Source organism: Micromys minutus (assembly GCF_963924665.1).
Source record: "Micromys minutus genome assembly, chromosome: 12".
Taxonomy (NCBI): Eukaryota; Metazoa; Chordata; class Mammalia; order Rodentia; family Muridae; genus Micromys; species Micromys minutus.
In genome coordinates, this window is record NC_137981.1 from 6,889,619 (window position 1) to 7,033,797 (window position 144,179).

Sequence of the window (144,179 nt, forward strand, 5' to 3'; positions counted from 1 at the left end):
AATTACACTTTTCCTGTGTATCCTTGATTGTATTACACCAGGAAAACCTTTCCAGATTATATTCTGTTCAAATATACTGTCAACAAACCACCTAACATCAGACTCCCCAAAGGTTGATACAGGTTGACAAAGTGAATCTGAATCAAGTTTTAATTTTCACCTCTGCCTTGACATCTGCAGAGCTCCCCAAGAGGATTCCACTTTAGCTATTTATTAATTACAAATTATTCCATAATTTAATTTTGAAAAGGTTAAAAGTTCAATATCCTGTAACTAAAAATAGACCTAAATGTTCTGCCAGTCATTCAGTTGCTGAAAAGAAAGGTCATCATTATGTACAAATATGATATATAATGATAAAATTCATTATTTTTGTATCTTAATTGCATATATATTTCCAGCTCATAATGTGATATATTTTAGTTTAGTGTCTCAGATAACCATTTTTCCTTAGCTATAATTATCACCTTTTTGTTTTGTTTTAGCTTTGGTTATTCTGGAACTCTCAGGTACAACAGGGTAACGTCAAACTCACAGAGATGAGGCTTGGATTAAAAGTGTGTGCTGCTATACCTTGCTAAAATACCCACTTCTGAAGTGGTTGGCAGATACTCACTGGCAGTGTGCCAAAATAGGGTGAAAGTCAGAAATGCCTATAGTTATCTAAATGCCTATAGTTATCTATTATTTTGATGGAAATTTATATTAAATTATGGCAGCTTGGTTAATATACATGACTAAATCTGTTGCAGAATGACATCTCTTAGTGCTTTAACTACCCAATGGCTGCTTTTCCCTGTGACAGAGGTGGCTGTAGTTAGGACAGTTTTGTGACACTAGTCCAAAACAGAGCAGGTTTCCCCATGCAACAGGTGACTGCAGTTATGATTCTTGCTCTATCTTATGAACATGGAGAACCTGAAGAGACACTAGACCCATAAGTATAGAGATCAATAAAGGTACATGTTACTATTTCAGGCTCCAGTGAATTGATCAAAATGCTAATAGTTACAGTGTGCCACATGTAACCATGATCTACAGGCAACAAGGGCATGGAGATGGTTGACTCAGCCTCTATCCAGATGAACCTAGGCCTGTGTTCTGCGGCTTGAAAACAGTGAGATCTTAGGTGAGTTTAATCTCTTCCCTGTGTGTTGCTTTACTCAACTGTCAGGAGATGGATTAAAACAGTATGAATGTCAGAAGGTTGATGTGTTGAGGGACAGCTTAGTGCCTGACACATAGGGATGACTGTTTTTATTGTTTTGTATTATGTGTTGATTTATGTATCACAGTGGAATCCTGAAGAGCATTTTATCATAGTGAGTCCTAAAAACAATGTACTCTATCTTATTTTGAAAACCAGACATTAATCCTTTACACTGTAACATTTTTGTAATACCCAAGTGGCTTTAGAAAGAATATCCAGTTGTTTCTATCCATCCATAGAAGAAATCTCTGATTTGATCATGAGCATTCTAATCCCTCTTCCTGAAAAAAGAGCATGGATTATCTTGGGGTTACTGGGTGATGTGCCCTTGAGTAAGTGGTCATGTGGGAAATGCTAAAAAGACAGATTCTAGACTGTGGCATCTATTGGTTAATGATTGATCAAGAAACAGTCAACTACAAAACATGAGCTCAGTTTTCTGCAAATTGACAAACAGTTACAATTAAACCTATCATTAAATAAAGTCTTCAGCTAAAACTAGCCCAGTTTTAACCTCAGTTTTATACCTCAGACAGTCACTAGAGGTTTCATACTGTTTAATCTATGGTTCAGTTTGAGTCAAATCTAATCTTGATTAAGTCAGGTTAAGTTCAGCAGCATAACCATATTTATGAAGTTATGTTTATGTGTTATGGGTTTATGAAGGCTTATTTCTTCTACATATTTTCACCATCAGCTTCATAACATTAAATTTAAGGGGGAGAACACAACAAAATAATATCATCAAAAATGAAAATAACAGGGAGGAGGAGTTGACTGCTGACTCAGTGCCTTAGGGTAGCACTCAGACTCTCTGTAATTTACCTCCAGTGAAGGCCACTGGCTTTTCTCACTTAAGATTAGAAAAGCAAGTGCCTGCTTCTCTAGGCCTGGGTCTCACTGTTAGCAGTGTTGTAAGGGAGCTTTTAGGAAGCAGAAGTTGGGCATACATCTATCCCAGGTTGGAACTCTTCAAAAAAAGTATCAAATATCAGGGAAGGATATTGTTTCTAAGAATTCAAGATAGGGAAGCTAAGCCATGTTAGTTGATAGTAAAAGAAGTTAGACCAAGGAAGCTTTCTCTCACGTGTGATACATAGAAAACATGTATGCATGTGCACACAGAACGCAAGAAAATAGAAAGAAAGTTATTTGGCAATGAAAAAGAACTAGAAGAAGGAGAAGGGGAAGAGGTTGTAATAGATTATGGACATGGTCATTTGCATGAGATACTTAAGTAAAAGTGTCATTATTAACCCATTTGTCACAGTGAATATACAGGAATATTTTTTTTTTTTCAGAAAAACAGTTATATGGTCAATATGTCTGATAAGGACATGGTAGCCATACTACACACAATGAGCAAGAATTAGAGACAATTTAATGTTTATCAACTGAAGAATAGATAAGGAAAATTTGGCACATATAAACACTGGAATGCTATTCAGCCATAAAACCAGCCCCCACCTTGTTATTTGTAATGACATGGATGTTGTGATTCTGTAAACCCCACACCTCAGTTTCCTGGCAGTTGCCAGGTAGGCTCCGCCCCAATGATCTGACACTAAAAGGGACTGCTTGCCCCCCCCTCCTCCTCCTTCACCTCCTCCTCCTCCTCCTTCTTCTTCTTCTTCTTCTTCCTCTCTCTCTCTCTCTCTCTCTCTCTCTCTCTCTCTTCCTCTAATACCCTCTTAACTCTCCCATGACTTGAATAAACTTTATTCTGTACTATATCATCATGTAACTGGTCCCTCAGGGAGAAGGGATTCCCGACATGGGCCACCCAGAAGCATATTCCTTGCCTCCAGGTCTTGCCACACCTCCATGGGCCATATCCCACCCCCCCCCACCACTTTCTTCATCCTATTCCTAACATTGATACTGAAACCCCGGACGTCATCTTTTAACAACATTGGTGTCCCGTGTGAGCAGATTTGATTTCCTCATGACCGGATATCTCTTTTCCCTTTCATTGGTGCAACAGGTTCACATTCAGATGCTCACTAGCCCAAGCTTAGGAGACCTGGTAAGCTCCCTCCCCACATTAGCTCTTCTTCCAGACACCTAAGATGCTGCATACTGTCAATCTATAGGACCCATCTCTAGGGAAGAGGTCACATGTACTTTAAAGAGAGTTTCAATGTATTCATGCATAACACTTTACTGTGTACACAGGACTGAGTTAATTATCAAGGAATAACTTTTCTCAAATTTAGTCTTAAATATGCCTAAATTTCTCTGTTCAGAATCAGACTCTTGAAGGTTGAACCAACACTAGCTGTTGAATGTGCTGAAGTGGATTTTCTTCTTGTCTCAAGGAGATTATTATTCTGTGGGCCCTGATGTTTGCAGATACTGCCCCCCCCCCAACATACATACAATATACTTGGCAGTCAATATAAGAACTAAGGATAAAAGAAACAAGACTTTGCACTAGTCAAACCAAATTTTGTATAGAGGATATGTGAGTCAGTTGTCTTTGTGACTTATCCATGGATTCCTCTGTCCATACTTAAGCCTGAAGATATTAGTCGCAAGGATGGCAAAGTTGTGGAAATGTCAGTCTGGTTTGTCTTCCTAGAACAATCCTGCAGACAGTACTTTCCTTAGATCATCTTTATTTCCATTCTACATTTTTTTTAGTGATAGTAGCTGACTCTTCAGACAGTTTGTTACCAGGCTAGGCTGTCTGTGGGATGAATGGCTATGACAAAAGACCAGAATCTTTGATATGTTTGACCACAGAGAGAATGCAGATGATCCCAAGGAATCTGAGGAGCCCCATCCAACTCCCAGGGACCACTGTATTTTCCACAATCCATGGCATTAACTCAAAGGACAGTGTAGTAATAAGCGAGTCAGCAGCCAGGTTTCTGATTGTCCTCTTTTATAGGTACTTAAGAAACATGCTCAGGAGAGTCTGTGGGTTTGATATGAGCACCAGGGAAAGCTGCAGGGCGTCGTTCAAGGCAGCTTCCTAGGTAAGATCTGGAGACTGGCTGCCATTCAGTGTCTTCATATGTGCAAGGAGAAAACAGATGTACCAACTTTGTTTCCTTTTTACTAGTAAGTTGCAGAATATTTACCAGACTTGAAAGGAACATATATCATGAAGTTGATTAACTCACCGCTGCTAACACTGAACTTGGGGACAGTATAAAAAAACAATTATAATTTTTCCTAGACATTCCAATCTCAAACTTAGAGCGCCCCACAGCAGAATTGCTATTTGGTATGTGTATTCTCTAGTGCCCCAGCAAGTTTTTCCTGGCTTTTGAAACTCAGTTGTGTAATATAAATATAGAAATAGAGAGGAAAAGAGGAAGGGGGAGGAAAGAACTAAGGAGGAAGAGAAATAACAGAGAGAGAAAGAGAGAGAGAGAGAGAGAAAGAGAGAGAGAACTTAAGTGATTCACAACTGTTGCTTTCTTTGATGCTGAAAAAGTTCCATCAATATATTATTAAAACTTATTAAAGCTTTCCCTTCGCTGTCACTACTAAGAAAAATATGGAACTCTCTGTCCATTTTGTAGACTAAAAAGACAAAAAGTAATGTTCTTGAGCTAAATGTAAAATACTATAGACCCTGGTTTTGTCTTTGAGTGTGTTCTAGATTATCATGTGGCTGTGGGCCGATGTGAACTACACAACACAGATCTTCCTTTCCTGGGTTCTGTTTCATAACAGATTAACAGACATGTGGGAGTTGAGCTTGCGCCTGGATTAGTTTGCCTTTTATTGTTGTTCGTCAGAAAAACATGAGCAGCAGAAACTCGGAAGAGTTTAACAATTGTCTGATCCCAAGTCATATTCTGTCACAGAAATAAGTCAGGGCAGGAATACAAATAGCAACCTTGAAGGAGAAGCTGTAGCAGAAGCCATGAAAAAGTGCTACTTACTGGCTTGGTCCTCAGAGCTTGGCCAGGTTGACTTCTTATACAACCCAGAACCACCATCCCAGGGATGGCACTGCCCACAGTAGCAGTCATCAACCATTCATCAAAAGGTTTGTCCAAAAGGTTTGTTCACCAGCCAATCTAATGGCATTCTCTCAGTTTGTCCCCAGAACCTCCCTGCAGGCACGACTTTTAAAAGACTTCCTCTCAGTTGACCCCAGTTTATGTCAAGTTGACAAACAAAACAAAGCAAATCAAACAAACAAAATTAAAACCCAAAAAAAGCCAACAGAATTCTTGTTCTTATTTTCTGGGTCAGAACTAGCCAAGTGAATGAATCAGAGTCTCCACTTCATGAAGCTAGGCAGACAAGTGCCCTGGAAATGGAGAGTCTTGGCAGCTTGGCTGTGCTTGATCTCTTGTGCTTGTGCTCAAAAAAATAAATTAGACTCCTTTCTTTCTGGGACACAATACCAGCATCACATCCCCACTTTGGGAGATCAGGCCATGCATACTTTTACACATGGTGTCCAAGGCCTACTCACCACAGCAAGCAGGTGCGGGTATCTGATTTTGAAGGAACAATTATATTTGGAGAACGGTGGATAGTCTTTGGATAGCAGCAAAATAGGTACCGTCAAAGAAATTAGCTACTACCCAGTGACATTTCCCTATGTGCATTGTGATGTTATGTTCATGACTGGTTTTGATGGCCAGGATAGAACTCACCAGCTTCAACGCTTTCAATTTCTGTACCTGTGAAGTGGGGAGATGTAACTCTTCCGAGGACTCTCAACCCCAGCACAGTAGGAATGATCTGCCTTCAGAAACTGAATAGTGATAAGGAGAATCTTCCATTCCATCCCTCTGCCAGCAAGCTGAGAGACTGTCTAAAAGACACGTTAATAAGAAAAATGCATGACATCCCAGACCGCCTTATTCCTTGGTGATATCAGAGCAAGAATTACTTTGGGGAATCAGAAACAAACATGAAACAGAGCAGCGCTCACCCCGAGGACTGTACAGCAGTGACTACAATTTGTCCAAGAAGTGTTAGAAGGTTTAGTTTTCATTGTGTAAGTTTTTATCACTTTTAAATGTATTCTAGTTGAGTTGGTATGTTTTATGATTTGCTTTGCTTCAGAGATAAGCACAAAGTCAAAGATTAGATTAAAATTCCAGGGACATTATTCTTATTTTTTATTTAAAAGGTGGAAGTTGAGAGAAACCACAGTGTGGAAAAAGGCACTTTAAACACTACTGTTTAGTGTATTAGAACTTCAGATGCACTGTGCTTAGGACAGTAATATGGAAGTGAATTTCGAAAATCTTCCTGTTGTTCACTGTAAAACTCCTGCAGAGCATTGAGAAATGAGACATAGATCTAGGGTCAAGATTGCAGGCTCTTGGGTAGCAACTCTTCCACCCATCACCTCTGCAGTGTTGGCCTCGGGGGTGGGCATTTGTATGCACTGGCAATTACGTCATTCCCTTCTGGTTTGTCAATAAATGACATGCTATTTGTTACTTTAGTTATTTTTAATTTATTTTTATTTTATTACCTAATAATCTTTATTAAACCTATGAACACCTAAATCATGTTTGCCTTTTTGGAGTACTGTAACTTGACAATCTACATAGAGAACTCACGGAGGGGAGTTCCTGCTAACCTGTGGCATATCTCTCAATTCTACATGAGGAATTGCAAACCAAGTATGTGGGTATTTAACTGTTTTGCATTGGATCAAGGGTAATATGTGACTCTTTTCCCCAAGTCTTCAGAGACTTTTATGAGACCATTTATTAGACTAATGGATTGGCCACAAGGAAAACAAGCTTTTATTACTAAACACATGACTTTTATTTTGGAAGGAATAACCTAGCATGGATTATCTTATCCACCTCTGGAAGGCTTTTACAGAATGAATGTGACTCATACATGCCAATAAAGACACCATAATTTGTTTAATTTTCAAAAGACTTTTAGAGCTAACCCTTCATTGCCTCTTTCCAGTTAGTACTTACAGTGTATTATAGTATTGTCCTCTAGAAGGCACTGTTTCCTCAGTACAGGTCTAAATCCTCTAACTGGTTCCTCCCTCCAAACCAAAGGCAATGCAGGTCATGTGACTTTAGTCTCCCTGGATACAGTAGTTCTATGCCCATACCCAAGTCTGTCATCTGAGAGTTATCTTTGCATTAATAATACTTCTTGGGATGGTTAAAGAGTGTGTGACCACTGCTCTGAAAGTCTTGTTGATTTCTTCAGCAGGCCCTTTAATAGACTATGGTTACAGTCAGCACTACAGAACTTACAGGGGATAGAACTGTGGGTTTTGACATCCTGAAAACAGTTTTATATAGGGTACACAGGGCCTCGTGCCTCACTGGGCACTCTAACTTTTCCTAAAGAGACCTTACAAAGAGAAATTTCCCTCTGGTTTTAAATGAAATTGTCATGTAGGTTTTTGTAAACTAATGTGCTTGAAGGACCAGCCACCTTTATCATAGAGCCTGTGGCAGAATGGCAGGCCGTGAGTGTCATCATGTATGTCATATGCAGAAGTATACAATTTTCAAAACTCTCAAAACTTAACATTGGTGCATATGCAGTACTTCCTAAAATTGCTGGGGTTCTGGGTCTGTTACATAAAAGTATCTCATAGAGTCTCTGAAGCATTAAGATAACTTAGAAAACTATTAGTGAATAGGGTCTGTGTTTGTATGTGTGTGTGTGTGTGTGTGTGTTTGTGTATGTATGTTTCTGTGTGTATCTGTTTCTATGTGTATACCTATGTGAATATGTATCTGTGTTTGTGTGTGTCTATGTGTGTCTGTGTTATTACGTGTTCCATAGGAGGAATGCAGATTATGGCATTCTTCAGTCTAAAGTTACCATAGGGCTGAGACCTCACTCTCCACCTATATTCCTTCATGGAAAATGGTTGCCTACCTTTGCTCCTGTGTGCTCCTGGCTTTGATCCTTCATGTTTACTTGACACATTTATCCTAAAACAAGCAAGCAAACAAACAGATAAACAAGGCCATCACACCCCACAGAAGTCAAATGTGCTTTCAGTATCTCTACCTATAGTTGGGACATAATATCTCCCTTGTATGGCAGATGCTCAGGAGTATACAGTGACAAAACTCATTCAGCCTCATATTGAATTTTTATCATGTAAATTATGCATTTGTGAACCAAGTTGGAAGGACTCTCAGTGAAAGACTTCTATTCAGAAAAGACCTGGTTCAAATCTAAGCTCTAATGCTTTTCCCATGGCTGGTGGCTGGACCTCTGTTTTATATGCACAGGTCAGTGGTCACTTTCTCCTCTGGTAATAACAGGTTCAGGACATTAGTGGTATCACCATCATTCCAGATTCCACAAAGTCAGTTCTTGCTCTTTCCCTAGCATAGCTATTTCTGTATTCACCACACATTCCTGCCCGCCAAAGAGCAACCAGAAGATAAGATTCATGCTATTATTATAGTTTTCCAAGTGTCCAGCACAGAGTAGAAATACATTTTGTTTTTTATTGCTTGTTCTACCTATTTTGAAAAGCAGATGCTAGTCAGCAGACATTCTAACACAACAAATCTTCAAAAAAAAAAAAAAAAAAAAAAAAAACCACACCTCTTTAAAGCATCTTGGCTAATTAAAGTCTCGCAGATGCTTAACTGGTCAATAATTCAGCTCTGTTTCCCCAGGCTGTCCCAGAGCCTAAGGACACACCTTTCAATGCAATGGTCTTAGAGTCACAGGACCGTCTCTTTTATTTAAAGCAAGTGGACCAACTATATTGTGTCTTAACCAATAAGGCACACTGTTTTCCATGGTTCAAAGTTAAGCTTTTATTCAGTTTTAAATTAAAAAAATAAATTTCATTATTAAATAGTGAGATGGGTCTAACTAATGTTCAGAGAGTTTATTACTCAGGAACCAAGGGATCACAATTAATGGGGGGAGAACCTCTAAACTAAAATGTAATTAGAGTTGTATTGTGTGTGAAAAGTTCAACAGTGTCATGATTGCAAAGAAACTAAAATACAAAGTTTTCAATGTATACAATGGAGGGAGAACTGGACCACTTATTTGACTACAACCAGAAGCTTCCTTCCCAACGCCAGCCAGCGCTGTTGCTATACCACAGTGCTAATGTCATCAGGCTCATCCGCCTTCTTTTGCCTGCTTGGCAGGGATTTCAAGTATTCAAGGTGTCTCCGGGCATCCTCCTGATTCTGCCTCACATAGTACACCACATAAGAGATCACCATGGTGAACCAGCCAAACATGGTGACGAGCATGGCATAGTCAGTAGTCTTTTTAGGGAGGTTACAAAGGTCAGCGTCATTGGCAGCATTGAGGAATGGTCTCCCAGCATGCTCATCCAACACTGAAGTCTTGCAGATGACATTGTGCGCTGTTTCGTGATTGGATGCCATGCTCCTCAGAACTTGCTGAAGAGTACAGTCACAATGCCATGGGTTGTTGGCAATTCTAGCCCTGGCCTTCAGATTATTGAAGGCATTTTTGTGCACGCTTTGAATCCTGTTGTCAGACAAGTCCAGGGTCTGCAAGGTTTCTGCTACTCCCTTGAATGCATGCTCATCAATAAACTCGATGCCGTTTTTGGACAGGTTGAGAACTCTCAGTTGATGGAGGTCCTTAAAAATCTCATTGGGGATGGATGTGATCTGATTGGAGTCCAGATACAGCAGAACTGTTTCAGGAGGGAGATCTCGGGGTATTTCCTTGAGGTTTGCATTGCTACAGGTGACATTTAACCCCCCAGAGGAAGAGCAAAGGCAGCCCTTGGGACACATACTGGCAGAATGAAAACACAGTATCATCAAGACAAAGCTTTGGAGGAGGAGACACATGGAGAGGGAGCGGGACAGCCACAGGTCGACCAGATTCATCCTGGAACCTCTGCATAATCACGAGTCCATTCCTCATTCACTCCAAGCGTTGCAAGGGTTCTGCCTCTGACCACACTCTGGATTTCTCTCCTGGGTTTCAAAAGGATGTAGCTAGCACACAGCCTTCTTCATTATTTCTGTCCTTCCTTGGGAACCTAAAGGAAAGGGAAGCAGACAAAATTAGCTCTTTCATGGGGGGGGGGTGCCTCTTCCGTGGGGGTAGGTGAACAGCAATTAAAAAGTACCCTCAGGTGTCTGCTTAATGTAGGGACAGGAAGGTGAGGCAGGCAGATTTTCATCAAGGCTACTGGGAATTCCCTATGTTATGGGAATTTCCTGCTGGAAGCACCAAGGATGGGGGAGGACTCAACAGAGGTCAACATTTCTACACCCCTTCACTTTGTTTTTAGCCATGGCAAAATTAGAACAAACTTTTACCATCTTTGCCACTCCCCTCCTGGACCCTGCTGAGGCAATAAAATTTAATTGTGTCTTTTATGCTTCCTACAGCACCAGAAGCATTATGCAATTCAGTCCTGCATAGGGCAGGAACAGAACTGATACCTGTATTTCAGGGCTAATGACTACAGAGAGAAATCTCTGTCTTGGGTTTTCAAAAGATACTAAATGTAGAATATTGTCTCTAAAGAAACATCTGACTTAAGAAGTGGGCAGTACCTCTGACCTTCACTGCACAATACTGCAAGAGACAAATGAACAAAAGCTTCCACAGGACTTGCTTACTTCCCAAGCTCCCCAGACTGCACTGTGCCTGGGAGGAGGCTCACAGTGCACCCCAAAGAATTCTCTGTTTCCTAAATAACATACCTTCTGCCCAATTTAAACAGGGCACATGACTGTAAGGCTCTTTGTATAAAAGAAGATAATTAAGAAATACTGGCTTCTAGAACATCCACAGTAGGCTTTTTATTCTTACATACACACACACACACACATTATTGTTAGTAACAGCCATGAAAATCGCCCAATAGATATTTTTTTCTTATACGTATTGTATATTTTATATGCATACAAACATACACTGTTGGTTTTGAAAAGAGGTGTGGGAATTGCAAAGTAAGTGGTATTAACAATATTATACAGTTTCCTCAACAGCAGATGACAGAGAAGAGAATAAAAGCCAGCACATAGAATTAGCCTATGATAGTAGTTTACAGAGGGGTGAATGGATCTTACTGAGATTATATGACTTGTCTAAGGTCAAATAGCTTGTAGGAGTAAAGCCAGAAATCCTGCCAGGACCTTTGCTCCGACTCATCCATCTCAAGTCTCTTTCCATGGCCCCCACAGCTTCCTCCACTCCCATCTGCTCTAAGAGGCTCCATGGAGCACAGCCTTTGAACTTCTCACCACTATTATCTTACAAGCAGAACCTCTGTGCTCTGGGTCTTGCTCTGTGTTGGAAACCTCATAGAGCTCAACCGAGAGGTTCCTGCATGGTTAGACTTGACTTCAGAAGTTTCCATTCAGGATTCAGGAAACAAAAAGTACCTCCACTCTCAGCAGGGAACAGCAAATGGCTCCCTGTGTGAGCAACAAATGACTTCATGTGAATATATCTTTTATAAAGATCCCAGATGGATAAATTCATAGGGAAACGATTCCAAATGTTACCAAACTCCCAGAAAAGATGATTAATGTGATCTGGAAACATAACGAACTGAGTTGTTAATCATGGGAAAATTCGATTAACAACAGCAGAAGGGCATGGGTGTGCTTTTGGAGTCCTAGATGCCTGCAGTGCTAGAAAGCAAGAAGGAAAGAGCCCAGACACAGTGAACAATGAGCAAGTTCTTGCTCTCCTTGAATTCATCAAACACCAGAACACATAAAGGAAGGCTCCTCAGATGCACCAAACCCTCTGTCTCATATGGTTTCATTTGTCGTCAGGATTCCTTCCCTTGCTCCCATGTATACCTTTGAAACTACACTGAGATATTTGTTAGTCTCTAGTATGGAAGAGAGACTAAAGAACAGAGAAGGGAGGGGCATGCAGACAAAACAGAAGGGGGCAGAAATACAGACTGAGGTTGTCAGAAGAGGAACAGATAAGGGAGTTTGGTGAAATTAGAAGTTTACAACAACCAAGTGACTTCCATCAACCCAGTATCTCAGACACAGATAAACTGAGAGGAGGCCAATTCTGTAGGACCTTAATATTTTGAGATATTTTTAGGTTTATTGCGTTCTGAGTAGATGTGTTCTCTAGTTCAGAGTATAAGTATCTTAAGAATATGCACTTGTGTCTTTCTCCTTTGGGAATAAGAGTAAATATTGTACAAGCACAGCATAGTCCAGCTTTAATCTTTGTGATCAGTATCCAATCTCTTTAAATATCATTCCTTTGTCACTGATTCAATATTACAAAGACACTTAATTATGAAGTTGATTTGAAAATTACATGATGTAATTGATCGGCAGTCAGAGCACAGTCCTTGTCATCTATAGTTACTATCACCCTTCTTGGATATGTGCCCACCATCTTCATAGTACTGGTCCATGTGCAGATATAAATACTGTCAGTGAGAGAATCAAGGTGAGCTTTAACTTAAAAGCCAGCTCATTAAATGTCTGCTGGTTCCACATGCTAATGTGGCAAACTTTGGAAACGCTGTGAGTATAGGCACCTAAGGAGGTGGATAAATGACTGTTTTCTCAATAGATTCCTCTAGCCTTGGTTATGGTTTCTCTGGAATTACCACTCCAATATTGATGGTCACATATAAGGAATGGTTCTGAAATGCACTGAGGTTTCAGCAGAAGATCGATCGGGGTCCATCATGAGATAAAAACTTTTGTCTCCTAATGAGTTATCCATGGACGGAACATTTGCCAGGAAAACTAACACAGAGTAACTCTTTCTTTAAGAGATGTTAGCTCCAGATAAGTGTCTCGTTTTCTAAAAACTGGAGAATAAAGCCTTCGAGATTGACTAAATGGCCCAGCTACTGTGACTTAGTGTATTACCCCCGTCTGGGATATAGTGACAAAATTCAGGATGTGAAGCTCTGCTCCAGCCTGAAAACTTATGGACTCTGATGACTCATGTGTTGAAATCTACTGCGAGCACAAGGGTAACATAAACATGTCTGTAGAAAATTGATCCCTCATGTGCAGCATTAGCACCTGCGTAAACATGACTAGAGAAATTCCTGTCTGTGCATTACATGAGGACACACACAGAATCCCATCTTCAAACCAGGAAATTCTTCTGAGACCTTGATCTTAGATTTTCCAGAATCCTGATAAGTCAATCTCTGCTACTATGCATAGTTACCAGAACAAATAGACTAGCATACTGTCCAGGAGACAAACAATACAGCCTAAATATGCAATCAAGGTCAGATCATTTTCACAAGGGGGGGTGGAAAGGCTGTGGTGCTGATTAACTAGTTCAAAGTGATTGGCAGCAGGGCAAGGCCCTAATTTATTGGTGAGCAGACAATGCTCCAAGAAAGAGAAAGATATTCTCTTATTGATTATCGCCCACAAAGTACAATGTTACCAGGAGCATAGAAACATGAGTCTGACCGGAGTCTGTTTTGAATCAGCTTTGCATACAAAGCCAAAGAAAAAATAAGCTGCAGTGCTGGAGACAAGGGTACCAGACTTCCATCAAAATGAAAGTTCATAAGAGAAGGACTGGGGTCACAGAGAGAGAGAGAGAGAGCAGAGCCAGCAACACCAGTCACCAGCTGTCACTATGATGTAGACGTAAATTCACTAATAGTACAGGCCAAGTCCAAAAGCACCTTTCCTAGCTCAAAGCTCCTCCTCTGCAGGCCCCAATTCACTGGGCTCCATTGTCTTTATTCACTTCTCCCCTTGCCCATATCAAAGGGAAGCCATGATATTTTCAAACATGATGTGTCTGGAAAAGGATCACTTTATCCCAAGACTCATGCCTTGCTCACCTTGTCTAGACACATTGTGAATTACAAAGTGAATACTGTGGATAAATGACGGACGTCAGACACTCTTTCGAAAGTGATAGAAACCAAGTCTGCTTAGCAGACAGAGACAGTTCACTTAGTAGCTGAATGGCAGTCCCTGTCTGGTTCTCTGTTTCTTTCTTTCTGTGATGAAGGGATAGTCAGGACTATTGAGAGGTGACCCTGTGGATCACAGAATGGACCGATGCAGAAGAGACAGGTGTACTAACTGCATCCTGAAAAACTCAGCTACTAACCAAGAAGGATTTGGTTAAAAGGCAAAAATTTCAAAACAAGAAAACTTTAAACTCAGAATCTAGATCGAAACACTGAGGGAAATAATCTCATAATTATATACACTGATAATTTCTATAAGAGCATACATATATAATATAATATATATGCATAAATAGTACATAATATAAGTATATACATATGTGTGTTTGTGTGTGTATGTGTGTGTATGAATGTATATGTCATTTAAACCATAGAATACCAATACCAGTAAAATAAATTCAAGTGGAAGCATTCATGACCTTTTTTTAAAAGTAGGAAGAACATTTAATGTCAACATACATGATAAGAACAACATACTCTCAGCTCCTTGAGTGCAGAGAGCAGTATACTCTTTTTCCACAAGTAGCATCATCCCAAATTTAGAGACAATCCTTATTGATGTAATGATAGCAAAAGATCACCTCCAAAAGTAATGTGGTAACAAATCTTCTTACAGTGGAATCGCACATGTATACAATGTTTGTGAAGGGGGCAAATATTCAAATGAAGCATGCATTTATAATGCTTACATAGACACAGGCAATTTCCAAAGGGGATAATAAATTGAAGCAAATAGTGGGGCCAAGAGGCTCCCAGAAGGAAAGACTGAACATTGTCTACTTCTCTATAGGCTCAAGTTCTTATGGCACAAAACGACTATTATAAACAACCAACAAGATAATAATCAAAGAATGCTATGGAATAGCTAGAAAACTAGCCCGACTCGGCCATTCAGCAAATAACTGTTCTCCCCTGGCAAAGACTGAACTATGGCAGCCCAGGGAGCAAAGGCAGATCACATTTCAGGATGAGAGATTGAAATATAAATGAATAATATGCAAAATAGAAGTATGAGCCACACCCTGCAGCAGCCAGCCTGGGGCACACCTCAGCTCTGTGAGAGCCAGACAGTTCAGCAAGGACTTTATCCAGAAGGGCAGTTTCTCTAGTTTTTGTACCTGCCTGCAGTTTAAGGCCGGGGGCAAAAAGCTACATGTGCACCTGACCCACCACCTCCAGAGGATGGCCAGGTTCACTCAGCCTACCATCGGGTCCAGTGGCTTCTGTAAAGGCTTAGAAAAAATCCTTCATTGTCTGCACACATGCACACTTGCCTATGAGTGTCTGCCAAATGCCAGACCTAGTGGCTGGCTTGCTGGCTATGAAAAATAATTCCAAATAAAGAATCTTCACTTCTTCTGGTTTGCTTGGCTTTCATTTACCAAGTTAATAAGCTGGATATTTTCAAGGCTAGGTTTCCAAAATGTGTTGTTGTTTTTTTTTTTTTTTTTTTTTTTTTTTCTTTTTTCCTGTATAGCCATGATCTATATGATGGATTTTCAATTTAGAAAGAATATAGCATAACACACCTAGTATAGATAACATACCTAGTAATCTATTTGTTTTCTGGATAAGGAAACTATACTTGATGAAAGATTGCATTACTGGGATCATATTTGCAGATCATTTTCAACAATGAGTCCTCCTATGAATTTAACTTTCATTTCATTCACAACCATACACACCACAGAAAGGTTCTATGAGAGCCTCATCTGGAGAGTCGGAAAGTAAAATCATAATTTTCAGCTTTTAGCTTCACCCAGCGACTGCCCAGGTCGAGCACAAATCACTAGTTCTTTCCATTGGCAACAGCTGCACCCTGATCTCCAGCACTTCAGTGAAATTGCACTTCCACAATGGATTTTTCTAGGTCATGTGACCACCTTTGGGGGGGGGGGCAGAGCAAAGTTCATCATCCTCGGTGGCCTATACCCAGATTTCCCTTGCTCCTACTTTCACTGAGCCAGGTTAAAGTGACCCGATCCAGGACATCCCATTACTTAAAAAGCTATAATGATTCCTTTCTGTTCCTAAAAGCCTCCTTTCCCCATCAGTAGCCACTGCACTCACTGCAGAGACAACGCCCGAGTTTCACAGTCATATATTTAACAGACAGTGCATGGCTACAGAGAAAGAAGCTTCCAGAAACTATCGAAGCTGAAGATCTCTACCTTGAGATCTGCCTTCCTGATTTCAAAACCAAAAATGAAGAAGTGGGCTGAGGACCAGCCAAGAGGCCATCAATAATAACAGTGTCCATAAAAGGTACGAATCCTCCCTGAGACCAAAGACTCCTCTGCAGAATCCTGTCAGCCAGTCTATCACATTCTGTTGTCCGTAGTGGCTGCTTACCTACTGCAATTACTAGATAACAGGATCCCAGCATGTACTCAGTGTCTCGACCGTTTTCTCATTAGTCACATTAGTATAAAGATGACTGAAAGGAATTTGGATCTGCTCTCATTTCATCACACACCTGGCAAGTATTTAGAGCTGCACCCATTTAACAGGGAGGTAGAAGTTAAGTTCTGACCAAGGTTCTGATAAAATGGATGTAGAATTCCCACATAAGGAGTTAAGTTAATATATGGTGCTTGACTGGGATATTCCATTGTAGTCTAATATCTTCTAAAATACAGGTCCAAAGGTATTCTAGTCACCATCTTCTTCAAACTTCTCTTACATTATCCGGGGAGTGGGGTGCAAGAGAGTCATCCAGAATAAGAGCCTGTCAATGTGTTGTTTGAAGGCTGAGTAAGCTCTTCAGTGTGTAAACATGGATGAGAAACCGGTTCCTATGGGTCAGATATGATCACTGAAGGCAAAGATATCGCCTGAAGCAGAAGAGGTAATATATTGTATAGACTTCAATGACAAATGTTCACCAACAATAAAATAAGAAAGAATGGGAAATGAAGGAATGTCTGTGCTTAGGTCTCGATATGGGAATAGACCCTAGAATGATGGAACAATATACATGGAATGTGTCATGGAAGAGCCTTAGGAGGGAATCATCAGACCACGTGACCATGAATCTTCTTGTTCATTTGAACTTTCTAGGAAAGCTGAGATCTCACCTGACATGAGAGTGAAGTAGACACAGCATAGAGAGGAGAAAACAATTACCGCTTTCTCTTTTAGCCTGAAACAAAAGAATGTAGGGAAAATTTGAATATAAGGTTTAATGTTCTTATTAATCTTCTGGAATAAGTTTGTTCTTTGGGTTAAATTAAGTTTGTTACTTAAAATGATAATCTTACCCTAGGCAAATAATGAAACTATGGGCCTGAATGGTGTTCTCCTTCAGGTACTTGGAATAGTCAAAGAAATAGAGATTCAGGGGATGCTGGGGAAGAAAGAGACACTGTATTCTCTCAGGGAGGCACGAGCATCCTCACTACACTCAAGGAACAACTGAGACACTTTTGAGGGTAAAGGCTTACTGGCTATAGCCTGTTCATAGGATGCCTGCTCGGGGTCAGGAGCAAAATCTTACATCCATCTTTTCAGCCTTAGTGAGGCCAAACACTGAAGCACACTTTCCTAATGATAACCATGTTTCTGTGTCCTTCACATCTACCTCCTCTACAATGGGAACCTCAGCCTAGATGCAGTTTGTCACAACCCAAACTTTTGTGTGATGTAAAAATGTAAAAGGAGAGAAGAGGGCTCTGAGGACAGAAGTCAAACAGCAAATATGATCCAGGACCTTGGACCACAGACACTCTCAGCACAGAACTCAGACCCCTGAATCCCACAGGTCAAAACCTGGACCACAGAAGTCAGGAAGGAAAGCACTGGGAACCAATTTTCCTCTGACAGATTCTGGATCTTAGATGTCCCCAAGGATCCTTGATGGCCTCCAGATAAAACCTGAAATTCAAGGTGTTCCCAGGTAAGAATTTAAACTCCAGATGTTTTCAGTACAGAACATAGGCCCAAGATGTTATTCCAGGACAGATGTCTAGCCTCAGACATCTCCAGGACAGATCTGAACTCTCAGTGCTCCTAGGAGAGTTATTATATGCATGTGATTTGTGTTTCTCTTTCCTTCTGTTAGAAAGAAAAAAAGTGTCTCCATAATTTGTGATAGAATCTTGTTAAACTAAGACTACATGGCCTCGACTTCTCTTGCAAGTTCTTATGGTCCACCCTGACATCACAGTGGTATGAGACCCATTTGTTCCCATTCCAGTTAGCTGTAATATAGCTTTTTCCCTGCTTAAAACCTAGATCACAGAATGAATCTTGTGTTGGCTTGTCTTATGTCTACTTGATAGAAAGTATAGTCATCAGAAGGAGTGAACCTCAATTGGAAAAAAAATGCCTTCGTAAGATCCAGCTGTTGGGAATTTTTTTAATTAGTAATTGATGGGGGAAGGCCCAGCCCATTTTGAGTAATGCCATCACTGGGCTCATAGTCCTAGGTTTTATATGAAATTATACTGATCAAGCCATGATTAGCAAGCCAAAATACAGTGCCCCCTCCATGGCCTGTACTTCAGCTCCTGTCTCCAGATTCCTGCCTTGTTTGAGTTCCTGTCCTGACTTCCTTTAAATGATAAAGTATGATAGAGACTTGTCAGTCAAATAAACCCTTTCCTTCCTAACTTGCTATTAGTTACAATTTCAGCACAGCAACAGAGTTCCCAATGAGGACACATTTCTAGGTGAACTCTTGAGATACTAAGCAAAAACAAAACAAAACAAAACAAAAAACCTCTTTTCTGTACATTTTACATTTTGTCACCAACCTACATAATCTAATGATCACAATGCCCCCAAAGAATTTCAGAGTTCTTCTGTTCCATGAATTCAATGGAAAAACAAACAAATAGAGTCCAAGACTCTTCTAGTTTTCAGCCAAAACACTTATCCTGCTGTGGGTTCAAAGCACAGGATAAAGATATTTTCACACTTTGACTAATATCTATAATTATTATAGAGTATGCCATAACTTTCTGAGATTAAATGGGAACCATCCACCTTGGCTTCTCTCTGCTTCTATGTTATTATCTCTCAGCATGTGCGTACACATTTACAGCACTGAGAGCACTGGAAACTTCTAAAACATAACCTCCATAAATCCAGCTCTCCAAGTCTCACCAGCTTGCAGATTGCTTGAAGGTCGTCTTTACACAGCGCTAACTCACACTGGATTCAGATTTTGCTCTGTGTTCATGGATGCTGCTTTCTAAAAACATTTTATCCTTCTTAACTCTGTCCCATAATTATTTTATATTAAATTGATAAAAGCCATTAGCTTGAGCGGGAATTGAGACAAACCAAGGTCTCTAAATTGGATTCAAATCTCAACTTCACAAGGAGTTTATCAGGTCACATACTTTTACACTTCAGATGTTTTAATATCAACCCAATATACCAAGGATACACCAAAATATAAATAACACCCCCCCAAGTGCTATCATAGTTCCTAGGACATTGAACTAAGTTCTAGGAAAATATATTTCCGAAGCTTTTGGTCAGTAAAGATAATTTTCTGTCTTAAATTGCAGTATTGTGACCAAAAACTATCAAATACTTTTATTGGAGAATTTAACTATTTTCTTATACATAAAGGAAATAGTTTGTAACTCATTTTCCCATTGGATACATGTTGAACAAGCTCATGACCTGGCTCCCATAGAGAGGGAAGAATCACCGTGGTACAGACTGGAGTTACTGGACAGTGGAAGGCTACAGAGGGAAAACAAACAAGCAACAGAAAAGAAAGCCACAGCGGTAGCAACAGAAAGACAGGATATGTAATGTATGGCATCATTTGAGTTTTAAACTTTGCTACTTTCTCATCTTTGCACACCATTTTCATTGTGTACTTAAAACCCTAATGTTTGGGCAGAAGAGGAGTTCAAGGCCCTCCTTGCCTCCATTCTAATTTTGATGTGACCTTGGGCTACAAACCTTCTTCAAACAGAACAAAACAATGATCTGGTGGGTGTGTAAGTGGCCTGGTGGATGAATAAATGTAGCCTGTAATCTTAATGACTTCTGGATGCTGAGGCAGGAAGGTCACAAGTTTAAGATCACCTCAGGGGATAGAATGAGTACGAGGCCAGCCTAGGAGAGTCAGAAAGACTCTCAAATTAGGAGGTAAAACAGAGCTGTGCGCATAGCTCACAGAGTGCTTGCCTAGCACTGATCACGGCTCATTATCCAACCAATGAATAAAGCAACAACATGTGTTAAAGTCAAAAAGAGCATTGGAGTTAGAACGGCTTCATGTCTGTATAGTTTTGTGATATAGTTATAAACACAAATAGCGCCCTATTTAACAGTTCACTTCAGTATTTCCATCTGTGGAATGAGTTAAGAAACACTCATTTCTAATACACATTTGCGTAGTGTAATAATTGTGTTTCTTTGCAATATGGCTTTCGGTCTTTTCCTATACAGACATGGAGTCTTGAATCTACCTGGGTACAATTGCTTTGTCTACACCGGTAGGCAGCAGCAAGAGGGTAACAGATCTTGTTTGAGTCCTTCTGAGAGGACTTCTGTGCTCTTGCTTTTCTTCTGAGAACCCAGCCAACACACGCTGGCCTACCCCATGGGGCCTGCTAGATCATGGGAGGCTACATATCATGGAAGTCAACCGTTCCAACTGAGGTATTTCAAACTTGAGCCATCCCTGCTTCATACTTATGAGTGAGCCATTGACACTGGAAGAACCAAGATACCCATACCTGCGAACAATGACAAGTGCCCTGCTGAAACTTTATTATGTAGGTAATGCAGACACGGAATTTTACCTATTAAACAGCTTAATATATTTGGTCCTTACCCCATGCCTGACTGGTACTTGTTTAACATCAACAACTAAGCTCCTTAACAAAGTGTGACAGAGGGCTCATTCACAAGTGCTGTCATTGCTCCATGCTGAAGGACATCAGCGGTCCCAATGTCATTAGAAAACAAATTACTTAATGGTATTTGCTGACCATCACAGTCAATGATATTCTAGGTTGTTATGGTAACCTCCGAGCAGACCAGAAAACCTGACACGTAGATGAAAGATATTCATGCCATCTGAAGGTCAGACTTGAATAACAAATTGAAATACTGTTTGCTCATGTTTCCCTGATGTCTAGAACAATGGGGGATGTGGAAACATGCACCTTGTGTGGGACTGGAGCTGAGAGCAGGGATTTGGAAATCAGACTGAGTCTAAACCCCAGGCCCTTCACTGTACTTACCTTGGTTCCCCTGGGTGGGAACAGAGAGCCCCAGAAGCCCTTACTGCTTTGACCTTTTATAAGGATAAAGCAAGATTATTTAGGGAAGACACCTGAACAGAATCTGGCTCTAGTCTGCAGACAATGACTCTGAATTATGTGCTTTTGTTGAGCTGTTTTTGTTTCCAGTGAGATCTTGAAAAACAGAGCCTATGTTTCTCTCCAGCTCCCAGAATCATCCCAAAACAGACAGATGTCAAAGGAAACAAAGGTTATGGAAACTCAGTGGGAATATAAACATGTCTTAGTGATTCTATGGTCCACAAGTGCAATAAATAACAATGTATCAATTTAGGACACTCAGTTACCATGTATCTTATATGAAATCCCATTTGACATTAACCAGAGCTTTGTCTCCACTACTCTGAAGATGCATGCAGTGCCCTCCCAATTGGACTTCTGTCCTTTCCTCTTCATGAGCCTTATCTAGAACTGTGGCCTTACTTGGATCCTTCCTGAATCACCCAAAATGACATACTGAGACAGAAACCTGTTCCTGCCCTCAATTGGGGATGTGTCTGGATCTCCCACTTCTCAGCTTCTCCATGGGCCACCTGCTCTTCCTAATCAGGACTCACAAATCGGGAGGCAGGGAAGTGGGTGTGAGCCTGGCACGGAGGTGAGTCACATGAGTGGGGACTAGAGGATTCCAGTCCAGTACCATTACACCCAAAGCAGCCTTGTTAGCAGGACAGTGGTCCTTCCCAGAGCCACCTGATCACCACATTGAACTGGCAACCCAAGATCTCCCAGCAGAAGCACCCAGCATCCCACGATCGACCCTTTGATTTCACATTCATTTTCATTTTGTTAAGCACCTGAAATGTGCATTTTAAAACCCCACCTTCTCCAGGATTTCATGCAGGATCATGGGAGGTAAAAGCTGACCTCATAGGTTCCATCTTATAATCTATATTTTCAAAGAAGATGACTCTCCTTAAAGAGAATCCAGTGTGTAAATGATCTGAGACATAGTCTCAGGCACGGCATTTACACTGCACAGTGCTCGCAGTGGGCTTTTGGCTCTGAAGGCCAGGTCCCGGGCAGCTGCATCTGCTTACCTATGATCACAGTGGGCCCACGAAGCAGTCAGTGTTCAGGTCAGCAGCTTGGATCTAGTTTAGAACACTCTTCTCACTATGCTGGCCCTTTATTGTCTGAGTCAGACTATTATACTATTTTCCCACTTAAAGCAGTCATTTACTAAAAAAAAAAAAAAAAAAAAAAAAAAAAAAAACCCAAATCAAGCAAAACCATGTTTCCTGCGATCACTGCCTTTTGTGCCCTGTGCAGTGCCTGAAGCCTGTACTGGGGAACACATGGCCCTGAGTTGGCATGATTCTCCTTTGGGAAGTACCCGGAAAAATTAACAGCCACCATGGGACTGAGCTTTGTCAACAACACACCAAATAATACTTTCCGAGTTCCTTTAATTGCCTTCAAGAAGCAGAAAGATGTTTCCTGTCTTCTTTTCAGACCTCACAGAACAGTTCTTTTGACACCCTGTTTGAAATTGCATAGCTTTTGGTAGCTTCACAGAAATAATGGAAGAAGGGAAGGACAGACCTCTACTAAGTGAGAGCCATCCCTCATGTAATTATGTTCAAAACAAAAACAGAGAGCCTAGTGCACAAGGAAATGAAGGAGGTGGGATCTAATTCATGAAAGCTAATATCTGGCCAGATGGGGATTTACAGTTTCTTGTTCTGCAATGGCCGTCTCCCTTCCACTAGCCTCTCTGCTCCTCCAGAACAGACTTCTTTGCTTTTCCATTGTGCCATCTGTTGATTGCTTTCAAAGGTTCAGTCAACATAAGGATGCAGAATTTCAACAGTTTCTTACAAAGCCAATTTTTATATATAATCAGCCCACACTCGGGCGTGGACAGGTATCTTAATTTTACCCTGAGTCACAGCTTGTGAGAGCCAGAAAGATGCTCCTGGCATGGTCTGCCAGATTCCCTCACTGGAAACTCGGGGCTGAGGAGCACAGCCACTGAGCACCTCTTTTCCTTTCACTGTTTTGAGCACAACAAGACAGTGTTCAAAGTCACAGATGGGAGGTTTGGAGAGAGTAGAGCAAGACATCCACACTTAGTCCAGATAGCAGACAATCTGAATATCACAGCTGTGGGTATCCCCAGGACTGCCTTGGGGGAGGGGGTGGGGTGGCGGCAAGCACATGCTCAAGTCAAGCTGCTCAGTGAAGGAAAGAGCTGTTGAAAACGGGGCAGAACATCTCCTGAATCTCAAATGCTCATGGGAAAAGCTAGTTTTCAGTGTTACTCAAAGCTGACTTTTGCCTCCTCTGAGCTGTGTGCAGTCCACAGGGAAAGGAGTTAAGGGAAGATCAGAGAGCCACTAATTGAGAGCGGTTCCTCATAAACTTAGATTCAAAATAGAAACAGAAGACCCAAGTGACTGGAAATGGAGTTAGTTAAAGTGGACATCTGGCCAGATCAGAAGGCACTAAGATTGCTCTGTTCATCAGGAAGCCAGGTGATATCAGTGTGAGCGCTGTTCAACATGTCAGGTCTGATTCTGCTGTCCCCAACACTTGCCCAGGGCCTTGCCTACTGTTTCAGGAACACACATTTGAAATGTGAAGGCAAAATACTCACAGGGAGTGAAAGGCCAGGAGAGATGGGACTCTAAAGGGACTGTTTCCTCTTTCATTGTTTTTGGAGAGAAAGGCCTCATCATGGACCCTGGGCATGTGGAGAAACTTCATCTACAAGGTTCCCATGTCCCAGGGCCCCCTAGCATCAGCACCTCCCTACAATCAAAAGTACCTGGCACTTGTCTGTGACAGGAAAACTGGGGATCTGGCCAAGCAGAAGAATCGGTTTACACCATACAAGCTTGAGTGGCAGCTTGAAGACACGCATGCAGCTCCATTGCCAGGAGCACACAGGAGCTGGAAAGCATACTTCAGTCAGTGCTTATGGGGGTGAACTGGGGACAGACATTGCCTTCTGCTGGCGCTGGCAAGTTGTTCATTCTAATGATGAGCTTTTCCCCAGCACAAAAGAGCAGCATTATTTTTCTGTGGTCTTCTATTTAAAATGTGTGCCTGCTCCTCTCTCCAGTGGATCCTTCTTGGCTGACCAGTAAGGGAGAGATATTATGATGATTGGAAGATGTGGGCATATTTTTAAACAGCCATTGTCTTAGATTCATTCTATTGTTGGGCAAACATCACAACCAAAAGCACTTTAGAGGAGAGAAAGGCTTATTTGACTTACACTGCCAAGTCACAACCCATCATTAAGAGAAGTCAGGGCAGGAACTCACTGCAGGAACCAGGAAGCAAGAACCATGGACGAATGGTATATTCTGACTCACTCTGACTTGTTCTCAAGATCATGTTCAGCTAGCTTCCTTATGTAAGGTCCAGGAACAGCTGCTAGGAATGGCACTGCCCACTTTGGGCTGAGCCCTCTATACTGATCATCAATACAAATTCTGACCTAGACTTTCCAAATGAGACTCCCTCACATGACTCTATGCTATGTCAAATATGCAGCTGAAGCTAACTAGGACATTCATCCCACTGTTCTTAATCTTCAGTAATTTAAATGCTCATTAACATATATTAATTAAAATGCATAAGCATAAGCTTCATCCAAACACACAACATATGTTGAACATGTTCACCCTCACTACCCTATCTTGTCTCCCGGCCTCAGAATATTTATGCCAACCTTACAGGGCTGACAGCAACACCCAAGTGAGTCTTTTTTGAAATGGCTACAGAGAAAGCTTCAATGAGCTATCATTGCAGAAACAAAGCAAGAAAGAAGTTGCCAAGGATCTTTGTGGAGGCTGCAGAGAAGCTGTCTGCTTGTGTAGCTGCTCTGCTCAGTAACCAGGGATGGGTGAGTTAAGGCTGCATGGGGTGGTAGTGTCAGGACCAGTTTCTTGACTACTTCAATAGTGGATTACATCACCCTTTCCCATCTGTCTCTTTGGTGGTCCCTGGGCATTTTCCCCAGTCATTATCACGAGTACCAGAGGGAAGGCTGGGGAAATGAAGAGTGATGAGATTCAAATGAGTCAATTCAGCCACTTGTAAGCTGCTCTGCTCCCAGTACACACAGGGAGGAGGCTGCAGTCAGTGATGCTGTGGTTTCTAGTCTCTGTGTTCTTCCCATCCGTCTCCTGCGCTGCCAGGCACTCTGAGTGGGATGTATGGAAATGATCTGTAGGATGAGAGGAGAAAGCAGGACCCCCCCCCAAAAGCTTCTTCAAAGAGGGAAAGGGGTTTCGTGCTCTGAGCACCTTGTCACAAAACACAGCCGCTGGGATTTTATTAAACAAACTCCTGGTTGGATGCGCTAGAGAAAGGGGGAAATAAACAGAAAGTCTTGATTATCACAGCAGCAAGAAGATAGTGAAGTATCCACAATAAACAGACCAAAGTCCTTGAAGGCAGGAGGAAACCAGGCCATGTTAAATCATTACAAGATTAGAAAATGAGAGAAGAAGTAAGGCTTTAATCCACTGTACCCTCACTGATACATGTGGCTGAGTTGCTGGGGAACACAACCATGGGAAGACAAAATCACTTTCTTTTCCTCGGGCTTAGTGAATGGAGCAACGGTAAGATTGGTCAGTATTCTCCTACTCGCTGTCATGGTGGCCAATGTGGGGTACCGCTTGAAAACTTGGAACTACACTAGAAAGGCTGGGAACAGATAGTTCTGTCCTGTTGGCTTCATTGAAGTTTTTCTCTATGACACACACACAGAGAGCTTCTAAGGAACAGCTCAGCCAATGGATGGCAATCAAAGGGAGCAAGGCCTGGCCATCTTAGCCCTGGTGGACTACTTTAAATCTTGAGCTGTTGTGAATTGGGCTAGGTCTGTCATGTGACTGAATCAACCCCCCCCCCCAGTCTTATCTGCCCCATGTCAGTCTTCAGAGTACTCCCCAGTAAGGTTCCTGCATGAAAATAATTCAGATGATCTATAATCTAAACAGGCAACAGCTCTTTTGTACAGTATACTGCAATAAGCCCAGCTCATGAGTTTCTTCTTAGTTTAAGATTTATATTATTTTATATATTATATTATAATATAATATATTATATAAAATTGATATTTGCCACAAAAAGAGAAACTCTGCTACAATCAACAAGAGACATGCAATGTAGGAAGGGGATGGAGTCAGGACAGAAGAAGGCTAGGAGTGACAGGAAAGGGGCCTGAATAAACATTTTGAGCTTCTAGTAATAAAAGAAGCAAAGACAAAGTTATCCTAAGAAGTTGGATCACTAAGAAGCAACTGCTACATCATTCACATAAAATGGAGCCTATAGTGGGCCAGAGTATTGGGGAGAAGAGAGGTAAGGGGAGGGGTAAGATCTCAAGAGACCCCATTCTGTCAATAAGCTGGGAACTGTTCATTTTGACTAAGCCAGAGAATATGATATTTTCTTGGTAGTTATTGGTAATACACATTTAGTAAACGCTTGCCACCAAAGAAAGGCATTGTAACCAAGAAGCTGACTTGCCCCATTGAATGTACTATGTCTGAGCATACTACACAACTGTATCATTTGAATAGCACCATGGTTAGACTTCAACATTCAAAAGAAATAAAGGCTTGTGAACACAATTCCTTTCTGAATTACTTTGTGGAAAATTTGCATCAATTGATATGCCTAAGTAGAGCAAGGGATGACTTAAAATAGTGTATGCAGTACTGGTGCCTTTAAGTATAACAAATAGGGGCACATCTGACTTGACCTGTCTGTCTTCCAGCTCTTGAAAAGAAGGATCTTGAGAACATCACTCATGAGGACCGTGTCCTGGCATCAGCATACTCCTTTAAGCAGATCAAAGCACCATTCAGTACAATTCTCCTAGGACACTGGAGAACCACCCCTCTCTCCTCTTCTTGGTATAATCATGTAAGCCTCTGGGCTAATGAGCTCTGACCCTAACTGTGTGAACTTTCAGCCCTCCCTCAAGTTAACATTCCCCCAGTCTCCCTAAGTCAGGGTGTTACTGAGAAGTGCAGGTCTCCATGGTAGGAAATTACAAGGATGACAAATGAGGTCCTCTCTTTGGAGAAACTGCAATGTGGAGCTCATTACTGTCCCTGCACTGTGAAATCTTCCACTGGTACAATCCTGTAACCATCTACACAGGTAAAGAGACAGAGACTCAGAGCCATGCCAGGCTTTGTCTATGGCACGGGCTACTGAGATGGGCATCACTTTGGAAAGTAATGTGGGAGGAGTACTCACTGCAGCAAACAAGAGTCAATGCCACGAGAGGTGAATTCAAGCTTTTCAATGATCCTCTTGTAAGTGAGGACAGAGTAGCAATGTCACACCCCTCAATACCCCCGGAGCTTTTCGGACCTGGATGTTCCCAGAGTGAAGCTGTGGCTTCAATGTCTGTCATCTGAAAACTCATCATTAATGTGCAGTTGCTGTTGTCACAGCATGAGGATGAGGGATTTTGGACCAGCGAAGTCTCCTGCCATCTAATGGTGAAGCACTAAAGGTCCTCAGCGGGACACTAGAGTCTTGGACTTCTCAGCCTTCGGGGTTTCGTGAAGCAAAATCTCTGTTCACAATAAGCCATTTGCTAATTCCGTTACAGCTACATAAAACGAACTGCCAAGAGAGGGACTTTTTACCAAGGCTGCCAGATATGGAAGCAGGAGACCAGACAGTGCCAACAAGAGACAGAAGAGAGGTGGTGGCATGCATGCATTAACAGTCAGGGGTGTGACACTGTTCTCCCACTTCCAGATTCCCAGCGGGGTGTGGTCAGTGCCCCATAGATTAAAACTGACGTGATTTCCTGAGAACCAACTGGGCACAGCAGCCCTGTAGAATCTGCTTGGCCACTCTTAGTAACTAAAAAGTCTTTGCAGACAGACCTAAAATGTTCTCGACTTTGTTTTCAAGACAGGGGATGCTTCCAAGAAGTTGTTCAGCCAACCATGGTCGTGAGTGAATAACTTGAGCAAATCATCTAAATTGGCTGATTCACCAACAGAAAATGAGATAGATGCATGGCAGAGCAGTCAGCTGGAAGGACCCAAGACAATATCGAGAGGAGTGATCTGTGGACTAAGGGTCAGACTTTGCCTCCCACCAGGATTCACCAGACAAAATGCACTGAAGTGAGAACAGAGGTTTATTCTGGAAAGAACTGAAGGCATGGCTCAGCCTAGCTCTGCCCCAGCAGGCAAAAGAACAGTATGAAGTAGAAGTCAGACGAGGCTGTTATCTTGGACCTGAAAAGACAGATGGCCAGTGGGCTGGACAGGGTGCTGGGGTGGCCGTTCTGTTTTTAGTAGGAAGGATTCAGGCTTAGAGTCTTGGATTAGATTCACTTCTTTATAGGGATGCCAGCTATCTTGAAACACTGTAAGTCTGCTCATCCAATACCTGCCTACTCCACGCTGGACTCAAACACTGAAATTATCATTATGTGTTCAGGAATCTTGGTGGCTAGACTGCATGTACACTGCCTAAGACCCGACACACAGTTTCAAAGACCATGAAGGGGCTTAGGCCTGACGGATGGGTCTGGACCATCAGAAAGCCATTGCAGGATACAAGGTTTGTCCATATCTGGAAAGCCTGCATCACTGTGTTCAAACAGATCGGAAGCTATGTTGTTGGGGTGCCATCTTGAAGTGAGCCATGTCCACCACACAGGTGCTTCCTTTCACTTGACTCTTTGAAGTTAGGGTGCAAGCCACTTTCCAAAGGGAGGCACACGGCTCAACACAAAAGAAAACCAAGCAAACCGTACATAGTTTCCTAGCTTTGCCTCTCTGCTGTGACTTCTCCCGTCTTCCTTTCCGAAATAGTATCCTGGAAGTCATAGCATGTCCTAATTATGTCTAGAAAACAAAAGTTCGCAAAGTCTGATGAAGTGGTACCTGGAGATATATGAGTTCTAGGACAACATGAGCTGCATAATGAGAACTGTCATAGACAAGAAGAAAAAAGACAAAAAATAATAATCTTGAAATTTTCCTGCCAGGGCTAGAGACCTAAATAACAGAAGGTGAGACTGCGTCTGCCTGTCATTCTCCTGGGCCACACTTTCTTGTGTAGACAGATATGGGTACTGATATCTCAGTCTTTGCATTGCTTGGTGTAAATACACTGGAAAAGTGAAACAGGAAACACAAACCTAACAAAGGCAGAGGGAAGCCAGTGCTCTGACACCACACCCCTGTGCTGCAGTGTGTGATGTTCAATGATTGGCAAGGAAGGGACCCACCTCTGGGGTATGGTGTCACCAAAAGAGGCTCTCAAGACAGTGGCAGTGCTCTTTCATGGGGAAGGATAGTCATCTTCAAATATTTGTTGCTGTTTGTCTAAGTGGCGACTGTCTTTCCAATAGCATTTGGCTAGAAAACAGTGCCTTATCCCACAGCAGGACTTCCTGCATGAAAATAAATAGCTCTTCCCATGAGAAAAAAAGCAAATAGAAATCTAATTTTTCAAGTAACCAGGAGAAGTGGTAGGAAGTACCGAGACCTTTTCACAGGAGATACTATTGTATGCATGGGATGGGATGAACACTTCAGTGACCTTGAGCATTTGCTAGAACAGAGTAGTGATAATGAAGTACTGGCTATACTGAAAGGGGTGTCCTAAGAAAAGGTGTCTAAAAGCAAAAGGAACACAAAATAATTAAGTTGGGTAGGACAAAGTACTGGGATGAAGCAGTGTGAGAGTTTTCTTGGCCATAGTGTAGAATGGATCTAGTTAACCACTAATCTGGAAAATGCATTACATATACTGATTTTTTACACAAATCACTTTATTTAAACATTCAAGAGCCTTCACTCATTTCATAAACACATTTATTTATATACCAAGTCCATCAACCATCTGGTGTTTCTTCTCCTATCAGACAGTCATTAGCACTAAAACTAACACACTATTAAGAAGAACTAGGTAACTATTATGGCTGATGTTGATGGAGTGTTATTCAGGACTTGGTGTTCTATGCTGACATATCTAACTACTGTACCTTCAGAGTCAACACAAAAGGCCTCAGTCCTTTTAGTAGCTGAAGAAATCTAGGCTCAGAAAAGTCTTCTGGCATCAGTTGCAAATCCTGGTCTTGGTCTTCCAACTCAAGAGCTATGACTCCTAATCAGTAAGCACTGTTTCCTCTTGCAAAGGAGACACAACAGGTATGTCCAGGAAAGTGGGAGGAAGACTGGTATCATATGTCACTGCTATGATGCCATTAAAAGAAATGTAATTTAGTCTTAGTTTTCTAATCAATTGCCCTGTTACAACTACATAGCCAATACAACATTTCCTTACAAAATCTATACCTATATTAGTTTGTTAATGAAATACAGTGTGTTCTCACAAAATTGGCATCATGATTAGTTAAAAAGACTTTCATAAAACCAAAAAAATAAATTAAAACCAATCAAGCACACATCAATGGGAAAAGAATGGGCTCACCTTCCTTCTTGCCTTTCTCATCCTCACAGGAACACAGTCATTAAACTGGTGTCCTGGTTAGGGTTTCTGTTGCTATGATAAAAACACCATGGAGTACTACTCAGCTATTAAAAACAATGACTTCATAAAATTCCTAGGCAAATGAATGGAACTTGAAGCTATCATCCTGAGCAAGGTAGCCCAATCACAAAAGAACACTCATGGTATGTACTTACTGATAAGTGGATACTAGTCCCAAAAGCTCAGCATACCCAAGAATCAATTCACAGAACTTATGAAGCTCAAAGAGGAGGAAGGCCAGAAAGTAGATGCCTTTGTCCTTCTTAGAAGGGAGAACAAAACACTCCTGGGAGGAAATAATGGGACAAATAGAGGAGCAGGGATTAGAGAAAAGATTATCCAGAGGCTGCCTCACCTGGGAATCCATCCCATGTGCAGCCACCAAACTCAAGTAGTGCTTACTGTCAGGAATCTGATATGGATGCCAGAGCCATACTGATACAGAGGAGGATGCTTGCAGTTAACCATAGAACTGAACACAGGGAGCTAGAGAAAAAAATTGAAGGAACTGAAAGGGTCTACAACCTCATGGAAAGAACAAATTTATTAACTAACCAAATGCACCACAGCTCCCAGGGACTAAAACACCAACCAATGTGTTCACTTGGAAAGACCCATGGCTCCAGGTGCATATGTAGCAGAGGATAGCAGTGTCTGGCATCAATAGGAGAAGCCTTTGGTCCAGTGAAGGCTCTTTTTCTCAGTGTAGGAAACGCCCAGGCACTGAGGTGGGAGAGAAATGTTGGGAGAGAGAGCACCTTCATGGAGGCAATGGAGGGTGGGGCGTGGGATTGGCAGAAAAGGGATAACATTTGTAATTTAAATACAGAGAATATAAAAAACAAAAACAAACAAACAAAATCTAAACAAAACAAAACAATGGCCTTAGGTAAGTAAGTTTTGGAGGAAAGAATTTATTTGGCTTAAGCTTCCATATCTTAGCCCATCATTGAAGCAAGTCAAGACAGGAACTCAAACATGGCAGAAAACTGAAGGCAGGAGCTGAGACGTCATGGAGAGGTGCTTGCTCTCTGGGAGCTTGTTCAGCCTGCTTTCCTCTAAAACTCAGGATACCAGTGCAGCAGTGGCACCACCCACAATGGACTGGGTCCTCCCCCATTTACTAACAGAATACCGGACAGCTGGATCTTATTGAGGTATTTCTCTCCATTCAGGTGATCCAGAGTGTGTCAAGTTGATGTAAATCGAACCAGCATAACAGTCATTTTTAGAATATAAGTGACCAAATAAATATTAGAGAAAACAAAAAATCATGTTCCTTCTCTGTCCCATCACCTTTAGTCTTTAGCTTCAAAGACAAAATACAGTGGCTATGAACAAAATAGAAAAGAAAGTCATACCTAGGCAAAAATGGTTCTTTACAATACTCATAGATCTGTGTTTGAGGACATGTCAAAACAGATTTCACATTTATGAAGTGTAAAGTCACATTTCAAGTGTCCCTCAAGGAATTCCCAATTTCTGCCTTGGCATAGACTGGATACAAGGAAGAACCAGCAGAATTCTTGTGCAGTGGACTTGTGAGGCTAAGGTAGGGGCTTTTTCCTAGGCACATAGATATATGTGGCCCACACACAGAACTTAGCAGGACTGCAAAGCACACAGACAGACTTGAATTCTATACTTAATATTTTCTTCTTCAATGAATATTTTTAATGAAGAAATTAATGCCAGGGGCTTTGAGAAAATAAGCAAAAGTTATTATCTTTGGGTTCACAGAAGTAGTAAAATCCTGGCTGGGGCAGGAACCAGGAGATTCATATCCTTGTGAAATTTTCTGAGAATTAATTTCAGTTAATAGTAGAAGTATGTGTTTCCCTCTCACGGCTTTAAAAAAACCAATAAAATAGGCTTAATCATCAATCATACTTGACATTTCTTCTATAAACTCAAAATTGACCTTGTGGGCCTGAAACTGCTTGTTAACACCAGTGCAGTTTCCAGTAAGTTATTTTCTCTGTCAGCCATTTTGCATGGAAGACAGGGCAGTAGTTGTCCCTTCCTTGATGTTCACAATCACCATAGGTTGTGATGATTGCCATAGGTTGAGCACTCAGGACAGCGGATCCAGGCTATGTGGACCAGAAAAGAGGCCCATGCTACCTGGAAATTCTGATATCCTTGCAAAGGAGACCATCCTCTTAGAGAACAGAAAACAGCTAGGATGGACACATCTTCAGGGCAGCATTTCTTTCCTGAAAACAGGCAGAAACAACAGCATGAAGCTGCCCTCTGTTGTAACTCAGAGTGGAAAGATAAAAGTACTGGTTTGCATGCTGCATTGTGTCAGGAGCATGCTAACCTGCTATGTGGGTCCTGAATCCTTAGGGTTGGACCTTACTTCCCTTTCAGGTGCCTGGCATAGGAGATATGCTGGCAGACACTCTTGATTTTTTCTTTTTTAGTTAGGAATTTTAGTTGGTGGCCCCCAAAATGATGTTGTCCAGTTGAGTGAGAGATTGGGTAGAGACAAGTCTATGATAATGGAGACCTAGAGAACAGGGAGATACACTACGTGACTAGGGTAGAACTGAGGCACCTGAGTTAGTGACGGGGCATGTCACTGTCTCTTAGCCATGGGCATATACATCTCTGCAGTACAGAGAAAGTCTCCATGAGATAGAATGTTCACTTGAGCAAACCTTAGTGACTCCACTCATTGATATTTGGACCCACTGTGTGTCAGATGCTGAGTCATGGGTGAAGAATAAAGAGGCCAATTTGCCCAGCAGTGACTAAACACTAGTAACTTTTCTTTTCAGAAAGGTTTTTGATGACCTGTTTATGAATTGGCACCTTGTAGTTCACATCATTGGGCAACTTCTTAAGCATTTCAAAGCTTCAGAGAGAGAGAAAGAAATCCCTGTTCTAAGAGGTGGTAAGTAACTGTTTTCTATATCCTTATCAATGTCTTTGTAAGAATAAGAAATCACCTTTTCTGTATTTCATTTATAAAGAGTGGCAGACTGAAAAAAGTCATGAAAAACCATGCAGTCTTGCTTTAATTTTATAGATGATTTGCAAAATATTAGAGCCACTAGGTCAACTGCCCAGAATCACAATAGAGAGAAGCTTGGGAATCACCCTTTCTGCCGACAACCCTTTGTTTGTCACCAGCATCTAGGAATTAGTTGTCAAATAATAGTCAACAGCTTTCTATGTGATGTGTCGTCACTGCTGGGCAGACTGGCCTCTGGGCTGTTTATTCTGCACTCGTTCTTAGCATCTGGCACACAGTGGGCTCCAAATATTAGTGACTAAAGACAGTGAATGGAGACACTGAAGTTTCCTTAGGCGAACAGTACTATCTCATTTCTCTACCCTGCAGAGATGTATTTCTGTAGCTAAGTGATAGTGACATGCCTTGTCACTGTCTCAGTCTTACCTTAGTCACATGGTGTATCTTCCTGTCTTCTAGGTGTCCGTTCACATGGTCTTGTCTGCGTGGGTTGATAATAAACTCCTGTAAGATGTTATGTGAATAAAAAGTTTCTATATTCTTTTAGTTTGTGTGTGTGTGTGTGTGTGTGTGTGTGTGTGTATGTGTGTGTGTGTGTGTGTATGTGTGTGTGCCTGAGCATATGTGCACTGGTGCACACACCTGCCATGGCACACATCTGGAGGTCAGAGAATAGTTTGGCGAAGTCCTTTATGTCCCTTATGTGAGTCCCTGGGCTCAGAGTCAAGTCACTGAGCTTGATGACCAGTGTCTATAAGTACTTAGGTAGCTCACCAGCCCCTTTTTTGTCACTATAGTTAGAAATTGTCACATGGAAGTTGAAATTGTGTCACATGGGAGAAGTGTCCAGGGCAGACCTTTTATCTTTGGAGATGTAAAACAAAGCCTGGGATAAGATTTAAAAAAAAATAAGTTTAGTCAAAGTATGAGAATCCCAGATTTCCCAGCTGATAGAAGTTGACTGATGCGTTACAGCTCCCTCAGTTGTTACCTGTTTCAAATCAAGCTTTATAGGGAATGAGAAGTAACCCTGGGTGAGTTTGCCCCAGGGTAGAGTGACTCATCCTGAAACTCATCAGGCACCTTCCTCATTATTCTTTCATTGATGAGGCTACAAGATGCAGCAGAGACCTAGGGGAAGGAGAAGCAAAAGGCCGGGGCTTACTCCTCCTGGCTGGCATGCTTGTTAACTCCTATCCTCCCTACCCTGCTAAGTAGCAGTGTAGACACCTGGCACCTCAGAGGGTCTTAGAAATGCAGACTCACAGGCTCCCTCCCCCAGATTTCTGGAGTCACTCACTAGGCCTCTTTGGGTGGCTAAAGTTGGAAAAGGAAGTGAGTGACTTGTAGGCTTTGTGGTGCTGGGATCCAAACTCAGTTATGAACCCGCCCCTTCTCAGCTTTCAGCAAATATTTTCTCATGATCTCTTATTTTCCAGGCCAATAGAGCTGTTCCCAATACAGCTGGTAGTCTGGCAGACCACGTATCAACCATGCGGAAGCCCTGCACACATATGCCTTTGATATGAAAGAGTAACACATCATAAAGTAACAAGCAGTTCAGATAGGAACTTTACTAGCAGTGTCCAAAGTCATACACTGGGGCAGAGAGTTGAGTGGTATAAAGGTCTCTGAAGAATGAATGGAACAATGTTCTGGGCAAAAGGCACAGAGGGAGCCAATGCTGTAAGTCACCTCTACTTTTAGGAAAACACAAAAACTTTGTAATCGGCCACAGTGGAAGTATAACAGCAATGAAAGGTGTGGCAAGTCCTCCAGGAAGTGCTAAGTAGCTCACTTCCTGAGCCTGTTCTGGCAATGCCAAGAGTTCCCCATCACTGGCTTCCCAGAGGTTTTGACAGAGTTCCCCTGACCAAGGACTCTGCAACTCCCTGCTCCAGTGTCTGGAAGAGAAGGGGAGGTCCCAACAGCTTCAACTATGCTGTAACTGGTGAGTCATTCTATCACTGCCCTGCTTGGTGTAGGAGAGCAGTGTGGGTAGGAAGAGGGTCCCCTCAGTATTCACGATCTGACTTCTGGGTAGGAAGAAAGTCCACTCAGAATTGATGATTTGACTTCTCTGTCTAAATTTTCAATTTCTCTTTGGTATTTTATGTTTCTGCTGGGAAGAAACCCTAACTTTTTCTTCCAGAAAGCCTTTATTTTCTCTTTGATCTCACAGGCTTTTGTCCTTACCTTCAACAGAATATAAACTGGGAACTGCACAACCTTCAAAGGCTATTTGATGTCTGGTCATATGCTCCTACAATGTCATGGCCCACAGTGGTATGCTTCCTATTTTCTCCAGAAGCGGCTTCCCTGAGGCGTTGGGTAGCCCCTGCTTTTTGGTGTTAATCTTGAATGAAGATGGTCCTCAGGAAGCAGGTTTTGATTCCTTGGGATCAAGAATGCTCTCTCTGCCAGATGTTTGCAAATTTTCCCAGGAAGGAGACTTGGATTTTCCTACAGATATATGATCATTTGTAAGAATCTTTGTTCAGCCACAGATTCTATCAGAAGTTCAGTTTCTGCCATGAGTGAGAAGAAGGCTCGTGAGGCAGTGCTCTGGAATTTGAGCATCATCCCTTGTCTCATTGCTGTAGCATTTGAACGGGGATGCTCCTGGCAACCCCTGACCCGACCACTGACCAACCACTACACTGCTGTGACTCAAACAGCTGCTCTCTTTCTCACAGTCATCCTCTAGACCGGGTTAGGACAGAGGTGGGAGGGCCTGCACCCTGACAGCCGTGCCAATCCTATGACGGGCAAATGCTTGCCCAGAGTGGCAGCCATTGGCTGGGCTACCTTTGAGGTCAATAGTGCTGTCTGGATAAGCTCACAGCCCCGGGGTGAAATATTTTCTGTATCACCCATTTCCCACCCCACCCCCACCAGAGGCAAGCATAACCTCCATGTGCTCTTGTGTATTGTTGTGCAGTGTTTCCGTATTCAAGTACTAGATATACATTGTTTTTCCTGACAGCTCGGGATTTCCCTGAGAAAAGCGGTGTGACTTTAATCTCCACAGGGCACAGGAGAGCACTGATGACTCATCTCTGTGATTCTCCAGATGGCACTAAATCAGAGAAGCTTGCTCTCTGACCCCGAGGAGAGTAGATGACCCTTGATCTACTGCCATTTCTCCTCAGCAGTGAAACCTCACCAGACTTCTGCATTTCCGGCATTATATTGTGCCTTTGAAGTCTAACCACTCCCCGTGGTCCACTGTCATCCAGTGCGTACTAGCAAAACATACTGTTGGGTTCTTTGTCCTGGACACAAAATGTTTAAAACAAAATAAACCAAGAATAGAGGAGCAGCCACATTACACGTTGACAAAAGCCACTATTATTTCATGAAATCTGAGACGTGTTTCATCATAAAAAATAGGAAGAAGGTAATTTAAAATAATAGTTGGTTTTCCATGAAGAAGTATCAACCCAGCTTATATTTATCATCTTCCATTTGAAAAACAAAGAGGCTAGAGTGATACTCCATTATTATGATTTTGTATTCAAGTTCTTAAATTATAAAACTTAAAAAAGCCTGACATCCAGATATGTATGTATTTACATATGTTCAATTGCTTGTGTGTTCAGCAATGTAAGATAGGCAGTGATAGCACTTAATCTCCCTTTTTATCAATAACATTGTCAAACCTCCAGTTTCACACCATTTAGCAAAAATGGAAATAACATTTGCTGGGGCTTCTTCACACAGCTTGGAATATTCTGAGCAAACTGAAGAAGTCGAGAGTTAATTGTTTCTATGCCGCCAGCGGATTTCCCGCCCTCCTTCTGGAGCTCCAGGGAGACCGTGGGTAGCTGGCAGACTGTGTGTCTGGCTGAAGGGAAGGGGTGCTCTAGGCAAGGAAAGGCACTGAAAGTCACTGCTGGGACCAGGGTTAATGTCACAAGCCTGACCCAACCTACCAGTTGGAGACATTCCGTAAAGAAATTCCGGACATTGACAGGCAGACCCAGTTTTAGAACCATAGACATAGGCAAGGGACGTGATTCAGTTTAGAACATCTACCTAAGATTCAATCCCTGAAATACACACACACACACACACACACACACACACACACACACACACACACACAGCACGGTATAAAGCAGGGGAAATTGCTCAGTGGATAAGAATGTTTGCAGCTCAAGGCTGACAACCAGAGTTTGGACCCTAAAATCCATATAAAGCTGGGTGGTTATCCTGTATTCTCTACACTTCGGCTGTAGCACATGGATATATTACCACAAAAATAAATAAGTTCAATTTAAATAATAAAGTAAATAAAATATGTTCTAAATTAAGAACCACAGACTATGTGCTACCATGTCTCAATGTTATTTTATTCCTTTAGGATAAAGACTGACAGCCCTCAGCTCTGAGATCTTAGAATAGACATATAGACTAATGCAGGAAAACCAGGCAAGACTAACCAAGAAGGAAATGCTACTATACCGCACAGATTAAGGTCCAAACTAGCTACTGTCTTGAGATTTATTGTCTTTTCTGGTTGTGTGCCTCGGGGAAATTTTGATGGTTCAATTTTAGGACCCAACATAGGAAGAACACAGTGAAACACTTCTCTCTCTCATTCATCAAAGCACCTTCCATTTGAAAAACACCCAAGAAGAGAAAAACTTGGGCAGAACAGTGTTGGGGAACCTCCTGACTGAGAAGGGAGACCCTGGAGGAATCGTTCATGAAGTAGAGAAGACAAGAAAGGGACACAAATAGACCTATTCTTGAGAACCCTTCTTGAGAAGTTTTGAGGGTGTTAAGAAACTTGTGGGATTTTTAGGCTGTGATTTCATGTGGGTATTTCTAAATCCAAACAATTGTCTAAATTATTCATGATAGATACCTGCTGTGCTATTTGTGAAGGGAAAGGAAGTCTGTGAACCCTGCTTCTACATAGAATCTGTATTTTAATAGTAACAACACCTGTGATAACTGATAAAATGCTTTGATTCTTTCAGAAAGGTTGCCCTGAAATACAGCATGTAGAGGATTTAAAGAGCATTCTACATTCATTTTATAAGAAAATGTGATCAGAGCCAGCACTCAGTCATTTACATTATGCCCATAGTTTTCTTTATTTGGGTATAGCTACTTTAGTCAAATCCTTATTTTTACTGCGGTGTATTCAATTTCATTTTCATATCCATGTTTCGCTCTTGTCCCACATCAATATGATGAAAATATTTATCAAATGTTATAATTCATCTGTCAGATTGGAGATGCTGTAACTTCTCACAGACTGCAGAGAGATGGTTTCTACTGATCAACTGTAGATGGTGATGCTATCCAAACCCATTTCTAAGATTACATCTCTAATTCTCCGACTAACCCACATTCTTCTCCTGGAATGTGGGGAATGCCTGTGGCCCCCAGGACTCCCATCAAATTACAAACTGGCTCAGTGCAAAACCTTTATAATTATTGTACAACTTGTTTATTAATCTGTTCTTTATTTGATTATCAGTCCATTATTTGTAATATACAATAGGATGGGAGTAGAGGTAGGCCTTGGGAGGCCTGCACACATTCCTAGTGTGGTCCACGACCTAAGATTCAATTTCATCCCCAAGAAGAAATTCAGAAGCATGAAGTGGAGGAGTGTTATATTCGAGCTCCAGCAACTGCACCTTGACACTCATCAGAAATGTTTGAGTTGTTGCCCATGAAAACACCTAAACAACCCAGGCTATTGCCTAGGTTAATAGCTGCCCTGTATAAACTGATGTCTATATGACTCAGTGAACACAGCCTTCACTTCTACTGACTAGTTTCATGGTACTGGAAGGTTTTCTGTATACAACTAGAGGAGAAAAGTAAACACTAACCCAGACACCAACTCTTCAATTTAAAATGGTGACCTGCTTGCAAAATACACTGGTGTAATAGTGGCAAAGAAATTCTGAGAATAACCAACCACTATTGGATTGGAATTAAGGCCCTGTTAGTGAGATGGAACCCATGTCTGACCCTGCTCTGGGGACCAAGAACCTGAGCCTAGAGAAGCAAGAAACGTAGGGGAAAACAAGATAGTACTGTTCTAAAGGAATGTCACAATAAAATAACTCCCAACGAGCCTTTGATGGAAAATGTGCAGAAAGATACTGAAATATTCAGTCCTATATAGAGTGTTCCATCAAATTCCTCCCTTCGAGGCTCAGGGAACACCGCAGAAGAGGAGGCAGAAAGACCGTAAGACCCAGCAGGGATGAAGGATGACCCCATAAGTAGTGTTTCTAGATACAGTAAATTTAATGTGTCAGTATGCACAGGGCCTGCCCAGGTCTAATCCAGTCAGGGTCCCAGCGCCGGGAAGAAAAGTCAACATCCCCACCCATCTGGAACCCCTCCAATCGATGACCACTCACAAAGGAAAAATTAGTATTTCCAATTGAGTTTCACTGGGTATACAACCATTTAAATTTAGGTCACATGGCTAGAAATAGACAGCCATCAAAAAATGAATTTAGTGGTATTTTTGAAGGGCCTTTGTTTTTGTTTTTTGTCCCACAGTATTTTGTCTGGGAAATTCTTTTTTCTCACAGGTCTTTTGCTTATGTATTATGCTTATATATTTTGTTTTTATGGGTTTTCTGTGAGCAATATGTGTATGTCTCAGCATCTATATGTGTTTTTTTTTCTGTGCTTTTTCTGGGCTCTTTTTTCCATTTGTTTTTTTATTTGCATTTAAGCCCATTTATATTCTGGGAGAGAGAAAAACTGTATGGATTTGTATAGACGTGGAACTGGGAAGAATCTGGGATATATTGGGGGAGGAGCAACTCTAATCAGAATATGCTGTATGGAAAAACTCCATTTTCGACTAAGAAAAAAAATACAATTTGTTGGAAATAGTAATAAAACAGTCTGAAAACTTTGATTTTTTTTTAATCTGACATTTTGCAGATCTTGATTCCTTGCCTCTGTAGCAGAGCTCTGTTTGGAATCTGTGAAAGTAATCCCTGAGAGTATCCTCACAGCACAGTGCTGACATTTGCCAAAGCCAGGTTTTGGGTCCCAGATGCTGTGAGCACGAACTAACAAGGGGTCAGGATGAACTTTTAAGTAGTAAGCAAGCCTAGCTCAGCACCTGGCATCCTCAGGCCTTCACATAGCTGCTCTGGCAGAATACTGAACATTCTGTTGCACCCCAAAATGTTCCCTGTGCCCTAAAAGTGTGCTAGAGAGTTGTGTGTGAAAGTGTTTGATGCATTTTACTGGAAATTCTTTACAAGACAGGGGAGACGAACAAATATATTACTTTCCCAAACCTTAAGCAACTGCTTGGACAGTTATTCTGGTTTTAGTAATGGATTTGGAGACATGACTATAATTGCCTGTAATAAATTTGATATTTTTGCGTTTCATAACACAAAATGGTGCTGGCAGGTATCATCAGGGAACAGGGTTTGGATACAGTCTGCTAAGAAGTAGATGATAGAGACATGTTCCTTTTCAAATTTGGTGCTTCACACAGTCCTGTTAGCAAACTGAGGGGGTCTGCTCTCAATAACTTACAATTAACTATCTTAAAATTACTAGCAGAAGTTCTCATAGCTCAGCTATTTTAAGGAGGTTAAGAACTGATATAGCCTCTCAGATAAAATTAAGGAAAATTTAGAACAGCCTGTTACAAACAGCTTGCCACCCCCATTACAGAAGATGGCATTGACTGCCGGGCCCAGGGAGCTACATCTTATATCATTAAAAGAGTGATTCCCCCTCCCTACCCCCTTTCTTTGACCTTTGCCTCTGACTCTTTACCTTCTGAAAAAAACCTATTATTGATCTGGGAAGGCAACATAGTAGGTAAGGTAATTTCTCTAGAAACTTGGCAGTCTGTGTTCAGATCTCCAGTATTCGTGTAAAAGCTGGTCATAGAGATACGCGCATCTCAGAGGTTGATAGATAGCTACCAATTCTGTCTAAGACAATAACGCTTGAAGGAGACGCCCAATGCTAATCTCTGACCACCACGAGTAAGTGTATCCGCACCCACACCACACAAACAGATACTCTCTTCAGAATGATTTTACCCGCAAAAATTTTACTGTTTTAAATTTTGTTGTTCTTTTAATTGTTTTTGATATGCTGTGTAGTCTAGACTGGCTTCCAACGTAATGATTCAAAATTAATGAAGAGGCTTAGCTTCATCACTGCAAGTTGCTTTTAATGCTAATTTTAAAGGAGTCTTTTAACATTGCCTTTGGATATATGTGTTTATGCACACATATATATGGATAAGTAAATATATAGTTAATAGTTACTCATAATATAAAGTGTATTACACACGATATATTTATTTATGTTTGTGTGTGTTTGATATTTACAGATGATTTAACTGTAAGTTTAAACCCAAGATAAAGAATGGCAGTCTTGCTTCATCAGAAGAAGCGGGTATCTAACTGAAGCTGGAATAGGGAGGAAGTATGACACAGAGTCCACTATCTTGAAGGGATTTAACATGAGCTTGGCAATGAGTCTTCGATAACTTCTCTGAGTTTTTCAGTTCTTCTGACCAGATAGTTGGCACTTTAAAATAGGAAGCATTTTTATTGTCCTTTCTGGCAGTTTGCTGCTGAAGAAGGAAGTCCGTGCCAGGTTTCAGATGTAAAAGGATCAACGTTAGGGCTGATCTAAGAGTATCAGAGTGAGGCCTCATGTAGGATTTACCGAATACTCTTACGTATCTTCCACCTGTAAGCTTCAACTTCTTAACCTGAGAAATGAGTCTAGACTCTCCCCCTCCATCTGGAAAAGATTAATTTTACAAGACATATAAGGAAATGAGCCATGTCCATCTCTCCTAGTGCTGAACACACCATTATACAAATGGTATATATGTGGGGGCACACAGTGACTCAAATAACTAGGTGCTAAGATGCTCACTGGAAGCTGTTTGCATGTAACAATAAAATCATTGATGGTTCCTGAGCTCTCGCTGTGTGCTGCTGTCACACAGAACATGCCATGATTATTGCTGCCTCTCCCTCTCTGAAGATGCATCGTGCCTCTTCCTGTCCCTGACTGCAGATGCATGCTGCCTCTTCCTGTCCCAGCCTGCAGCTGCATGCTGCCTCTCCCTGTCCCTGGCTGCAGAGGCATGCTTCCTCTCACGCTTGATTCCTAAAATTGCCTCCCAAATGGCAGTGATACACAAGTGGTCATACAACAAAACCCAGCTGCATCTCTGACTTACTTCCTCACTAGACAGTAAAGGAACAATGGGGTTTTGCCTTTAGATGGTCAATTAAGCCCTAAACATGGTGATGATTATTGATATTTTTATAACAAATGCTGTGCTGCATGGGCTTATCAACATCTGGGAATTTCATGAGCTCCATTGGATTAAAACACAAACATCAGGAAGATTTGGCAGTATGTAAGCAAGATGAAGAAGAAGTTATGTTCTTGGAGTCACAACACACTTTATTTTTCACTGCAGGGCCCATCTCTTGTGTGCACACTGTGTGCACAGAAGCCACAGGTATGAAAGGTCAAGTGCACTGTTCAGTGTCCTGCCTACTCCTTGGACACTGTCCAGGGCCCTGCTTTCAGCCCCTGGTGGTTGGAAGGCAAAGAGATGAGATGACTTTTCTTCACATCTAGGCGGTTTCCTCACATGGAAACACCCAATGGGAAATGTTCAGCTTTTCCTAAGCAACCATAAGTATTTTCTAGGATCAAAATCCAAATTCACTAGCAGAGCACAAGGGATAAAAACAAATGGGCCAATGAGAAGTAACAAGTGTGTGGCTCTAAACTCTTTCTGGCAAAGAAAATGCAAGGGACAGTAATTCAAATAACTTAAAAATAAAGTAGGCTTCACAATGAGCCTCACAACCCTCTGAGTTTCCGATGCAGAGAATCTGATGCCTGCTGCTGACCTTTGTGTACAGTGTATGTACATATGCATGGGCGAAGTATGAGCATGCTTAAAGTTAAAGCAAAGATTAAAATGTCTCATAAAGTGGGACAGAGAGGGCAGGAATAATTTATCAAGCACAAGGAAATGGGATGAAGATTGGAAAGCCATGGGATGGCTAAAGATAGTTCTCCCCCACAGATTACAACTTAACCAGGTTAAACTAGATAAAAATCAAAATAACTTGAAATGATCACCATGGAACAGCCTTTCCTAACACACCCAATTGTGGAAAAGAAGTTATCTTTTACTATATGACCATTAAGAAAGATTCAACTGTGGGGAAGAAGTAATGAAGTGTGAAATGGTTTGATTTTTAATGGCAGATAGGAAGTCTCTTGTTTTTTTAAGTTGCTGGCTTGTTCTCTTAGCAAAACAGATTTTTTTAAACCAACAGAGTAAATCTCCTAGAGCAAGAATAAGGAGATTAGGAATACTAGGGCGAAGCTACATGTTTCTCAGTGCCGTTCTGCAGATAAAAATACATACTCAGTATCTTATCTTAGAAACACTCATAAATCCAGAGAATCTTTATGTCTTGATATAATGATGCCAGTTCAGGATTGTTAACCTACCTGTGGAAGGAAGAACATCCTGTGACATGAGCTACCTGGCCCCCCTCCCCCAGCAAGGGGATTACAGAAGAAAGCCCAAGGGAACCAAGTCTTCTGTAAGAATTATATGGCAAAAAGGACATGAGGTGATGATTTGAATGAGAATACTTCCTACAGGCTCAAAGATCAGGCTGTATGGCCTTATTGGAGGTTGCGTGCTATTGGGGGCAGGCTCAAAGATTCCAAAAGCCCAAGCCAGCCCAGTATCACATTTTTGTCTGCCTCCTGCCTGTGGACCAGGATGTAAGTTTTCCGCTATTGGCCCAGTGCCACAGTTGCCTGTCTGCTGTCATGTGTTCCATCATGAAGATCATGGACTATCCCTCTGAGACTGTAAGCAAATTTGATGTTTTCTTTTATAAGCTGCCTTGATCCGGGTTTTCCTTCACAGCAATAGAACCGTAATGAAGGCACATGGACAAAGCGTGTCTCCACCTGTCACCCATTCTCACTTTTCCTTTCTGCTCTCATGTCTGCAGACGGGGAATGTTTAGTTTCTCAGTGGAGCTTCATGTCTATCAGGAGTGATTTGAACTCATTCAGTGTTCATCAGTTGAAAGAAAAACAACCAGTGGTGTAAGCTACAAAAGATTCAAGACTTTCTTTTTAAATGAATTTACACATACTTACATCAACACAAACAGTTTTGTGTGTCTAAGTAATTTTGTCTATATGTGGGATACATTGGCACAATCACAAAGTAGATAATATCTAGTGTGCATGTGGATCTGGGGACCTCTGTTGGGGACAATAACTCTAGGATAATTCGATTGCTGGTCGGAAAAAAAACCCTTCCTCTCACAGTAGACCACCTACAACAAATAGTTTCAGAAGGAACTGCATTATGTCATTCTGAATATAATTGCAGTCTTTGTGTGCAGGGAAAAAAATTATAAAAATCACACATCAAGACAGCAACTGCTTACCACTGGCTCTAAGGTTTTTGGTTAGTTATTTCTTTTCTGTGTGACCCAAATTTTCTATGAGGATAATTTATCCATTTTAAAAAGAAAACAAATCAGAAAAGAATTAATGGATAATCCCAACAGCCCCGGATTAGGAAATTCTAGTTTTCTGTAAACTTAAGCCTCCAGGCTCTTGTTAAATGTTTCCACAGCTTCATGCAGATCTTTTTCTGTGGACTGATGAAGACTATGTGGGCATTCAGCAAATGATACCACATAAAAGGTAAATTTCAGATGTTGCTACAGAACACAGCCTTTACCATCAAGGGCGTAAGGGATTATTTACTCAGGAGCTAAATATGAGTGGCCATTTCCTGGGGAAACATTTGTTAGTCCAAACCCCATTTTCCAAGGTGGTAAGAAAGCAATGAAGTTTTAATAGTAACAACATAGAAAGACATACATTAAGATATTTTTCAAACACAGTTTTGAAATCACCAGGTATGTAAATTGGAGCAAAGCAGAGAAACCTTTGTTATAGGCCTCAGTTGCTGATTATATATTTTTAGTATTGATTAATTAGTGGTCTGATAATGTGCCCCAAAGTCCCACAGACTAGTCATAAGTAAGTTAGGCCAGACATAGTGCTGAGCAAGGAAAAGCTTAGTGGGTAAATATACTCCAAGAAGTAATATCACTAGTCTCCTGACCTGCAATATTCCAACCACACCAAATCACTGAAGAAGGTCCAGTGTGAGATGTTGCTTCTTTCCATAAATGATCCTTCACACTGGCCAGGATAACAGTATTTCCAGTGCAGAAGTTCCTGACATATTTCCCAATGTTGTTTTCCCTGTTGAGCCACCTGGTGACTTCAAGATCCCAGAGCTTTCTACACGTGCCTACAAGCATCGCTGCTTTTATGGCACCCATCTAGTCCTCTAGAAACTTTCTCTGCTCTATCTTGGCCTTTATAGACTGTGTCATTATGACCCATTGGGAAAGTCCATTCCTCAGAACACACCCTGTAGAGGAAGGTCCTCTTGTTCTTATACAGATTATTTACTTAAATTAAAAACTGCTTAATACTATATGCACTCATAACATAGAATATACAAAAGCACAAAATTTATTCAAAATACTTAACTGTAATGTAGACATGTTCTCATTATTATGTATAGGGCATAGCTTATTGCAAAGCTTAAAGATAGTTCCAAATAAGTCCAAATTGGTGGTGCCCTGAAAGTTTTCTATAATCCACCAATCTCTGCCTATATGCTTAAGGAGTTATTGAATAATATTGCCAGAGTGTACACTGTCTCCCTCTGTCTGATAAGAGGAGCTTGACTGTTGCCAGGAACAACATCATCAACATTGTCCATCATGTTCCTCAGTTCCCTTTCAACTAAGAAGTGTCCTAGAACAAAGCTTTGGCCTATGAAGGAGAAAAAATTAGGTTGCACTTACAGGAAATTTTTTTATAAAAGAAAAGGCACATGGTCTTCTTGCTCCCTCTGGTTATTGAAATACAGAAATGTTGCCCAGAGCTTCAGCAGCTTCTCCAGGTCATAAGGAGAGTGAGGGTCATATTTTAAACATGATAGAAGAGTGAGTTTGAGATTCAGGCCCTTCTAAGATTTCTGTAGCTCTGAAGTTCACTCTGTAAAGCCTCAAAAGTGCCTGCTTTGACTTTTTCCAGTTTCTATTTGCAGCTGACTAATCTTAAGGGATATGTAGAACGTGAGAAACTTCCAGATATTTTAGTAAGATACTTCATTAGAAACCTTACTAAACCTCACACACCGATGTTGTCCATGTCCTCCAAATATGAGTGATCCTTAACAATCTGTTTAGAAAGTTCCATCTCTATCATACCTCATCTTTTCATCATGGATGAAAGGCCATAGGCTTGGGCAACCCATTCTAAGTGTGAGTGTTTTCTCAACAGTGAATCTTTACTAACAGAAAACCAAGTCAGAGAGAGATAATTTTCCAGAAATCAGAGAGTCTAGCCTTTTATTATGTAACAATTATGTTTACTCGTGTTAGCAGAAATGGTTAATATACACTCTCTCTTTTCATCCCAACTCCAATTTTTGGTGAAAATGCTAAAGTTTTTTACTTTAAATTTTAAAGTATTACCTTTTGCATTTTATTGGATATTTTATGTATTTACATTTGAAATATTATTCTCTTTCCTGGTTCTCCCTCTCCCCTCCTCCCTCCCTCTACTCTAATAGGATGCTCCCCCTCCCACCCTCCCACTCTCACCCTGGCATTACCCTACACTGGGGAAATGAGCCTTCACGGGACCGAGGGCTTCTCCTATTGGTGCCAGACAATGCCAGACAATGCCATTCTCTGCTACATATGGGGCTGGGGCCATGGGTTCCTCCATGTGTATGTACTCTTTGGTTGGTGGTTTAGTCACTGGCAATTTCTGTTTTAGAAAATATCTGACTAGTATTTCTAATACCTGCTAACATCATAATACCAGTGATATTGACAGATCAGAAGGTGTGGATACAGGGTTGGGGAAGTGTGAGCACTAACCTGACAGAATCCCAGAAAAGAAAGCCACATCAGTGGGATCAGAGCCCAGCTGAATAATATTTGGCATTTAGCTTATGGTAATAAGCTAGTACTGAAGTCTAAACTGTGGCAAGCAACCTGACTGCAGTGTGCCATGAACCACAGGGGATATAGAGGGAGACAAAAAAGCTCCTGGCTCCATCTTCACAACATTATTGCACAGCTAAATGAATTGTAAATAAAAGCAGAGTGTTATGTGTACTGCCAGATTGCTGGGGGTGTTGATCCAATCGTGGGAATGAGGTGATTGGCAATATCCTTCTTTCAAAGGGAACTTGCTTCATCGCACCAATGTTTTATTTTCTAGAGAAGTCCTTTTATGTATGTGTACTTAGATCTCATTAAGAAGGAATCCATCCCTCTATAATGAATGATGATAAATTGGAATTGCTCTCTTTAAGCTCCCTTTTCCTAAGACACCACCAACTGTCTATTGGTTGGTGTTCAGCTTTGGTTGCTCCATTTTCTTCCTAGAAGCACTTTAACTGTTCTCTCCTAAATTTAACAAATTTGGGACCCAAATGGTGCTAAGGACAGAGGCCCTGGCTTCTCCACGGTTCTCCTTCCGCATGCTTTCCACACACTCGCTTATCAGGATCTCTCTGTTGTTGACTGTGAATTAAGAAGCACGGAGTAAGTAAAAAGCGTTTTCATGAGTTTTGAATGATTTATGCCATTTGGAAATGCTCCAGTGTGATGTCAGACTTAATCACTGCACTAAGCTTTTGCTTACCCATGTTTATCTCAAGGTACTAAGTCAGACACATATTCTAATACATGAGCTACTTTGGCAACTATCGGATGTCTCTAGGGGCACCAGGGCCACTTTCATACAACTGGCAGCACAGAAAGAAACTTTCTTTAAAATAATAAAAGAGAAATGCCTCTTTTATGTATATCAAGTCACTTTTATCTGTTCTAAAATGCTTCAGGACTGACAAAGTCCCCATGACTGTCAGGTGGTTCATCTCCTTTCTTTACAAACAGCACTTTGTAAATCAACAAACTACTTTTCTATTTCAGATTCTTTGCTTTTCATTCAGTAGATTTTAGTGTCTGCTCATTTTGTCTTTACTGTATATTTTTATGCTACAACCCTCCTCTCTATACTTGTCAATACTAAATTCAACTCCTTTCTGAGATGGTAACATTTTGAATTTTGTTTTAGTAGATTACAATGGAAGAGAACATACAAAGTGTCAGTTGCCAAGAAAAACATACCCACAAGACAAAGCTACAGAGCCACTGAGAAGTACTTTTAGCAGAACTGAGAGGGGAAGGTTGGAAGAAAGCAAGAAGGATAAGAAAGAATGCTTGTGAGTGTGTGTGTGTGTGTGTGTGTGTGTGTGTGTGTGTGTGTGTGTGTGTGTGATTTCAATCCCAACAAAGTGAAGTTTGATTTAGAAGCTGTAGCTGGAGATAAGCCTGTCCTTCAAACTGGGATGTAGCCATGTGATAGAAAACAGGAATGACAGCCATTGTTGTACTCTTCCCACCACCTTGATGATATCTAAATATCATCCCCAGCTGCCCACACCCAAGTATTTATCACAGAGTGTCCCCCAGTAGCCATGACCTTACTCTTTAAATCACAGCTTCAGAGGGAACAAGCCACAGATAGCAACATTAACATCACTAGCAAATTGTTTCACAATATAATCTCATGATCTCTGTTCTGCATCTCTTTGACTCTCTTGGGGTAGGAGGATTGTCTTAATTAACTTTAACTATCAACCGGACATAACACGGAGCTCTAAAATTGTAGTCGTAAGTGAAGGAATTCTCTGATTACACTAGCCTGGGATTGTGTCTATCTGGGGTTCTCTTGATTGCTATTTGAGGTAAAAAGGGTTTACCCCTGTGTGGGGAACCATTCACAAGGCAGGTGCTTCTGAGTCATATAAGAGGTCTAGACACACATGAGGCTGAGAGCCAGCCAACAAAGGGTGCTCCTCTGTGTAACCTGTAGCCAAATAAAATCCTTTGCCTTGGAGTTCTTGTCCCGATTTCCCTCAGAGTTGGACTCATAATCTATAAACTGAAGTAAATGCATCATTCTCTAAAGTTGCTTCAGCTAATGGTGTTCATCACCAAATGGAATTAAAAGGATGCCAAATAGTCTGATGTTATTTGTGCCTTTTATGTCCAATATCTCCTGGACGTTGAAACCCAAAGGCATGCACTTGGGAAAGTCACACGACTTGTTGTACAAACTGAGGGGTGGGGCACCCTCCTACCAAAGCAGATGGTTCTGAGAATATTAACACCCCAGCTGCCTCCCATGGTAGGCTGCCAAATGTGGCCTCTAAAGTCGATCCAACATTCTCTGACAAGATGAGCCAGAATTACTTTCTGTGAACCTTACTGCCACCCCTCCATTGGGTTTCCTTACACCCTTTCCAGCTCACAAGATCACTTCCCTGTCATGACATCTCACACATATCTTCATCTCAGGGGTTTCTTCTAGGAGACTATGCTAAAAATATCTCCTTTGTTGAAAACTTGCTGGTGATCTTGAATTCTACAGTAATGGCTGCTAGACACCCAGAACTAAAGGAAGGCTGAGAACAGGAAGGCCACGAGGATCTCCCGTGCCTTCGGAGAAATCACAGCCAGGAGCAGACACAGTGATGAAAAGGCATGCGAACAGGTTTGAAATTCTCAACAGTGATACGAAAGCATGTGCCCTAGTTTCTAGAAAGAGGCATAGGTCAAGCTAAGTGCCAAGTACGAATGCAAGTTAGTAAGAGTATGAACAGCAAACAAAATTTTGCAGCAAAATCCTAAAATATGGGAGTAAGAAATGAAGAAAACCCTGGAAGAAATTGATGTCAATAGAATGCGCTGTTTAGGTTTTGTTAGCAATACAAATTTAGACACTAACTTAGATTTCCAAGAGGAGGAAAATCACAGGTGAGAAATTTCCTCAAATCAACAGGCCTGTAGGCATATCTGCGGAGCATTTTCTTGAGTAGTAATTGATAGAAGAGGCTCAGTACTACCCTCCCCTCCAAGCAAGTAGGCCTGGGACCATCTAAGAAAGCAAGCTGAGTAAGCCATCAGGAAGCAAGCCAGTAAGCAGCATTCTTCCAGTTCTGCCTCCAGACCCCTGACTTAAGTTCTTACATTGTCTTCCTTTGGTGTTGAACTGCAACTTGTAGCCAAATAAACCCTTTACTTACCCAAGTTGCTTTGAGGTCATTGTTTTATCACAGTAACAAGAAACAAAGCTAGAACACATGGTATGGGAGTGAGGAACAGAGGAAACACAGGATTGGTTTGGTTTTGATATGATATCAGGTTTCCGTGGAAGAAGGTAGATGAAAAAATTGAAAATCCACAGTATATAGAAATCTCTGAGCTTCTAGTAGAGATGCTTTCTCCCTTGAGCAGTGGTTATGCACCAACAAGTTTTAAACATAGCCTATCTGAATGTGCTCGTAGAAGCTCCTCTGTGCTGGATATGATGATGCATGCTTGTAATCTTAACACTTCAGATATGATAGAGATAGAAGGACCCAGAGACTGAGTCCAGCCTGAATCTCATAGGTACAAAGCTGGTCTTCAAGCAAAAGCAACCCTGTAACCTCCCCACACCCTGCCCCACAAAATCAAGGGCTGGGGACACAGCTTAGGGAACAGGCTTTGATATGTGAAGTTCCCAGTCCATCCCCAACATCATAAAGAGAGGGGAGGAGTGAGAGGAAAAGTGAGAAGGAAGGAAAGAGTCAAGTATGGTGACAGTCTGAGCTGAACACTATAGTATCTGACTGCGAGAAGCAGGAACCCCAGGGTGTATTGAAACCAGCAAGAACTGAGAGAGTTCCCAGCAAGAAGGATCCACTTTCTTCCCTGGAACCTTAGCTATTCAGTCAAGTCACAGAATGAAGGAAGCAAGCATGGTGCTAAAGTGTCGATGGAATATTGGGCTGAAGACCAGAGAGGCCAGAGGAAAGGCTAATCCAGGCTCTAGATCGAACACTGCTCAGACTCACTTTCATTTTGCCATTTTAGGACAAGAACTAAAATGGGCATGCTGAGAATCACCGTCCCACTTCATAAAACAAAACACCGATATTCCAAAATTAAAATGTCCATGGATAACTTCATCCATGCTGCAAGTAGCACAAAGCTCCAATTAGCAGTAATGCAGAATACTCAATCAACAAGATCCCCAGGCAGGATTAATACCCAGGTCCTTTCAATTAACCACAACTCATATATTATTATTGTTAACGAAACGTTTCTGGTTTTATTCAGTACTGCTTAAGCAAATTAATAAATTTTTAACTTACAAGAGAACTAGATATATAGACATGCACGTATTTATCAGAAGGACAAACATAAAAATTTAAATGTATATTTGTTAGGGCAAGTTGGTGAAAACATAACTGGTCAGGCAAATAGTACCAACCTCACTGTTCAGTTACAGCAAACACGGCACTTCCAGATCAGAAACAATATTCTGAAATGTTAACATTTCTCAAAAGCAGAACCAAATCAAACCAAAAGCTGGTGGAAAACGAACAGTCCTATTAGCATAGCTTGCAAAACGTTTTATCTGATGCCTTTCCTCATCAGATGACTGGAAGTGCAACCCAGTAAACTCTGACTGTCTGAGTCACTGGGCCAGTGTCTTGATACACTGGGAGATGGGACAACAAGGGATCCCTACCACAGGTACCCAGCAGCCCTTCTGCCAAGCATTCAGTCTCTTCACTCGAAAAAGTGACCCAACACAGAAGATGTGTGTCCTCCTTGTTAGATCCTCCTGCCCCATTTTGCTTCCTAGGTTTAGAATTTTCGGTAAGAGAAGTGGCAACCAGTGAATATTCAGCAAGTGTTAAGCTTTTGGAAGAGCATCAAAGCTGAGCAATGGGCCTTCCATTTGCTCTTTAACCCAACGAAAGGTTACTTTGTCTGGCAAAGAAGTGGCTGGGTCAGTGAAGACCAGGCAGCTGTGAGTGGGATCAGGGGAATACCAGGACCAAAATATCCACTTTCTTCCCAGGAGACCATGACATTCACTCAAACACTAAAAGAAAGAAGCAAGTAGTGTTAAGACAGACATATACACACATGCCCAACATGTGCGGTCCTCACTCTATATATCATCTATTTCTCTATCTATCTCTGTCATCTAGCCACGTCTATTTATGTGTATCTAGTGTCTACCAGTTACCTTCCATCTATCCATCATCATCCTTTCTCTTCCTCTCTCTTCCTCCTCCTTCTCTCTGTCTCGTGTGTGTGTGTGTGTGTGTGTGTGTGTGTGTGTGTGTGTGTGTGTGTGCTTGGCCCAGGGAATGGCATTATTATGAGGCGTGGCCTTGTTGGAATGGGTGTGTCACTGTGAGTGGGGGCTTTAATACCCTTGTCTAGCTGCCTGGAAGCCTGTCTTCTGTTTGCCTTTCAAACAAGATGAAGTCTCAGCTCCTCCTGTACCATGCCTGCCTAAATTCTGTCAAACCTTGATAATGGACTGAACCTCCGAATGTGGAAGCCAGGCCCAATTAAGTGTTTTTTATAAGAGTTGCCTTGGTCAGGCTGGAGAGATGGCTCAGTACTGTTCTTCCAGAGGTCCTGAGATCAAATCCCAGCAAACACATGGTGGCTCACCACCATCTGCAATGAGATTTGATGCCCTCTTCTGGTGTGTCTGAAGACAGCTACAGTGTACTTATATATAATAAATAAATAAATCTTTTTAAAAAAGAGTTGCCTTTATCATGGTGTCTGCTCACAGCAGTGAAACCCTAACTAAAACAATGTATGTGTATGTGTATATGCATATGTATGTATGTGTCGGTGTGTTTCCATTATTTCATACATAGGTTATCTATCAACTAGGTATCCATCTATCATCTATTGCCTGTCTATCACTGTGGTAGGCAGAAAAGGAGCATGGACAAACTGTGAACTAGGTAGAGCTTTGCTAGACATTTCGGAATTTGGACTGGAAACTCCCAAGTACATCAGGGGTGAGAGGCAGTTACTGGGTGAGTGGGGATAGAAGATAGGACGGAGTAGTAGAAACCACCACTCATTATGAACTCCAGCAACCATTTTGCTTCCATGTATAACTCACCAGATGAAGTTAGCAAGAAATAACTTTGTATTAAAATTATTCAAATTTCTGAATTTGGAGCACAAGTGGGGCATGCCCTCGTCTAAGGACAGTAAATGAAAGTAATTGTCTATAATGGTGTATAGAAAAAAAATGACAGAGAAGACTAACATTAATAGCTAGAAATAAAAATGACCCAATTAGAGAAAGGTGAAGGCAACTTTCACTAAAAGGTCTAAAATTCATATTTCTTTAATGGTGAGGCTAGTAAGACTGAATTTTGGAACAGATAAGTGAATGCTAAGGACATATGTTAAGGTCAACCACATTCCTGAAATAAGATTAGGATCCTCTATTTGCAGAGTTTCTAGAAGTTTCTAAGGGATTCTGAGAATACAGCCATCCTTCAGTGTTTCTGAGTAACCACTGTCCATTTGAACCATTATGGGTTTCCTAAAATTCCAGACTTTAAAAGCCTGTAAGAGATAACAGCTTGGACATTGAATGTGAGCTGAAATAATCCAACAACATCATGAAATATGCATCAAAAATCAAGAACAGCAGTATGAGCAGCATCATAGTTCAAGTAATATTATAGGTTTGCTGTCTTTTGAAGCATGGGTCTATCATCTTGAATGCCTGACACTCTGTGTACAGATATCATGGCTACATCACTTGAACAGTGGATAACTTGGGGACAAAAATGCTTTGTGCTGAGGCTGGTTCGGCTGTCTGCCAAGATTCACTGGATGTGAGATCATGTGCCCATTGCAGGGATGCTTGAAATGTGAAAAGGACATGAACCACTTTTACATGGTGATCAAGAACAACAGAAGAGCCAAAGGAAGGGAACTCACAGGTGTGGAGAATGAGAGGTTGGCTGGTACACCCACCTCTTACCAATTAGCATTTTTCCAATTTACTATAAATATGCATGCCGTAATAACAGGATGGAGCTGAAAACTGAAGTGGGTTTTGGGGGCGGCCTGGGTACTTAGACTGCCTGCAAATCTGTGCTGATAATAAAAACTGGCACACATTTATTATTCTGAGACAGTACCTCATTTTATAGCCCAGGCTCTGTCTTCCTGAGTGTTATGATTACAGAGATGATATTTACAAGCTTGATGCAAATATGGCTTAAGAGAGGAATCACTTAGGTCCACAGCAAAAGATATACTTCCTGTGCACAAGACTCTTGGTGTGTGTGTGTGTGTGTGTGTGTGCACATTGAAAATATTTTAGTCAATGACACACACCTCTTAGGTTACTACTCTTCACTGGTTTGAAAGTCACTAATAATCTATTTGGAATGTTTTCAAATTGCTTTATTTTCTAAAGAAAATTGCTGAGTGTTTGTGGTGCCATGTAGAGTAATGATAAATCAAAGAGACCCTTTTTTTTTTTTCCTGAAAGTTAATTCTTATGTTGACATATTCTGTTGTCACAAGATATTTTCTATGTGCCATTCTATGATTGTCTTCTCCGTCAAAGATTCCTGAAATAGATACTGTCTGCATCTACATTGTGAAGTTAAAGTGTAGAGGGTTGAGAAAGGAAAGATGCCTACAAATTTCCACATGGCTAAGGTCAGAAACAGGGATTCTTGACCAGGGTGCTCCCCCCTTGTTGTCCACCCATCCTATTGTTGTCTGTATGTTCTTCACAGAAGCATCTCTCACAGAACCCAGAGATCCTCCTGCTTTATTAAACTTGTTTTCTATAAAGATTCCAGACAGGTCGCCCATGCTTTGGAAGACAGTGTGCATTTTCACCACTCTGTGACAGAGGCCACTCAAAAGGCTAAGTGAGCAATGCTGTCACGGAAGCCACGTAGAGAAAATAATGGTGCTATCAAGTGGCACTCTCCTACATCATGTTTGAAAATGTTCCTTAGTTCCACGCAAAAGCCCATTCCAATTGTGTTCTGTTTGGAATGTGATGATTTCCTTAAGAGATCTAGTCATATCTTGTGGTAACATTTACTGAAGAATGATGATGGTCGATATGGTCCAAAGCAAACAAATTGTGATCCATTTAAATCAAATGGAACAGAACAAAGGCTTAGTTTAAAAGTCTTTTGCTTTTCTCCAGTGACTTTCTGACAGAGAAAAGGAGATTCTTCTGTGGTCCAGAGGATCTATGGCTTCAACTCTTTTGCCTTGTTTTGTATTTTCACTGTATTATTTTTCTTTATTCTTGAGTTCATATGTGTATCCAATGAAGCATGATTATATTTGTGCTCTATTTCCCCCTCCATTCCCACTCGCTTTCTCCCAATAGTCCCCTCCCAACCTTATGTATTTATTTATTTATACATACAACTCAAATCCAGTTCGAGAAGCCCAGATAAGTACGCATATGTATTGAGTGAGGGTCGCAATAAGCATGCAGAATCGAATCTCTGTCTCAGAAAGAGAAGCCGATCCTATGTCCCATCTCATCCCTGACTGAGGAAATCTTAGCAGCTGAAAGAAGGACACTAGAAGGAGGGAGATATTGGTGCGTTTAGGGGTGGGTGTGGCGATGGTGTTAAACAGTCTCTTAGGCAGCGGAGACTGATTTAAAATCCTTAGTCATTATTCAGCTGAGAATGACGCTGACCTCTTGATTACCTCTGCCTTTAAAGTGCTGGAATTGCAGGTGGGTTCCCCCACACCCAGCCACAGACTCCTAAGTCCTTCCACTGGGCAGAGTATTCATTGGTGAGGGTTTCTGTATCTCATCTTTTGCTAACATACAGAGGGGGTGGAGGGAGTGTGTGAATCTACAAGCCTGACACTCTTACAAATGTGAGAGCTTTTGCAGAAAGAACACTTGTGGGGACGAGACAAACAGCAGAATCATGGTCTAAATTTGAGTGCGAAATGCTAGGATAAAATTGCTTTCATCAAGAAACACCTAGGATCTAAATACAGGCAGTGTGGAGATTCATTTTAACCCAGATGAGAAAACACTTCCCAGAGCAAACTAAAGGAAATACTCCTTCCCAGTACATGAATGAATGAACCCAGATGATGGATCTTCTATTGAAGTTAACCCTCTGTTAACATTCTATCTTCAGACCTAAAGAAAACAAATTCAAAAAGGTTTTGTTTGGTTTGGTCATTTAAATAAGATTCCAGGTTAAAATAATTCTCCCTAAAAATGTCACAGTAATTTAGAAATAGAGACTAACACGCATTCATTTGTTACTTAGACATTGCTATTCAAATTTTCTCATGACAAATCTAATGAATTATCCATGGACTTCTATCTTGATCCTGGACTTTCCCTGTACTTTTGTATATTATTTGTAGAATTTTTTCTTGGGTTGTGTTATTTCTACTCTTCAATAATCTTAAGAACTGCAATAATAAGAGCACTGCAAATCCTGTTTCTCAGTTGGTAAATGAAGGAAGTGATTAAAAGGCAAAGAAGGGCTAGGGGAAGGATTCCTTAGGAGTTATAGGTAGGTAAATCCGGAGATTCCCTATGTCAGACCAGGGCCGATGCATTACAGAGAGAGCTAGCCTGCTGACTTGACCCCTGAGTGTGGTTGATCTGGGGAACGTACTTAGCTTCTGTGTAACCTCTGCAGAGGAGACCACAGAGAATCTACTTTTATACGATTTCTGTGAGCATCTAAAGGAACTAACATTGTTATGAAGGTTGGCAAACAGCAAGCACAGAACATGTAGTATTAGTAGCAATGTTTGTGCAGTGTGGCCTATGCATGTCATCCCAACTGCTCGGGAAGCTGGGACAGGGAGATTATATGTTCAAAACCAGCCTGGGCTGCAGAGTTATTTCAAAGCTAGACCTAGCTCAGATCATCAGTCTGTGGGTTGGGATCCACATGCACCCCATTTGTTAAGCCATTTGCTTTAGTTGTGTCCCTGCCACCACATGAGGGAGAAGCTTCTACTCCTTCCTATTCTACCTTTCCATGGTCAGGGCAGATACAGTCTTGGATAAAAGAATTCTTAAGGTTCGCTTATTTCCAATGACCACTGGGGAAAAATGGTCTCTCCTGATTTCCACTACTGATTATTCCTGTAAGTACAGCCTGGTTATTCCCCATGGACATAAATTATTTGACAGTGATTGGTAAGACTGGGACCTCACTCAGGAGCTCCCAGAAATCCAGGATATGGGAGGCTGGACTACCAGCAGCCCCAGGAACCTGGGTGGAGTCACCAGTGCCTCCCTTTCAAACTCTCAGGTGGGTCCTATGCCCAATGAAGGCTGGAAAACCACACCATTCCCTCTGCTTGGTTGTGAATTGTGCTTTATTCAGTTCATCTTGCAAATGATGACACTGTCAGATGGTTGATCAGGAGGGAGCCAAGATTATCTTGATCTGATCAGTCCCAGGTGTAAGACAGGAAACTGTATAATCAATGTACCAGGTTTTCTCCTAATTCTTCTTTCTAATCTCTCTTATTATCTACTTACTCAAGCTTAAAAATGCAGATGGACCCTCGCCTGCAACAACTAGAATATGGTGTCATTCTGCCTCACTACATGCCTATGGATTGATAGCTGTACTGGCCCAGCAATGTACAGAAAGCAAGGTCAGGCAGCCATCCTCTAATGAGCAGCTCAGAAGGCAAGCTCAAAGGGGATGTGGGCCCTGGCTAGAACTGAGAAGCACCAAATGATTCTAGCCAAAGGAAACAGAACAAAAGGAGAGAGTTTAATGAATCGCTCTAATTCTGGAGCTCCTCAAGGCGTGAAGCAGGAACGAGTCTGTTTAAATGACTAATCCCATCAACTCAGAGAAGTGACTTCGAAAGTCTGGAGGTGGACTGAGACAGCTGAGGGCAAGCCTCACCCGAAGGAGAGATACACTGGAAGGGCCAGAGATGGCTTTCCCTGCCAGGGGTGTGGATAATGACTGCTCTGAAGCCACCACACCCTGCTGGCAGCCAGAGAGCAGGTTTACACTTGAACTTAATTGGCCTACAGACGGAGCAATGACTTTGGTACCTGTTTCCCATCTCTTAGTTTTCATTGTTTCTCATAGGCCTCTGTTTCTCACACACCAGACCCCATGAAGAAGGCATCACCAACACTTTTGTTTCTAAGCTAAAAGCTGTTCAGCTCCCAGTGCTTGGATGAGGAGCTGATTTACACAGCTATACAATGGAAGAGGTTAGACTCTAAGCTTAGCTCCTCTCTCCAGGTCTCAGACTGTGTATCTGGCATACTAGGCCCTTAGTCACTTTGCCAAGCACAGCATATTTCTCTTCAGTTTTGTTCTTATATTACACTGGAATAGAAAGCAACAGGCCCCTCTTGATTGTGATTTCAAATGGGCAACCTGGCAAAGTAGCTCTTCTAATTAGCGTCTGATATTCTCTCTTCAGATTTCTACACACAGTGCCTTTCTTTGGCTTCTCTCATAGGGATGCTGTCAAGAATCCATTTATTTCTATTTTTCATTTCTTTCTTTTTGACCTGCTTTATAAATATAAATAATTGTAACCATGTGACTGAATTCTGGCCAATAAAATGTTAATTCCAGGAGCACATGCCAATGCCTCTCCTTAGACTTGGTTTCTGGGAGTCCCTTAGTCTGGTCCTTTGAGCATCTTTATCAGTGAATGTCTAGATGGAGGTACTAACCATCTTAGAGGCTGTGTGCTAGTGACAACTAACCTGCAGTCAGCTGAGTTCCTGAAAGACAGTGAGAGATAATATTGATTGGTGCTCCGAGGGGATTAAGAATCACCAGAGCAACATGTTTCTGGGCATGTCTAAGAAGGAATTCCTAGATCAGGTTAATTGTGTGTGGACAGTACCATCCCATGTCTGGAGTCCCAGACTGGATAGAAAGGGGAAAGTGAGCTTAGCACACAGACAATCATCCCCCTCCTTGTTGACTATGGTTGCAGCATGACTGCCTCCTGCTCCTATAGTTTTCTTTCCCTGCTATGACCATATCTCTTAGAACTAGCTATAAGCCAAAATAAATCTTCCCTTCCCAAGCAGAGCAAAGTATTCTGCAGTAATCCTCACTCCAGCATCTGACTCAAACAAACTCAGATAATTATGATACCAACACTTCTACTGCATTGAGCCATTCCTTGTTTGGACTAACTTGTCACGAAAGTCTTAGCTGTAATGCAGGCCCAGTCTTCTTACCACCTTTTTGGGACAGGAGCCACAGCAGCAGCAGCAACAGCAACATGCCCCTTGCTTTGCTTTACAGAGACAATCAATTCCAACTCTGCAGAAATTCTTTAGGGTGCTCATAAATCATTGAGCCAAAATCATCTGGGGAAATGGACAGCCAGGCCTAGTACTGTGGAGGAGGTGTAAACGGAGATGAGGCCTTTACAGTCAAAGAATGTTCAGCTTGAGATTCAGCTCCATTGTGAATTAGTTACACCAACCTTGGCCACTCCCCCAGCCCGTGTCAAGGCCTCTTCATCTGTAAGGTGCATAGCTAGTTTCTTTTACATTCAAAGCAAATACATTTTATCATGCTGAGGAGATGCCCTTTACTGTAGGTAGAAAAAAAGAGATGGTTCCATCTGAAAGCATTGTAAGCATGGGCTGTTGTAATTTTTGTCAGGTTCTGCCATCACACCTCCTGCATTTATCTTGACAGGAGGCCAACCCTGCTCACACTCTGGGGGCAACTTCAACAGTATGCCCATCATCCCCACTCGAATCAACAGGGCCCTCGCCATGCCTGCCTATGAGATGCGATTGTCACCCCTTCTTCACCCATTAGTCCTATTCTGATTGGTGCTGTTTTGTTTCAACACCATCTACTGACTTCTCCTTTCTACGCAAGGACTGCACGTGAGACACAGGATGAATAGCAAGTATCCAAGGAGCCACCTGGAATTGTTTTTATGGTTTTGGTTTCGGGAATTGAACTTCTACTTACGACAAAGGCTATGGCTTTCTTCCTAAGGAGAGATTCGGTACATAGAAAGGTGGACATACCGAGGGAGCTTTGCATTGATTCATTTAAGTAAAACTCAGCAAGTGGAGAGGGTACTGTAATGACCTCAGTTAGGGAGCTTACACTCTGCTTTCTTTCCGAGATTGTTTACCAGGAACATTAAGCAAACAATTGCTCCTTCTCTGTGCAGACACCCCGTGAAAGTGCCCATGGGAGCTGAGTTCTGGGTGTTCCAGGACCCGTGGGTGGCGTCCTGCTGCCTTCTGATATTGAGCCTGCTCTCTCCCTCACCCCCCCCCCCCCATGGTCGTGAAGAAATTTGCACCTCTCTTCTCATCTCTTCTGCATCTACTGTTTTCGGTCTGCAGAATCCCACTTGCTTCCTGCTGCTCTTCGATATTCCTCTTTTCTGTCAAGTGTTTCTGTGACATACGGTCATCTTTCATCAAGATGGCTATACCACACCTTACTGGTAGCCAAGACTCCGAACCACCTGGAACATCTTTAAGCCACCGATGCTGTGTTCCCTGCTTGGAAATTCTGACTCGGTTGATATTAACTGTAGCTTGAAACTTAGATGTGTTAAATCTTTGAGCGAGTGTGAGTACCTTTGCTATCCACACCAGATTCCCCTGCCCCCCAAACCCTTGCTGTCACACTCTGCCTCAGCTTGTTTGACTTGCTTCAGATGACACAGCAGCCGGGAAATACAGGAGTGTCTGCTTCAGAATTCCTTATCCATCCATCTGGGCATTGTTCAAGGACACCCAATATTAGCTTGGGTTTAAATCATTATTCCGTTCTATTATTGAGCGGGTTATTAGAAACAGCCTGGAAGAGAAGAGCATCCCAGAAATTCTGCCAGGCTCTGGACGGCTCTCCCATCTAGGAAATGTATCATGCGGGCTATTTTAGGGTGTTAATTAGTCATAGAAAAAAATAGAGCCATCTGGTGCCACCAGGTATGGACACTAAGCATAAGCATTCTTTCCACTGCCCATATAATATGACTCATCTCTTTAGAAACACAGTGTGGTGACTTCAATGTGGCATCTCTTTATAGCTTTACATCCCTCAGCACAGGGTGGGGGGGTTGTACCATTAGCTCTTTGCAATAGATTGTTCTTCCAGTGTTAATAACTCAGAACATGGCTTTGAACTGATATCTGGGAAATCACTTCAGACCATGAAACAGACATCACAGCCAAGAAGCTCAGGTTATCTTCTGTGGTGTTGAGGACATTGTTGGCCTTTTCGGACATGCCTTCTTCTTCCTCTGACAGCTTACAAGGTTTTGTGTTATGGTCCTCTATCTGCCTGCCTGAGACTCAGGTCTGAGAACTGACAAACATGTCAGCTGCTTCTAAACCATTATTAATGACTGGATGGTTTCTGAGCAGTCTGAACACTCAGTCTGAATGCATGTATATATCAGTCTTTCTTTTTTTTTACCTTTATACGCAGTCTGGGGGAAAATGGCAGGAATTCTAGATTGTAGGAGAGACTGTTCAGATTTTGGCCCTGGCTATGACTGGCATCTGGGCTGATGGGCGGGGAGAGTGAAGTCATACCTTTTCACTAATTACCACTTGAATTTTCATTTTCCCCCCTTCCCTACTTTGCTGGTTCCACAGCTTTGTCTATTTGGTATCTTGTCATCTTTTAGGTGTTGTTATCCCCTGACCTTGAGCACTTCCCCTGGCTGCTCATTCATTGCCTTTTCAGTGCGGACACTCCATCACGGGTGTGGGGTCCCCTCTGCATTTGCATGGGGTTGCCCTGGATGCTGACATCCCTACCCTTCCCCCAAGTAGTGCTGCATACTTGCAAATCCCTTCTGGAAAATGGTAACAGGACATCAGAGCTCTTGGGCTTCTGGCCCAGTGAAAATGTGCATGGATGTGTTAACAAACAGCACAGAGAAAAGCCTCAAATGAAAAAAGAAATGTTAACATGTCTTCAACAGGGCGCTGCTCAATGAGTCTTTTGCTTATTCTGCTTAATGCTGTCATAACATTGTTAGTGGTACTTTGAATTAAAACGCATGCATGCACTTAAAAATAATTGTAATCCCTGAAATATTTGTGTTTTTGTTTGTTTGCTTTTAAATCTAAGTACGATGGGGGGTGATCTAAAGAGCAAGACAGGATCCTAACATGGGAACTTTTGCAAAGATTGACTTAACGCTGAACACAGAGAGATGACCATCTTCTCTTATAGAGCCGGCTGTGTAGACTGAGGGCTTCCAGTGTGTTCCTACTGTAAGCATTTCCTCCCAGACAAGGCAGCTGCTGCTGCTCTCCCACCTCTCCTCCACCTACATAAGCTCTCCTACCTCTCCCTCAGCCTGCATTATCTTTCCCAGCTCCAGGGTGCCGTTCCTTGGCTTCTGTCTCCCACCCAACTTCACAGCTATGAGGTGACACCTAACGTTTCTCAGCAACATATGATGCCAGGAACAGGTGCCAAAGCAGAGACTGTGAGGAAAGGAGAGGTTGCCACAGAGGGTGGGGCTCTCCTGCCAGACTCAGATGTGAAAGAGCTTCAGCTGGCCATACTACTGGGGATTCTAGGGTACATGCAGCTTTCTCTGGGCCTTGCTACCTCAGCTAGCTGTTATCTTCTCAGAGTCTAGGGTATCCTGCAGGATCACATACTGTCCCAGAAACCTTGGTTCCCCTTGCCTATATCCAATACAGCCTGCCAGGAAGCTGTATACTAAAAGTCTGTGAGAGTGAAAGTGGGCTTTGAAGCCAGACCTGGGTTCAACCCCAAACTGTGGTACTTGTTGCTAACAGGACCTAAGTACATTCTAGTTTGGCAATGTGGCATTAACAGAGTCCAAATCAAACATTCTAACTGTAGATAATTCTTAGTGATACACACACACACACACACACACCCACACACACACACACACACACACACACACATATATATATATAAAATCTTGACTCCTTTGTTCTTGCTTGCCTCCCCTCCCCCACCACCTTCCTCTCTTGCTGGACCCCTTTCTGCTTTCCTGTCCCCTGTATTCCATTACCCATACTTTTCTCCTTCCCATTGTTAAGGTTTTCGAATGTCCTCATTAGCCTATGATGGCTAATTTTTGTCAACTCATCATCTAAAAAGAGGAAACGTTAATTAGGAATTTGTCTCCATCAGACTGACCTGTAGAAGGGTGTGGTATGGCAGTTTCTTGACTAGTGATTGATGTGGGAGGGTCAAGCCCACTACAGGTTATGCCTCCCCTGGGCAGGTGATTTGAGGTTATATTTAAAAAATAAAATAAAATAAAGTAAAATCAGGCTGAACAAGCCAGTGTGAGTAACCCAATGAGTAGTATTCTAGCCCTTCTCTACCTTGAATTTTTTTTCCTGACTTCCTCTGATGATGAACAATAGCATGTAAGCTAAAACAAACCCTCTCCTCCTCAAATTGCTTTTGGGTATGGTTTACTCCCAGCAACAAAACCTAATCCAGACAGTCTCTTTTATTATTTTCATGGCCTTTGTACACACAGCACACATGAATACACACACATACATACATATACACACAGAGAGACACTTGCTATATGAGAGAAAAATATTTGTCTAACTATGGTCTATTTCACTTCACATAATGGACACAGTTTCATTCTTCTCTGTGGCTGAATAAAATTCCGGGTCTATCAACAGATAAAGGAATGCCCTCCTTTAGGATTGAGGTAGTGCTGTACCCAACAGAGGTGATGCTCTGGCCCACAGGGGCAATTTTGTGACCAATGGGGGGTAATGCTTTGGCCCACAGAGCTAGAATTCTGGCTCACGGGAGGCTCATCACATGCACCCTACTTTAGTTTAACCCCGGGTCTCTTCAGGACCTAGCAGCCCTTCTTTAACCCCCTCTGTTGCTTTTCTCATGTCATACTGCCCACTGCCTTCAAGCCAGACACTTTTGTGGGTGTTGAGGAGCAGAGCAGGTACAGCATGTTACCTGACCCTCAGGTCTCATAGCCCAGTGATCAGTTGGATGATGAGAGATATACAGAGTGTGAGACATCACCTTAGAACTGTGGTTACTTTTAAAATAGAAAACACACCAACATATGGACTACTTAATAAGGCAGAAAATATCCAGTGGGTGTAGAAGGCAGGGGTCAATATAACCAAACGTGGTTAACAGAAACTTCTATACTAGCTGCTAACTTAGGTCACAAAATCATGAAATAATATGGAATAATTGGGGGCCAAGAGAGGAGAATATTCGAAGCAGAGACCACACCGGAGTGGAGGGAAACACAGGAAAGCATTCTAAAGTAAAGCCATCATGATGATCATGGCCCTCATGAACACAGATGTGGTACCATCAGGATTGTGGCATCACAGAGAGTTGAGTCACCTAACTTTAAACAAGGAATCAATTGAATTGATGTGGTATCTTCAGGAAATGGACCTGGTGGTAATGGGAGGGTGAAGCAAGAGGAGCGGCCATGAAGGAGCAGGTTTGAATGCTGGCACGAATAAGGAAGGGCCCAGCCGAGGACGCTTGTTTCCTATATGACAGAAAGGTGGGTCTATCAAGAGGTCTTCTGTCACAAAACTGAAACTCTGGACCATGCATCCATTTTTATTTTGAGGAATGTAATAAGAAGGATCTGGTATAAATAGGCAAGCAGTCGGCATCTAGGAATGTTCTCTTCAGTTCACTCCTGTAGTTTTGCTTTGTCAAAGATTCTGAGTTAAAGCCTCCCCAGGAAACACTCCACAGAAGAAATCAGGAGGGGCAAGGTGTTGCTGTGAGCATCAGAAGGCAGACGTTGGTCTCGCCATGAGAGCAAAAGAAGCTTCCCAAACCTACAAACAAGGGAAAGGATTGCTCAGGACATTCTAAGATTCTGGGAGATGATTTTTCTGTCTGAGACATCCCAGCATTGCATCAGATAATACAGAACAAAAGCAGACCGGGACAACCTGAGCCCTGGCCTCTCCTGATTATTTTTCATTTTTATATAAGTGGCTTCCATCAGAAACATTTCTGAAAACTGTGTATTCATCCATCCTCTGGAAGGAGAATATTTTCTGGCTGTTCTCTATCTGTGACTCCAACAGTGTTTTTCTCAAGAAACATTCTGCTATCCCACAGAACATCACCATTTTATCCCTAAGATGCTTTAATGGAGCAACTCTTGGAGTCTCTTGGTTTTTGAGACAGCCAAGGTAGTCATTATTTGTTTTGCTCTATCCAAAGGCATAATTCACAAGATAAACGTGGTGTTACATCTACTGGCAATTTAAGACAGGCAAATTAAAAGTGAAAAATGCTTCAGTAAGAATATTATGGCTCAAGATTATGTGTGCTCTATACATTTTCAAAGTGGGTAAGAATATTACCCAGAGGGTGCCTCCTGGGACAGTCACAGGACACCCTATATCCTGTCCATGTCAACAGGATGCTGGTTCTCTCAAGAAGGAAGAGCAGATAAGCAGATAGAAAAGCCTTAGTTTCAGGAAATGGGGAGAACACAGTTTTAGAGCTTAAAGTAATTTCCCAGGATTCAAAGCCTGTTTCCATTTTCTTAAGCTGGGCATGTTCATTTTCTCTGAAATGAGAGAACCTTTTTTCAATCCTTATAGAAATGGGGGCAGAGGGGGTTGGGTGGCAACAGCAGCACCTTATCTACAAGGTGTCAGGGAACAAGGGCTTCCTAACACCTGACACCAGCACTCTCTGCCTCATTCAGTTTCCACCAGGATAGTTTCACACATCTAAAAATCCACCTCTTTCTAAACATCATGAATAATGAATTGAGATTTCTGAAACCCCCTATCTCTTCCTCCACAATTTAAATCAAGCCTCTTTCAGAACCAACACACTCTCCATATTGATTGAAGGATGAAAAGGTTATAAATAGGAGGTTGAAAACTTTCCACAAAGGTAAGAAGATGAAAAAAATTACATAGGCCATTCACAAGCTACATGAGTTTACCATCAAGTGTCTTTCATTACAGGACTATTGTCTTGCAGAGGTACAATAAACCAAAGCCACCAAGTTGCCACTGTGCAAGCCTCTATGCTTCTCAATCCTGGGACATAACGTCATTTTTCTGAGGCCAGTTTCGGTGCATTTAAGAAGCACATTGTGATTAAACTCTGAACAAAGTCTCTATCTACCTATGGACAGTGTTTAAACGCACTGTACCCCATAGAACTGAAAACAGTGTCCCTGAGCTATTGGCTAAGTAGCAGGTTCAAAGCTTCTCCTGCTTCAAATTTCCCACACAAGATCACTCAGAGTATCAGAAACATCACATCTGTACAGTGACAAATAACACTGAGAACACAGAAGGGACACTGGATGCTGGAGCTTCACGGCAAAGTAGCAAAGGTTAATAAAGCGCAGTGTTCATGATGCTTGTAATTTGCAAAATACTCACAGAAACCTTGTGCTATTTGATCCCAACAGTGTGTATGTGGGCTGTCCTATTTCTAACAGAATCTAAGTAAGTTCTTTACTGTGTGTTTAGCATATGCAGCGTTTAGTATTTGTGTTTAGTATAGTGGGGTGTGGGTGGCATAAAGGCTTTGCTCTGATGGGACTCAGGATACCAAACACAGATTATCAGAGAGGCGATGAGGAAAATCCACCAGGGTAAAGTGATAAAGACTTAAGAACTGTAGGGTGGTGCTGTTATTGTAGTGACTTCTGAGTTAAAAACCCAGAAAACTTCACAGCAAGGGTGGGGTGGTGCATCAGAGACAGGGGCATGGGGAGCAACAAGGAAGCCAGAGTTACAGCAAAGAGACAGTGTAGGCTCTCAGCACAGACTGCTGCAGGGGAGTGGAGGCTGGTGGGAAGGGACAGTTGCCGACATGGAATCATGGTAGAGGAGGAAGGTGTCAATTCCTATAAGTATAAGGGCTGCTGTGGTTGAGCCTTCAGCCAGGCTCACGGCCTGATGGTCAAGCCCTACTCATCCTACGATACTGCAGACTGCTCCTTCCAAGCCCTGCCATCTGGAGCCCACACCAGCCAGAAGCAAGGGATACAGTCTGTCTCCTCCCAAACTCCACACAAGGGGCAAGCCATTTGCCAGGGTTTCAAAGCTGGAATTCTCTTCACTACAAAGAGGTATTGCTTCTGCTCTTTGTCCTTGGTGGCCTCCTGGCTGGAGTCCAATCAAGGGCTCCACACTCTGGGGGAAACATGAGCACTGCAGATAGAATATAATTACTGGAACAAACTGGAAAGGTGACTGAAGAAAAGATAAAACATATCTAATGCCTCCAGGAAAGGAACCCGAATGGATTTGATGAGCATCCCGAGGAGAATGAGGTGTCTGCTCTCCCCCACCCAGCTTGGACACGAACTGAAATTGCTTTAGAAATCTGTCACATCGAATTAGCAAAAGCAGAGAGCAATTCAGAGGCATGCCGGGGTAGCAGGGCTGGGGACAGACATGGCTTCCTGGGGCTCCTTCCAGGGGCTCTGACTCTTTCTTCTACCTGTCAGTATGAGATAGCATTTCTTGTGGGTTGGGGATCAGCATCTTTGAAGACATGCAGGCCTGTATTGTAAGTGCTAACGAGCAAGGACAACACATGGATCTGTCGGAGGGAAAGAGAACCAGCATGTAGTTTCCAGTGGAGGCCAACCTGCAATCCTGTGACACAGGCCCAAAACACAGACCTGCTCAATCCAGCAGAACAGGGAGATGAAGTGGGGTTGGCATTAGGGTAAACTCAATTAGGAAAAAAGCATAAAAAGAAGAGGCTCCCGAAGTTAGTGGCCGAGGGTTTCCTCAGAAGATAAGCTTGCTTGGATCTTTAATCAGTTTTGTTTTCTTTAAAATGCTTAAAAGTGTTTGAAGTCTCCCACGTACATACTGATGTGTCTGTCTGCCTCTTCTAACTCAAAGATGCAGATTATTACAGGTTGAAAGTGAACTGCCTTATCCCAGCTCTGAGAATAAGACTTGTGCACAGTGTCCATTCTAAATACTCACGAAAGGAATAGCAAATTCACAAACCTGCATAGATAACAGCAAAGTCTGAGTTGTGGTAACAAGTAATGTTTTTTCCCACTGAAACTTAAACAGTCAAAACTATCCTCTGCTACAGAGATCAGAATCCATCTTGGTGAAAAATCCCTCCTTTGCAATGAGATCCCGACTGTGGAGCAATTAGCTAAAACCTTTGCAGGTCTCAGAATGGTAGAGATATGTTCCTCTGGTGGCTTATTTTATTTTATACAGCTCAACACCTGCTCCTTGCTCTATGCTGTTTTTTAGACTTTTGGACATTCCAAACTCAAATTTATCTAATAGTTTTCACTTCTTTTTGAAATGTCTTAAGTGTAAGTCTGAAGAAAGATTGCAATAATGGGAAAAGAATGCTCCAAATTGGATCTTCATATTCTGTCTTCTAAGTGTGTGTATGTATGTATTTATATATATGTGTGTATGTATATAGATATATGCTTATGTATGCATTTTGTATAGACTATACAGGTGTGTATCTTATTATGTGTGTATATATGTCTATGATGGTATCTGTGCCTCTATACATTTGTGTCTGTGGATGTACATGTGTACATTATTTACATACATACTTACAGATGGGCACAATATGTGTGAGAATTAATGTGGGAATGTCTACTTTGACCACACTATTGGAATTTTAGTTGGTTACAAAATGTACTTTGTACTTGCAGCATGAAGCACTTAAGCTGAGGACATGATCTATAATGATATTATTACATTGAGAACGACTAACATTTATAGGTATCATGTTTTTCAGTAAGCAATTCAATTCTCAAACCTCCTTAAGACTTCTAAAATGGGTCTCATGGCCCTTTTTCTTCCTGTGGGCACCATGAAGAATCACATGCCAATTCTGTGCCTGTGGCCCTTCAGTCTCCTTTCGTTTGAACTGGTCCAGCCCTGTTTCTACACGTACCCTGCGGCACTGACGTCTGTGTAAAATCCAGGGCTCTTTGTTTTACATAATTTCTTTTCATTTTAATTTGCCTGCTTGTTTTCTCTAATTATATCCAGGTTAAAGTCTAACATTCTAAGTACCCAAAACAATCAATCAGAAGTAAGTGTGAAGTAAGTCAGGCTCCCAAAAGGACATTTTAGAATAAGTTATCAAACCAATAAAGATTACACAGGCTTGACAGGTGTCAGGTGTCACCCGGGTAAAGTGGTCTCTTCTGAACTTGGCAGAACAAAAGCCTCATCAACACAGTTGAGTTAGTGCTTCCCACACGTCAGTTACTGCACACGAGCACAGGGTTCGACTGGATCACATTCAACCTGCACTAGGGCTGATGAACTCTCTTTCCAAAACTCCACTCTCTTACATTACTAGCCAGGAAAATAAGGTTATTTACTGTCTTCTTCTTATGACTCTGAATGTACTTATAAATGTGGATAAAAATGTACCCTTGTGAAATCCCTTCAAACAGCACAGTGGTATGCTAGAGGACACTGAATGGAAGATGGTTGCGTTTCTTAGGTAATGTGCATACTTAGCTGGCAAAATGGCCACCCTGAGCTATGGACAGCGGAGCTGCTGAGATGACTCAGTGAGGAAAGGTACCAGCTAGTAGGCCCAAGGACTTGAGGTCAACCCCAGAACCGACATGGTAGAAGGAAAACCCTGATTCTTAAAGGTTCTCTGTGTTCTACATGCCACCATGCTACATTCATATGTCTCCCCTTGTTCCTCCCTCCAAAATATGTGGAAAGCTAAAATAAGATATGTGGACAAAAAAATAAATGGTGCTACGTTTTCAGGCCCAAGGAGAGTGCATCTCAACAAACAAGACCACAGCTTTTAAGACACGTGGCTGCTGCCTGCATTCCCCTGATATGGTATTCCAATTCATTTCCTAATCAAGCTAAGATTGAAAAGTCTCAAGGAAATGCTTCTCAGGCAGATTGTGACAGAAACACTATCCCTGTATATGCCAGGCATCACTCTTCAGACCTGTCACAGACTTCCTGTCATTTTATACACTTTATCCTTACGATGGGCATATTGACCAAGACTGCAGCTACTGTGTGACTAGACTGCTCCCAGAAACTGCTCCTTGTGACCCTAACATGTGGAGGATTAATTTATAAAGTCTTCACTGCTTTGAGAGTACAGTCTTCCTATTGCACCCCAACCTCATTGACAGGCCATCTGCTTGGTTTGGGGACGGTGGCACAATGTCTCCATTTCTATAGCCTTAGTTTGCAGACACCTGCGGCTCACTGGCCAGGACATATCAGACACTTTTTCCTGTCCCCCATTGTGTATACTGTGGGTTGCTAAAATTTATGTCCATCTCTTTCTTCTTCCCTCTGAGTAGGCAATGTATATCCCTTTATTTTTCTGTGCCTGTTTTCAGCAAAGGGTCCTGAAAACTTCCTCCCATGGATGTGGCAGCCCGATGAACTCGTGGGGCTGGAGAGATGGCTGAGTGGTTCAGATCAGGCACTGCTCTTTCAGGGGTCCCTAGTAAAGTTCCCAGCACCCTGGCATGGTAGTTTATAACTGCTTATATGTCCAGTTCCAGTTCAATGTCTCTGGCTTCTACAGACACATGCATATTTGTGCACACTGCCCTATACAAACACATAACATAAATAAATCTTTAACAACGTGGTGAGCACAGAAGCATGTGTCTCTAGCCATCCTTTGTTACTCCAGGCAGGAGTAAATTGAACACAGCCATGTCCAACTCCTTGACATGTATTTTTTTAAATATAATTCTTTTCACGTGAATTTAGTAATAATTTGTATTGTTACTTTAACAAATTAAGAAACTCCCCTTAATATTATTATTATGATTACCATAGTTAACCACATAAACCAAGACTCTTTGGGGACTTCTAGTCTGTAAAAATTGAGTCTCTGAGTTTTTGATATAAAAAAAAAAAAAAAACCTGAAGTAACCCTTACTTATACAAGTATAAGAATAATAATAAAAAGAACACTTCTCTAATCTAGTTGCTCCTCTATTCCAAACCATTCATATCAGTGAACACAGTATTTGGCAAAGCTCTGAGTACCATGCATTACTGAAAATAACACCTGCCTTACCACCTTATTCTTCTTCCCAAGATTTTTTATGCTCTTTTCTGCTACATCTAGTTTAGAGCTCTAGGAGAACAGCAGGACTCTTCATTGTTCTAAAAAAGCTGCATGTATAGGTGGTTCTAGATGGTGTTGACCTGGATTCATAAATCAATGACAGTGTGTTCATCTAAGTACATGGTGAGTGGTTCTGTGTTGACCTGCCCATGGAAGGTGGCTCTGCATTTACCAAGGCACATGGAATGGTAACTCTGTTGTGTGGACTTCAGTGCACAGAGCATGAGGTTTCAGGTAAGATAAGTCTGCCTGAGTCTTGAAAGTATTTCACCAGGATGGCACTCCATCTGGAACACCTATTGAAACTCCTTCATAGCTGTTGATTCAGTGATCACAAAAGTGTTTCTCTGGTTTTCCCCGATCTTCCTAGATTTGCAGCCTCATTGTCTAAGTCGGTGTACATAACTCCAAGGGATTCTTCTTGCCACCTGGGCTGCTCAAATCAGGATTTAGTTCTCATTCTCATGTTCCCAACAGCCTTGGCTTCCTTACTCTGAATCCTCTAACTTATTCTCTGATGCCAGCTAGTCTAGAATAATTTTAGGTAATATCACCCATCACAGGCTATGTTGTCCCTTGGCCTCTTGCGGTTCAGTGTGGTCCCTGATCTTGTCCTTGATCGCCAAGCTATCTTCTGCTAGGCCTTTACACTCTGTCCCACAGTTGTGAAATATCTGACTCAGCAATTATTACATTATTCCCTATCATTCACAAGGCTCTGCTTCCCTGCTCAGACCTCAATTTGTCTCAAGTTTCCAGTGTTCTTTCAAAGATCTATGCTTGGCAGAACATCAAATGGATTTTTTCTGAACCAACCTAGAGCCCTTTCAGCCATTTGTGCTTTTCTCCCAACTTCCAACCGAACTGGATATGACTCACATCTTTTCGTATTGCAAAGATACACAGCATGCCCATGTGGTTTTCCGTCTATAATGATCTTATAGACCTAGTTTTACACAGGTTTTTTTGTTTTGTGTACATGCAAATATCTCATAAGCCATTCATGTTGGTACCCCAGTACCTGAGTTAGTTGACCCGAATAGAGAGGAAGTATAGTAAACACCATACTATAGGCCTTTCAGGATGAATTGCATTCCTTCTAGAAGTGGAGAAAGTGAAGCTAGTGCTGGTCCATCCAGGCCAGCTATGGTGGTAAGCATACTTAGTTCCAGCTCTGCCCACTTTCAGAAAGTTGAGGCAAAAGGATATTTAGTGGAGGTTAGCCTGTGTGAAATGACAGAGTCTTTTTTTCAGAAGGTCAACACAACAAAACCCATCTTTCCAAGTTGAGAACCCACATAAAGCAGTTGACTTTGAGTCTAAGATGTGGGAAGCTAGAGTTAGGGTTCCATGACTCCCAGGAATTCAGATGCTGTTGTAAAACCACACAGAGCAGTGGGGAATGGAGGGTTGAGGGTGCACAGTCCTGCGATGAAGAGCCCATGATAGGGGGCTCCCAAACTCCTGGACGTCCAGGCACTGCTGAGTCATGGAGAGTTGGAAATGGAAGATGAGTTGGGCTGAGGAAGATGATGAGCCTGCAGCCAGGGAAACTCCAGCTTAACTCATTGGTGATTGTCCTTAGATTGGCAGTGGTTGTCTGGGAGTGAAAAGGGGCCTTCTGCAGAAAGCTTAGATGGTAAGGCTTGGTAGTCAAAGGCCTTCTCCATACTTGTTCCCATAACAGTTCTTGATGAAAGAGACAGTTATTGGTGATTCATCATGAAAGATGGGTGCATACCACCTTCTCAGGGTGGACCGGAGATCAAAAATCTTTTGCAGGGAGAACTGTCTGAAAAGGGAAGCTTATAGGCTAAGCCCCCAGGGCCTCTAGATATCTGATTAGCATGGAGAACTTTGTTCTGTGCTACATGACCTTAGGTCATGTTTACTATGTCGCAAGTATAGAATGTGTTTCAGGCCAGGAATCTGGTAGGGAGCAGGAAGCCATCTACTTTCTCAGGTACCTGGGTGCTAGGGACTCTGGGCCTTCTCAATCTTACCAAGTTTCCTGGCATTGTCCACTATTCTACACATTGTATCAGTAGTCTTAGCACTTGGGAGGCTGAAGAGGGAGTACTATGAGTTAAGGATATCTCTCTCTCTCTCTCTCTCTCTCACACACACACACACACACACACACACACACACACACATGTGTATATATATATATATATATATATATATATATATATATATATGTATGTATATATGTATATATGTGTGTGTTATGTAGAGGTTCAAACTATGTCTATGATCCCTACTCTAGATTACCTCTGACTGGAAGCATCTGCAGTCTGTGTACCCCACTCTTCCACCTGACCCTAGTCATATCATGCTGAAGCTATAACTCTGCTAAAACTGATGGAATGATGTCTATCATGATTATCTGGGCAGGTGAAAGAGAAGGTAGAAACTAGCCATTTAAAAAAAAGTCTCATTAGAAGACGTTCTGGGGCAGATGAAGACTGGAAGGTCTTAGAGGGTGGGAAGTTAACACCAATTTCCTAGTAGCTCAATAAATCAGGAAGGGTTTTTCCAGCAAACAAGTGATTCTTCTACCTTCAGCAAGAAAAATGAATTCATCTTCCCTGTTAAGTAAAATGACTTCCCTCAGCTACTGAACACACAACTCTGTAGTGCTCTCCCAGCAGACAGCAATGTGAGGCTTGCACAGTAGATACAGATTCAAGAGACAGAAATATATGTTGGGACTTACAATGGTAGAACACTATTATCCAGTAAATAGAAACAGCCCTGCCTAAAATCATCAGGGTTGACTTTAGATTTTTTTTTCTACTTTAGCACCAAGACAGACAGAGGGAAAGGGAGAGGAAAAGGAAGAGAGAGAGATTGAGCTATTTAATAATGTCTGTATGTTTCTCTATTACACAACTGGAATGCTAGAATGCTCTTACCTAAGCATGTCAGACTCCTCTAACCACACACCCACAGCTCTTGAACTCAGTTGCACCTGAAGTGATTAAAGAGGAAGCCAACCTTGAGGAAACCATGTCTTTATTGTCAAGTAGCAAGCCCCCTGGAGTTAATTCCCTATAGTTTCTGAGTCATTTCTTATAGCAAGAGATAATTCTACAGCTACCATTTTGTCAGAAAATTCTACTTGCTGTGGTAGCCCAACTCTACCTGGACAGACCCTGCTGATACCAGGATTCTAAGTCCTTCTGAAAGGAAAGACCACATATTTTCATTTCTATAAGCTCAAGAAGAACAGGATTTGACAACCCAGCATCTAAACTTGAAAGTTCTCTTTTGAGAAGAGTTAGTTCCAGGAAACCTTGATGAAATCACTAATGCTTAGACACAGCTGCTTGCTGCATGCTGGGTAAATAGAAAAGGCATGCTGACTGCATTTATTCTACTATCATTATGTCTCCATGGGATGAGCCAGTAAGAAAAGTAGAGCTCATTAACATCTTGGTATGTGGTGTGTGGGGGTAGGGGTATATACACATCCCTAATAAAAATCTGTTCATCTTTATTTCAAATTATCATTACATAAATTCTTTAATACAGGATGGACCGATTCCAAACTATCTGATTGTTATTCTCTTCACCATAGTTCACATATTCAATTAGTAAATAGTTATTGAAGATCTACAATAGGTCAGACTGTATGTAGCTTACCCTAGATAATGAAACAGGTACCATCTTGCTCACTTAAGCCACATAAGTACCAAAGTTGGCCTTTAGTGACATCCTTTCAGGGTGATATTGAACCGCATGACTTCAACAACAGGATTTTTCTCTCATTTTTCTGGAGAAGGTACAGCAAACACTGACTATTCCCTGGGCTTTGGTTGAATGGCAGTAAATATCTCTTCCTTGTGTCTTCACATGGTTCTCCTTACATGTGAGAGAGGAAGCAGCCTTTTGGTGTCTCTTCTGATGGGAAAGCAATCCCATTCAGGAGTCACCTTCATGACCTCCTCTGATCCTACCCATGTCTCAAAGGCTCCATCTACAAATACCACACCAGAGACTTGAATTAGGCTGCATTCTTAATGCAAACTTTGATATTCCCTCTCTGTGCCCAACACATTCAATATCTTCAGTACTGAGGAGGCTATGTGTCATGTGAGATGTATTTCTACTCAGAAGAGAGATGCCTAGGCTCTCCTGGGGATCAGCACTTTACAGTGGTTATAGGGACAGCTGAGGAAGAGCTACAAAGACAAAGGATGCTTCAGTTATTAGGATCCAGGTAGCTTAGGCTTTGGGCATCTAGGGGTGAGGTTCAGGTCAGCTTCTGAAATAAGGATAAAACTTTCAACAATGGAGCTCTTTAGTCAGGCATTCCCATTTCAAGGGTTGCCTGACTCTTTGAAAATGCCTCTGACCAAGTTGAATTGGGCAACACATAAACAAATAAGGATAAGAAGAAGCAGACATCAGTATGGCAAATGTTATAATAAACCTGGATTTCTCACAAAGAGACAGGCATGAATTTCTTTTAACCTGGATTCGACATGGATCAAGTGATGAAGGGTGGAGTGCAGGTATCTGTCTCCTGACAATGTCAAAGCCACTATCCACTGAGCTCAGCACCCCAACCAGAAATAACTAGATTCTTGCAGGGTCTGATCATCTCCTTGAAATCTTGTATGATCAAAATCAGACTGAGATGGAAACGAATCAAGATGGAGGAATGACAAAGCCAAATTCAGGCTGACATCTCCTCAACTGATGAGTGATGTAAATGAGTCCTGGGCAGAAAGGAGCTCCTCCCTCACCTACTGGAAGGAGCTGGCTGAACTCCCAGGGGGGCTCAGTGACACCTGTCTGCAGTGATTCCTGCAGCACAATCAATCAGAAACTCCTGGTTGTATCTCTGGCACAAAGATTTCTAGCAAGCAAAGTGAGATTCTGCAGATTGTTATACACAGAAGGAAGCAGGAAACATGCCTATAGATCTCTTCCCCCATTCATTGCCTGTCGGAATTCAGTAGGCATGAGCAGGTATTTGGAAATCCTGGAGTGACTGAGCTCTTCTGAGTATATTCTGGGTCTGAGGCTGTCACAGCACACAGGGACCTGTGATTATACCAACTCGTGTCTGATTTGCACTGGCTCAACTTCCATCATTCAAAGACTTCTCACAGTAAGGTACAGAGAATAAGACATATGGTAAGCATTTGGCAGGAAAGTGATGCTCGGCACTTACAGGACTCACCTGTGCTCACAAATACTGACGGAATCATATTTAAAAGGAGGAATTTCAGTTACATATCTTAGCACCTTTAACAGGCTGTACTCAGGCTTCCTTTTGTGGGGGAAGACTGAATATAGTCTGCATGTGTTTTCTCTCTTGCATTTTTATTGTTTGCATTAACGAAAGGTCTACTGCTTAGCCCAAGCTATCATTAAGCTCAAGATCTTCCTAGCTCAGCTTCCCAAACGCTGAAAATTACAGTCACATGCTTCCATGCAGGCTTTCATGTCCACTTTAGCTGATTGAGACCAACCACTGCACTGAGGGGTTCATACCAGCCTCTGATTGTGCTTGGGAAAGCTTAAGTCCTGCCTAGGCTGGGTGCAGCCAACAAACAACAGGAAGCAGCAGCTTCCTTCCTAGAGCCTCAAAGCCCCAAGCAGATTAAATCCTCCCCCTCTAGAACCACAGGCTCTAGTACAAAATCCTCATAGACTTTCATCTGCTCCCCACTGTGCCTGTCTTTACTGCCAGATGGGCACCTATGGTCATCTTTTGAAGTCAGTCTAAGGTTCAGGTTAGTCAATTTTGATAACCCTGGAAGAGACAAGCTTTGTTTAGAGCTCTGGAACATTTTCTTGTGCTTGTTTCGTCTGTTTATCTCTGTTTTGTTTATCTCTGTTTTTATTTCATGCATACAGGTGGTGTGTGTGTGTGTGTGAGAGAGAGAGAGAGAGAGAGAGAGAGAGAGAGAAAGAGGAGAGAGACCCTACCGATGGGGTCCCCAGAACTGAAGTTATGGATAGTTCTGAGCTATAATGTGAGTACTAAGAACTGAACCCAGGTCAAGTGCAGCAAATGCTTTTAACCACCTTGGAGAAACCACCTCTCCAGCCCCATTAATCTCTTTTCACAGGTAGTGTTCAGTGCTGAGCACACGATCAGCTATCAATACCGTGCTTTGCTTGATGTCAATAACAATGTCTTAAGTTTTATTTGGCAGGTGCTAGACATTATAGAAAACACATTTTATACATAATTCTCTCAAGTCTCTCAACTGCCTATTTTTATACCCATTTCACATAGAGAAACTGAGGCCTACTAAAGACAGAAAATGTCCCAGTCACTCAGTTGGATGTTAAGCGGCAGAAGAGGTACTTGGTCTGGTTGGCTCTAGATGGGTAGACATGTGCATAGGTAAAGAAAAGCCTCACACTGAGACAACAAGGAGGAAGGAAGAATGTAAAGAGCATCAGACCTTTGAGAATGAGATGGTTAGGATGGAGCAGGGCTGTGGTGTTTTCAGAGAAAATTTCCTAACTAGATTTCTGGGCAAGTGCCACCTTTGTAACCTAAACACTCACCCCAGTGACTTTAAAATACAGCATGGAGCTGGGGAGAAGGATGGGAACAACTGTCAGTACAGACAAGCCCTGGCCTAGAGAACCAGCATGCCAAGGACCATGATAAGGAAACAGGAAACAGCCCGTGAAGGACTGTGAGTCCATCCTAGAGAAGAAACCTTCCTATGTACAACCAGGTCAAATCTAATGTTTTTTGTAGAGAGTAACAGAGTTGGGCACAAGATGTGTTCTCATACAGTCCAATTTCAGGAACCCCTTATGTCCCCTACCTCTTGCCTGTATAGACAATCTACTCTACAAGGAACGGTGACCTGCCATAGCTTCCCCATCCTGCTCCATTGACACTCAGCTCTAGTATCTCTGCAGCTTCTACTCCCATCGGCTAATTCTAAGGGTTGCAACAGTGTTTCAGGTCTGTTGACTGCCTGCCTGCCATGGTTGGATTTGTGCCTTAGCAAATATGTGAGTGTGAAGCAGCTCAGATGGGAAGTTAATTATTGAGTTATTATTGAGGTTTTGTCTGTAGCTATGTATTTCAATGCCAAGTACTGGCCCCTAAGATTTAGTTGCCTCCAAGGAAAAGAAAGTTCTTACATACAACGAATGATGCTATGTTATCTGATTCCTTAATTTAAAAATATTGGTTGAATAAAGTTGTCTATAGCCTATAGCTGGGCAGAAGATGGGAAGAAGAAAGGTAGGTGGAGTTTCAGTTCCTGGGATTGGAAACAAGACCAGAACATGACAAGTCATAGATCATGGTTATTGGCAGGGAAGTAGACAAAATAGCATAGAGGGTAGATATTAGCCCAGCTCTAGTGAAGATTTAGGCTGATCATAAGTATAAAGGTTGTGTGTCTTTTATCTGAGAAAAACGATCAAAGGTGGGATAGAAACCCCTGATTGAGATGAAATATTACTACAATAGATATATAAAAAAAAAAACACATCTGTAATGATTACAGTCCGTGGTATTGAGGGCTTTTGAGGATTTGAGTTTCCATTGTCCTCTCACTTAGCATTTTATGCAGCCAGACTAGTGCCAGCATGTGACCAGAAAGAAAAAACCTACAGACCCATGAAGAGATGTTGCAACTTCTCTCTGAGCCAAAGGATTCCGTGAATAACTTGGTTTACTACTAAGCAGGTTTTACCAGCCAGAACAAACAAAAGCATGCATCTAAAGAGTGGAGCAGTCAGTCATTGTCCCTAATGTAGGATGAGGAGAGCCATCTGTTTAGGAGACACACCATGCAGTCTACTGTCCACCCCCTTGATTGAGAGTTCTTCAGATCCTGGTTTTCTTATGGGCCTCTAACCACCTGCCTAGATTCTGGAAGTTTTCTTCTAGTTACAATGTGCTTAGGGGAAGTAAACAAACTTTTCAAACCCACTGACAGATTTGCTGCAAGGGAAACAGGCAGGAGAGGAAGTTAACCCTGCTAAGAGGCAGTGTAGAATCACTTTAGTTAAACTGGCCAAGGACACAGGGTATTTTATCCAAAAGGGCAGATGCTGGGAGCCAAAGCGCAGCCAGTGCTCATCCCTGAATGACCACAGGTGATGTGGGGGTCGCTTCTTCCAGCGGGTCTTTTTCCCAGTCCTTAGTACCATATCCTATAGCGTGGCAGTGGCCCTGATATGGAATTTTTCTTTAGATAACAGTCTTCTTCATTTTCCAACAATCTTATTGCCCATGAATAAGAAAGAAAAATTAACTCCTTGGTGTGGAGAAGTGAAAATTGGTCTAAGAAGAATGGTTTTCTAGCTACATTATATACGAGGCCTCTGTATCACAACTCATTGAAGTTCACCTCAACTTATACCTGACAGCTTAGAGAAGCATGCACAGTCCTCATTTTCCAAGGATTCTTCACAAACACAGTTGTCACCCAGGTCCAATTTTCTTAGGTGGCCATAGATTTGCTAAACATCTACCAACAAAGGCCCTGCGGCCAGTCCATGAAGTATAGTACACAGAAGTCACAGAAGTCACAATTTTTGCTTGTTCATTTTCCATCATAAGGTAACATTCCATCCTCATGCCAATGCAGAGCCCATGGGAATTAGCAGAGCAGCACAGGTAAGGTGTGCTCACACTGCAGTGTGGTTATCCAACAGCAGCCCCTGCACTCGCTGCTACCTTGTCCAACCACAGAGGTTATACTAATGCACACATTCCATAGGAAACACAGACAGAGCAACCATGGCTGGAAGGGAATCTCATGTATAATCGTTCACATATGCAATACGTTGAAATGTGTTTTTCCAGGGACCCACAGCTTCATCTGATCTGCCAAGGGCACTGTGGCACAAGTGGCAGTAAGTGGCCAGGGATGGAGACAGGGGAGGGTCAGAATTGGGTTGTACTGACATGTGAGAAAGAGACACGGCCCTCTGAGTACATGTAGACACTTAGGAGTTCCTTAGCTCACTTTTCTTTAGTGTTCATTATCACTTCAGGGCACACACATCACACATTTTATTTCTCCTTCTTTTCCCTTTGTCTTTGGGTTTGGGTGATATTGGATGTCACACTCTGGTACGAAGACTCCCTCCTTCTGTCTAGTTTCAGTTGTCCATGCTCTTTCTTTGCATCTCTCCCCGAGCTGCCTTCTCAGCTGCTCTTGTCTCCCACCTGGCCTTCCTGCCACTGCTGACCACTTTCCACTTTCTGCAGTGTGTAGCCGAAGCATTAATTGCAGACAGACTCCATTACCTCATTTAGGAACAATATTCATTTTACTGACTGATGATGGGAGGTATTTCTGAGACACCGTTAGAAGAACAAATAGGCCATCCCAAAAAATGTCTGAACACTACTCCTAACAGGAAAATAAATGCGTAAATTGTGAGGTGGGTAAAAACCATCCTGAGGTTAATCTCCACCAATGGCCTAATGTAGGCCACCGGAGGCTTGACCAGGACCTTCTTTCTGCCCAAATTCCCAGACAAATATATTGCTTAGTCACTGTGGGCAGGGAATTCTGGGGGCAGGTGTGGTCCTCTAAGTCAAAAGTGAGGTTAGAAGCCTGAGTCAGAGCCAGGGAGAAGCCTCACAATGTTAGCTTTAAATAAAGACAAAGTGTACTGTCCTGCTGTCCTGCCCTTGTCTGTAGACATGTCTTGTGAACGTTTCTCCCAGTAACATAGTGGAGAGAATACCTATCCTATCAATAACCCAAGAAAGAAAGGCAGAGAAGGAAACAGGGAGCAGAGGGAGGGAGGGGGGAGGGAAGGAAGAAGTAAGTAGAAAGGAAAGAAAAACAGGAGGCTAGCCTATATTTGCATACACAGTGCACTATCAAGTTTGCCACATGGTATTGGAAATAATTTAAGAAACATTTTAATAATATTTGTTTTCTTTCTTTCTCAATAAAAGGCACTAAACCACTTTTTAAAAACTGCCTAAAAGTATAGTTAGTGATATTTGCAAGGGGCAAGTACCACTATAACATGTAGTTTATCTTGGAATGAAATGATAAAGGTTGTAACCTTTCCTAGACTGTGTATCCGTCTATGAGGAAAATCTACTCTTATGACACTAGTTCTTTTCCCAGGACTTATTCATTTGTTCATCAGGAATTGTAAGGGCGTTTCCATCAATTTACCTCTTTGGAAAAACCCTACTGACTCAAGAAAAGACTCCCAATTTTACTCTCACAAGAAATGACCATGTCACATGGCTCAAGAAAAGACCCCAGATTTTACTGTCACAGGAAATGGCCTTGTGACGTGCTGAGCTGAGATGCATCAGTAGCCAAGATCTGTAAAGAGTATTCAAAAGTTGATGGACACCTCCAATCTAAAAGCCTGATCCATCCTGCAATCTCAAAAACAGAAATGCTTAGAGTCATAATATACAGATAAAATAGGGTGCTAACATTTAGTCACATAGAGAACTGAAATGTAGACATGCTTTAAAATAGACTACAATGGTTTAAGACAGAATTTATGAGGAGAAAACTTCTTTGGTTATATTTTGACCTTTTCATATTGCTTTATTTGTTTCATTTATGGAATTCTCTCAAACCTTTCTCTTTTTCTTTCCTTTTCTTTTTTCTTTCTTTTGACAATGTTTCTATTTTAGGTCTGTGTGTCCTGGAGCTTCCTTGTAGACCTGGCTGGCCTTGAACTCAGAGATTCACCTGCCTCTGCCTCTACCACTGCAACACAATCACACAGCTTTAGAATCTGTTTTGACTTCTCTTGCTATTAAAAATCTAAGTAGGATGGTCAGGAATTTAATTACTTGTTTTTAAATATCAACCTAAAATGGAAATAATGTATAATCACACTGTGTAGAACATAAACATACACTGTCAATGTGGTCTAAAAGATGTCTTAATTTTTTTTTGTGACTACTCTCACAGTTGCTTAGTTTTTCTCTTGTTTACATTTGTAAACTTAACGTTCATAGGATTGAATATGTGCTTGGAGCATTGTGACAGCACACTTCAAAGCACTTGATAGCACACCACATAGGTGCCCATTGTGATAGCACACTCAAGGTGCCCATTGAGTAAGGAAAAGAGTAAACCACAGGGTGAGAGACGGGAGCTACCTCCCATCTACTTTGAAAATCCTGAGATGGAGGACAAAAATGTCCACCCAGCTTCTGGGGCTCAGAACAGAAAGCATTTATTGTCACGTTGTCGGGGTGGATTTCAAAGGCATATCTTATTCTCTTATTTTTTACCTGCTGTGTCGAAACAAAACCATTTTGGAGACAAACTGATTGCTTATGGTCCTCCCTGATGAATGTGGCAGGTGCATGACTTTTTCTATTTACATAAAATTATGATTCACTTTGAAGATCTCTCTAGAATGTGAGTGGAGCCCTTGAGGACCCTAGGACCCTGGGATTTTCCAGGCACACACAGAAAACAAGCAAGTGGAGATGGGTGGATGAAAAGAATGAGCAAGAATAGTGTCTGACTTATCACTTGCCTCTGGAGTTCCTGTCAGCCACAGCTTCTCCAGCAGGCCTTACCTTCTTCCCATCCCCCAGTCACTACCCAGAAAGTCTTTGCTGGTATGAAAAAAAATTCGGAGTGACATAGGAGCCACAAGGTGGGGTATCCAAGTTCACTTGTAATCCCTGCCATCCTGGTAGGGCTGAGAAATGAGCTTCTCCCATTCTGCAGTTGGATTCTTTTCTTACTTTGTCTTCAAGGCAATGTCATCCTAGAATTATGACTGCAGAGAAAAGAAATAAACTATCCCTAACACCCGGAATCCCATTCCACAGAACTTCTTAGAGGGCCACAGACTCCCCAGAGGCTGGGAAGTGCTGTCTGTAGAAGGAGCTCGGTGAGTTGAGAGTATTTGAGCCCTAGGCACATCACCACACTTGGAGTTCTGTCAGCGCTGAAGTCTAATGTGGCCACTGTCAGGGAGAAGTCCACCAATGCATTTGACTGAGTAAATACGACCTTTGTCCTTATATTCTGCATTTTCTCAACTTCTGCAAATGATTGTGAACAGGATAAAAGTAAACTATTCAAACTTAGTAAGACCTATCAGAAATGGCCATTTAATCTTATTTGGAATTATTAAGGGTTTCCATGGTTAGTTGATTTTTGTTGCTTTGAAGGTTTATAAATAGTCTACTGCATTTGTATTCTCAAAGATCCATGTTTGCAGTGATTGTCCACTGTTGGCTATTTACTTAATCAGGTAATGCTGATTAAAGTGACTTTTGTGGAAAGGTAAGCAGAACTATTTTAAAAATAACAAAGTCATTTTCCTTAAGATAAGATGCTGAATAGCATCAGAAATAAATTTGTGTATCATCAAAGTTCACTGGACCCAGGTGTCAAAGGCAATAGTTCCCCCATTACTTATCTGCTCCCTCACTCCGGGTCACACGCAGTGTGCACTCTGAGGGGCAGTGGGCTCTGCCTTCCCAAACAGTGTTTATCATTCATCTGTCCTCCAGAATCTCACGCTCCCGAGGAATGTTCTTGCTACCCCATATGCCTTTAGAGCACAAAGCAGATCACACATAGGTCTCGAGCTCTGTCTCTCCATGAATTAGAACAAACAAACGAACAAACAATCTGCTAACAGGTTGGAAGAAAATGCTCAACAACAACAGCTGGTTTCTTAGACAGGGGTCCAGCACAGTGCAAGAGACTCTGACTCTGGAGATATACAACATCAACCCCCCTGCCCTGTATTCTACTGGCATGTGACCCTGGGCTAAGATTAATGCAGAAGGGGCCTCGTTCATTCACTTCTTCCCTGTGGACAGCCTTTCTTACAAAGTCTGTTTTTGAGTTTGGGCACAGGGATTGCCCACTAGGGAACAGAGCTTGCCATACTTCGTACTGGCTAGGTAACAAAGAACAAACTGATCCTCTAGGATTTTTGTCCCCAGTTATACAATCATATAAGATCGCTTCTCCTAGCTTTCAAGGCTGTTGTGTAAATTAAAAGTAACATAAGCACGTACAATGCCTACAATGACGTTGGGCCTTGCATGCAGAACCAACCCGACCAATGTTAGGAGGCACTTCGTTCACTCCAGTCTCCCCCACTAGGTTCAGCCACTGGCTCAAGACACTCAGAAAGGCTCTGAAGCCTTCTCTCAAATGACCACAAGATTCCACCCCATTTCCTCAAAAAAATGGGGAGATCACAAATCCAGGTGAGAAGCTTCCGGAAACCTGTCAGAATGGTTGAAGTCTGGGGTCCTACCTCAGATATCCAGTTTTATCAGAAGAAGCTGTATGCTGTCACCAGCCAGGTCTGGCTGGCTGGAGAAGGCGTGGCCACTTTCTGTGCCCCAGAAATGCATCAGAAGCTTGTGTGGAGGGAATTCCCATTCTTGGTTCTAGGGCTTCACAGCTCTCTGCTCGGAAGCATCGACCTGGCTGTCCCACATATGCCTGGGTATGGGAGTGACCATGGGAGAATTCCTCCAAGGGCCCTAATAGTCCACCTCTCTTCTGGAAGGCTCTGACCAAATAGCCAAAATCACTTCCAATTCTGCTTTTCTCCAGATAGAACAAGATAGGAGAGGCAATCCCAGCTCAACCCAGGGAAGGTTGTGCTATTAAAAGAAAGAATATGAGAAGTTCATGCAAGGAGAACCTGGAGCTGTCCACAGACCTACCCCAGCACAGCCTCCAAATGTTTCCCCTCTGGGCTAGGTAGGGACTAAATATAGGCAGGACTCTCAGTGTCTGTCCCTGAAGACGGGGTGAAGAGGGCTATGTGCCTCCTCTCATAGGTGGTGATGTGTTCTCTAACGGAAAAGAGGGGAGTTGGAGATAAAAAAGAGAGAGAGAGGAAACCCTTTGGAATGCACACACTAGGCCTCTTCCCACAAGTGGTCTTGAAGGCCAGATGGCTGGGGTGCAAAGGTGAATGGATCTCTGCATCTACCAAACCACCAGAAACAACCAGGACAATATATTTGGGGGTTTGCAAAGTGGATAGACCCACCTCTGATTCCTGATACGAGGTCGAGAAGCTGGATCTTCCCTTACTTGGAGAAGCTGTGCACACCCCCTTCTTCTGCGTCTCTCCACACATCCTCCAGCTTTAAGCTGAGGATCTTTCTTAACCCAGCTAAGAGCTCCCCCACTCCCTTCTTTGCTCCACCCAGGTACAAACCTAGAAGCATCCAGGGGAAGGTGTCTCCCAGAGCAGCCTCCACCCTGGATTCGCCTCTGGATTATTGGGACCCCATCCTATCTGCTGACAGCTCGGGATTCCCCTTAGTTCCCCATACATATACCCCCAGGGATCAGGCCAAGAGTCAGTCCCTTTCCCCTTCCGGAACGTGGAGACATTCTTGACACCCTAGTGCTGTCTGAGAAGATGGGCATAGATCTACCGACCCGGTGATGGAGATGAAGGGGTGTAGAAGCAAGCAGGTGCCGGAAAGAGGGGCTGTGGTCCTCTTGGAGCCAGGGACAGCGTTCTCGGTCCATGATCTGAACATTCAGTCACCGCCCAAGAAGCCAACGCATTCAGAATATAGCCGAGAGGTTTGTTTGCTCCTGGGGAGGGAGCTCTTTCTACCCTACCCTAGGCAGAAGCAGCCAGCCTTCCGAAATTCCCCGGGGCAGGAATTCCAGAGCCGCTTCCCTCCTCCGGACCTCCCAGGACCGAGCCCCTCCCCCTGTATTTACACATCCAGGCCAGCGACCCCCACCCCCAACGGACTTCAATCTCTTTTTTAAATCCTTTTCAGTGGCCACAATGAGGTGCCCCTTCACCCACATTAGCAGAGCCTTTCGGCCCCTCTCATCCTAGGGCAGATCTCATCCTCCGCTGCCTCCCGCATCCTCAAGGGGGATCTTTTTCTCCCAGAACCACGTACTTCACCCACCCAGATCAGCACTTGCTTTTCCCGTGGCACATAACCAAAACGGAAAGCCACTCCAAGGATTTCTATTATCGACTTGGAGGTGGTGGGCTCGAGCTGTCTGACCCTATCCGCTCTTGATGAAGACCCTGGATGACAGGAGCCTTCCCTTAAGTCCCACCTCTCCTGATTCTCCCTCTCTGCCCCTACCCAGCTGCGACAGGCAGGAGAAGCACTACCAGATCCCAAGCCTCTGGATCCGGAGCTGCAGGGAGCAAAAAGTCGAGCTGCAAGAACACAGTGAGAGGAATGGGCAGACGCGTTAAGGCTGGGGGAACTGGGGGAAGGGCGCACGCGAGAACTGAACAGACACCGCACCAGGTGAGAACCACGCAGGGAGGTCACAAAAGTTTGCAGACTGCTGCAGGGCACCTGGTTGCACAAGAGCGAGCAGGGTCAACTTCCCTTCTCCAGGCAGGGTCTCTCCAAAGAGGTCGTCAAACAGACCTGGAGGATTGGACCAACACCGCTCAGAACTGCGGTGACCGTTCTCTGCATCCCAGAGATGGCCTAAGCACCCTGACTGGGAGCTGATCCCGCGCTCTGCGTAAAGCAACAGGCGGCTGCACCTTACCTTGCGCCAGTCCTGGATTGGGATGGCTGCTCCATCCTCGTGGCGCAGGGAGGAGGCGTTTGGTGCGTATGCCTAGGGGTGTGCGCGCTGCTAGGGCTGCAGCAGCCGCCAGCTCCAGAAGACTGCAAACTGGGCTACCCACCCTGACCCGGCCCGCCGGCCGGGCTCCGCTCCGGAGCGACCGCCGCGGCGGCGTGGATGCGCTGTAGCCGGGGCGCAGGACGCAGGCGGTGCGTGGCGCGGCTGGCGTCTTTGCGCGCCGCCACCGAGCGAGGGTGCGGCCCCGGGCCGCTGGTAGGGCACGACTTGGCTTTCACTGCTGCGGCGGCCGCTGCAGACCCTGTGCAGGGTGCCTGAGCCTCACTGGAGGAGGAGACAAAGATGCGAGGGAGGCAGAAAGCCACTCGCCAACAAGCAGGCGGCTCAGTCACTAGAGGGGACTCGCCTCCAAACCTGGACTGGGGGTGGAGGAGGGGCGAGGCTTCTGGGACTAGACATGCTAGAGCTAGTGAACGTGACTGGCAGAACTGGCTACCACCTAGCTGACACTGCTCTCTGCTTAGTATCTGGAGGTCCTGAATGAGCAGGGGAGGGGCTTCATTCAGTTTTTACTTAAGAATGAGGTAGGAACCTCTGCTCTTGCTTGCCCAATTCCAGGACATGTTGCTATTGCCCCATTATTTTTTTCTGAGACCAGAGTGAACTGTATAGCCTAGGTCCATTGCTGTCAACAGGGGAAAAGCAAGCATTTAAAATTAACTCAACAAATCACTTATTGGGTGTCAAGTACTGTGCTAGACTATTTTGAAGGATGAGACAGGAGACAGTACTCCACACCCCAACCTAAGATTCCGTTATCAGATTTTCAGATGAGTGTACACTGAATGTTTAGCATTCAGGCAATGAGTTGTACTCCTTAATTCCTGGCCTCCAGCTTCTGCTTCACCAGGATTCTCTGTTCTACGCCGAAATGGCTTTGAATTGTACAATAGAAAAAATAGTGCCTTTGAAGGTGTGTGTGTGTGTGTGTGTGTGTGTGTGTGTGTGTGTGTGTGTGTTAAAGAGAGCCAGAGATAGAATTACTGGTTTCGGTAATATTCTTATTTCATGACTTTAATTATTTATAAGATCAGCACCAGAAACCAATTTAGTATTGAGCAACTTGTCTTTCCAGCCTCAACAAACACCACAGTCTTTTCCAATTTTCTTTCTGGACTCCGCCCCAAGCCGAATTCGCTTTTTTCTCTTTCTCTACACTATTGCCAACTTTCATCTCCCATCTCTTCCAGGACTGACATAGCAATAGATTTTACCATTCCACTCTCCTGTGAGACCCCACTGAGCATTCAGCAGAGCTTGTATCTACTGCATCCACTGGACACAAGGAATGCTTATCTATTTGAAAAGCATCTCCTTCATGAGTAGTGAATTCCAGTGTCCCTGGAATAGGGGACTTCTCTGATGGAACCTCTAGATTATGGAGGAATGGGTCATGCAGTGATTTTTCAAAGCCCGTTTGCTAACAATACATAGTAATCCCCTTTCTCTTTGTTCCTAGTTCATCTACTCCCACTTCCTGCCTCACTCCCCTGCTACATGCTCACGGGTCGGAAAGCCATGCTAGTGAACTCATGCACAGGAAAGACTCAGGCACACTGCAGCTAGCAGCTTGAGCAACCCCAGTCCAGATGGGAATCCACCAGAACGTCTTTGTCATTTGGTGACCTGTATCAGGCATGTTAAAACTTATGACATCTCCCCATGTGCAATGGTAATTTTTTATGCAGCTTTGGAAGTATGCTGGGTCTGGCCACATTACACACACGTAAACCACTGATTCCCCCATGCTCTGTAGATCTGCTCCCTGTCATACACCTTTATATTCTATGCCTGGAATTTCTAATATTTCACAATAGGATTTGATTCGTCTGGATTTGAGTTACCATCACTTTTTAGCATTTTTTTAACTGAGAACTTAATACACAAATAGCAGGTATGTAATTTGGCATAATTATCCAAAGGAAAACTTGGCACTCTCATATGAAGTATAAAATTTGTGATACTGCACCAAGGATTCTACCTCTCACAAGTCAGGAAATAAGAGGGAACATGCACAAAATTTATCTGTAGAGATGCTCACTGGACTGCTGTGCAAACAGGGGAGGTTGGAGGAGAGTACAAAATGAATAGTACTTTATAGGAATGTGCAGTAAAGCATCACATGTTGAACTGCTACAGATGACTATTATTGTGGATGATGGGTGTAAGTTTAACTAAAGAGTTCCAGAGGCACAAAATGACACAGGACATTCACATCTCACAGAGATAGCTTACATCCAGGCCTTCCCAATTGTTGACTATGAGATTCCATGTTTGAATCTTCAGTTAGTGCTGTGTTTTACATCAAATAGCATTTGTGGAGCACTCACCTCTTAGTAATGTTCACAATGTATAAATTTAGTTAAAAGTCTAAAACTATTTAGAAAATTATCTGACTATGGCTCAGATAACCTCTGTGGTGGCTTTCTTGATGTTTGGTTCATCAAGTTGTCAACATGACTTGCTGACTGCAGGCGTCACCCATGCTATAAAAAGGGTAAGTGACGGGCCATGAAGTTTGTCGCCTCTGATATAAACTTAGATTTGTTTTGTAGCAACCAGGAATTAAGTCCAGCTCAACAAAACATGTTCTTTAATATGAGGAGCTTATTGGTTGTTTCCTCTGCTTGTGCTGGCATCCAATTAAAAAATGAAACAGGAGAAAGGCAGCTTCTTGGAAGCCCCACCTCTAACTTAATTAGTGAACCAGAGAAGGAACTTAGCAAGAAAGGGTCATGAGCCTTTCTGACCTTCATGCTTACCTTCAGGGCCTTCTGCTGCAGAGGCGGCTCCTTTGTAAAAGTTGTCTGCACATACAAGAAATGTTACAAAGATATACAGGTAAAGTGGATTTATTGGTGTTTTCTGTTTAACTTTCTCTAGAAACTGAGTTTCACAGTGAGTATGTCACAGAAATATAGGAACAAACATATAGGAAGAAATTCTTCCAATTCTGCCCTGTATTCCCCATTGAAACATCTCTACAAAAGTGTGATGCCTTCTTCTCAAGTGGGGTTGCATTTCTCAAACCCTGATATCTATAGAATTGTAAAGAATCAAGACATGAAGATGTTGCTCCCACAAAACCTTTGCAAGCCACTGTGGAGCACCCTAAATCTGGAATTTTGGGAAGGATGCCCCTGTAGAGCATACTTTCCACTGAGCTTACCCTCAAGTGAAGGAAGCCTGGCTTGTGCTTGGCCACGAGTGCTGTGGGAGCTGGGGGACTGGTGATTATCTCATGTATGAATTTCTTCAGAGGTTCTGTGTATTTCTCATGTCTGATGGCTTGATTCACATGGAGAGGGAGGTCCAAATGCAAATAAAGCTTTCCCTTAATAATGAACACATAATGAGCAGTTCTGGAACAATGGTTCTAGAGTTCCAGTGGTGCAGATCCAGTCATTATACAATACAATACATTTTAATCCAAAAAGTATCAACACACAAACAAGAGAACAATCTAATCATTTGAATGATGTTGACAAGTGAGTCACCTTTTTTTTCTAAGTATGGAGGTAATTTTGTAGAGAATTGTAAAGCTAGTAAGTTAAATATATTAACAATATTATATATTTGACTTCAATCATGATTTTATATGGTAAAAATAAAATTCCTTAGCATGGTTTTAAGGGTCTCTGATATTTAGTTCACCCTCTATCATCTTATAAATGCCTCTTACGTTTTGTCAATCAGTTTGCCTCCCCATGACTTCCCCATGATTTGCAGGTCAGGTCCATGCACAGAGTATATGCTTGTTGCAAACTTATCGAAAAGATGAATAATTCAAACCTCTTGCCTTTCCCATCTCCAAAACGTAACATCATTTCTGAGCTACTCCATAGGGAAGCTAATTAATTCTTTGAAACTGGGAAATATTTTGAAGATTCAAGGTACTTTAAAAGCACTCAAGAACACTAACATGTGCAATAAAGACAGTATTATTACTTCTCTAGCATATAAATGGCAAGTAATCCACTATTAATGTCTTTCTTTTGAATATATTCAACACGTTATACAATATACATTAGTGTGTTACTGACTCATTTCTCTTAGGAACACCTTGTATGGACTGAATAAGATGTTGTTTTGTCTAGTTCTATTGTTTGCCCACTTCTTCAGTATTGAGACTTTCCATTTATATGGGTTTCTGAGCAGAAAAGTGACCCGGCACCCACCATCTATGCGTCTGCCTTACTGGTCAGTATGAGTGCCTCTGGGTGATTGAAGTGTTCAAGCCATAACTATCATTTTGCTCCTTACCTGTACAGTCTAGAGGAGATTGTTGTCTCACTGATTTTCTGAAAAATTTGAAGAATCAACTGTGAGATTTGGGTGAGCCTATGTCAGCTGAATCTTCCATGTGCAAACCCTCCATGACATATACATGCTTGTCTACCGTCTCCAGGATGTGTCTTAAGATGTCATTCTGGGATAATGTCAGGGGCAGCCACTTTCCAGACAGTTTTCCACCCTGACTGAAGCCATTGAGACCATTTTTTCCTGCATCTCCTTCACCATTTTTATCTTCTTGTTTAAACAAATTCACCTTTTTTCTCAAAGTAGTTCAAATTTGGTTTCTGTCAACCAGCACTGAAAGGATCACCATAGCATAACACTGAGGAATGATTTCAGAAATTCCTCCCAGAGAAAGTCTGTTTAAAGGCTAGACAGAACATCTGCACACTTGCTTTGCTAGGGAGCTTTTCTCTCCTGAAGTCAACAGGTCATTAAAAAATGGAAATGGGACCTCAGTGTCTAGAGATAAAAACTGGACTTTAAATCCAGGAGCAGGTCAGACACTAGACTAAACAAAGCTTCCTGAGAAGAAGGATCTGAGTCACCTGCTGCTATACTGTCACAACTGGAAGAACATTTTGCACATTTAGAGTGTTAGCATGTCTGTTTGTACATTCCTCTCACTCCCATTGGAAATAATGAGAAATGCTTCTGCTAACTCATTCCATAAACCAGCTACTACTGCACTGAAGCATCCTCAAAGCCCCAGTTAGCTTCTTTATTGGCCCTTCAGGTGTGGCTGGGCATCTGTGCATCCAAAAGGACTTGTTCTCATCCATCAAATAGTTTCCTCTAGGGTGCCCATGTTCTATTTGCTATGATGATGATTTGAACCTAAATGTCACCAAAATGTTTTTTTTTTTCTCTGTATTAAACCACAATCTCCTTAATGTATTTCACCAAAGGGCAGAAATCTGTTCTGGGTACTGAGCCCTAGTCATCCATAAAAGTAACTAGCTTTCTTCCTTTCTGTGTCTTTCTACCCAATTAGGAACTTACTAAACCGCTTGAGTCCACAACGTTATCCCAACAATCTGCTTTTGAGATAACCTGAGCTTCTCTCTGGTCTATTTACTCTTGATCCACAAAGGAAAGGATCAGATTGCCACGTGTTTTTTAAAGAGGGGGCAAATATTTGTGAATTTGATTCCTCTCTTTAGTAAACAGCTGGTAAACAAGGCATACGATTCAGAGTGCCCTAGGTCACGTGCTGGACTTCACTCCCAAGAATTTCTTAGTGACTGAACAGACAAGTCAGCTTACTGCAAAGATCCCAGATCACATTTTTTTTATAAGGCTCAAATACGATAGAACAATTTTTTATCTCTATCAAAATTTGGTCTACATGACTCATAATGGTGAAAAGGTAGAAACTACCCAGAAACTGGCCAACTGGGAGAAAAACCAAATATATCTGTGCAGTAGAATGTTATTTAGGAAGATGAAGGACTGAAGTTAATTTAGTATTTCAAATTGTCTGGTAGAGAGAATATTTGAAAAAGTAAATGGCACTATTTTATTTATAATAAAAATTATCTGACCCTGGAATTTAATTAGAATCTGATTATTTAGCAGCCTCTCCATTTTGACTTGTAAGTCTTTGAAGAATCTATGCTCTTTTGTTTTTCTAGCATCCTCTGACACCATTAACACATCTTTTCTCTGAATTAATGCCTCATTAATTTTTATTTATTCATTCACTCACTCACTCATTCAGTCATTCATTCATTTATTCATTTCTGCTTCTAAGATTTTGAATCTTCTCCTATTTGTGATTTTTATATTATTGGAAAATTTTAAAGTATTTTATTTATTTTAATTAATTTACTTTTTAACACTATCTTACATGCAGATAGATTATACTCACTAACATACATCCTATTATTTCCTTCTAATACCTCCCAACCCTCCCAAACAAGTCTTCATCTACCTACCTGTGGGTATATCTGTGTGTATACTAAAAGTCACAGAAACATGTACATATGAATTTCACTTAAGCAAAGCTATGGTAAGTGGTTACATTCAGGTGATAGCAAAGTTAAAATTAAGACAGATGGAGACTCTACTATCTTCATATTCTCCCCGTCTCAAACTAAAAAGGGGTCTAGGAGTATAGGCTAGAAGCACCTCAGTGTCCTGATTTTCTTATTTCTTCCTTAGGTCTCCTTTATCCTCAATGTCCGCTTGTTATTCTACAAGGTCTTTGTGGAATTTCAGTGATGAATTAATATCTTTATTCTTACCATTTAGTAGAATGAGCCAACTCAGTTAGCATGCCAGAGGTTTTCAAGGAATAGAACAAAGAAAGCAGAGTGACATTAAAGAAAACACTGAAGAAGTTCCCATCAGCAGTAATGCATTCTTGTTACTTTTGCATCCCATCAATGATGTTTGTATCTTCAGTAAGGAACTGAAGACACTATAGCTTTATTTCTGTGTGTGAGCTGTGACTGGCTGAAGCAAGCTGCCCTTCCTCCCTCTGTCGTGTTTAGGGAAGCCAGCACAATATTCCTGCTAGCTGGTCTGGAGTGAGTTCAGTATTTAATTATGGGGTTGATTTCCTTCTTTTGTACTAATGTTTTCTCCACCCACTGGGGGTGTTTGAAGAATCTGACAAGGGAGTTTTCTGGCCGATCACATTTCATTGTAAGAATCCAAGGGCATGAGGGAAGAACCCCCCCCCCCATTCCCCTACATTACAGAATGGGGTTTCAGTCTTTTATCTAAACTTAAGGGACACAGAAAGCCCTAGGAAAGCCATGGGACTTCCCAGACATTCGTTTTCTCTAATGGGAGACAAGAGAATTGTTCCATTGTCTGCAAAGCTACTTTAAGGGTAGGTATTTCCCCAAACAGGCCTGGTGATCTCCAAGCATAAGCTTCTGTGTAAGTTTGCAGACCAGAAGCTGACAAAGACACATAGTCACATAGCTGACAAATCAGTGTCCTGTGTGTCTCTTCATCTAGTAAAGTCTCATTTGCATAGCCTTTGAGGTACCTCTGAGACATCAGCCTTTGAGGTACCTCTGTGTTCTGAGAGAGGCTTCCTTCAAGAGAGTTACCAAGCATATAAACAGAAAGCTACAATGAAGAACCCCAAAACATGAACCTTAGTGATGTGCTGCTGTGATACCCACACAGATATCTGCCGGGGTGCCATGTTCTACAAGGATACTCCCACACAAACATTCCCTCTAATTCAGGCCTGGTAGTGTGTTCTGTCAAAGTATTCCCACGGATTACCCATCCAGCATGGTCCTGGGTAGACTACTGTTTCAGGATGCCTGTCACACATGGGCATCAGTAGTGTTTTATGTCAGGATTTTTTCACACAGACACTTTCTCCAGTGGGGACTGAGTGGTGCATCCTGTGAGGATACCCACATGGATGCATCCTTCAGACCTGTCTTGATAGTACATTCTATCAAGATATTCCCACACAGATATCCCTTGAGCATGAGCTTAGGTGGTAGATTCTGTCAGATACCCACACAGATACCCACTTCAGTGTGACCTGGGTGGTATGCTGTGTCAGAAGACTCCTACACAGACAAGCTTTCCAGCATGGACTTGGAGAGTGTGTTGTGTCAGAATACTCATACAAGTACTTTCTCTAGTATGGGCCATGTGGTACACCATGTCAAGACACCTTCACAGGTACCTCTCCAGTGTGGGTCTGGTGGTATGCTGTTAGAAGACTCCACCAAAGACATACTTTCCAGTGTGAGCCTGTGTACTATGCTGCATGAGAAGACTCCCACACAGACACCCTCTCCAGCAAGATGTACCCACACTATGTGATACCCACCAAGGCTTTCCCAGTACCTGGGGGCTGACAATTACATAAGTACAGTCATACTCCAGGTTAATCTTTCCTGAGGTAATTGCTGTCATTCTATTTTCAGGGAGTTGCTAGCAATGCACCATGGCCTACTGACAGCTGTGCAGTCAGTTTGAGATCATATTTCAAGAGGAAAATACCACAACAGTCACATGTGACCAATATGCTGCTTCTGTGGGCCACTGTCCTTATTCTGCACTGGTTCTATGGGGGAAGCAGCTGGCTGGCTTGGTCAGAAGGAGATGGAGGTCTACAGTGCAGGTTATTGAGTAGGTTTGGACCATACTCTGTATGTTAAAAGCCAAGGAAGAACTTGAATAAAGAAGGACCTTCTCATAACAAGGACACCAGAAGAGCTAGTTTTCTTTCTCTCTATGCCCTTCCCTTCAAAGCACATTCACAACTAGAACCAAGATGAACTCCTTCTTGAACCACATCACACTATTCTTCTTTCCTCCTACACTGCTGTTGACTGAGAAGATTATCCTTCCTCAGTTGAAAATTATTATTTCATTACCCCAATCCTCACTTCTTTTTCCAGCTACATCCCATTCTGTACTCAGCAGCTTCAAGCCAGCAAAGTGACTCTGACATACTGTGTACAAAATTATTCAATGGCTTATGATAGAATTTTAACTGCATTACTCAGCCAACAAGTTGAATTACAACTTCACTGGCCTATTCCACTAGCATCATTTCTTGCTGTTCTTCCTTCTACAGTGGTCTGGTCAAATCCAGATGTTCACAGCAGATGTTCATGGGAGTGTCTCCCAGGGAAAGGCTTTCTGGTTGGAGCTCCTCACACTGGCACTTTCCACATCCTGTTTAGGCATTTCCTACCAACACCATTTTCATTTAGGTTCCTATACTTGAGTTAGTTTTTATACCTCTAAATATGGCATTGACTGTATAATCAATGTTCTATCTATATACTTCCAACATTGCAATCATGAGAGTAGATTGAGTTTTCGTCGTGACCTTGAACATAATTACCTGAAACTATTGACCAACTATTTCTGTCTACCAATAATCAAACAGATTATAGTGGTTTGAATATGCTTGGCCCAGGAAGTGGCACTATTGGGAGGTATGGTTTTGTTGGAGAAAGTGTTTTACTGTGGGCATGGGCTTTAAGCTTCACATCCTAGCTGCTTCTAAGCCAGTCTTTTCCTAGTGGCCCTCAGTTGAAGATGTAGAACTCTCAGCTCCTCCTGTACCATGCATGTCTGGAAGCTGTCATGCTTGATGATAATGAAGCGAACCCCTGAACTTGTAAGCCAGCCCCCAACTAAATGTTGTACTTGTAAGAGTTGACTTGGTCATGGTATCTCTTCACAGCAGTAAAACCTTAAGATGCAGATGCCCAAAAAATGCCCAAAAAATAAAATTAAAAGTGTATTTATGAAGTATATTAGTGTATGTGTACTTATAGTTTTCACTAGAGCATTCATATTGGACTTAGAAGATGAGAAAGTGAGTAATATTCAAGATAAATCAGGCTAAATAACAAAAGCAATGAGTATGGGAAGATATGTTAGTAACAAAAATTATACATATTCAAAAGTCAATAAGCCAGGAAAACTCTGATATGTGGAGAAACTAAATTAAAAATGATATTGATGAAGCATCTATTAGGGGAACTGGATTGGAAATGTAGATGCTGCATATGAGACAGGGAAATCCTGGAATCATGAGCTGGGAAAATACTGAGAAGAATTTTAAATATAAAAATTGTACCCACATATTATAGAAAAATGTTACTGATTCTCTTAACATTAACATTAAGAATGTGATAGTCACTTTCATTGGATTGGGTTAGAATGCAAGATTGAGGAAGCCACATGATGAAAATTATAATGAGTGTAAGAGTGCATGGTGGAGCCAAGATCTTGCCTGGGAGGTGGAAAAATCTTTTATGTTTGCAGGCTATGAACTTGGGCTAGATGGAAGATGCCTATGGAGGGATGGAAATCATGAGGCCATTAAGAACTCACCTGTGATGGGCAGTCATTTTTTTTAAATTATATTTATTATCATCATCATCATTGTGTTTATTTTGTTATTCCATAGTATCTGACCACCCTCTCTAACACAAAAAATACTTATTGTTGTTACTTATGGTACCATATACACATAGCACCGTAGAAACGAGCCATGGGGTTAGCCCTCACCACTGAATGTTTGAAGAACAGCCACCACTGACTGTCTACTGCTGCATGCCTATTTTACCTATCATTAAGCATCACAAAAACTTAAATCACTTAAAATTGTTTAATTAAAAAATTAAATCACTTTTAAAAAGTTTGTTGACTAAAACAATAAACATAAAAATTTTTGTTATTACTTTGGTCAATAAATTTAGAATTTCAAGTAACTAGACACAAAGGACTCTAAAGTATGCTATGTCTTGCCTGCCATAGGCTACAAATATATTCCTTTTCATTTTGAAACCACCTTTACAGGAAGAGTTCTCCATGGCCCAATATGTTTGAGGGATTTTTGGGTCTTCTTTCCAGGGCTCCACACAGCTGCTGTCTTCCTAAAGCGCGACTGTTTATTTGATAGTAGAATATTGAAAGTTATTTCAAGGTTGTTTCTGTGAAAGCCATCAGGTTCAATTCCCTGGGGCCTCCTCTGTGTATAAAGTGCTTAATTGAAAGTAATCAATGCCACAAATCAATTCAGGACTTAGCATCAAACACTGTTTGCTGAATAAGACCAGAGAGGAAATTTCTGGTCTCATAGAACTCAGGAAAGCCCCAAAGTGGAAGCTCCATTCTAGCTGACTCTGCCGTCCTTAAAAGGTGCTGGCATGAGCCAAGTCTACAGAAGCTAGAATAGAAGGATAAATATAGACATTTGATTTAGCTTTTAACTTAATAAGCCACATCTAAATATTTAATAAAGTAGAAATCCTGCATTTAAAACAGGTAATATAGGTCATTCAAATAGAGGCTACATGCCTCCATTTACACACATAGTGGGGAGGGAGGGAAGGAGAAAATGAGGAAGAAAGGGGGGAGTGTTTAGTCATAACAGGTACACCAAAGTATGGACTTTTATTTGGCTTACTATTTTTTTTATATTTTTCTAAATACGCCATAATAATTTGTTCCTAACTGTGTATTGACCAACATCTTCTACATCTTCTATCCAGACTTGTAGAGTTGTGTTATGGTGTTACACGATTGGACAGGGAGGGATAGGCGGTGCAAGGGGAGGAATTCAGAAGAAGGAGGGAGAGAAAGGGAGATCAAGATGGAGCTTGAGAAGGGTGACTGGTCCCAGGTGAACTTAATTGGCACTAGGTAGATAAAAATATTTTAAGGGATTTTATAGGTTATTTATGTCACATAGAATAGCAGTCTGCATCTTTGTCCATTTGGTGTAATCTTATTGTGTAGGGGGTTTGTGGATTGAGAGTTTGATATATAAACCTGTATGAAAAGCTATCGGGCCTTAGAGTTATGTTTGTGCTGGGCAGTGGGGTAAAGAAACACTATGGGGCAGAAGCACTGGGGCAGGCAGAGTGAACTGGTTAGGAAAGGAATTCCCTGGAGGGCAGCTTGGACCAAGTGACAGAGTCCGTGCACGTGATTCCATACTAAAAGCGGCCGATAAAGAGCTAAGCCAACATTTTATTTAATGTTTACTTCAACACAGACTCTCTGGTGGTAAAACACAACTTGAGAGAAGAGCACAAGGCTTTAGTCCAGACTCCATTCTGCTGGGAGGTGTGAAGATACATCATGTCAGTCTCTGAACATGTGTCTCTGAAGATCCTTGACATCATGTTAGGAACAGGTGTGGCATGGTGACATCCCCAGAAGTGGCAACAACTTCCTGATCTCAACTGAAAGCCTGGCTTTGTGGAACCATATTGGCCAAAAAAAAAAAAGGGCCCTCAGAGAGAAACCATGTTGATCCAGTGGAAGCAGTACACTACCAACTGCCCACTGAAAACAGAAAAGCACAAAATCTCATTTGGAGTCTCAGAGAACCTGGGAGCACATTGTGTCTATTCAAATTATTGTCATGATTTGGAGAAATCAGTCATAATTTTAGGGTTATTATATTGCATTGCTAGAAGAAAAACTATCTTTTTGTTAATATTAATAGTTTGTTTTGAAATCTTCCACCATTTGAAATTCAGTATAAAGACAGCCTTAGATAACTGAGTTATGGTTTCCAACTTGTATTAACAGAATCTGATATTCATGGTCAAGACTTAAGACCCAATCATATATTCCTGACCCAAGAAACCATGGAACTCTGAGAGGTTTGATGATTTTCCTAAGTTCACATACTTAAAGATAGCATCAAGGCCACTGTTTTTGATAGCATTTTCTTTTGCTGTGATAAAATATCACGACCAAAGCCAACTTGGGGAGAAAAGGGTTTATTGTATCTTATAACTCCCAAAGAACACTCCATCACTGAAGGAAGTTTCAACAAGAGTGGAAGAAGAAAACAATGGGAATGCTGTTTATTGGCTTGTATTCATGGCTTATTTAAACTTTCTCATACCACCCAAGACCATCTGTCCAGGGATGGCACTGTCACCAGTGGACTGGTCCTTCCTACATCAATTATTAATCAAGAAAATGCACTACAATCTTGTGCACAGATCGATCTGATGGAGGAAGTGGTTTCTCAGTTGAGGTTCCTTTTTCCAAAGGACTCCACCTTTTATCAAGTTGATGTAAAATTAACCAACACATCCACAGTAGCCACTTTGATTCAGAGCAATGATTCTCAGCTGGTGGTATCACCAGATAATGACAAGAGGCCATTTTTGTTGTTATGGTGGGAAGAGGGTTCTCCCTCTGAATCTCTCAGGTTGAAGCTAGTGTGATACAAACTCCTGCCATATGCAAAGGACACTCAGCTCTGCAGTGCTGCTTTTAAGTGCAAAAGCTTACAGGCAGGCACATTCATTCCCCCTCACCAATGCACCCTTTCTCAAGGCACACAAGACAAAGAAAAATTGCTCCTGTGTTAGTCTGACATGTTCTTGTGAACAAAGTCAAGAGCACTAAAAATAGTAGACCTGAAAGTTTTCTATAAAATTTCACTTTCATTTTCACTTTCAGCAGTGCCTTTCCATCATCAGTCTATGTCTAGAGCTCTGCTTCTTACTCTGTGATCCATACCCAGCTGCTGACAACCTTACTTAGTTCTTACCAGCCCATCCCTTCTCAGCATCAACCACTACATTCCTATCTCCACTTTGTAGCCATTTCTCCAGATCTTTGAGTTTTAAGATTGTTTCAAAGTTCCTGTCTAGCAGATGTTGTTAAAAGATGACATCCCGGGTTTCAGCACCAATGTTAGAAAAAGGATGAAGAGAGTGTGGGGTAGGGATATGGCCCATGGAGGTTTGGGGAGACCTGGAGGCAAGGGAGATGCCTCTGGGGGATCCATGTTGGAAATCCCCTCCCCCTGAGGGACCGGCCATGTGACAGTATAGTATATTATAAAGTTTATTAGGTCATGGGGGACTTAAGAGAATAGTAGAGGCGGGGGGGGGGAGGGAGAGGGAGGGAGGGAGGGACGGAAGGGGAGAGAGAGAGAGAGAGAGAGAGAGAGAGAGAGAGAGAGAGAGAGAGAGAGAGAGAGAGAGAGAGAGAGAGAGAGAGAGAAGGGAAGAAGGGAAGGGAAGGGAAGGGAAGGGAAGGGAAGGGAAGGGAAGGGAAGGGAAGAGAAGAGAGAAGAGAGGAACAGAGGATTAGAGGCCGGCCATGAGTACGTAGAGAAAGAGAGAGGAGAAGGAAAGGGGAAGAAAAGGGGTAAGGGGGGAGACAAGGAAGCAAGAGAGAGAGCAAGAGAACAAGAGAGAGTGGGGGGCAAGCAGCTCCTTTTAAATGTTAGGTCACTGGGGCGGAGCATACCTAGCTACTGCCAGGTAACTGAGGAGTGGAGTATACTGGGCTGTTGCTAGGTAACTGAGGGGTGGGGTTTACAGAACCAAACAGCAGAGGGTGACCTAGGGCTTCTGATTCTCTTGCGTCCATGCCTGAGTATATTGAGCTGCCATTCCTGATTTAAGGAATGCTTGGGATCAAAATCAGGGTTCATGCATAGCAAGAGAGCATACCACCAACTAAACTACAGTGTGGACTTCTCTGTTTCTAAGTCAGTACCCATACTGCCTATGTTCTGCTTCTCAGTCCCAATCGCCTTACTTCCTCTCTTAGTTGTCAAGTAGGACTAACATCACATGTCAACGCGCCATATCAATGCGCAAAGGGCTTTATATGCATCGGCATGCTGCAGGCACGGGGTATCTGAAGACAAATAGGACAGTATTTCTGTAGCCAAAAGATTGTAAAGATGATTAACCTAAGCTATTTCTGAAGCCGAGTCAGGGTGCAGAAAATATTTTCCACTTAGTGTGCTCTCTGCTTTCCATTCACTGACCTGGGTGACCAGGACCTGCCAATCACTCATGTTCCAATTCCAGAACAGGGAGCTTGTTGATATCAACTTGAAAGCTTTTCATTGAGCATCTGTGTTTTGATCTTTCATCTCAGTGTCATCTAGATATTGACATCGTCCAAAAATCATCATTAGTTCACTAAACTAAACTGTGTCTTAAGAAAACTCTGTCCCCCTCATTGCTGAAAGGAATATCCTGATTCTTTCTGCTTCATATACAAACACCTGATATCATGGCATAATATGTTTATTAGAAGAGAAGCATTGAGGGGACAGGACTTTTGTTTGCTCCTTTGTTTTTAGTACCAAGAGCATCCTGCAGCCCGGAGACAAGATAGGCCAAGTTCACTTTCAAGCCAATTATTTCTAAATTGTGGAAATGTGGAGTCTTTTCAGACCACATAGAAAACCCAAGTTCCTCTTCAATTTGATGACTATGGACTTAAACTTCTAGTCTCCCAACAGCATTCTAAATTCACTAAAGACTGCTTATAAAATTATACATTGAAAGAACTCACATCTATGTTTGTAGTCTGAACATGACCAATAAGTAAAGTTATTTCTCAGCTACTTGCTGAGTCATGTACAAAAGGAGACATCACCAATTATTATTACTCCTGTAAGACACAGTAACGGTCCGATTAAGTGACAAAAATTAACCTGTTTTGTACTGATGATATTAAGTGTGTAAATTGACCAGAAATGGTGAAGGAGAGAAAAGTCCTTCCCAGTAACTGTGATGCACCCCTGGAGTCTGACAGCACCTTACTTGCCTGGGAGTCTGACTTCAGGCCGGTGAGACAAAGTTCTCCCACCAGATATAAGTCCATACAGATCAAGGCTTACCACACTCATTTTGATAATCAGGAAAGACATGATGTTAACCTCTTTCTACACTTTTTGAGCTCTGCCTGTCTCTGTTCCTCCTCTTGCTCTCTCAAGATGGAGCTGACATACGAGGACCATTGCATTGCCTCACAAGCATATGCATAGCCACTTGTGTCTGTTGACTCCATGAATTTATGAGTCATCTTCCATAGACTCAGAGTCCACAGCAGGAAGTTTTGTGAAAGTGGTTGGTGAGGAGTGGCTCTCAGAAGGGAGAGGTAAGAAGCAGAAGCAGAAAAGGAAAAGCATCTAAGTAGAGATTCAATCTTAACTGAAGTGTCATCCATCCTGGAGTATAAGGTGTGGCACAGAACTGTTCTTCTCAAAGGAAAGGAGGCAGCCCTGGCCTTTGCCTGCTCAGTAGAATAAGATGTGAGTGCCCCATGGCCTCACTGGGATAAAGCTTTTATCCTATACTGTTCTCCTATGGCCAGACTCTGCAGCAATCTATACATACATACATACATACATACATACATACATACATACATACATACATATATATATATATATATATATATATATATATATACAGCAGAGGTATGATGATATGCCCTTCTTCACAGATGAGGGAGACTTGGGCATAGCACCAGTGTTATTTCCTCTGGCTTACCAATCTTAAAGACTCAGAGATCACAGGTACAGCCATTTTTAATATCCCAAGCACTCTTTCAAAAGGCGGCTACGTGACACAGGGTTGTTCACAGAACTCTGTGAATTTGTTTTAAGGAAGTTCATGTACTACTAGGTAATGTGTATGGAGCATTTGCATCCCAAATAGCACCTTATCCTGGAGCGCTTAAAGTGCTTTACAAAGAAGTATTTTAACAAGTCTCAGGGAACAGTGGAAGGGCTCAAGCAAGATGGTAAAACATCTGATCTAAAGATGAGATGATGTCATTTTATTACCAACTTTGAATAATAATTAAATGAAGCCATTTCAGCAAATCCCTCAGAAATCTTATTTGCATTTATATATTTTTCTCCTTATTTTTTATTTATGTCTATGAAGAAACATGATCTTGCGCAGTATTTTTTTTAACCTCAGCATATACACATTTGAGGCTGAAAAAAATATTGTAGTATATTTAACAGCATTCAGGTCTCTATCCAATAGATATCAGTACCTGTTCTGCCCTTACATTGTCCAGTGTCCACTGGAAGGTAAATTTGTTTTGGGTGAGAAGCTAAAGGGATCAAAAGTCTTCTGGTGATTGCAAAGGGCTTCTATAGTTATATCTTGACGATGTTCAGTTATTCTAAGCCTTGATCACTTTTTCTGTAGAATGACATTGTATTCAGCCAGAGGGCTGCTCTAATGTTTTGAATAGTTGATGTTGGTACTCCCTAGGAGGGGACATTGGTCATTTTAATCTCTTGTCTTTGTTTCCACTGATTATAAAAGGACTATTTTATAAACATATGATCATGGTGTTCAGCCTTATAGAGAATGATATAAGAACATTTGTACAATTTAAATTCAAGTTTTCACACACACACACACACACACACACACACACACACACACACCCCTCCAATCCCTGCTAACTGGAAAACATGCGTCTTTTTCTTAGATTTTATAAGGGAATTGTATTAGGTATTCCAGACTTTGCAGAATGCTTAGCTATATGACAATGTTTTAAGACCATTCTGTGAATTCCCTACTAGACAGATGTCATTGCTCCCAATGTATAATTGAGAATTCTTTTTGATAAGGCCTGCTTACCAGAAACAACAGCAAACGATAATTTGAAATTCACACCAAAATGGGCTATAGGAAAAGAGAATAGCTTTGTGAAGTGTGTCATAGACAGCTGTAACGTGGAAAGAGAAAGACCCACAGAGAAGCATCACAGTCTGAATCATTTGCTGCTGGATGGTGTCTTCTTTCTCCTCCTGCAGGTGGAGTTCTTCCTGTGCTGAACTATGACCTCAGAGACACTGATCATAGAGGGGACGGTGTTGCCTCTGCCTTCCCTCTCATATCATGGGTAGTTCAAATCAAGACCGAGAAAATCATAAACTTACAATGCCACAAGAAAGTTCAGTATTATCTTTATCATTGATATCATGGATACTTTCCTAAAATAGCAAATATTATAATTGCTCAAATTTTCTTCTGTCTCTTATATAGAGGTGCAGATTACTCTGAATTCTCTCATCTTCCTGAATGTTTCTGAATAACTGATCATGGTCTTGATCCTAAAATGAACAGCCCATGACCAGGAGTTGAAAATTCTGCCTTCACTCTGGACCTGTGGTGGACATCGTTATTGCTAGGCTCTGCAGTCTCTTTCCTCTGGAGGAGATGTTGGATGACCTTGGCTCTACAGGTGAAAATTTTTCTGCAAAAAAACTCCCTACCATTATGATTCAAATGCCACCATAGGCACAGCCATAGCTACATTCCAATACAATCTCAATCACAAAAATAGGCAACAGGCAAGATTTGTTTTTCAGTCAATAGTTTACCAACAGTAAGATTTAGGATCTTATTTTTTGTGTTCTCCTACCTTACCATCAGTTATCTCTGCTGTAACAGTTCTTGCAACCCAGCACTTTGCCAGAAGTTAGATGATACTGTTGCCAAGTAGATGAAGTTTCATTTCAGCACTGTGGTCTGAATAGCTTGACTTAAACAAAAGTAGGTATTCCATTAGTTATGCCAAGTAATCCTTTGGGGAAAAAAATGGCAAGGCAATACATCATCTAGCTAGATGTAGAAATCACACAATTGATGAATTCCAATGAAAGGATGTATTCTAGAGAACAGTGTCTAGGCATGCTTACAGCTGTGCCTTTAAGAAGCCCTGAGAAGTTCTGAATCTGGGAGTGACAGCTCAGGATTCCCATGACAGTCCTCTCCTTGCCGCAATCCCAGTTTTCCTTGAGTTGAAATAAAATACTTTTTCAATCCTGAATCCTTGAGTTTAGTGTGATGTGACTCTGATAAATGCTTTTCCGGGTAGTTGAAAGGTCTTCCCATCTGGTTGTACCTTTAACAGAAAGACCAATAACTAAATTGCAGATGCCTGAAGCTATTTCTTAATTTCATTCTTCTTGACCAACAGATACATCTCCTTGACCTTAACTATTTATAACCATACTTCCCTTCTAGAAACTTCACTCCTCTGTGGTTTCTACATTCTTCCTCTCACTTGGGTCTCTGGTTGATGTCTGTGGCTCTTTCATTTGTGGGTTGCTGTGTCTATCAGGGCCTGTGCTCAAGGTTTCCTTTTCCTTACAAATTCCAATAACTCTCAGTCATTTCTGTAACTTTGACACCAGCAACTCACTCGTGATTGGAAAAAAAAAATCTGTGTTCCACACAGCCCAACCAACCAATCCACCTCGAGTTCTGCTAGAAAGGGACAGAACATTCTGACAAAATACTATTGGGAGAAAAATCACTCCCCAACCCCATCAATAGTTGTGATGGACTAAATATGAATGTTCAATATTCACAGGCTGAAACTATAGCTCCTGAAGTGATGCCACTTTGTGACAAGGGCAACATGAGGTCATTAGATCACAGGGGCAGGACGCTGTGATGTTGCAAAAACACAATGGCTGTGTGTATCCTCATAGAATGTTGAATCTGCAGGTAGCTTGGTCTTCCGGAACTATGAGAAATCAATTGTCTTCTTTATGAACTACCATGTTTTTGCTTTGTCACAGCAGTCTAGTTGGATCAAGTCAATACAGAAAAACAGAAAAAGAAGGAACCTGAGTTAAGAAGAATCATGATTGTAACACATGTTGAATGGCCAAGAAACTAACAGAAGCCTATTATAAAGCACTTTTTTCTGAAGAAGTCTCTAGTATGTTTATAAAAATATGTCCTGAAGTGGCTGCATTCTGTGAGTTGCTGTGATGTCTGTCAGAACGTTGCATTAGTTGTGGGTGGGTGTGGCTCACATCAGAGTAGTGTTGCAATTCTTTTGAATATGAGATCTCTTATTTTGTGTGGCCTGATGCAGGTAGGACACCTCCTGTCTTCTAGTGCCTCATACTATGCAAATGCAAGCTTATTCCCAGGCTCAGATGATTTCTCCATGTGTTGACAAAGTCAGGGGTTTACAGTGCAATGCAATGTACTTAAACTTTTTTGGCTCCAAGATTCTGAATGGCTCTGAAGAACAATTAAATGGGAAAAGCATCAAAGTTTGCCTCATAACTGTACTGTGAGGCCAGAGTGCATATGGTACTTAGCAGAGCATCCCACCTACATGATTAATAAGCACTAGCTGGGATCAATATCATTGTGATCAGCATCAGGCCAGGAGAGCTTCTCCAAGCTGAACAACTGGAGCTCTCTACCCTTTATCTCAGTTACTTTAATTCAGTGGAAGTGACACTTACTCAGTGCCTCCTGCATCTAATATAATCACAAGAGAGATGCTCAGCCGCATCTGCTTCAGCCTGAGAAGTGGTATGTTTTAATAATTCCACTTTAATGCCGATTATTGCAATGGCTATAAATGGACAACAGGAAGGGGTGGCTGAATTGAGACAGCTTTGAATGGACTCTATGGGAAATCTTTGAGAAATCTGTATCTGATGGGTCACCAGAAGGCAAGGGAGATACAACATGTCTTATAGTAGTCTAGGGAGAGGGTGTCTTGTGCATCCTAACTCCACCTATTATCTCCATTGCCATTAATAAGGCACGACCCAGGACAGTCCACTGCTGCATGCAAATGCTTCCCAGAGTCCTTTCTTCTCATACTTTTGCTTCTATTCCCAGTTCAAAATGTTTTCAATCATTAGATGTAATAAAATTAAAGTTGTTATGAACAAAGATTTTTTTCTTAACTCTACCCTAGGCATGCAGGGTGAGGCACCAGCTTAGATTCATTGGATGCATTCATCATCGACCTCACCTCTGCCACAATGGCTGACTTGCATCCCTCAAGAAGGACAAAATCCATCCCTGATTATCATCCCCAAGGGTTCTTCCCTTCCCTGGGATGAAGGTCCTCTTACCAACAATTCAGAACATCAATGCCATCTCCGAGAAAACCTTCAAGTTCTCTTCATGGCCGCAATCCTAGTTGCTCACATCCCTTCACCACCTCTGCTGATTTTCATTGAGATGTGCACTCGGTTTGGAGGCACAAACCTTCTGTAAGTCTGGGTCACTGGGTATCTACAACGGAAAGGATGACACTGTGATAGAAACACAGAGGGGCACCTGCTCCAGGTGTGTGTAGCTTGGAAGACACAAGCTGTTGAGTACAACAGTTGAATAGCAAAGATCCTACACAAAAGAATGAGTCCAGGCTTTGCTCTGTGATGATGAGTCTTAAAAGTTGATGTGTTTTCTTGCGTTGGATTTTTCTTACTTTGGCTTTCTATTGTTGTGATGAAAATCCATGATCAAAGTAACTTAGAGAGTAAAAGTTCTCCTTGGTTTACATTCTGAATCATAGTCTATTGAAGGAGACCAAGATAAGATCTCTACCTAGGCTGAAACCTGGAGGCAGGAGATGATGCAGAGGCCATGCTGCTTACTGGCTTGCTCCTGAACTCTTGCTCAGCCTGCTTTCTTATGGCAATAGGAACATCAGCCAACAGATGGCAGTACCCACAATGGGCTCGGCCCTTCTCTATCAATCACTAATTAAGGCCTTACAGGTCTGCCTATAAACAGATCTCACTGAAACATTTTCTCAACTAAGAGTCCTTCCTCTGAGATGACTTTGGCTTGTGTCAAGTTTAAAACTGTTCTTATATAATTGAATTTCACTCATTCCTAAAGTTTCTGCCACATGAACTCCTATGTTAGCTGTCCAGCATCTGCAGCCATTTCTCTCAGCTTCCTGGGACTCATTATTAACACAGTGTGGGGCACTAATCCATGATACTGGACATTTGCTTGTCTCTTTGCAGGTATATTTTATACCTGGATTTCAAATTCTTTGAAGAATTATATGTGTGGTTTCAGCCCTGTGGTTTTGGTCTCTTATAGGTTTGACATATGTGTGTGGGGGGTGGTATGTGAGCATAGGTTCACATGTGTGCTCACTATTGTAATAAGCTATTTTTTTGTTTATCAATCGGATTTATATCATTAAATTATCACTCCAGAAAAGTCCACATATTGAACTCAGAGCCAATTGATATTTGTATAAATTACCCACCTAGATAAGACAAACTGTCCTATAAATATTCATCTCTTATAAAATGTTCATAGCTAGCTGTGGCTATTTAAAGCCACGTGGAATCTGGATCATTTTTCTCTTCCTCCATTTTCCCCTTTTCCTCTTCTCTCTGTTGCCATAAGCTATTTTAAGGCAATGCATATCACTCAGTTCAGTTGTGCACAGACTGTATTCAACAGGTATTTCCTGCATGTCTAGGAAATACCACATTCTGTGATACCTGAAGCTGATGATGTACAAATTATCTGCATTAAAGCAGCATATGATTAACCTTTGAAAAGCAGTGTAGGCACCAGATGAAGTGAAAGCACAAGAAACAGAGGCGAGAAGAGATCAACACACCACCACTACCATAAAAATAAATAAATAAATAAATAAATAAAGCAAGAAGCCAGAGACATCCTTGGAGATTTGAGGAAAGACTCACATATCATTTATCAGATGACAGCTACAATCCTAATGATACAAATAACATAAAAATCAATAGCAAAAATAAAAGCCTGATTAAAAGGCAGGCAAAGGAATCAAAATTGTTCAAAGCTTTAAAAAGCAGCATGCATAAAGAAAGGTCTCTGCATCCTCAGTTTTCGAGGAAACGTAGATTAGAGCCATGCTGATCTATCATCCCTTTCTTTAGTTAGGATTGCTAAAAGGAAAAAGTCAAAGCATAAGACGCACTGGAGAGGATGCAGAGCAAATGGGGGCAGGACACACTGATGGAAGGATGTAAATCAATGCTGCCATTGTGTAAAGACTTTTAATACTTTTTGAATGCTGAAAATAAACCTACTATGCAATTCAACTGGTGAGCATACATCCAGCAGAAAGGAGAAATCAATATGTCTACAAGACATCCATTCTGCACGGTTCATGGAAGAATATTTCACCACAGACAGTCCAAACAAGGACATAGCCCATGTGGCTTTTGACGTGTGCACATGCACACATCATGCATCCACGGGCATACACATGCCCTGAACTTTTCAATTCTGTTAAGATGGGCTATGCATACGTTTATAGCATGGATCATTTGAGAGGATGTTGTGCGAAGTGAAACAGGCCAGGGATAGGAAAACAAAACCTGTATTCTCTTCTCACAGAAGTGATGGCTCTGCAAAGGCTGAATCACAGAAGAAGAGCACAGAGCAGTTGTTATAAGGGGAGGGAGGTTTGGAAGTCAGAGAGCTGTGCGCTGATAGCACATGCATTCACATATGAGGTAACATATCTGATCTGTTCTCAAGATCCGTGGTACAATAGACAGAATGCACATGACAATGCACTCTCTGCTCTGCACTTATCCAGTGAGTAGGTCTTAAGTGTTCTTATCCAGGAAGCTAATGACAGGAACTGATGAGCAGGGCACTTAGCTCAACTGGAGAAATAATCACACGAGGGAGTCATGTATCCAAATATTAGGACACATGCTGTCAAGAATACCTCTACAAAAGGGACTCCACAGGAAGACCAACAGAGTCAACAAATCTGGACCCTAAGGGACTCTGAGAGACTGAACCACTAAGCAATGGCTGAGCATGGGGTGCACCTAGCCGTTCCCCCTCCACACACACCTAGGCAGTAGTTGTGCAGTTTGGTTTTTATGTGGGTCCTCCAAGAACTGGAGTTCTGGCTGTCCCTGAATCTGTTGCCTGCCTGTGGATCCCATTCCCCTAACTGGGCTACCTTGTCTGGCCTTAGTGGGACTTGATGTGCCAGGCTAGGTGGCAGAAGGGCTTTATCAGTCAGTTGATGGAAATTTAGGCTGTTTCCCAATCATAGTCTTTCTTAATCTTCTGAAGTTCTACTTTTAACTAACAAAATATTTATTTTTTAAATTTTGAGGACTCTTCATACTTTTTTAAAATAATGTCTGAGTTACGCTTATGAGATTCCTATCTAAATGAAGATAGAAAGCAGTTTGTTGATACTAGACTAATCTTGGGCATTCCATAGATTATTCTTGAGTGACAGACACTGAAACACAAGGCAGTTCCCATGTGGAGTGTGTATAGGTTCATCTAACCACATTGAATCTTCTCTTTCCGTGATGGATATTGTGAGGTGTTGTTTGTATTTTTGGAGGAGTTTAGGCCTCAGAGAGGTAAGGAATGTGTCCAGTATGCTGCAGTCATAGCTGACAAATCACTGTGTTTCCTCAGTCTGGTGGCTTCTGCCTTGCACTACGCACCAAGCTAAGTTAGTTAACTGCTGTTGTGTAACAGATTTCCATAACTCTTTCCAGACTCAAGTGACAGGCTGATGACCTCTCTCAGACACCAGAAGCTGTGCAAACATGCTGACCGGGTCTGGAGACATGCTGAAGCATCATTGAAGAAGATCAGTACCCAGTTTATGGAAGCTCTGCCTCTCAGTACCTATGCCTATTCACAGTACAAAGGTGGAGTTCCCAGAGACAAGTAGGAGAGGGAGCAGGTACAGGAGACAGAAATGTTGCAGTAAGAAAGTGGCCATGAATGGAGAGAGATAGACAGAGAGACAGAAGCCAAGGCAGACTTGCAGACTAGGGTCAAAAGCTACTGCTTTAGAGGAATCTCACAGCTCCTAGTCAAGGTTTACCTCCTCCCTTCTGTGACATATTTTAGTTCAAAATGTCCAGCACTGTTTTGTTTTGGTTTTTTCTTATCCTTTCCTTTTTTAACAAAGATACCACAGAAAATAAAGAAAGGAGTACATAAAATTAATTCTGCTGCATTCTTCCAAATGATTTGCATAACTTTGACATGATAGAATCAGGGTCAGGGTATAATCCTTAATGGGGCAGGGGGCAAAGAACTAGATACATACCTCCCCAAAGATTATACACACACACACACACACACACACACACACACACACATATATATATATATATATATGTATATATATATATATATATATATATATATATATATATATATATGACATTAACTGCTTGAGAGCAGAAAACTTGATGAAGAGGGAAAGCAAAGAAATGAACCATAAATGTTGGAATCATTCTAATAGACAAATAATTAAGTTCAGCTGCTCCTCACTTGGATTCATACCCACAACTTTCCTTGACCCTATACAAAAGAGCAGTGGGAGACTAGAGTGTCTCTAAGACAGGAGTGTCATCTTAGTTCTTAACATGAGTAACTACCATGATGAAGCCTGTGCAGGGTCAAGCACTAGATACAGGGGCTAAGCAGGGAAGAGGCAGGAGCTTTCGCCTGGTGTTCTACAAAAGGGTTGTTTATTCAGTCATTCTTACAAGTCACACACACAGAACCTTCATTATTAGCCGTTTGAGGCACTATAAAAATACCCAGAGTGCAGGCCTTGATTTACAGCACTGTGATGGTGATGCTTTGTGATAATTTTTACAGACTGAGTAGACCAACATGGTCTCCAACTTTATTCATCCATGTGCCAACTATGCATGTGTCAAGCACTGTGTAAAATTCTGCCTTGGTAACAACTGGGAGAAGCTGGGCTTGTCCTACAGGGCTCACGGTCTGTGAGAACCATGTCTGAAGTTGATCCATATATGTATGAGGAAAAAGAATTGGGTGGACATGGTAAGAAAAAGCCTGTCTCTACTGGCTTCAGTTTTGTTCTCCCTTCTTCTCCCATCTTCAGCCAACCCCTTTGGGAGATTCATAGTCAGAACTCACCAGAGAAATGGAGATTGCAATGGGCACATGGCAGGTACACAAGAGATTGTTCCTTGAAGATTTTAGGGGTAAATTCTATTTATGGCAAAGTGTGCAGAATAAACTGTTCCCACTCTGGCACCCTATGAGTGTCCATCACTATTCCATGTCAGAGCCCAGCTCATCAGAGAAGTTCAGAGAGATGCAAAGCTCTCCAAGTTATTATTGGAACTGGAGGAGTAGGAGTTTGCCACTGGGCCTGGTGACTCTAAGACACGTACTCTGACTCTTACAGCGTGGGGGTTTCTGCACTGGAAGGTATGGTGCTTCAGGGGCTAAGTATTGGTACTGGAGCCAAGTGTTCAGAGCAAAGTTGCTACTTCAAGCATTAGGCAGTCCTATGACCTTAGATACCGCAAGTTTCCTTAATTATAAAATAGGACTAAGAAAGCATACCTTACTTTATAAGGAGAGGCCAGCCATCCAAGAGTAGATATATGCAGAAATGAGATAATAGGAATGAAACTTAATGCTATTTCACTGCCGTGAGCTTCAGGACAGATAATGAGAGTCATTTTCTAATACGAGGGGAGTACAATTTGTTTCTACTAGGGTACTGCCCCGGGCAACCAGCACGGTGCTCCCAGGCACTGGTCTGTATCCTAATCTGTAAAGTTCCTGCAAGTACAATAGATGATTTATGGGACAGAAATCCCTAGCAACCAGAGATTCCAAGATTGGAATCTTAGCCTGGCAGTGAGAAGGAGAGACCTCGGGTGCTGGTGACTTCTGCTTTAGGAACGGTCTCTGGCCAGAACTCTTGTTGTTCAAGATGGTGACATTCAGGTGCATTTATATTTAAGTGTGCCTTGAACATTGCAATATATAGCTATAAAAATAACCATCTTTACTACCTCCCTGTTTAACAACTCACTGCGTTTTCAGTGGCCTTGAGGCAGTTATAAAATCTCCATAACTTGTTATTCTCAAAGATATACTGATCGAATCCTCTCAAATACTGTTGCCACTATGAAGATAATTCAACATTATGTGTAGGAAAGAACACAATAGATACTCAGTAAACTTTTGCTACCCCTGGCATTGCGATTGCTATATTGTATTGTAATCGTTCCCTTACATGGGGTTCAACTCTACTAGATTGAATGGTCTATAGAGATAGGGCAGACGATGACCTACATGTGGGTTCGCCTTGATGTGACTAGAGCTGCCTTGAGTCACAATCACAAAGATAGCTCCAAGGTAACTTCCAGTTTTCTATGTAGTTTCTCAGCAAACTATAAATAGATAAAAGTCATTACAGTGGTGGGTAAAGCCCGGCTTCGGGAACATGTCTGGCAATGATGTCAGCTGAAGATGAGCTAGATACATTTCAGCCAGGATGACATCATTTTTTCCGCTAACCTATATGCATGCACCTTTGATGACCCAAATTGCAAATACACCAAAGGATCTCTTTGAAGCCTGAGGTTTCTTTGTCCTTCTTTCTTCAGTCTCATGACACTTTGGGCCTAATCCTCATACATTAAAATTGTACTTTTATAAGATAACTGTCACAGTAGAACATGAGTCTTCAACCTGTGGGTCATCACCCCTGGGCAGGGTCCAAAAACACTTTCATAGGGGTTGCCTAAGATTGCCAAGATACCAGGAAACACAAATATTTCCATTATGTTTTACAACATTAGAAAGACTACCGTTATAAAGTAGCAACTACAGTAAGTTTTTGATGCCCTGTATCAGCAGCAACTACCATAAAAAGTGTTTTGAGAAAATTCCAGAAGACTGCAGAAATTCCAGCTCCTGAAGAAGTTGTCCAGCCAGGATAAGTTCATTTTTTTTCCTGGTCATTTTACTATCTTAATTCTTGGAAGAAATATAGACAACTCAATAACCAGTTCTATCTAAGGCACAAGAAGAGAATATGTCTGGCGATCTAGTAGAGAGATTGCTATGAAAAAAAACTAAGGAGTTACAAGTATGATTAGGACAAGCACATGGAATTTTGTGTCCTGGCTTGCTGTCGTGAGCAATTAGCTGTGCAAGTCAGACAGTTGGTTTGTTTGTTGAACAGGCTGGCTGACATCCTCCATGTTGCCTCCTTTGGTATCATAATATTAGGGTCAGTAAAGATCTTTATGTATGTACACGGTCTTTTCTTGACTGTTTTCAGTTAGTGTTGTATAAATTGCTAATACAAAGAAAGCAGCCCAGATAATAGTGCACAATGATAGCAGTGGAGCACCAGGGGTGGCTGTGGAGCACCAGTGGTGACAGTGGAGCATTAGTGGTAGCTGTAGAGCACCAATGATGTCAGTAGATACCCTTGGTGGCTACAACCATGCAGTCAAAAGCCCAAACTGTGAAAGCAGCATGGCAACTGGCTGCACAACAGCTGGAAGAATCAGCCGGAGGCTTCCCAGGTGTTTATGGCAGGAAGAGGACAGTGAATTATAGGAATAATAAGAGAGGGTGTAGGGCTAAGACAGTAGTAACAGAGAAAAGAAAATCCAAGCCCTGGTGGCTAGAAAATCCAAGTGAGCTACCAAGCCTGAAAGAGCAAGGATCTCAAAAACCCTAGGACAGGAGCTCTGATTCTGGCTGCTGTTAAGGATTGGAGAATCTCTAAACCTAAGTCCAGGCGAGAGCTGGGTTATTCATAGAACTAAGTAGGTCAGTATCTGATGTCTTCATGAGGATTATAGTACTAGAGATGCCCACCTGCAGCTGCTATCGTATACTAAGGTTACAGAATTGTCTGGGCACTTGGAGAGCTTATCCTTGCATACCTGGAACTTCTATGTATGTAAACAGTCAGTTAATTGGCACCAGGATGAAGGAAAAATTATTGAAAAGTTTTAGAGATGTTCACACCTTTGAAGCATTTTTCTACCTATATTGTAGATTAGAATTGACAGAAGCAGACTGGGTTTCTAGGGATCAGAAGGAGGGAAACTGTTATACCCCAGGTGAGAAGAATGGGGGTCTGACTGAAGAGAATTGGATAGTGTTGGGAAGAGAGAAGTCATTGGTAATCCCTTTAGAAAGTAGCAGTTTTGTTCTGTATCAGGGACCCTGAGATGATGGTGGTGTGGCATAACAGATAAACTACAGGTGACATCTTCATGAACAAGGACTCTGAGACAATGGTGGTGTAATATAGCAGATAAACCATGGTCAATGTCTTCTCTGCATGTGGCTGACTACATTTTTCCAGATTCCCTGACTGTTTATTTCAACTGCTTCCAATGGTTCAGAACTCCAGGACACCCAAGTCACACTCTGATACTTTGCCCTCATTAAGGCTGAAAATATAGCAAATAGACTAAAGAAAGAAAAGCCAAATTATGTCTTATTCTCAATACTTAATGATATTGCACAGTTGAAAACTCTTTAAAGGAAACTCAAGTGCAAGGAAAATAACACTTTCCAAATTCACCCAGCTGAGATCTAGGAACCCAAGAGGAGATTTATAGAGGATAGGAACTATCAGATCTTCTTGCTTGTTGTTCGTATTTAAGTCAGGTAAGAAAGTTATGAGCCAAGCAAATTTCTGATTCTTAGGTCATTTCTTAGTGCTTTTGGGAAAACACTTTTCTTGGCCCCAGGTGGCTCAGTACCAGGCATAGGAACTCTTCCTTTGAGTTATTGGTAGAGGTTGTCCAAGACACCTCCCCGCAAATTATAAACTACTGTGTTATCCTCAGTTGCCCCAGAGAGATAGGGCCACATTGCTAAAGATGTCATGCACTCAGAGAGAAGTCCTTATCTATCACAGTAGAGTCCCTGCCCTTTCCTGAAGGGTCAATGAGCATTACATCATACTGCCAAATCCAGGAAATGATTCTAGTCACCTTAGCTCCTTGGTTCAGATGAGAATAAGAGCTATAAGTACAAGGAGGAAACAGCCAGTGAGTTAGCTCATCTCATGTTGTGAATGACTGGAAGCAGATTACCTAGCTAGAACCAGAAATAGCTTGTGAGTCTCAGATTTTAGAATTTTAATTCAAGACAGAGTGTGCACCATTTCCTTCTTATGGGACATCTTAAATGATCAGGCAACAAGACTCTAAAGTTCCACTGATTGGGTGAGGGTCAATAATAAAGGGCAAGAACCAGGGAACGGAAAAGGGGAGCTCTGTTTAGGGATGTGGAAGGAGACATCTACAAAGGACAAGGGTAAACTAACAGTAATGGTGTTTGAAAAATCATAGAAAATGACTATTAGTTATCTACCAAAAAACCCTATAATACACATAATTCTGTGTATTAATAAAGGTATATGGTTCGAATGGAATTTCCTCAACTAGGCTAACAATTATCCCTGGAAGAGCCAAAGACCATATAATGAAACTACCAACACTGGGACGGGAATCCGTCCTTTGATCTATTGACCAAGAGACTTCCCCCAAATTTCAGATTTGCTATTTCCCTTGGTCACCCACAGATGTAAGTCCCTATTGCTGCAACACACTTCAGATGCATTGCCTCAAATGGCCTGAGTTCATTCCTCTGAGGACTAGCTTTCTTAGTATCAGAAGGTACCATAAAAACTTCCAAAAAAAAAAAAAAAAAAAAAGAGAGAGAGAGACAAAGAACAGCCCTAGCAAGTTACCATCTCTCTTAACCACAACAATATTCAGCATGGCATGGAAAATCTGTGTATACAGGAACAACACACACCTACACTGATTGTAACCAAAAGCTCTTTATTCAGATCTAAGACCTGCATAATGGGGAAAATTGTGTCTAAGACTAGAAATTTATCCAACTACCCTGGGAAAATGAAGTTATGGATCCTGAAGGAGAACCAACAACTACTTAGTAAACCAGCATAACCCCTAACTACATTGTAAACATTTGTCCTTTTATCCATAGATAAATGTCCTGGGATCCTCATCCTTCAATAAGAAAACTCTTCTTTACAACATAGTAAACAATAGTTTAATAAGAACTATTAAAAAAAACCTACAACCAATCAAACTTCAGAGTTGTGGAAGTCAGTCCCAATGGATAGATACACCTGTGAAACACTTTTGAACCTTAAGTTCAAGGAACATTGTGGTAGAGGGGGCAGGAAGATTAAAAGACCCACAGGATCAGGGAGTTTTCTGTGAGATTCTGTCTCCTAGTAACATTAGAAGCTACATCCATAAAGTCTTATTAACATGACTGTCTAAACATGATCTGGACAAGAACAGCAGTAAAGATACTGAAAGAGGAAAGGCACCAACCCTGTACAAAGAACTGCTGGTGCCTAGGAAAAGCTAACAATGGGACAAATAGTTTTTCCCACAGAGGATACAGAAATTGGTTATACAATGCAAATAATTAGCTTTGAAAATATAGACACAAGTAACATTATATAGAGTGAGCAAATTATATTTGAGAATATATATGTATATATGTATATGGGAGGATTTGGAGGAAGGACTAGGAAAGGAGAAAATAATGCAAATGTAATCGCAAAAGAAATAAGAGTTTTCAAAAAATGAAGAAAAAAAGTATAACCAAGTGACACTGGTAGAGGATGTTGATGCCTATCAGGGAAGCCAGTGAAGGCCTGAATCCAGAGCATTCCTCTGTTTCTAAGAATGATATCATGGGTTACTTTTATGATGCTTTACATTGAACACACAATAAGAAAAAGGAAGAAAAACTGGGGTTCTTCAAGCAGGCATATGAGCCGTTTTTGCTGAGTGGACTAATCACACATCCACATGTTCTGGCCAGAATGCAAACTTTTTTGGGGGCAGGAGGACAGAAGAGCACACACGAGAGTGCCTGTCCATTCAAGGGTTACAGGAGAACTAGGAGTTCCACCCCTTCAAAAAACTCTTTTGAAAAACTAGGCATTTCTTTTTTCTTTATTTTCAGTGTGCTGATTTCTTCCAAGGGCCTGTCACTTGAGGTTGTTCATGTTGAAAAGTTTCTACTTAAGCTTTCCTTTTTGTTGATTTAGTGTTGAACTTTATTCACTTAGAAAAGATAAAGAATGCCTTTAATTAGATCTAAAGATACTTAGCTCTGAGGAAGGAGGTCAATAGATATTGCAAATTGTGACCATTCAGAACCTGAGAGTCAGTGAGAGCCAACAGGGCTTCAGGAAAGAAGAGCTTACATACATAATTTTACTGCAGTCTTTTTTTTTTTTTTTTTTTTTTGTCAGAGCCCCTAAATAAACCACAGGGGATACAGAATGTAATCTTCACCCATGTGTGAGCAGCTCAGCAACACCTTCTTTGCCATAGAACTTAGCGTCCCTTATTCAAATCAGACCTCTAATATATGAAAGGGATTTAGATATCTGTTTTCCACATGCTGGTAGTTAAAAAGATTGCATTGAAAATGATGCTGCTAACACAGGCACTCATTAGAATTCCCTGAACTTCTAAAAGAGTCGTGCCAGGATGTTTCCTCTACGACCTGTGTGCCCAGATAAGTACTTGCAGCAGTTTGGTACTAGGAATTAGTGTTTTAAAAAACAACCCTTCTACATATCCAGTTTTAGTGATCAGCCTACACTGGGAGAGCACTGCTGAGGTATTCCATGTTCTCTTCCTCCATACTAAGACATTATTTTCAAGCCAGGTCTCAACAACATGTAATAAGGTTAATATGAAAACCAACTTAATGCAGTAGGTTTTTCTCATGCAAGTATTGAAATTAGTGTTTTGTTCAATTTTCAAGTGGATAGGACTTTAAATGAGCAAAGATGAAGTGTCCACTAAGTGGGTTGAAGGTGTTGGAGGAATGATAGTTCTCCCAAGATCATTTTTGGGGAAAACATTGAATTTCTCTCAACACTTGAGTAAACAAAACAGTTAAAGAGAGCTTAACTCCATGCCTTTGGACTATGTTGTTGGCTTGGCCAGCTGTGTGCTTCTGCCTGAGAAGGGGGATCTACCAAGCTGGCTTCTAGGATACACAGAACGATGCATCAGCTTCAGTGGGTTATTGGTACTGTGAACACACCCTTCACTAGCCACTAATTAAGAAGGTAGAAACTTGAGTGTCTACTTGTGCCTAAAACTGTACAAGGCACAGTTAGAAAATAGTAAAAGGGATCCCTAAAAGCCATCGATTTGTGTGTCTAGGTCAAATATTGAAAACAACATTAGTTGAAACATTAGAGATTTTTGGACACTCACCAAAATCAAAAATTTGCACATTAGAATAAAAAGAAGAGACTCGCATCACATTGTGGACATTCTCTGTGTATAAACTGATGAAAGGACCATTCCATGGTATGGTTAAGGTGAAGATTTTTATTTTAGATATTAGAGAGAATAGCCAGAGAGAAGGGGGGGGGACATATTGAGAATAGCAGGATTATAAAGAGAACATGTGGATATAGAAAGGGAAGCCTATACTCTGGAAGGAGTTTGGGAAAAGGGAGGAGATGACAAAGGCCAGGGAGCTAGCATGAACACTGAAATGTATAACAGTACTTGTGGTACTGACAGAGCCTGGTACCACATTTTTCTCTTCTGCCAGAGGTAAGGGAAATGACTCCTTTTAGTAGAGGGTAACCAATTTCACATGGTTCTGAGAAATGCTGGCTTTTATCCAACTGCCAGCACCCACCTACAGTGCAGGTTAAACTTGTTGGACTGTTCTTTGTACTTTGAAAAATTATAGTTTCCATTGCACCTAAGACTCAGAAGGGTCTCAACAATTCAATGTTTGCTTCAGGTACTCACTGGGGTGTGCAGGAGCATGATTGGCAGTCTCCTGAAGCAGCAAATAAACCACAGGGTCAAGACAGACAGAGTGGACAGAGAGGCTGGAGGAGGGGACAGGAAAGCCGGGGGCTGTGATTATGACATAGCATTATGACAGTGGAAACCTACACTGGATAAGAAAGGTGATGTGAATACATCTTTGGGAATAAAGAGCCCAAAAGTAGTCAGTAAATACAAACTTTCTAGCTTAAGGATGTATAGAGATGTGGACAGTTGTCCAAGAGCTTGCTGTAAGACACAATGGGTTTGAAGCTGTACTAGGACATCTAAATACCAGGCCCCAGCTGGCAGCTGGAGATAAGGGGCTGGCGCCTGAAAAGAAGAAGCAATCTTCAGTTTTTGAGCAAGAAAAGAAACACCAGGGCTATGGTAAGAAGTGAGAAGAATACGGAATTCTCTGACATTCTCTGAAGGTAAAGTAAGAAAAACAGTTGGGCAAGTCTAGGAGCTGAGCTGACTTCTATGTGAGGCAGGAAAGCCCTACTGCAGGAATGTGAATGTGACAGTCCCTGCCTTCCTTTGTCTACATTCCATCTTGAATAGCCACTCCCACTCCGTGACTGCATTCCAGTGACTATCTACTCTTCCCCTTGGCTAACAGTTTCAGTGTCCCAACTCAGTTTCCCAAAGTCAGCACCATGTGTTACTGTATGGTCACTAACACCTCGGGGTTGAACCAGACCCCCATTTCTTTTGAACACCCCTTTGAACAACCTCACTACCTCTGATCAAAGCCTAGTCTGTAAGAGAAGTTGACCCTCTCTGATGAGAACTTGTCTAATGTTTCTTCTTGATGCTTGGTTTTAATGAAATTGAGATTTTAGCCTTCTGCCCAGAGCATGGCCATGTTGCATGGCAGTGCTGTAGACAAATCAAAGATATTCCCCCTCTAAGGATGTTCTTTATGCACATTTCCATGTATTGTCCAATTAGCTCAAATGGGAAATTCTGCCAAGGGGAAAACATGCAGAAAGGGAAGATACACTTACCCTTTAAAATGGTGACCTTTATTTCCATATTTTATTCATTGTTTCTTAGTAGATAAGTTTAAACGCCTTGCTATTTAAACTGTGTACTGTACTGATCCACTGGAATCTCTATAAAAACATTAATACTTTTGTTCAGCACTATAACTCTCTTATTTGTGTTTTACTTAATATATTATAATTTATTTACCCAATTGTTAAAGCAGTTATCGCTCCTTATTATGCCAGACTAGGAAAGAGAACAATCCAAGGACATTGAGCACATACTCTATACTCAATGTGATATTATAGGAAACTGCAGAAAAACAGGTATTAACTGCTCAGAACCTAGAGTAATGGACTAGGTTTACCACATTAATAAAACGGGCCTAATTAGAATCAGGTTTGTCATGTGATAGGTTGTCTAGAAAGATGGGAATTAGTAAGTAGAATAATCACAAGCCAGCTTCCTGAGCCTTCATCCCACAGTTATCACAGTAGCAATGTGAGAGTCACCACTCACCTTCTATAGTTTAAGGATTAGGTGCCTAGAGGAACCACTGCTCCTAGAGGGGCTACATAGAAATGTGCCTGGAGTTGTGTTAGTTTGAGGATTGAAGGGAGGCCCTATAGTTAGGGTTTTGTTTATACTGGTAGTTTGGGGGAGGGGACAAACAACAGGCGACCTAGTGAACAGCATTATCAGCAGCAAGGGCCAAGCTGCCTGAGTTCTCTGAAGGGCTGTCTACTGTAGCAGGAAAACACCTCCCCACCCCTGACACCAGCTTCTGTCTTACCATAAAATGTTACACAGTTATATGAGCCTACATATTATCCCATATTAGCTCAGGGACTTCAGGTTAAGCATCTTCTGCCTATAGCACCTTCACACAGGAGACAAGATACCAAGGCTGCTACAGAAGACCTCTGCGAGCTTCAGAGAAGCCCAACGGGCATAGAAAAGACCATCCAACATCAATTTGGACCTGTGAACTCTTGGCTTTTAATCCCCATCTTTTCTCCAAAAAAATACTCTGTCAGCACACCACTGGCTTCTTTTAACCTCAGCTTCCCCAGGTGTAAATTTGGGACAATTGCTACTTAAAATCATTGTTGATTACATCATATGTACCCTCTAAGTGGCACATATAGTAGCTAGGTAATTAAAATGCATGAACAGTGTCCAGGAAGTGGCTCAAAGTGTAAAGCTAAGCCCATAAACAGGGTCACGTTGGCTTGCAATGTGCTTCATCTCTGTGAAGTATATTCCAAGTTCTATAGTTCTATAGTCAGAATAAACATACCCAAGACATTGTAGAGTCACTGATTCCAGTTAATAATAAACCTGCATTCTGTCTTTCTCTCTAATTTCTTTTATTTCCAAAGATTTCTGGAAAGAACATGTATTACTTTATAATCCAAGAGGCAAATTTTATTCATTACCTTTTCCAAGGCATTTGTGAGGATATTAGCTAAATTATACAAAATAACTTCTGATAGCATATGACATAGAAAATTTACTTTGAGCTTTAATATTGAAAAAAGTTCTCCTAATAAAAATAATTAAATGAGAAACTACTAGAAAAGATATTTGACATTTATGTTGTTTCAGTTCTCACATCAACCTTACCTTGTAGATATTGGCCTTAACACCACTGTAGACATTTTAAAAACTGAGAATTAGGAGGAAAATAAAGGCTCATCAAAGTGAAATCGCAGAATAGCTTTGGTTTCTCTTAATAAATCATTCAGATTAAATTTATTAAATTCAATCCCTGGAAAAAGAAAAAAGGAAGGAATGAAAGACCACACACACACAAATGAGTGTGTGAACACACACACACACACACACACACACACACAGAGAGAGAGAGAGAGAGAGAGAGACAGAGACAGAGACAGAGACAGAGAGACAGAGATATAGAGACACAGATACAGAAACACAGAGAAACAGAGATATAGAGACAGAGAGACAGAGATACAGAGAGAGACAGAGAGAGATGAGGGGAGGAAGGAACTTAGAAACTTACAAAGACTGGATGTAGTTTGCAGAGCTGATTTCAGTGGAGCACTGGTTAATATGAACGGTACAAGGGTCACTTCATCTTATCGTGGTGAACATCACATGGGCTTTGGGGATTTTAAGCACAGCTTGTAGGGACCATTTTTCTACATCTCTGAAATGCTGTAATTATTTTTTGTAACAATAAAGGAAGGTTAGAGACAGTATTTTAGCCTGCAAAGGCTTTATAGCTCACGGATGAGAATGAAGGGCTGCTGATTCTCAGTCAGCCCTGCACAGGCCGTGTACAACAAAGAACAGGAGGCTGCCCATTACTACAAGCACAGCATGAGAAAGACAGAAAGCTCTGCCTTGGACAGAACCATGTCACCTCATTTTATTTTGCTGTCAGAAAAGTCAGGGCCCTTCTCTTGTTTGTTGGTGCTGCTTGATTTTTGAATTTCTCCTAAAGCCTTGGAAATCAATTAATCGAGCTTCTGATGCTATAGTCTGTCAGTTTTATACATTCTCTAGAAAACGCTGATGGTCTCTTCTTAGTGAATTTTTTATCAAAAAAAAAAATAATGAAAGAGAATAGCTCTAAGACTGTCAGCATGAAAATCTGTGAGTGAGGGGAGGAGAGTCCAGGGACAGAGAGGGGAGGGGAGGAGAAGTACTCAGTGCCCATGGATGCATGGAGGAAGACACATTCTAAAGGCTGTGGGTGGTGATCCACTGTCAGACAACATCAGCACCACCACAGGAGGCTTCATCCCCCATGCCTGGGCTGCTCACTTAAACAGTTCAATGAATGATTCTGAAGTAGATAATTAACTTCATAAGAGTACCTCATGTGGTGAGGTCTCAGACATTTTGGTCATGGCTATGGTGTTAGTCATGATGCTGCTACTGGTGCTGGTGGCTGGTTCAATTCACAACAGGAAAATATTGAACCAGTGATCATAAAAAGCATGTTGTTCAATCCCCTTTCTCAATCTGCTAAGAATTATTCTTATACTGAATGATATTAGAAAAGCTAAGTAACCTGAGCTCCAGACATTCAGGGTAAAACTACCACTCTAAATGAAGGCTAAAGATAGAGTCAGGGCCCAGTTGCTTCCAAGAGGTCATACCTCATTTATATCTCTCTGGAGAGGTATCTCGTCAGCAACTCTTCAGCCCTTGCTAGGCCGGATATCATTAGGACTATGCTGAGTCTACAGTTTTTAGGTGTCCAGAGGGAAGGCCCTGCCGAACTGGCCTAGTGACTGACCATCCATTGAAGTTGTGACCATCAGAACATACCTCTGAGAAACTTTACTTTTGAAATAAAACAGAGCAAGAATGATGGGCAGGAGTAATTTAAGTTTGTAGAACTTTGTACTGAATGAGGCCCATCAACTAACCATGCTTTTCTGTGGCTCAGTATCCCAGACTAAACCTTTCCTTTGGCATCAGAGACTGGTTTAATGTTTGGCAAATGAGATAATTCGGGCCTAAGTAACATAAGAAACCTTTGTTTTGTTTTGTTAGTGGTGGTAGTTTTCCTTGTTTGTTTGTTTTGGGGAAATTTGACCGGGCTCATTCTTACATGTGTAAAGACACTGTGAGTGTTAAGTTGGGAGTGCCCTCTTGTCACATGGAGGGTTGGATCAGTTGCAGCTTTTTTTAAAATTTTTTTATCATGAAAGCAGGAGGCCTGAAATTGAAACACAAAGGAAGATGCTTCTTTGCTTTCCTTATAACTATAGAATGCTAGTTTGTCTTTGGTCGGATAGCCCAGAAGCAAACATCCAGACTGGATTCATATGCAAGTGATTCTGCTGAGTAGAGCTCACAGAAGAAACTAGAGTCTGGAAAGCAGGTGTGGGAAAAGGAGGCCCCACGGCATACAGTGGTCACGTGTAGGCTCAAGTCAATCTTATCCTGAAAGCAACCTCCATAGCTTACAGATAATTTCTCTTTTATTTGAAACCAAGTAAACTAAGATTTTACAGCTCCATGTCTGTCACTGGCTAAATGTGATTCAAAGAAACATAAAATTCTAGGTACAAATTTGGGGCTGTGAAGGTCAGTCTTTGAAAGGGATTCGGGTATGTGACGTCAAGCTCAAGTCATCAAAGACCATGATAGAAGTGCACAAACATGACACAAGGGATGTCGGTCAGAGGATAAACTCTCTATCTAAGCTCTCCTCATTGTTGCTTTATAAAAGAATCCTTAGCTAATTTCGAGAGCTGAACTCAGGGTACAAAATCATGATGGGCTGGTGTTTGACAGTGTTCAAGGAGTATGCATCTATTGGAGCATCTAGCTAAATGTCATAGCAACCTCAAGCATAATTTCCTAGACAGACGTCAGGATGGAGTTCATGACTTGGGTTTCTACAGTGTAACTTTGCCTGGCTCATTCTGGCACACAACACGGCTGGTCTCAGTATTAGCTAATCGGCTGGAGAAGTGGTGGAATTTCAGTTGTGTGGCTTAGCCACAAATGTCCCCATACCTGCACGTTATATTCCAGGGCGACTCACTTTTGACTAAGTCAGATATCATGCTATGAAAGTGCATGAAGCTCTCTACTGGAGTCCATGTGACAAGAATCAAGGCCTCCTGCACAAATCTACAATCGCTCACATCCATGTGGGCATGTTAGTTTGGAATGGATCCTTCAGCCCAAGTTCAGCCGTCACATGATAACAGCTGACATCATGACAATAATATCTAACAAGAAACTACTGGCTGGGTAGCTTGGTTATATTATTTTTACATTCCTTACCTGTTAAACCTGTGACAAAAAATAAATGTTTGTTGTTTTACGTTTGGGGTAATTTTAATGCAACAGAGACAAACATCCACATGTTTTCAACTCGTCAGTTTTTTTATTTACGCTAATGTTCATTTCATCCCTAGATTAACTGGATCGATCCATCTCACCTGTCTCTATTTCAACTATATTGATATCTTTATCTGGATGTAACATTTTCTGTAGAATAAATGCACATCCTTTGTGTTTTACTCATTCTTTGATGGAACATTCAGCATGTGCCAGGAACTGTACTGGATCCTTGAGACATAGTAATTACCTCATAGGAATTACCGCAAGGTGCCTCATGCACAGACTACAGAGTTTTAAAAACAAATTCTCAGATTCAGCTCAGGCTTTCAGTAACTGGTAATGTCCATAGAAAACAGCATATGGACCAACAACTCCACTTTCCTGAGCACTCTCTTGTTCTTCACCACCAAACCTCTTGCAGCTCAGAGAACCACTGTTGGCCTCCTTTTCATTGGTATTTAAAAATTAACACTGAGAGTACGCTTCATAAAGGAATTTTCATTCCTATATTTGTTGGTTTGACTTTACTTCCTGCCCAAAACCCTTGCCGAACTCCTTACCAGCTCCTTTCCTATCTTTGGTAACCCCGTGCTCTTTGATGTCACATGGGCTCTATTTCCCACTTTAGGCATCTTTTACCCCCTCCCATCATTCTCTTTATAGTTATATGATCCATTAACCCTGAGAGATGAACATACACACATGAAAATCTATATCGTTGAATCTGAATAGGTGAGAAAAATTCAATATTTGTCTGAGTTATTACGCTTAACATACCGATTTTCATCTCTATTCATTTCCTCCAAAAGCCATGATTCTATTTTTCTTCATGGCAGAATGAAATTCCATTGTTTATGTATACTATGTTTGATTTATTCCTTCAGCTCTTGATGTACAACATCAGGGTGCTCAAATTTTGTAGCTACTGTGAGTGGTAAAGTACAACTCCCTAAATAAAAAATATAGGCTAATGTGGGGATGAATGGCTACCTCATGGAAATAAATCTACAGATCAATACAAAACTTGCCAAAAGTTCCAGTGGTTTACATTCTATCACAGTACATAGATATTAATTTTCCATTTTTTAAGTTTATGAATAAAAAGTTTTTATAGGTATAAAAATATTTTTTCTTACAACTTTATTTTTTATAAACAAGATACATGTAAAGATTTTTAAAAGCATTTTGGCATAAAATTATATGAACATATTTTTGTCAGCACTTAATTTTTTTAAAGGTTTGATACTATGCACTGAAATCTTACTAGTTACTATAAGCATAAAGCACATGTGAAACAAAACATAACATGGACATAGTCAAAGTTTTCTTGGTGTATATAGGTTAAATTTAATGATTTTTAAATACCGAAAATTGCCACAAGGCAATTTTCTTAACTTAATGGTTTAAGGTCCAGGTGTACCCCACTCAGAGTGAGTGCTGTACACTTTTTGTTTTGTTTTTTGTTTTTTGTTTTTTAAGAAGGACTAAGGCTTCCACTTTTTAGGCTTTCTTTTTTTGAGCTTCATATTATCTGTGGGTTGTTTCTTGGGTATTCAGCGCTTTTTGGGGCTAATATCCAAATTATCAGTGACTGCATATTATGTCTGTTATTTTGTGATTGGGTTACCTCACTCAGAATGATATTCTCTAGATGCATCAATTTTCTTAGGAATTTCATAAAGTCATTGTTTCTAGTAGCTGAGTAGTATTCCATTGTGTACCACAACTTTTGTATCCATTCATCTACTGAAAAACATCTGGGTTCTTTCCAGCTTCTAGCCATTATAAATAAGGCTGCTATAAACATGTTGGAGCATGTGTTCTTATTGTATGTTGGAGCATCTTTGGGGTATATGCCCAGAAGTGAAATAACTGGGTCTTCAGGTAGGACTATGTCCAATTTTTTGAGGAACCACCAGACTGATTTCCAGAGTAGTTGTACCAGCTTACAATCGCACCTACAGTGGAGGACTGCTCCTCGCCAGCACCTGCTGTCATCTGAGTTTTTCATTTTAGCCATTCTGACTGGTGTGAGGTAGATTCTGAGGGTTGTTTTGATTTGTATTTCCCTGATGACTAGGTATGTCCGGCATTTTCTTAGATGCTTCTCAGCCATTCGATATGCCTCAACTGAGAATTCTTTGTTTAGCTCTGCACCCCAATTTTATTAGGATAGTTTAAATTTGTGAAGTCTAACTTCTTGAGTTTTTGTGTATATTGGATATTAGACCTCCATCAGATGTGGGATTGGTAAAGAACTTTTCCCAATCTGTTAGCTGCCATTTTGTTTTTTTGACAGTGGCCTAAGCTTTACAGAAACTTTGCAATCTCATTAAGTCCCGTTTATGGATCCTTGAAATTAGAGCACGAGCCATTGGTGTTCTGTTCAGGAAAATTTCCCCTGTACCTATGCGGTCTAAGGTTTTCCCTACTTTCTCTCTAATTGTTTTAGTTTACCTGGTTTTATGTGGAAATCTTTGATCTACTTGCACCTTAACTTTGTACAAGGAGATAAGAAAGGGTCTATTTTCATTCTTTTGCATGCTGACTGCCAGTTGAGTCAACACCATTTGTTGAAGAGGCTGTCCCTTTTCCATTGAATGTTTACAGCTCCTTTGACAAAAATCAAGTAACCATTTGTGTGAGAGTTCATTTATGGATCTTCTATTTTGTTCCATTCATCTACCTGCCTATCTCTGTATCGGTACCATGTGGTTTTTAACACAATTGATTTGTAATATAGCTTGAAATCAGGGATGGTGATTCCCGCAGAAGTTTTCTGGTTGTTAATAGATTTCGATATTCTTTTTTTTTTTTTTTTTTTTTTGTTATTCCAGATGAATTTGCAAATTGCTCTTTCCAACTCTATGATGAATTGAGTTAGAATTTTGATGGGGATTGCATTGATTCTGTAGATTGCTTTTGGTAAGATGGTCATTGATCTTTGCAATCCATGAGCATGGGAGATCTTTCCATCTTCTGAGATCTTTCTCGATTTCCTTCTTTAGAGATTTGAAGTTCGTGTCATACAGGGTCCTTCACTTGCTTAGTTAGGGTCACACCAAGTTATTTCATATTGTTTGTGACTATTGTGAAGGGTGTCTTTTCCATAATTTCTTTTTTAGCCTGTTTGTCCTTTGAGTAGAGGAAGGCTACTGATTTGTTTGAGTTAATTTTATATCCAGCCACTTTGCTGAAGTTGTTTATCAGATGTAAATATTCTCTGGTGGAATTTTTGGGGTCACTTATGTATACTATCATGTCATCTGCAAATAAACACTCTCCTCCCACGTCTAGTATTCTGTTGGTGATGCTTGCATCTATGACTCCTGATCTCTTTCCTAGGTTTTCTATCTCTACGGTTGTCCCTCTTTGTGAATTCTTAATTGTTTCCACTTTTATTTTTAGATCCTGGATGGTTTTGTTATTCCTACACCTGTTTGGTTGGGTTTTCCAATAATTATTTAAAGCATTTTTGTGTTTCCACTTTATGAGCTTCTACCTGATTACCTGTGTTGTCTTGTATTTCTTTAAGAAATTTATTTATATCCTTCTTAATGTTCTCTATTATCACCATGAGATGTGATTTTTAAATCAGTCTTACTTTTCTCATGCTTTGAGGTATACAGGACATGCTGTGGTATGAGAACTGGGTTCTGATGATGTCAAGTAGCCTTGATTTCTATTGCTTAGGTTCTTGTGTTTGCTTTGCACCATCTGGCTATCTCTTGTGTTAGTTGGACTTGCTGTTTCTGACTGGATCCTGTCCACCCCGAGAGCCTGAACTTAGGAGTGACAGCATTCCTGAGAGACTAGCACCTTACAGGTGGGATTTGGTTCCAGAGAGTTGTGCTACAGGGTTATTTCTGGGGAAAAATGGAGACTGGTAAGTGGTATCATATATTTAAGGATTAATTTGAGAGTTACTAATATACAAGGCTTCTAACTCAAGAAAATTCTATATTTCAACATTTATGTCTTGTCTATTGTCCTTTAATGATGTCTTGTAGTTTCCAATGTATAGATGGTTCATATCATTTATCAAATTTAACAGCTTGTTGCTACTCAAAATGTATATTGTATTTCAATCTATTATTACTAGATTAGAAGAAATAATTTTGTACATTGATCTTGATTCAGAAAGTAGTTTAACTTGATATTCTTTTTTTTTAACTTTGATGAATTTTATAGATCTTCTTTGCAAACTATCCTATCAACCTATTGATGACTTTCAATTGTCACTTCAATCTGGGTACTCAAAAAGTTCCCTCTTATATTTTGACCTAATTTTATATTTTTGGAAGAATTGTAATGATTATACTTAATGTTATTTCTTTTATTTGTCACAATTTTTACTTAACAGTAACTTTAATGGTCTTGTATTTAGATGAGATAACATCTCTCTATGTAAACAGTAGAAACTTGTTAAGACCCTTTGAGCAGTCCGTGCTTGATTCTAGACATCAGCTCACTGCTTTTTTTCTTAGAACTGTTATTTTTCTACAATAGAATGCTGCTTGGCCTTGGAAAATATTGCCTCACAAGTACATAGTTCAGTGATCCCTGAGCCTACAGTATCTGCTGAGACCTTTCCTACAATGTCCTCTTCCTTCTCTCCCTTCAGTCTATTTCCAATTTCTTCAACTAAGATTTGTTTCTGAATTCTGGGAGAGCACTATGCCTGTTTCCACTCTTGTACTGCAGGTTGCAATCTAAGATAAAGATCCTGATCAAAAAAACAGTGTGTTCTTTTTTCTTCTGTCTGTGGCTGCTTTCATTCAGCTTCCTTTGGCCCAGCATTTGAGAATGGTCATCTTATCTCTTTGTGCAGTTTTTATATCTACTTTTTATCTAGAATAGTCTACTAATTTTCAGGGTTGCAACAAACCAAGTAACAATGTAATTTTATTTTCTCACAATTCCGCAGAGCTGAGGCCAAGATCAGTGTGTAGGCAGAATTGGTTTCCCTGAGGCCTCTTGCCTTCTCCTTATGTGTATTTCTCTTGGTAAGTCACCAGTCACACTGGATTAGGGTCTGTTCTCAAGCCTCAATTTAACTTCTTCACTTCACAAACACAGTTGTATGTTCAGGTAGAAGTGTGCAAGGGATAGTAGTCAGTAGGCGACATTCTCTGGGAGTGGAGGTAACACAATTGGCCACAGTAAACCATTGCATGATAGGCTGATGTGTTCTGCAGTAGGAGAAGTTTGGAATACATGCTATTTGACAGTCATTTATAAAATATTTTGAGATTGCCACTCACTTGATCCCCCCAAGATTCACACCAGATAGGAATTACAAATGTCATGCATGTCTAAAGACACCAAAGCTAGAGAGGTAGGCAAGGTCTCTGAAGTTCTGTAGATGCCAATCAAAAGTACTTGGATTTGAACGCTGATGTCACTGAAGACCCTGGATTCTCCCAGGAAGGATTATGTTTCTCCGATGCACACACAAAAGGCAGGATTAATGCCTGTAGATTATATTCATAATCAAAGAGTAATGTGAGCCGATATTGCTGAATCTGAACTGATTCAGTTTTATTTGTTGCTGGTCACATATTTTCTAGTATCAAGTAAAGTACTAAAAGTGCCCATCACTCAGAAACCAGGAACATTTTGCAATATTTGTTCTTCTCATTCAATCTCTTACTTTGTTTAGAAAATGTTTCTTATCATAATTTAAAACTTGCAAATTTTCTGATTTTTAAAGAAAGGAAATGCCAAATATTGCAGCAATCTAGGGAATGTTGAATGAAGATTGCTTCATGTGTAACTGTATGTAGAATTCTCATTGCTTTGAGAGAGGGTGATTTACTTATCAGTCAGATATAAGGGGTCATTTGCTGTCAAGGGAGTGCTTAGCTTTTGTGTAATGCTTTTCTGAGCAGTCTTTTGTCAGATACAACTAACAATCACTGTAAATATATTATGACATAAATGTTTCCTATTTTAAATAATAAGTTAGGGTAATACTGGGCATCAGGATTTCAAAATTATATCTGATGAAAGAAGTCTCCTGGGTGGAATAAATGGTGAATATGTGATGCATATTGACCCAGTTTCTCCAGAAGATTCTACTATCCTTATGCCAGACCAATGCTGTTAAGTAGGTTTTACACAGTGTTTTCCTATATCTGGACATCAATAGTTGAGTGAGCCTAAAGATTCCCAATTGACTGAAAAATTTTTTTATACAATTGGCCCTGGTTTTAAATCCACCTTTCTAAAATGATGTTTAAACTGTTATCACTAAAACGTTAAATTTATATTCACATCACAAAGAAGTCAGAGAAAAATAATCAAGGTTCTTCCAGGCTTCAGAATACTGAGAGCTTGTATGCCTACACCAAGGCTGTCTGCTCAGTTCTCCTGTACTAATATTTAAAGTGCTTAATGTTGGAAAGAATAGATTCCAAGTTGACAACAAAGGAACCAAGAGTTTGACTGAAGTACTCAGAACCAATTAGTTTAGGAAGAGAACTCTATAAGCAAGAATGAAGACTTGGATGTGGAGAGAAGATGTTACCAAGGGCAACCAGAGTGTGCAGACATTCCCTTATCATGCAACAATGTATCCTAGGACCCTTAGGAGATAGCTCAATGACATTACAAAGACCTGTGTTGAGCATGTTCAGTTTTGTACAGACACACACACACACATCTATGGCATTTAACTTATGTTTAGAAACAGTAAGAAGTTAGCAATAGTAACTGTCAGTAAAATTGAACAGTTAAATCAACTTATATGAACATAGTTTCTCTCAGTATATCTCCTGCTATGGCATCCTTGTTGTGAGGATGTAAAATGACACATCCTGTTTAGTTACAAGAAATGAGGTGACTACCAAAGGTGGTGTTGGGGCTATAACGTAAATGTCACTTGAACTTAAGCACAGTAAAAAGGGACAATGGATCTGATAACTCAGATGGCTTTCAAGCAACCAGTGATCAGACAAACACTGTGAATACACTAGTACAGTCTAAGTCATGTTCCAGACAGAAGGGGCTTATAATTCATACCACTGCTAAGAGCAGCAAAGAACCTATGAATTGCTTGAGCTTTCAAGTTAACATTTTACAATCATTGTTGACCACTGAGCACCGAAACTGAAACCTGACAAAGAAGTCAGTGCAGTCTATTTGCCACTTAGACCTGGGGGGAGGGGGGCTCCATTCCCACAGAGAATCTACTGTAGTCTGTATATGGTATATTCCCCGAAATATTCTTGCGTAGGAGCTTGTCCCCTGCATTTCAGAACATGTGAGTAGATCTGACAAGTTAATATGGAGCCTGGGTGCCTCATTCCCTCCGATTTCCACACTTGAACGTGTGCGCTTTGTGCAGACATTGTTTTTCCAGGACACCAGCACCATATTCTTTGAGCCCTCCTGTCACAGATAGCATCAACCACTAAACCTATTTACTTTAAAAAAGCCCCCATTATACACAGTTAAGCCTGCTATCTCATCCTAAGAATGGAGGATGTCTTGAGCAGGTGAGATGGTTCCGTAAGTAAAGGTGCTGGGTTTTCTAGGCTGAAAGGCTGAGTTCAATTTTGAGAACCCACATAAAGATGGAAGGTGATTTTTTTTTAATTGAAAGTAAGGGTTTTTTTTAATACAATATATTGTGATTATGTTTTCCTTTCTCCAACTCCCCACAGTTTCGCCATATCTTCCTTTCTACCTGGATGCAGACCCTTTCTTTTCCTTCTTAGAAAACAAGCAGGCATCTAAAGAATAAAATGTAAAACAAAAGAAAATAAGGCAATACAAAACCAGACAAATGGGAGTATTATTGAGTAGGGAAAAAGAAAAGGAGCCAAAAAAAAAATCACAAGAAATATTTATCAGGTCAGACAGACATGTTCCCACACAGAGAAACCCCATAAAAGACAGATGCTACAATATAAAAGACTAAAGAGAAAAGGAAAAATGCATTGACACAACATTTTGAGACATAGAACCTCCAAAGATGCATCAACATCATTTGTGTCTGCCGTCTACTTCCAGGAAGATGGTTTACCATCAACAGTGGTTTGGTTCACCAGTGAGATTTTCTTGAAGAGAACTAATTTTTATTTGAAAGTAATTATCAATCAGAGATAGCTTCTGGGTTAGGGGTGGGGCTTTTGTTCACTCTCATCTCAGCTCTAGGTCAAGAACCGACATCACAAAGTCCTCCCCATTAATGAATATGCAGAATGCATCTTTGTGGGAAAAGTAGGATTCTTTTCCATGTGTAAACTTGCTTCTGGGGAAGAGGTTTTCTTCTAGAAAGGACTGAACTCCTCTAATGACATTCTAATTCTGATGGAAGATAAACATAAATTCTAGTCTCTCTGGACATAATGCCACCTGGACTTGGGATTAGTGGCCATAATGGTGAAGTATTTAAAGCATGAATCCCAGTCCAACGGTGGAGGCACATATACAACACTTGTACTAGGCAGGTCTAGAGACTCCTTAATGGCTTACCTCATAAGGAGTTCGGAGGTACTACAATATTTGTAGCCTTGTGCACAGATAAATTAAGTGGCTACTTACAAGCTATACCTTGATAGTGACAATTTTACCATCTTTAAATCAGGGTAAACTTCATCTTTTAGTAGATTTAATTGGCACACGTTAAGCAGCTTATAGTTATATTGTTCAATTCACTGGAATTTTTCCAGTGCAGCTGGACAACCATTATCACAAGCAATATGTGACCACATCCGTCACTGCAAGTGTTCTCTCGTGTCTCTTTATGAGCCATATCCCACAGCTCCTTCCCAGGAAACCCCTGATTTGTTTCTTGTCACTGGAGATTCGAGACAATTAGCTATAATTAGATGTGCACTCTTGTTTTGTCTGGCTTTTTACAGTCAGTGCAATTGTTTTGAGACTAATCCATGTTGTTATATGTACCCGTAGTTTATCCGTATTTCTCAGCTGAGCATTTTCTGTAGCATTGATACACTATAATTTGTCCCATCACCAGCTGGACTTTTCACACATTTGCAGTTTCTGGAAAAAAAGATTCTGCATGCTTACAGAAAAGTTCTTATGTAGCTATGTGCTTTTATGAGAGAAAAGGCAGGGGATGCAAATTCTGCTCTCTCTGTGTGTTCTGATTTCCAGAAGCTGTCAGGGTGCTTTTAGTGTCACCATCTCATTCTTTATCCCCTGCAGTGGCATGTGAGTTCTAGGGCTCAGTTGATATTACCTTTCAGTCAGAGTGCGATTTCCCCTTCAGAGAACCAACGAGGTTCTCATCGTGATCTACCTTAGCATTTCCCTGAGGATTAAGGTCGTTCAGTGTGGTTTCTTATGGATTACTTTCCATTTGTATATCTATGTAGTAAAACATTCGGTTTTTTCCATTCTTCCTTCCTTCCTTCCTTTCTTCCTTCTTTCCTTTCTTCCTTCCTTCCTTCCTTCCTTCCTTTCTTCCTTCCTTCCTTCCTTCCTTCCTTCCTTCCTTCTTTTCTTTCTTCCTTCTTTCCTTCCTTCCTTCCTTCCTTCCTCCCTCCCTCCCCTCCTTTATTCCTTCCTTCCTCCCTTCCTTTCTTTCTTCCTTTATTTCTTTCTCTCTTCTTTCTTGAGAAGATCATATATGAGTACTACATCTCCACTCTTTTTACCTTTCTCTCCTCCTCTCCAACTTCTTGTGTTTATTTCCCACATTCCCAACCCTAGAGTTATGACCTCTTATTCTTTAATTATTATTGCTACACACACACACACAATATGATCACACAATCATACAATCAGATAAATATACATATATACATCACCAATATATATAATATGTATGCATACACATGCATATGTATATAGGTTTGTATGTATATATCTATAATTCATTATTAATAGACTGATTTTTCTATCAAAGAGCCATAAACTATCTGTTCATATTCATTTGGGGTGAGGCCTTATGAAATTTCCTGTATTGACTTGTGTTATCATTTTGCCTGTCTAGTTTAAGGAATCATCTTTTTGAGATTTTATGGGTACATTATTTCTGTCATTTCTGTAAGACACTACTTGGCAGCAGGTAACCTGATCTTCTGGCTCCTATAATCTTCCCACTTCCTCTTCTGCCATTTTCTTTGTAGGTTTTGGTTGCATTTCAGGTGTATCACTTGGGGTGGGGGACTTATTTTCTACATTTTTAACAGCTGTGAATTTCTGTAAATGTCTCTGCCTTGGTTATGGTTTTCCCTGCTGTAATAAAACAGCATGACCAAAGCAACTTGGGGAGGAAAGGGTTTATTTGACTTATAGTTTTACCTCACTTTTCATCCCTGAAGGCAATCTGGACAGAAACTCATTAAGAGCAGGAACCTGGAGGCAGAAGCTGATGCAGTTCATGCATAGGGGTTGCTAATTATTCCCTTACTCTTCATGGCTTGCTCAGCCTGCTTTCTCATAGGACCCAGGACCACCAGCCAAGGGATGACCCCACCTACAATGGGCCTGGGTCTCCCCCATTAATCACTAATTTTAAAATGTCCTACAGGCTTTCTTACAGTCTGATCTCATGGAGGCATTTTCTCATCTGTAGTTCTTTGATTTCTACTAAGTCTAGCTTGTATCAAGTTGACATAATACTAGCCAGCACAGTGTCTGTTGCAAAATAAAGATGTTTTGAGGAAGAATGAGAGCCACATTTATTAGGCTGGACAGATAGACCATTTTTTTTTCACTTTATAGTGTATTTTAAATATTGTTGATGCAGATTATTTTTGAGTATGTGATTAGCAAATGTTTTCTCTTCAGCCATTTGTCCTTTCAGTCACTTAATAGAAAAAGTTCTTAAATTTTATGAAAGTTCAATATATTTATTGTATTCATTATGAAGCATGCTTCAGTTTAGGCCAAATTTGTTAATACATTCTTTCCTTTCCTTTTTCCCTTTTCTTTTCTTCTTGTACAGTATAGAATAGAGCTGAGCCTCCTGTTCTAGGCCTATAATCTCAGCCAATGGGAGGCTGAGACAGAAGGATCCGAAGTTGAAAGTCTGCCTGGACCACAGAAGGAGGTCCAAACCATCCTTAATACTTTATTGTGATACTATCTCAAGATGGAGAATTGAAAGGCACAGGGGATGTAGTTCTCAGCATAGGAGTGTTTGTCTATGTGCTAAATCCTAGATTAAAGAAAATAATAAAGTTAGAAAGGAGATGTGGGTGTTGCTGGGAGAAGGTGGGGGTGGGAAGTTAATATATACATAATACATTGTATATATGCTTAAAACTCTCAAAGAAAATAAGTTTTTTAAATACCAAAGAAGTCTACTTAAAAACACTGAGCATGGTTTTCAGAAATATATTTTTTTAAAAATTTCAATACCGAAAAATCTTGTATAGTTTGGAATTGTATATCAAAGCATATAATAAATATGGATTACTTTTTCTATTGTGTGAGTTACTGATTAAAGATCTGTCATATTTGAATTTGCAATGATTTTACAGTTACATTGTGATGATAGTAGAGAAAATAGGTAACTGTGGTTGTGGGCAGAACTGACCTTGCTTTCTTTGAAAAGCTGGCCCTGTGATATTTACTCCCGGTTCTTAGGCACATGGCCAGATTCTGTGGCTAAACAGTAATCTCTGCCTAACACAATGCAAAGACAAGGCAAATATTTCTAGTGGTTCTGCACACTCTGCCCTAAGGCTTTTTTGTTGCTGTGATGAACGTTTCCTATCAGCTTAAATATATTTCCTTTCTCATCTCCCCTTCTGAGCATACTGCATCTTGAAGGTTTTATTTATAATATAAGAGTTGGCACTCATTATTGTAAATACAGTGTAGGATGTCATACAGCCATAGCTTCATGTAGCAAGAAGACCCTCGCTTAAAGTGGATCAGGAATCAGTGGAGGGTTGCTTTTCTTCTCATACAATGAACACTTCTGAGCCACATTGGGTGAATTAGGTCTCAGTGCCAATAGCACAAGCTCAGGCACAGCACATGCTCAGGTCCATACCCCCAGAAGGTCTTCCTTCTTCCTTGTTTCATTCTCCCATGTCCCTCCTGGCTACTTACTGTGATTATGACACAAATTGAACACCTGTACCCAAGTCCTTGTCTTGCACTTGGCTCTCAGGGGAATCTCAGAGTAAGACAATGGTTATTTTTATCCTATTAGAGGCAATTAAATTTTACCAAGATTTTTTTAAAGAGTTTTCAGACTTGTCAAACTCACAGTGTAGGTACTGGAACTGGAGCATAGAGCAGATATTATCTGCTTTTTCTGAGTCTCCAGGATCAGTCTTCTTGTCCCTCAACACCCTGACGAAGGCAGTGGGAGACTAGGATCTGGGATTTAGCGGACAAAGAAAAAGATTGCATGGCTATGTAACCTGCTGACTGTGAAAAGTCACAAATCACACACAGTATCTTGCTTCCCAATTTCATCATTTGAAAACTGGGCACAGTTTTTATTCTTATCTCAAAGAACTAAATTAATTGGTGTTTATAAGGAAGAGCTTAGTGGGTGATGAGCTAGCTCACTGTGTTGCTACTTATGCTGTGGTTGTTTTTCCCACCCACACTCTACTGGAACTCTTTTCCTCAGTGTCTAATGTTCAATGTGTACAAAATACTCTAGAAATATTTCCAAGAGAAACAGTGAGAAAAGTAGCTGAGATGATTAATATTGCAGTATAAACACATTGTTTACAAATTACCACATCTTTTAGAGAAACTACAATGTGAGTACATAAAGTCAACTAATTTCCTGAAGTCTGCATCACTTTAGCATCCCAAGGGACCACATGTGCTTCCCAGTTGCCTGGTGAACAAATGCATGAAGTAGGAAATGGCATCTCACCCCAGGTAAGTCACTCTCCATCACGTTGTCAGTTTGCATTTCTCTAGGCATTCATTTATTCTTAGCTGAAGCTTTCCTGATTGTTTATTTCTTTGTCTATTTATATTTCTCTCCACCGTTGTAAAAAGTTCTCCATAATAAGAATCTTGACTATTAACTCTTTCTTATGATTCTAGACTTCAGGGTTATCTGGGGGTCGATTGAGAAGTCTTTAAAATGTCTGCTTGGTTTTAGTTGATCTTTATACAGTTTCCCATTCACCTCATGTACAGACATTTTTTTCTTCCATATCCAAACTATTGATTCAAAATTTGATGCAAAAAAATTAAGTCTAATCTATTATTCTGACCAGTTTTAGATATTAGATGGCAGCTAACTATGCTAAAGTCAAGATAGATAACAGGATGAGATAAGGGGAGATTGTGGAAAGTGGATTAGATGGGATTTGAGAGGAACTGTGACATCATGTGTGTTTTCTTTCACCACATGCCCTGTTCTCTTGCCACATCTCTCTATCAGTCTCCTCTGTTGGGTACTGAGCATAGTGGGAAGCAGATGTGGGAATCTTTGTGCACGAGAAATTCAGGGCTTCCAAAGGAGTAGCACAAATCTTCATTGGTTCAATTAAGAAGCAGTTTACAAATTAAAATAACTGCCAAAGACAGAAATCAATTTTAAAATCGCTCACAGCACAGACAGAATGAAATGGCCTCTTCCTGAGTCCACAGATGCATGTGTCCCAAGCACAGATTGATAGACAGAGTTCAGATGACCTCAATAAAACTCAGTCTTAATTTGTCTTGTTTGATCTTTGCTTTTCTTCCTTTAATGTTCAATCTAGAGAATGTTGGCCTTTCATATAGTTTTTCTTCTCATTCATCATGCTTTAGAAGGGTTTTGATGATAAATTCAAAGAAGAGTATTGAGATTCCCATCTGTCTCAAATAAGCTACAGGCCACTGTTAGACCTAATTTTTATGACCATAGAAAGGGCAATGGCAAAACAAAAGCTGAGCTTCAAGCTAAGGGTAGTAAAAATGAAATTAAGGCAACATTGTTTAGAATGTCATGGGAGTTTGCTCTCCAAACTAAAACAGCTATCCCTTTTAGGTGAATGGAAAAACCAATGCCTGGTTGGTAAGAATGGTGTCCTTAAACATCATCCACATACTCTCCATTGTGTCTTAGAGTAACAGAAATCCCTTCAGAATATTCTACCTAATTCTTGCTTGCTTGATTCTGTTACACTGGGTGTTATAGTTACCAGCAATCCAAATCACTTCTTACAATTTTCTTCCTGATCACCACTACTATCTACATTGGTTGTCTGCATTCTTACACAGTTGAGTAAACAATCTAGTAAGCATGGCACTACCCTATAGAGAAAGGGCTATTATCTGGATTCCATAAATCTTCACCAATAGACAATCTGCATGCACTTCTGTGCAAAATATAGAATTAATGATAGCTTAACTATTATAAAGATCAAAGACTCCCTGCTCATTTGGAATCCACAGAATTAAAATAAGGTGCAAGTTGATCCTAGTTCTTTGAATAAGGACATTTAACCTGGAATTTAAAGAGTCTACAGACTTGGACAGAAAACAGTTGTTACATCTACTACATATAAAATTGTTATTTTTACTTTTCAGGTAAATCTGGTACTTCCCTTTATTACAAACACAGATAACAGACCACAGTTGTATTAGAAATGCATGCAACTTTGCTATGATCCAAACCATTCATTTTAACATAAGAAATTATTTACACTTGCCAGCACTTTGAAATTATAGTAATTATCAGATGTATTATCAGATCTTGTTGAATAATTTGCTAATAAAACCAACACACAATCACAACTTTTAAATGTATTTTGTTGAATAAATTTTAATGTAATTAGTTTACTTTGTAATTCCATGTTCTTTATGTTATGGAAATAAATGTATTGTTTGAAAAAGCTCTACTGGCTTATCTTAATGATCAGATAGGAAAACCTTAACTATACAGTTACTTTTTTTTGTTTACTTGCTGTAGAGATAATATATATATATATATATTTTTTAATTTGTACAGACATTGTTGGACTATTTTGTTAAGTAACTATTTACCTCACAGCACACTGACTCCAAATCAGACTCATGTTTCCTCAGTGTGTCATTGGTTTAGATAGAGTGTTTCATACTGTAGAGTGTGTGGACTTATTCTTTGCATACCTGGACAGAGTTGAACCTGATGTCCTCTGCATCTAAACTTACAAGAAACACCCCAGAGATACAGAGTATCTGAGGGTTAGTAGGTCTCCAGAGTTGCTGTGGTAGAGAAATTCATCCACTATGAGGAATTCTATGTCCTTTGGTGAATTGTTTAATTTAGGTAAAAGTCCATAACTTTATTTGATTTGAAAGGGTAAAGGATTCCTTTGCCTTTTAGCAGTTTATATGAACACAATGTTTGGGTAAAACTCTCAGTCAGCATTAGACTTGTCCAAGAGATTGATCATTGTATTTATCTTACAAAACAATTAAGTCTGCAAAGCCTGTGTGGGTACGGCGGTCATTTCACACTTTTTATATTACTATAGTCAATGCTGAAGACAAGTAATTTTAACTACATCATTTTAGTTGAAGAATTTTAAAATGAAATGTATATCTAGTCTGTGGGGAATAAATTTTATATGCAAATAAATGCTGTACATAGTTGAGAAAACATCCGCATCCTTAAACATAGGCAACCGGGGCTCTCTACCTGACCAACTGTGAAGTGTAGTACACTATATGTAGTGATCAGGCTGCAAATTGATTCGGAACCTCACTTAGACTTGAAACCCTTTTCCTTGTCTTGTTTAATGGCTTCCAGTGGTTGTAGAGGTTGGAGTTAGGTGACTGACATTAGAATAATTCTCAAAATCCCAAAAGAACGGTGGTACAGAGTGTGGTCCTCCACGCCAAGAATCTACCATCGTTTTGAGATTAGCTGTGTCTTTCTATATCTAGTGTACTGGGCAATGCCCTGCTTTCTAATAAAGCATCTATCCACAGAGCTGCCTTGACTGACTGTGCCCATTGGGCTCATCTGCAGCTACCCAGCATGTTGTGCACTTCTGCTGGCAGTGAGTATTTTCTCTTCTGCTGGAATATTCCACAGATTCCTAAGGCTTACCACTCTCATGGTTTCAGTAGCAGCTAGGCTTAACTGATACCTGCTCTGGCTGATGTCAACTCAACCCACTCACCTGTGTCTCACACTTCACCTACTCACAGCCTTTCAGTATTTTGTGGGCGAAATCTTAATATTCAACCTTCCTTGTGTACTTAGTATGCCTCAAATACTATAATAATCCATTTATGTGTATTCATTCATCTAAAAATAAGCTTTTAGTATCCTTTTGTTGCCTTCAACAAAAACTCATTCTGCTACATAGCAGGTCCCTGTGATCTGGAATAGCTGTACTTTTATAGCCTGTTGCACAGTATTCCAGATGCATTGAATGTCTAGGTTTCCCAAGTATCAGAGCAGATTGTAATCTTCATGTTCCTACAGGATCCTCATTGAATCACAGGACAGTACTTTGAACTTGTAGGCAGTTGGAACACCAACCTAACCAGGACTGTTCACTATTCTTAGCCTGATCGTTCACAAACTCCAGTGTCACAGGAGTCTTAACTACCACTAGAAACTGTTCTTGCTAAAGGACATTGCCCACAAGAACTCCAGAGATCAGGAGGCAATCAAGCCAACTATTCCCTCCAAGAAAGACTCAAACAAATGTGAGCTTAGTTTAACATTGGAACAAGTAACTCTCACCGCTACAAGCCAAAGGATAGATGAGCAATAGCCACTGGCCAAGCTGCTTCTCCTAAACACATGGATGAAATCCCAATTCCAGGGGATATTCCTGCCCAGGAAATGAACTCTTCTGAAAGACAACTTTTCCAACTAATGATGCAGGAAAGATGTTTTGAGTTTAACTAGTTACACACACACACACACACACACACACACACACACACACACACACGTTAAACAAAATATTATTAATGAATCTTGTGGGAACCCATATTCTATATTTAACAATACAACAGCTCTCTCAAATAGAATAAAATTTCTATTATTTAAATAAACTATAGTTTGTTTGTTACTTAGTAACCAGAATAAATACATTTTAGTTAAAGCAATGGTTTGTTTTAGCTAACACTAACTCATTTAAAATAACCACATTCAAAAACTTTATGAATACTGCCTTAAAAATTGAACAGAATCCATAATTATGGGGACAGTAAAATGGCCATGCAAGGATTGTGAGGGTGAGTGTGTACCACCATACATTCACACCACCATGTGTGCATACCACCGTGTGTGCACACATGAAGTATGAGTTCACATCACCATGCATTTACATAGAACCCACACGTAGGATGAGTGTACATTACCATATAAACACACCAACCATGTGTTCACACAAACCCCACATGAAGGGTGAGTACACACCACCATTCATTTACACAGATTCCAAGTGCAGGGTGAGTGCACACTACCATGTATTTATATAGAGCCTACATGAAGAGTGAGTGCACACTACCATGTATTTATATAGAGCCTACATGAAGGGTGAGTGCACACTACCATGTATTTATATAGAGCCTACATGAAGAGTGAGTGCACACTACCATGTATTTATATAGAGGCTACATGAAGGGTGAGTGCACACTACCATGTATTTATATAGAGGCTACATAAAGGGTGAGTGCACACTACCATGTATTTATATAGAGCCTACATGAAGGGTGAGTGCCAACCAACATGCATTCACACAGACCCCACAGGGAGAGTGAGCTCACACCACACTGTGCCCACCCAGACCTCACATGGAGGTTGAGAACATACCATGTGTGCACACAGACCCCACGTGCATACCAAC

At 41.2% G+C, this 144,179-nt stretch overlaps 1 protein-coding gene across 3 annotated transcripts; it reads right to left on the minus strand.

The window, feature by feature from the left end:
- Nucleotides 1–8,969: 8,969 nt before the first annotated feature.
- LRRC3B (leucine rich repeat containing 3B) lies at nt 8,970–87,687 on the minus strand. 3 transcript variants are annotated; one of them, XM_080926588.1, is made up of 2 exons: nt 87,507–87,687; nt 8,970–10,184 (listed from the first exon to the last, which is right to left on the minus strand). In XM_080926588.1, the coding sequence occupies exon 2, from the start codon at nt 10,027–10,029 to the stop codon at nt 9,250–9,252; it is 780 nt and encodes a 259-aa protein (XP_080782714.1). In that variant the 5' UTR covers nt 10,030–10,184; nt 87,507–87,687; the 3' UTR covers nt 8,970–9,249. The 3 variants fall into 3 exon arrangements, with proteins under 3 accessions (XP_080782714.1, XP_080782715.1, XP_080782713.1); XM_080926589.1 differs by lacking the exon at nt 87,507–87,687 and adding an exon at nt 86,403–86,494; XM_080926587.1 differs by lacking the exon at nt 87,507–87,687 and adding an exon at nt 85,255–85,622.
- Nucleotides 87,688–144,179: the final 56,492 nt, after the last annotated feature.

Bases quoted from the DNA above. Each gene is read 5' to 3' on its own strand.
- LRRC3B (XM_080926588.1), bottom strand. From the start codon at position 10,029: ATGAATCTGGTCGACCTGTGGCTGTCCCGCTCCCTCTCCATGTGTCTC.